General features: G+C 43.5%; 1 protein-coding gene across 7 annotated transcripts; it reads right to left on the minus strand.

Moving 5' to 3' along the window:
* Nucleotides 1-28,826: 28,826 nt before the first annotated feature.
* Nucleotides 28,827-91,308, minus strand: LOC121579124 (core histone macro-H2A.1). Of its 7 annotated transcripts, none has more exons than XM_041893434.2 (9): nt 91,193-91,308; nt 89,147-89,343; nt 88,000-88,106; nt 87,567-87,764; nt 75,469-75,579; nt 62,572-62,662; nt 59,312-59,401; nt 31,146-31,320; nt 28,827-30,547 (listed from the first exon to the last, which is right to left on the minus strand). In XM_041893434.2, exons 2-9 carry the CDS (start codon nt 89,316-89,318, stop codon nt 30,382-30,384), a joined length of 1,110 nt encoding a protein of 369 aa, XP_041749368.1. In that variant the 5' UTR covers nt 89,319-89,343; nt 91,193-91,308; the 3' UTR covers nt 28,827-30,381. The 7 variants fall into 7 exon arrangements, with proteins under 7 accessions (XP_041749368.1, XP_041749365.1, XP_041749369.1 ...); XM_041893431.2 differs by lacking the exon at nt 62,572-62,662 and adding an exon at nt 66,949-67,048 and having other exon boundaries at nt 89,147-89,346; XM_041893435.2 differs by having other exon boundaries at nt 75,469-75,576; nt 91,193-91,307.
* Nucleotides 91,309-107,450: the final 16,142 nt, after the last annotated feature.

Below are 107,450 nucleotides of genomic sequence, written 5' to 3' on the forward strand. Positions count from 1 at the left end.
TAGAACAATTGGAATATGAATTGCTGGGAACTCACCGTCCACCCAACCTTCCCGAATTCCCGGAGATGGAACAATGGACTAGCTTATATATACAGTGGGGAGAACAAGTATTTGATACACTGCCGATTTTGCAGGTTTTCCTACTTACAAAGCATGTAGAGGTCTGTAATTTATATCGTAGGTACACTTCAACTGTGAGAGACGGAATCTAAAACAAAAATCCAGAAAATCACATTGTATGATTTTTAAGTAATTAATTTGCATTTTATTGCATGACATAAGTATTTGATACATCAGAAAAGCAGAACTTAATATTTGGTACAGAAACCTTTGTTTGCAATTACAGAGATCATACGTTTCCTGTAGGTCTTGACCAGGTTTGCACACACTGCAGCAGGGATTTTGGCCTACTCCTCCATACAGAAAAGCATCCCCAAAGAATGATGTTTCCACCTCCATGCTTCACGGTTGGGATGGTGTTCTTGGGGTTGTACTCATCCTTCTTCTTCCTCCAAACACGGCGAGTGGAGCTTAGACCAAAAAGCTATATTTTTGTCTCATCAGACCACATGACCTTCTCCCATTCCTCCTCTGGATCATCCAGATGGTCATTGGCAAACTTCAGACGGGCCTGGACATGCGCTGGCTTGAGCAGGGGGACCTTGCGTGTGCTGCAGGATTTTAATCCATGACGGCGTAGTGTGTTACTAATGGTTTTCTTTGAGACTGTGGTCCCAGCTCTCTTCAGGTCACTGACCAGGTCCTGCCGTGTAGTTCTGGGCTGATCCCTCACCTTCCTCATGATCATTGATGCCCCACGAGGTGAGATCTTACATGGAGCCCCAGACCGAGGGTGATTGACCGTCATCTTGAACTTCTTCCATTTTCTAATAATTGCGCCAACAGTTGTTGCCTTCTCACCAAGCTGCTTGCCTATTGTCCTGTAGCCCATCCCAGCCTTGTGCAGGTCTACAATTTTATCCCTGATGTCCTTATACAGCTCTCTGGTCTTGGCCATTGTGGAGAGGTTGGAGTCTGTTTGATTGAGTGTGTGGACAGGTGTCTTTTATACAGGTAACGAGTTCAAACAGGTGCAGTTAAAACAGGTAATGAGTGGAGAACAGGAGGGCTTCTTAAAGAAAAACTAACAGGTCTGTGAGAGCCAGAATTCTTACTGGTTGGTAGGTGATCAAATACTTATGTCATGCAATAAAATGCAAATTAATTACTTAAAAATCATACAATGTGATTTTCTGGATTTTGTTTTAGATTCCGTCTCTCACAGTTGAAGTATACCTATGATACAAATTACAGACCTCTACATGCTTTGTAAGTAGGAAAACCTGCAAAATCGGCAGCATATCAAATACTTGTTCTCCCCACTGCATATAGATATATAGATCAGTGGAGGCTCCTCAGAGGAGCAAGGGGAGGACCATCCTCCTCAGAAAATTCTGTAAAAAATAAATAAATAGTGAAACATTAAAAAAGCTATAATTATTAAATAAAACTATACTAAATGTATTCACATGTCACCAAATAATTCATTAAAACACACTGTTTTGCAATTAAGGTCTACAGTAGCCTCAGCAGCACTCTGAGGGTAGCAACATGGAGCCGGAGGACAGCTAGCTTCCATCCTCCTCTGTGTACATTGACTTCAATACAAAACCTAGGAGGTAATTATGACAACTTCCAGAGGACGTTCTCCAACCTATCAGAGCTCTTGCAGCATGAACTGACATGTTGTCCACCCAATCAAAGGATCAGAGAATTAATCTAGTACTGAAAGCATAAGCTACAGCTAGCTAGCACTGCAGTGTATAAAACGTGGTGAGTAGTTGACTCAAAGAGAGAGAAAGACAATAGTTAAACAGTTTTGAACAAATTAATTTCTTCCAAAATTAGGAAGCGCAAGAGAGAGAGAGAGAGAGATTTATATATTTTGTGCTATATATTTTTTCACTTTCACCTTCACTTACTTAGTGTAGAATGTAGCTAGCTAGTTTAGCCTACTCAAACAGAGAGGGATGCTATGTTAGCTAGCTGGCAGTGGCTATCCAACATTGGAACTCTTCCAAGTCAAGTTAAGCTTTTGGTTTTATTAATTTATTGCCACCAGGGCCCGCCGGTGTAACTGCTAAACTGCTTACTGCTGACTGTACACTGTACACTGTACTGCATGATTGTAGCGGGTTTACTAATGTGTTAGTTCTAGTGGCTACAGTGGGGAGAAGAAGTATTTGATACACTGCCGATTTTGCAGGTTTTCCTACTTACAAAGCATGTAGAGGTCTGTAATTTTTATCATAGGTACACTTCAACTGTGAGAGACGGAATCTACAACAAAAATCCAGAAAATCACATTGTATGATTTTTAAGTAATTAATTTGCATTTTATTGCATGACATAAGTATTTGATACATCAGAAAAACAGAACTTAATATTTGGTACAGAAACCTTTGTTTGCAATTACAGAGATCATACGTTTCCTGTAGGTCTTGACCAGGTTTGCACACACTGCAGCAGGGATTTTGGCCTACTCCTCCATACAGACCTTCTCCAGATCCTTCAGGTTTCGGGGCTGTCGCTGGTCAATACAGACTTTCAGCTCCCTCCAAAGTTTTTCTATTGGGTTCAGGTCTGGAGACTGGCTAGGCCACTTCAGGACCTTGAGATGCTTCTTACGGAGCCACTCCTTAGTTGCCCTGGCTGTGTGTTTCGGGTCGTTGTCATGCTGGAAGACCCAGCCACGACCCATCTTCAATGCTCTTACTGAGGGAAGGAGGTTGTTGGCCAAGATCTCGAGATACATGGCCTCATCCATCCTCCCCTCAATACGGTGCAGTCATCCTGTCCCCTTTGCAGAAAAGCATCCCCAAAGAATGATGTTTCCACCTCCATGCTTCACGGTTGGGATGGTGTTCTTGGGTTTGTACTCATCCTTCTTCTTCCTCCAAACACGGCGAGTGGAGTTTAGACCAAAAAGCTATATTTTTGTCTCATCAGACCACATGACCTTCTCCCATTCCTCCTCTGGATCATCCAGATGGTCATTTGCAAACTTCAGACGGGTCTGGACATGCGCTGGCTTGAGCAGGGGGACCTTGCGTGCGCTGCAGGATTTTAATCCATGACGGCGTAGTGTGTTACTAATGGTTTTCTTTGAGACTGTGGTCCCAGCTCTCTTCAGGTCATTGGCCAGGTCCTGCCGTGTAGTTCTGGGCTGATCCCTCACCTTCCTCATGATCATTGATGCCCCACGAGGTGAGATCTTGCATGGAGCCCCAGACCGAGTGTGATTGACCGTCATCTTGAACTTCTTCCATTTTCTAATAATTGCGCCAACAGTTGTTGCCTTCTCACCAAGCTGCTTGCCTATTGTCCTGTAGCCCATCCCAGCCTTGTGGACTTCACGTTGTGCAGTGAAGTCCACAAGCGAAGGCTGAAAGGTGACAGGGAAGAGCGCGTAGAAAGATGCGAGAAGGAATTATATTTTCAATGAGCTGTTTGTATGTGGCTGCTACGAAAGTGAACTGTGTTTGCGTGTGATCAGGGATGTAGTCATTGCGCCGATTCTGTTGAAAAAATGTCTTAAACGGAAGCAAATGGAATGAAACAGTGATAATCATACCGGAATTTGTCCAATAGAAACTTGTTTGCAACTGTTGGACTAATGATTACACCCTAGATCAGCTAGATGCAGGCAAGAGTGTGCAAGGCGGTATTGAATGTGTCACTGTCTGTCACCTTGATTACTCAAAATTCTCTGAACCTGTGCACCTACATTGTAAACTTTCATTCATAGGCTAGGTTGTAGCAACCTCGTGATGGGTATAGGGAACATTTGAGTATCATGTAGTAGCCTAAACCTATCGATGTTACATTGAACTGGGTAAATGGAATATGAATGACAGTCATCCAATAAGCTGTAATAGAAATAAGGCCATGATCATAAAAAAAAATAAAAAAATCCTCCCGCATCTTAAATGGCACTGATATAAATGTATTTTATCATTTAAAACACAATTCAACCACAAGTGGATAATGCATTTCAGATCAACAAGGATGACACCAAAAAGTTTGAAAATGTATTTCCATTGTGGTCCTCTTAAATAAATGGCTAAAGATAAATAATTAAAGAAATTACAAACATAACCTAGTAGGCCTAATCTACACATTAGACCTACTAGGCACACTTGGGTTACAGATATAATAATAATAACAATAATAATAATAATAATTAATACATTTTTGAACTCGTATAGTGCTTTTCTAAGAATCTCAACACGCATAAAAAGTAAAACAACAAATAAAACATGTCAATGATTGAGATTGAACACCTTAGTCGGCTTGGGATGACGTTGAGGCAATTTGGTCTGGAAAGGCAGTGGAGGTTCAGCGGAGGTTCAGTGGAGGTTCAGTGGAACGGCCAAGGAGAAACAAAGACCGTCTGAAACAACAGGCCCTCTTCAACAGCCCACCACACCTGCTTCTCTTGATGGTCAGTCACTCCATTGGAGCCGCTTCTCTGGTACTGGTCCTCCATTGCCAGGAATGTATCACCCACCTGGGTGATGCCACGGCTGCTGGAAAGCCACCACAGCTTGCCAGCGGTTAGGAGCATTCCCTGAACAGTCCCAATACTTCCTCTGCTATCTCTGGCCACAACATGCAGTCCTTGGTGTAATACTTCCAAACAGATAAAACAAAAAGCTGGATTATTTGAATCCAAACAGCCAGCTAAACTAGCTATCAAGCCAAAATACTTTTCATCACAATCCTGCAACTCTGGAAGTCAAGACCACATGATATAGAGCAGCCAATCCCCCAAGAAATACATGCAACAAATGAAATGTTACAATTTTAAAGAGCTTTTCTGAGCTTCTTCGGTGAGGCACCGGGTAGCGTGGGAGAGTAGGAGACAAAGACACCGATGGAGAGGGGGGGGTGGGGTTTAGTGAGATTGAGACGCCGGTCGACCCGTCCTCCATTACCGAGCATACTACTCGCCAATGTTCAATCATTAGTGAATAAAGTTGACGAACTCAGAGCGAGGATCTCCTACCCGAGAGCCATCAGATTCTGCAACAACGTTTTTCTGAGACCTGGTTTTCCTCCGACATCCAAACGGATTATATACAACCAACGGGTTTTACAGTTCATCGAACGGATAGGAAGAGGGCTCTCTTTTGCAAGAACAAGTGGTGTGACGGGGGAAATGAACAGGAACTTGCAAGCTTCTGCTGTCCCGACTTGGAATACTTGGTCGTCAAATGTCACCCTTTTTACCTTCAGAGAGTTCTCAGGGATTATCGCAACAGCTATGTACATCCCGCCCTAAGCCGACACCAACAATGCTCCCAAAGATCTTCATTGGACCCTGAACAAACTGGAGACCACGTACCTGGAAGCAGCGTTCATTGTCGCGGGGGAATTTAACAAAAGTAATTTGAGAACCGTGCTCCCAAATTGATATGAACACATTGACTGTGCAATTCGTGGAGATTCTATGCTGGACCACTACTACACACCTTTTCGCACGGGTGTAAGGCCATCTCCCATCCTCCTTTCGGCAAATCTGACCACGACTCCATTTTGCTCCTCACCGCCTACAAACAAAGACTCAAGAGGGAAGTTCCAGTGGTCAGGTCTGTACAACGCTGGTCTGACCAATCAGAATCCACGCTCCAAGACTGTTTTAATCACGTGGACTGGAATATGTTCCGGGTCACCTCTGAGGATAACATTAATGAATACCCCGACTCAGTCACCGGATTCATAAAATTCATAAAAATTCATAAATTCATAAATAAATGCATAGATGATGTGATACCCGAATCAAAAATTGTGGATTGATGGCAGCCTTGTCAGGAAACTGAAGGAGAGAGATTGTGCTTGTCAACACGGCAAGGTTACCGGGGACAATTGTATGGTTAAACAGTACAAATATGACCTACGCAGATCGATCAAGACATAAGTATAGGAACCAAATGGAGGAGCAATTCAGCGGGTTGGATACGAGGCGTTTGTGGCAGGGGATTCTAACTATCACAGATCCACAGCTCTGCCTTCAATACCATAGTGCCCTCTCAAAGCTCACCACAAAGCTCACAGCCTTGGGACTGAACTACTCTCTACGCAAGTGGTTCCTGGACACTCTGACGGGCTGCCCCCAAGTGGTGAAGGTAGGCAACATTACCTCCTCCACACTGATCCTCAACACGGGGCCCAACAAAGGTGCGTCCTCAGTCCCCTCCTGTACTCCCTGTATACCCCCGAGTGCGTGGCCTCACACAGTTCCAATCCACACAGTTCCCCTGTCCCCTCCTACCCCCTCTCCACTGCTGCTCCCCCTTTGGACATTCCGCCCTCCCCACAACAGACATCTACCCCACCACAGTGAACATTTTTTATGCTGAATACACTACTCCTGTTTTTTATTGTTTCATTCAAACATGCACTGTTGGAGCTCGTATTCCACTGTTGGAGCTCGTATTCCACTGTTGGAGCTCGTATGTCACTGTTGGAGCTCGTATTTCATTGTTGGAGCTCGTATTTCACTGTTGGAGCTCGTATTCCACTGTTGGAGCTCATATTCCACTGTTGGAGCTCGTATGTCACTGATGGAGCTCGTATTCCACTGTTGGAGCTCGTATTCCACTGTTGGAGCTCGTATGTCACTGTTGGAGCTCGTATTCCACTGTTGGAGCTCGTATTCCACTGTTGGAGCTCGTATTTCTCTGTTCACTGCAACTACATCTGCGACCCTGTGCATGTGACAAAATAAAAATAGAATCCGTTTGGATAAGGGAATTGTAAATATAAATTACACTTGTTTTAGATCTATTTTACTTTATAATTGCTGGAAACAAATGTGAAACCAGGTATACAGTGGGGGAAAAAAGTATTTAGTCAGCCACCAATTGTGCAAGTTCTCCCACTTAAAAAGATGAGAGAGGCCTGTAATTTTCATCATAGGTACACGTCAACTATGACAGACAAAATGAGAAGAAGAAAAATCCAGAACATCACATTGTAGGATTTCTTATGAATTTATTTGCAAATTATGGTGGAAAATAAGTATTTGGTCAATAACAAAAGTTTCTCAATACTTTGTTATATACCCTTTGTTGGCAATGACACAGGTCAAACGTTTTCTGTAAGTCTTCACAAGGTTTTCACACACTGTTGCTGGTATTTTGGCCCATTCCTCCATGCAGATCTCCTCTAGAGCAGTGATGTTTTGGGGCTGTCGCTGGGCAACACAGACTTTCAACTCCCTCCAAAGATTTTCTATGGGGTTGAGATCTGGAGACTGTCTAGGCCACTCCAGGACCTTGAAATGCTTCTTACGAAGCCACTCCTTCGTTGCCCGGGCGGTGTGTTTGGGATCATTGTCATGCTGAAAGACCCAGCCACGTTTCATCTTCAATGCCCTTGCTGATGGAAGGAGGTTTTCACTCAAAATCTCACGATACATGGCCCCATTCATTCTTTCCTTTACACGGATCAGTCGTCCTGGTCCCTTTGCAGAAAAACAGCCCCAAAGCATGATGTTTCCACCCCCATGCTTCACAGTAGGTATGGGATGTAGCTCAGTTGGTAGAGCATGGTGTTTGCAACGCCAGGGTTGTGGGTTCGATTCCCACGGGGGGCCAGTATGAAAAAAAAAATGTATACACTCACTAACTGTAAGTCGCTCTGGATAAGAGTGTCTGCTAAATGACTTAAATGTAAATGTGTTCTTTGGATGCAACTTAGCATTCTTTGTCCTCCAAACACGACGAGTTGAGTTTTTACCAAAAAGTTTTATTTTGGTTTCATCTGACCATAAGACATTCTCCCAATCCTCTTCTGGATCATCCAAATGCACTCTAGCAAACTTCAGACGGGCCTGGACATGTACTGGCTTAAGCAGGGGGACATGTCTGGCACTGCAGGATTTGAGTCCCTGGCGGCGTAGTGTGTTACTGATGGTAGGCTTTGTTACTTTGGTCCCAGCTCTCGGAAGGTCATTCACTAGGTCCCCCCGTGTGGTTCTGGGATTTTTGCTCACCGTTCTTGTGATAATTTTGACCCCACGGGGTGAGATCTTGCGTGGAGCCCCAGATCGAGGGAGATTATCAGTGGTCTTGTATGTCTTCCATTTCCTAAGAAAGGGAGGACAGAGGAGCCTCTTAAAGAAGAAGTTACAGGTCTGTGAGAGCCAGAAATCTTGCTTGTTTGTAGGTGACCAAATACTTATTTTCCACCATAATTTGCTAATAAATTCATTAAAAATCCTACAATGTGATTTTCTGGAAAAAAAAATGCTTAATTTGTCTGTCATAGTTGACATGTACCTATGATGAAAATTGCAGGCCTCTCTCATCTTTTTAAGTGGGAGAACTTGCACAATTGGTGGCTGACTAAATACTTTTTTTCCCCACTGTATGGCAGCAAACTGAAGCATATCAACATATCAACTTTCCCTTCAGTAAAGCTTATGACATGCTGTGCCAGTATGCAGAATTTAAATTGTACAGCCTTTTAACTTGCAGATATGGTTACTCTCGAATGTTTTAATTATAGACGGTTGCCAGTTGACACACGACGCCTCCTGGCGGCCATGTTGGAAGACCACCGCATTAATTCTTTCGACAACAACAGCTGAGTTGCTACCCCAAGCTGCATTATAACAGTAGATGATACATTGCCACGGCCAGTTTCTGTGCAATATTTGGCTCCTCTAACAACGCAGGAAAGACATTTCATGCAATTCAACTACACTTTAAATGACCTTAACTTAATTTTTTTTAAATACAATTGTAGCCTATGACTACTCTGCTGACAATAACAACAGACCAATGAAAACAACCTTGTCTTGAATGCAACCATGTAATCAAAAGTTTTTTTTTTTTTGCATTTCAGCCAACCCTAACCCTTTTCCTAACCTTAACCTAATTCTTCTAAACTGCAGCGTAAATTCTCCTTATCTGCTACAAAAAGTCAAATGTGACATTATTTGATAAAAGCTGGATGCCTTCTAGCCATGACCATGAAAAGGGGAGACACAAATTGTACAATGTGTAGTCCATCAGTTGTGTTCTGTGCCGTTTAAAATGAGGGAGGATGATTATTTCTTCATGATCATGGTCTTATTTCTATTACAGCTTATTGGATGACTGTCATTCATATTCCATTTCACCCAGTTCAATGTAACATCGATAGGTTTAGACTACGGCATAATACTCAAATGTTCCCTATACCCATCATGAGGTTGCTACAACCTAGCCTATGAATGAAAGTTTACAACATAGGTGTACAGGTCGAGAGAATTTTGAGTAATCAAGGTGACAGACATTGACACGTTCAATACCGCCTTGCACAATCTTTACCTGCATCTAGCTGATCTAGGGTGTAATCATTAGTCCAACAGTTCCAAACGAGAGTTTCTATTGGACAAATTCAGGTATGTTTATCCCAGTTTCGTTCCGTTTAAGAAACGTTTTTCAACAGAAACGGCGGAATGAATACACCCCTGATCACACGCAAACACAGTTCACTTTCATAGCAGCCACATACATACAGCATGAGCCCTTTGAGCGTTGGATAATTCCTTCTCACATCGACGCGCTCTCCTCCTCTCACTTTTTCCCTTTGCTTGTGGACTTCTGTTACCAGGCAAAAAAAACGTTCCAAGCCAAACCTTAATATCATAACCGCTAACCGCTATACACAACCTACATTGTTTTCACTATATTAGCTAACGTCAAGTCAACAACTACTAGAACTAACGCGTTACTAAACCCGCTACAATCATACAGTACAGTGTACAGTTAGCAAGCAGTTTAGCAGTTACACCGGCGGACTCCGGTGGCAATGAATTAATAAAACCAAAAGCTTACCTTGAATTGGAAGAGTTCCAGTGTTTTTTTCTTTGCAGCAATTCGACCATGAAGGCCTGATTCACGCAGTCTACTCTGAACAGTTGATGTTGAGATGTGTCTGTTACTTGAACCCTGTAAAGCATTTATTTGGGCTGCAATTTCTGAGGCTGGTAACTCTAATGAACTTATCCTCTGCAGCAGAGGTAACTCTGGGTCTTCCTTTCCTGTGGTGGTCCTCATGAGAGCCAGTTTCATCATTGCGCTTGATGGTTTTTGCGACTGCACTTGAAGGAACTTTCAAAGTTCTTGACATTTTCCATATTGACTGACCGTCGTTTCTCTTTGCTTATTTGAGCTGTTCTTGCCATAATATGGACTTGGTCTTTTACCAAATAGGGCTATCTTCTGTATACCACCCTCTACCTTGTCACAACACAACTGATTGGCTCAAACGCATTAAGAAGGAAAGAAATTCCACAAATTAACTTTTAACAAGGCACACCTGTTAATTGAAATGCATTCCAGGTGACTACCACATGAAGCTGGTTGAGAGAATACCAAGAGTGTGCAAAGCTGTCATGAAGGCAAAGGGTGGCTACTTTGAAGAATCTCAAATATAACACTTTTTTGGTTTCTACATGATTCCATGTGTTATTTCATAGTTTTGATGTCTTCACTATTATTCTTTCAATGTAGAAAATAGTACAAATAAAGAAAAACCCTTGAATGAGTAGGTGTTCTAAAACTTTTGCTTCTCCTTCATTTTTGAAGAAATTAATTTGTCCAAAACTGTTAAACTATTGTCTTTCTCTCTCTTTGAGTCAACTACTCACCACATTTTATGCACTGCAGTGCTAGCTAGCTGTAGCTTATGCTTTCAGTACTAGATTAATTCTCTGATACTTTGATTGGATGGACAAGATTTCAGTTCATACTGCAAGAGCGCTGATAGGTTGGAGGACGTCCTCCAGAAGTTGTCATAATTACTGTGTAAGTCAATGGAAGGGGGTGAGAACCACATGCCTCCTAGGTTTTGTATTGAAGTCAATGTACCCAGAGGAGGACGGAAACTAGCTGTCCTCCGGCTACACCATGGTGCTACCCTACAGAGTGCTGTTGAGGCTACTGTAGACCTTCATTGCAAAACAGTGTGTTTTAATAAATTATTTGGTGACGTGAATATATTTAGTATAGTTTTATCTAAAAATGATAACTTTTTTAATGTTTCACTATTTTTTATGAAATTCACTGAGGAGGATGGTCCTCCCCTTCCTCCTCTGAGGAGCCTCCACTGACATCCATATAGCCTGGGGGAGGACATTATTGTCCACAAAAACTCCAGTGGCACTGACTTTATTATGACCAATGATAATTTGTTAAGAACTTTATTCATAAGAGGAGGGAAAACGTATGGACATTACAGCACAGGACAAAGGCCTCAATGGGATAGGACAGCCTGCTGTGTTGACTATTGGTTGTTCCAGCCCAACAACAGATGCAATCTTTACGACACTAAAATCAATGGAGGCTGCAGAGGGGAGGACGGCTCACAATAATGGCTGGAACGGAGCAAAAGGAATGGCATCAAACACATGGTTTGATACCATTCCACTTATTCTGCTCCAGACATTACCACAAGCCGTCCTCCCCAACCTCCTGTGACTAAAACACCTGAATGAATTAAACACAACCAAACAATTAAGAGCCCTGATGGTATAGGTGACCTGAAGAAGAGATATTCTAACATCAGGTGTTTTTAATTTGTTGATGTACTGTGGGTTCATCAGCTGACCTCCATCAAGACACCCATGTCGACTGGATCCCAACCTGTGAAGATGAGCAACGCTGCAGCAGCATCAGTTTCTGCTTCTACTACTTTGTCCTTGTCCAGATGATGAAAGGAGGACGTCCCTCAGTTAAGACAACATGGTTGTCATGTGCTGTGCTTTGGTCAATCTGAATGATTCTGTTGTGCCATTTGAGGTAGAGAGCACCTTCACCTTGTCGCCATGACAAAAGTGCCCCCCCTTTAAACATATGAATATATAAAACGTAATTTGGAACGTGTAAAAGACTATAGTTTACATACTGTTGTTTAATAATAGGCTATATTGTTGAATGGGTGAAATAATACGTATTTTGTGTCATCTCTGCGTTGCCTTGCCCCATTTCTATAGCCTGACTATTCTTTCTTTACAATGTAAACACATTTAGAAGTAGACAATGTAATTGTTGTGGTAGTCTCAGGCAAACCATCTTTGTTATCACAGTGGCGCCTCCAAGTGCCACTCAGACCTTCTGGGAGGAAAAGTACCTGGCATTGAACTTGCTGGTAGCAGTAGTTGTATGTTTTAAGCTAATGATCCCATAATCTCCTGCTTCCAGACATTTCACCACCTAGATTACAAGGGTTGGATTTGCACTAAACAATTTCATGTCAGCACAAGGCATGTACAAAATCGAGTATAATGATTAACCTCATACATTGTCTACTGGTATCGTTTTTTTAAAATTGAGAACATATAGCTGAACAATATGTAAACAATGTGTGAGTTAAGCTATTCTCTGCTTCAGATGCACAATGTCAAGGGGTGCATTGCAAATGCCATCACACTGTAGGCCAGCAGTTCCCAACTCCAGTCCTCCAATACCCACAACACTCCACAGTTTTCCTGTAGCCCTGGTCAAGCACACCTGATTCAACTAATCATCAAGCCCTCAATGAGTTGAATCAGGTATGTTTGTTCGGGGCTACAACAAAAATGTGTGCTGTTGGAGGACTGGAGGACTGGAGTTGGGCTGTTTGGGGTACTGGGAGTACTGGAGTTGGGCTGTTGGGGGGACTGGAGTTGGGCTGTTGGGGGTACTGGAGGACTGGAGTTGGGCTGTTGGGGGACTGAGTTGGGCTGTTGGGGGTACTGGAGGACTGGAGTTGGGCTGTTGGGGGGGACTGGAGTTGGGCTGTTGGGGGTACTGGAGGACTGGAGTTGGGCTGTTGGGGGGACTGGAGTTGGGCTGTTGGGGGTACTGGAGGACTGGAGTTGGACTGTTGGGGTACGAGGACTGGAGTTGGCTGTTGGGGGGTACTGGAGGACTGGAGTTGGCGGTACTGGAGGAGAGGAGTTGGGCTGTTAGGGGTACTGGAGGACTGGAGTTGGACTGTTGGGGGTACTGGAGGACTGGAGAGTTGACTGTTGGGGTACTGGAGGACTGGAGTTGGCTGTTGGGGGTACTGGAGGACTGGAGTTGGCTGTTGGGGGTACTGGAGGACTGGAGTTGGACTGTTAGGGGTACTGGAGGACTGGAGTTGGACTGTTGGGGGTACTGGAGGACTGGAGTTGGGCTGTTGGGGGTACTGGAGGACTGGAGTTGGGTTGTTGGGGGTACTGGAGGACTGGAGTTGGGTTGTTGGGGTACTGGAGGAGAGGAGTTGGGTTGTTGGGGGTACTGGAGGAGAGGAGTTGGGCTGTTGGGGGTACTGGAGGACTGGAGTTGGGTTGTTGGGGGTACTGGAGGACTGGAGTTGGGTTGTTGGGGGTACTGGAGGAGAGGAGTTGGGCTGTTGGGGGTACTGGAGGACTGGAGTTGGCTGTTGGGGGTACTGGAGGACTGAGTTGGGTTGTTGGGGGTACTGGAGTTGGGCTGTTGGGGGTACTGGAGGACTGGAGTTGGGCTGTTGGGGGTACTGGAGGACTGGAGTTGGGTTGTTGGGGGTACTGGAGGACTGGAGTTGGACTGTTGGGGGTACTGGAGGACTGGAGTTGGCTGTTGGGGATACTGGAGGACTGGAGTTGGCTGTTGGGGGTACTGGAGGAGTTGGGCTGTTGGGGGTACTGGAGGACTGGAGTTGGCTGTTGGGGGTACTGGAGGACTGAGTTGGGTTGTTGGGGGTACTGGAGGACTGGAGTTGGACTGTTGGGGGTACTGGAGGAGTTGGGCTGTTGGGGGTACTGGAGGACTGGAGTTGGGCTGTTGGGGGGTACTGGAGGACTGGAGTTGGGCTGTTGGGAGTACTGGAGGACTGGAGTTGGGCTGTTGGGGGTACTGAGGACTGGAGTTGGGCTGTTGGGGGTACTGGAGGACTGGAGTTGGGCTGTTGGGAGTACTGAGGACTGGAGTTGGCTGTTGGGGTTACTGGAGGACTGGAGTTGGGTGTTGGGGGTACTGGAGGACTGGAGTTGGACTGTTGGGGGTACTGGAGGACTGAGTTGGCTGTTGGGGGTACTGGAGGACTGGAGTTGGGCTGTTGGGGGTACCTGGATGACTGGAGTTGGCTGTTGGGAGTACTGGAGGACTGGAGATTGGGCTGTTGGGGGGTACTGGAGGACTGGAGTTGGCTGTTGGGGGGTACTGGAGGACTGGAGTTGGGTTGTTGGGGGTACTGAGGACTGGAGTTGGGCTGTTGGGGGTACTGGAGGTACTGGAGTTGGGCTGTTGGGGGTACTGGAGGACTGGAGTTGGGCTGTTGGGGGTACTGGAGGACTGGAGTTGGGCTGTTGGGGGTACTGGAGTTGGGCTGTTGGGTACTTGACTGGAGTTGGACTGTTGGGGTACTGGAGGACTGGAGTTGGGCTGTTGGGGTACTGGAGGACTGGAGTTGGACTGTTGGGGGACTGGAGTTGGGCTGTTGGGGGTACTGGAGGACTGTTAGGCTGGTACTGGAGACTGGAGTTGGGCTGTTGGGGGTACTGGGGACTGGAGTTGGGCTGTTGGGGGTACTGGAGGACTGGAGTTGGGCTGTTGGGGGTACTGGAGGACTGTTGGCTGTTGGGGGTACTGGAGGACTGGAGTTGGGCTGTTGGGGGTACTGGGGTACTGGAGTTGGGCTGTTGGGGTACTGGAGGACTGGAGTTGGGCTGTTTACTGGAGTTCTGTTGGGGTACTGGAGGACTGGAGTTGGGCTGTTGGGGGTACTGGAGTTGGGCTGTTGGGGGTACTGGAGGACTGGAGTTGGGCTGTTGGGGGTACTGGAGGACTGGAGTTGGTAACCACTGTAGTAGGCCTTTGGCTGCACTGGCGTTGCCATTATCAGCTGCAAAATGGGATGACATGGCTGATATCCTGAGACAGTCAAAAGGTCATGTTAATCTCAGAACTGGGATTCATCAACATTGACACTAGTTCAACTTGAATAATAGTTTTAAATTGACAACTAAAACAAGTTTAAACAATTCACTTCAAAGAATCATGACTATTTCATATAATTTCAAAGTGTACAAGTAAGCTAACTCATATGTAAAGGTTAGACATCTTAGTAACAAGTAGGCTATTATTACTAAAGCGTAATTCCAGGTGAACAAAAAAAAAAAGGTCAATGCCAGAGGTGTCCAACCTGGCTCCCCTAACTCCTGACCTACTGGAGGAGCTGACGGCTGTTCCAGCCCAGCAATAGGACACTTCATTATCAACTAATTAGTTTATTACATTGTGTGTGACTTTTAAACTGTATTTTTCATTTTTCAAAATGTGCTAACACAGGTACACATATAATCCATGGTATACAAGGATGTATCTCTTGAGACATTCATTGGGACCTCTTCATCTGCAGACAGGATTTCACGGCTCTCTGTATCTGTAGGACAGAAAACATCACAAAGAAACTGAAACTGAAATTAGATAGCGCTGAATATTACGTTGCTATATCTCTCGGTCCTCAGTTTCTCTCTAGGGACTGGAACTTGGAGAATATTTTCGTAACGTCCTCTAGTAAAGGTACCTGCCCTATCCAGAGTAGCCTGCTCTTCCTTCTCTGACAGCTGGAACTGCTAGCTAATCCTTTCACACTCTTCCAACTACGTTACAAATGCATTTCGAGTTGCAACGATAAATACATCAAGATAGCTAGCTAACTAGCTAATATTAGCCTGCTAGCTAGTGAAAATTACGTTAGCAGCTCATTTTAGTTAGCCTGCCTGCACACCAGCGTTCCTGTAGCTAGCTAGATAATAATAGCTACATCGTTTAAAAAAAAAATCATTTTCACTATCCTCCCTTTTATAATTCTATGTACACTAATCTTCCAACATTACCATGGGTTGAAGAACTGATTGTGGCAATCTTCAGATTTTCAAACCAATTGGTGCCGAAACGGAGACAAATATGCATATATTTACATGGCTTTCTTTCATTGATCCCTTATATTCTGAACCCGTTCTCTCAATATATTCTAGTGAGTCTGTCGACAACATCCTAACTAAAAAGGTACATCGTATTTAAAGGGATGGCTTAAGATAAACGTTCCCAAAACCCTATTGAATGAAAACTCCAAGAGAAATCTGTTGGCCAGCAAGTGGGAAGGTTTTCAGCCGTTGAACGAAGTGCATTCAAGGCGCGCGAGATAGCCACACCTGCAGAGCGTGTTACACGACTGAGTAAGGCAAGTCTGAGAATACCAAATACTGAAAAGTGCGTAGGAAAGGTGTGCGTAGGAAAGGCATAAATTCCTATGTCTGAATCAGCCCCTAAGTCTCCCAAGGGCCCTGGTCAGAGTAGTACACTATAAAGGGAATAGGATTCCATTCAGAACACAACCTCTATGCGCTGTATGATAAATCTAGCCCTCCAAAACTCAAAGACAGGCTTGTTTAATCTCCAGCCATCGTGACATCACTTACACGTTCACCCTCCCTGTGTCTGAGCAGGCCCCATTCAAAGACCCTGTTGATATTTGGTGACTGAGGGTAATAAATAAAGGAGTACGAACACAGCAGAGGATGACAGGGTCGTTAAAGCTGATCCCCGTTTATGAGTTGTTAGCTGCTGTGGGATGATGACATGTTTCTGTGACTGTAGTTGTTTTTATATTTATCCATTGGGTCTGGTGAGCGCAGAGCCAGGTGGCTGCACCCAGGGGGACAGGATCCATATCACAAATGGCACCCAATTGCCTTATGGGCCCTGGTCAAAAGTAGTGCAGAGCCAGGTGGCTGGGGGCCGGTGGGAGGTGGCTGGGGGCCGGTGGGATGTGGCTGGGGGCCGGTGGGATGTGGCTGGGGGGCTGGTGGGATGTGGCTGTGGGGCGGTGGGGGGTGTGGGGGCCGGTGGGATGTGGCTGGGGGCGGTGGGATGTGGCTGGGGGCCGGTGGAGGTTGGCCTGGATGTGGCTGGGGGCGGAGGTGGCTGGGAGAGGAGGGTGGGGGCCGGTGGGAGGAGGGTGGGGCCGGTGGGAGGTGGGTGGGGGCCGGTGGGATGTGGCTGGGGGCCGGTGGGATGTGGCTGGGGGCTGGTGGGAGGTGGCTTGGGGCTGGTAGGAGGGGGCTGGGGGTGGTGGGTGGTGGTTGCTCCCAGGGGGACAGACAGCAGGAATTCAACTGAAGACATGTCTGATTAGAGTCTTTATACTCTCTCAATACTTTCCTACTCTCTCAATACTTTCCTACTCTCTCAATACTTTCCTACTCTCTCAATACTTTCCTACTCTCTCAATACTTTTCTACTCTCTCAATACTTTTCTACTCTCTCAATACTTTTCTACTCTCTCAATACTTTTCTACTCTCTCAATACTTTTCTACTCTCTCAATACTTTCCTACTCTCTCAATACTTTCCTACTCTCGATCATCAACTCAATTTTCCAAGAAAAACGTGTTTATTAATGGATTGATTGATGGAATTTATTAGATAATTAAAAGTAGTCGGAGACAACAATAGAGCCATTTTCTGTTTCCTATCAAACGTCATGTATTTGTGATATTTTACCTGCCTGACTGGCTGGCTAACTTGCTAGGTAATCAATCTTCTGATGACATCTGCGTTGTTGTAATAACCATAACTGCTGGTGTGTCTGCACTGGACACACACACACACACACACACACACACACACAAACGGCGCGCGTGTGTGTATGTGTGTGCATGCGTACGTGTGGTTGCTCTGAATCCCATTGTCTAATCAATCCAGGGAAGCATCCCTCCACTAGCACTAACAGGGGGTCTGACTGGGGACTGTCCTCTCTCGGGTTTCACACTGATTCAGCTGGATGTTCCTGGGGATTATGGCCAGTAGCCAGTCAGTCTAGACAAGGTTTCTGTTACATTAGTCTCAGACAAAAGACAGTCACAGGACCTGTGCACACGATCAGAGTGGAGGGGACGCTACGGCTGCGTTCCCAAACGGAACCCTGTTCCACACGCAGCGCACTACTTTGACTAGAGCCCTGTGTGGGCCCTGGTTAAAATTAGTGCACCCTATAGGGAATAGAGGACAATATGGGACGCGTCCGTAGTGTATGCCTATTACTGGGGGGGGTATAAAGGTCTGCATGTACTGTATGTCAGGGGGGGTGAAACGTCCTTCAGGTTAGGCGTCTGTGAATCTGCCTCAGTGGTCATCTGCCAGCCTCAGCCAACAACTCAACGACACTCACGTCCTTTGTGCACTAACATGGTGCCTTACAACACCTTACAGGAAGCCTCATTCATACATGGTACATACGAACGTGTCATTCGTCCTGATCTTGTCCACATTCTGATTGTTGCCCACATTATTTTTTTTTGTCGGGTGTAGAACATTAAAAATATATATTGTGATCAGATCTTTACGCCCACCTCCAGAGGTGTTCAGGCACGCATTGTGTCTGGATATCAATCAAGTGTGAACAGATATGAATCGTCAAACCATTTAAATTATAATTATACTATATTATAAAATCATTGACAGGTAGCACCATTGACTTATGGCATCAGTAATTGTCTTAAAATAAATACATTCATATTATCTTGAAAGAATATCTGTCAAATAATTTGCATACAAGGAGGCACCAGCTAATCTGGTCACAATGCCGACACAGCGGACGGATAAGACACATTTTAATACAATGTCTAGGCGCAACAAACCTTGATCAGATAGTGATTGGATCATATTGATTAGATCATGAAATTCACGTTAAAGCAAGGTGTAAACGAGGCTAGAGACAGTACCGGAACAAGACCAATAGAATAGCCTATGGCCAGTGGTGTAAAGTACTTGAGTAAAAATACTTTAAAGTACTACTTAAGTAGTTTTTTGGGGCATCTGTACTTTACTTTACTGTTTATACTTTTGCCAAATTTTACTTCACTACATTCCTAAAGAAAATAATGTACTTTTTACTCCATACATTTTCCCTGACACCCAAAAGTACTCGTTACATTTTGACAGGAAAATGGTCCAATTCACACACTTATCAAGAGAACATCCCTGGTCATCCCTACTGCCTCTGATCTGGCAGACTCACTAAACACAAATGCTTCATTTGTAAATTATGGCTGAGTGTCGGAGCGTGCCCCTGACTATCCGTAAATAAAAAATAAAAATGTGCCGTCTGGTTTGCTTAAAATAAGGAATTTGAAATGGTTTATACTTTTACTTTTGATACTTAAGTATTAAAAGTAAATGGAATTGCTCAAATGTACTTAAGTATCAAAAGTAAAATTATAAACCATTTCAAAATCCTTATTTTAAGCAAACCAGACGGCACATTTTTATTTTTTATTTACGGATAGTCAGGGGCACGCTCCGACACTCAGCCATAATTTACAAATGAAGCATTTGTGTTTAGTGAGTCCACCAGATCAGAGGCAGTAGGGATATTTAAAACCAAATACTTGTAGACTTTTACTGAAGTAGTATTTTTATTGGGCGACTTTTACTTTAGTCATTTTCTATTAAGGTATCTTTACTTTTACTCAAGCATGACAATTGAGTACTCTTTCCACCACTGCCCATGGCAGACTCATTCATCAAGTTCAAATAAAGTATAGTTAAGCAACGTAGAGGTGTCAACTCATCCAAATCATACATTATGATCAATATTCATAACCTCTGATTCCCCAGCGATAAGGACATCATCTAATTTCCTTACAACACGACCACCTATCACCAAAACGAATTCCACTAATGGAGGGAAAGCCTTGCCCTCATCCTAACACTTCCTTTATCCCTGATGAGCAATATATCCCTACTTTTCCTTTACCCAAACCAAAATATTTTCCTTTACCCAAACCAAAATATTTTCCTTTACCCAAACTGAAATCCCCAACATGTCTTGAGAGGAGTCTTCAATCAGACAGGATCCATCAGCCCTGTGACAGGCTAGAATCCCCCTAAGCTCCTAATTGCTGTTCATTGTTCTGGTGGACTTTGAACTGTGTGGTAATACATGACAGCCCTGGCCTGGGGTCTGGAGTCTGGGACCTGGAGTCTGGGGCCTGGAGTCTGGGACCTGGAGTCTGGGACCTGGAGCCTGGAGTCTGGGACCTGGAGTCTGGAGTCTGGGACCTGGAGTCTGGAGTCTGGGACCTGGAGTCTGGAGTCTGGGACCTGGAGTCTGGGGCCTGGAGTCTGGGGCCTGGAGTCTGGAGCATGGGACCTGGGGCCTGGAGTCTGGGGTCTGGTCTGGGGCCAAGAAGAGAAGCCAGAGCACTGAGTCTCTGTGGCAGCCGGAGAAAAGCCCTAACCTACCCAAACGTCTCTTTGATTCAGCCCTACCTCTACCCCTCAACCCCCCCCAACCCAGCCCAGCCCAGCCCAACCCAAGATCACCAGGTGTGTTGCACCTGTCTGTCTGTTCCTCTATCTGCCCTGCCTGTGAAGACGGACCCAGACATAATCTATCTTTTCAGCCCAACGCAGCACTGGCGGCATTTAAGCCCAACGCAGCACTGGCGGCATTTAAGCCCAACGCAGCACTGGCGGCATTTAAGCCCAACGCAGCACTGGCGGCATTTAAGCCCATGATGCACGTCTGTCTGTCTGTCTGTCTGTCTGTCTGTCTGTCAGACCAGCCTGATTGAGGATGTCTCTGCTCCCTGCAGCACATCTATAATCATGGACGTCAGAACAGACCTTACTGTATGACATGTGTCTGTGTTAAAGGATCAATGGCCCTGTCTTCACCAGGCTTACCTGACAGGATGTGACTTATGTGCCAAGAAAGCCATGGGACGGGTTGCTTTATAAAAGGGACTTGGGAGGTACATTTGTTGCTGGGCTTGTGCGCACGCACACACACACACACACACACACACACACACACACACACACCAGCTCCAGATGAGAGATTTTGACTGGGCCTCCCTCAACAATGTTATTTAGACATTGTTGTTGTTGTTGTGTGTGTGTGTGGTTGCTCAGCACAGTTTATCCTGCTGGACTACATTACATTTACATTTACGTCATTTAGCAGACGCTCTTATCCAGAGCGACTTACATTATTATAATAATTTTTTCATACCCCCTGTGGGAATCGAACCCACAACCCTGGCGTTGCAAACGCCATGCTCTATCAACTGAGCTACATCCCTGCCGGCCATTCCCTCGACTATGAGGGAGTATGTGTGGCTAAACACATACTATGACGTAATATTGAACAGTTCATCCATTATAGGCAGACATGTAAGCAAAATGTGTGTGCTCGCTTGGTTGGACCCTCAGATCACACACATATCCCTTAGATGGGTGTTGTGGATCAAACATCTCCTGTGTGATTCTCAGCCTGGTCCCTGGTTCGTACTGAAGGCATAGTTCACCATTGGATCCACTGGCAGGATTGAGACCACTGTTGATTTAAGATTTAAAATTTGCCAACTGCGTCACCCAAGTCAATCGTTCAACAAATATCCCCCAACATCCTTTTTTCGAATCCCTTCATATTGGCTGTGGGTGTATGAGAAGATTTGCTCTGGATAAGCCCCTGGAGAACGTTAACTCTTTGCAAGTGCTCCTGTTTCATGAAGTACGTAGTACACAGTATAGGACCTATGGGTCAGTATAGGAACTATGGGTCATGGGTCAGTATAGGACCTATGGGTCATGGGTCAGTACAGGACCTGTGGGTCATGGTCAAAGTACTACTATAAATAGAATAGGGAACCATTTGGGATGCTAGGGAACCATTTGGGATGCTAGGGAACCATTTGGGATGCTAGGGTACCATTTGGGATGCAGTTCTCATCATCCAGATGGTTCTCCGTACGTTGATACCCAACTCCCATCCATGGCTGTTGTATGGAGCCTAGTGATGTTGTATGGAGCCTAGTGATGTTGTATGGAGCCTTGTGATGTTGTATGGAGCCTAGAGATGTGCTATGGAGCCTAGTGATGTTGTATGGAGCCTAGTGATGTGCTATGGAGTCTAGAGATGTGTTATGGAGCCTAGAGATGTGCTATGGAGCCTAGTGATGTTGTATGGAGCCTAGAGATGTGCTATGGAGCCTAGAGATGTGCTATGGAGCCTAGAGATGTGCTATGGAGCCTAGAGATGTTGTATGGAGCCTAGTGATGTTTTATGGAGCCTAGAGATGTGCTATGGAGTCTTGTGATGTTGTATGGAGCCTAGTGATGTTGTATGTAGCCTAGTGATGTTGTATGGAGCCTAGAGATGTGCTATGGAGTCTAGAGATGTGCTATGGAGCCTAGAGATGTGCTATGGAGTCTTGTGATGTTGTATGGAGCCTAGTGATGTTGTATGTAGCCTAGTGATGTTGTATGGAGTCTAGAGATGTGCTATGGAGCCTAGTGATGTTGTATGGAGCCTAGTGATGTTGTATGGAGCCTAGTGATGTTGTATGGAGCCTAGTGATGTTGTATGGAGCCTAGTGATGTTGTACGGGGCCTAGTGATGTTGTACGGAGCCTAGTGATATTTTATGGACCCTAGTGATGTTTTATGGAGCCTAGTGTGGACAGTCAGTGGCGTCCAGCGGACTGGTCTAGATGGTTTTGGTGACAGATCCACCCCGTCTGTCACACTGGCGCGTTTCTTCATTTCTACTCACAAAAATCTGGATTCCACTTATACATACTGGAACCCCCCTGCTAGAATGTAGGTTGTGTGTTGTGCATAGGCGGTGGATGAGCTTCTGACTTCTCTAAAGAAAGGTGAGCTCACAATTATCTCCGGGGGCAACCTCTTCCCCCCTCCCTCTCTCTCGCTCGCTCCACGGTCCCAGCATTCACCTTATACACAGGCACACAGACACACAGGTATCACCACGCATGGAGATTAATGACTTCACTCACTGACAATGATCTAAGAAGTTCAAGGGTGAGCCCCTTTTCAATGTGTTCAATAGAAAACAGCATATTTGCGGCCTACTTGTGTAAAGGGCGTTCAGCTGTCAGCTTCTTTCCCAGCGAGAGGACTGGTTTTTTTTCTCTTCATGCCGACCTTTCCATGCTTTGATGCCCTTCATTCAGCCTGTCAACAGTGATGACACGTGCCATTTCTCAGTTCCTCCATATATTGTGTGAGGCATGTTTTCCAAATCGAACAAGAACAAGCAGGTTCGTTTCGCTCATTCAAACATAGCTGCTCGATAAAGCATAGCCCACTGAATATTTCAGCCTTTTTTTTACAGTCAAAAGATTCTTTTGAATCTACAAAGCTGGGAATAATATAAATTTGGTATTCATAAAGGCAGCAGTCCAGAGCCCTTCCTGTCAGTCACGAGTAGTCTTGTTATTTTATCCCCTGGGTCTCCAAGTGGCACTCATTTCTGCGCAGGCGCATATATCAGCTCAAAAAGGGAGTGACAGAATAACTGTGTCTATCTGTAACTCCATCTCTGGGTGAATGACAACGACGTCGATAGCGACGGTTTGAACAAATCCTCCCTGTCGGCTGGTGGAATCCTCCATGGCTCCTTTGCTCTGCTGTATGCCATACGCCCATCCATGAATCACCTTGAGTTTAATCATCTGCAGATACTAGAGAGAAGAGACCTCAAGGGCTGGAGTTTATCTGTGTGCCTGACCCTTTGATCTGGCCTATAGATTAACCTTGGTAGACAAAGACAGGTTGGAGATAGACGGGTGAGGCTGGGGTGTGTGGGGGGGGGAGGTTGAGGGAGGTGGAGGAGGAGAGCGCTCAGAAACCACAGCCTGGCCCCTAAGAACCTGGCAAGTCCAATAAAAGTCCACTGGTAAACAATTTACTACCCCAGCAGTGATACATCACTTGACCCGTCCTGGTATTCCCACGAGGTTGAGAGGTGCCTGCGCCTTTTTCCCTGTTATTCAGTAGGTCAGGTACTACTGAGATCTGCTAAAACAAGCAGGGAGAGCTTTACCTTAGTCATAGGGCAAAGCTCAACAAAGGCGGCATGATGATTAAAATAAATCTCTTTGTAACCATCTTGAGAAAACATTTTTATAGCTATATAAGTTAATGGCTTTTCATTCTTATCCGGAAAGGGATTCGAGTAACGTTCTATAGATATTACACTGCCTTAATAAAAAAATAGGTGAGATCAATAAGTTACTGTGACACAATCCTGGCCATTTAAAGTAAATGTTTTATAGATATCACACTACCTTTGTAAAACAAAAATAATTGGAAGATGACTCTTAATTACAATTCTGTGCAAGGTTGTTTGCTTACTTCAACGATTTCTATAAAAAGATTACTGTGACACAACCCTGGCCCCACTGGAATAAAAAATAATAATAAAAAAATATATAAAAAAATAAATAAATAACAGAACATAAAGTTGAAGTCGGATGTTTATATACACTTAGGTTGGAGTCATTAAAACTCGTTTTTTCAACCACTCCACACATTTCTTGTTAACAAACTATCGTTTTGGCAAGTCGGTTAGGACATCTACTTTGTGGATGACACAAGTCAATTTTCCCCCCAAAAATGTACAGACAGATTATTTCACTTATAATTCACTGTATCACAATTCCAGTGGGTCAGAAGTTTACATATACTGAGTTGACTGTGCTTTTAAACAGCTTGGAAAATTCCAGAAAATTATGTCATGGCTTTAGAAGCTTCTGATAGGCTAATTGACATAATTTGAGTCAATTGGAGGTGTACCTGTGGATGTATTTCAAGGCCTACCTTCAAACTCAGTGCCTCTTTGCTTGACATCATGGGAAAATCAAAAGAAATCAGCCAAGACCTCAGGAAAAAATTGTAGACCTCCACAAGTCTGGTTCATCCTTGGGAGCAATTTCCAAACGGCTGAAGATACCACGTTCGTCTGTACAAACAATAGTACGCAAGTATAAACACCATGGGACCACGCAGCCGTCATACCACTCAGGAAGGAGATGCGTTCTGTCTCCTAGAGATGAACGTACTTTGGTGCGAAAAGTGCAAATCAATCCCAGAACAACAGCAAAGGACCTTGTGAAGATGCTGGAGGAAAAAGGTACAAAATTATCTATATCCACAGTAAAACAAGTTCTATATCGACATACCCTGAAAGGCCGCTCAGCAAGGAAGAAGCCACTGCTCCAAAACCGCCATAAAAAAGCCAGACTACGGTTTGCATCTGCCCATGGGGACAAAGATCGTACTTTTTGGAGAAATGTCCTCTGGTCTGATGAAACAAAAATAGAACTGTTTGGCCATAATGACCATCATTATGTTTGGAGGAAAAAGGAGAATGCTTGCAAGCCGAAGAACACCATCTCAACCGGGAAGCACAGGGGTGGCAGCATCATGCTGTGAGGGTGCTTTGCTGCAGGAGGGACTGGTGCACTTCACAAAATAGATGGCATCATGAAGAAGGAAAATTATGTGGATATATTGAAGCAACATCTCAAGACATCAGTCAGGACGTTAAAGCTTGGTCGCAAATGGGTCATCCAAATGGACAATGACCCTAAGCATACTTCCAATGTTGTGGCAAAACGGCTTAAGGACAACAAAGTCAAGGTATTGGAGTGGCCATCACAAATCCCTGACCTCATCCTATAGAAAATCTGTGGGCAGAACTGAAAAAGCGTGTGTGAGCAAGGAGGCCTACAAACCTGACTCAGTTACACCAGCTCTGTCAGGAGGAATGGGCCAAAATTCACCCAAGTTATTGTGGGAAGCTTGTGGAAGGCTACCCGAAACGTTTGACCCAAGTTAAACAATTTAAAGGCAATGCTACCAAATACTAATTGAGTGTATGTAAACTTCTGATCCCACTGGGAATGTGATGAAAGAAAGAAAAGCTGAAATATATCATTCTCTCTACTATTATTCTGACATTTCACATTCTTAAAATAAAGTGGTGACCCTAACTGACCTAAGACAGGGAATTATTACTAGGATTAAATGTCAGGAAATGTGAAAAACTGAGTTTAAATGTATAAGGTGTATGTCAACTTCCTACTTCAACTGTATATTGCCAGCTCTGCAACTCCTGAAACAGACACCAAATGAGGCCTAGTTTCCCTAATAAACTACGTAGATATGCACTAACAGTGCTGTAACAGACAGGGAGACAGCAACACTAATGTGGAGTTGGAGTCTCTCTCCAGCACTGGGAACCCAAGTGCTTGTTGTTCTGGCGCAGTTTGTTGTTCTGGCGCCGTTTGTTGTTCTGGCGCCGTTTGTTGTTCTCCCAACGCCGCTGTACAGTCACATGGGCCGTGATCGGCAACACACAGATATCTGAAGTCTAAACACATTCTACAGTGCTGTTATTCTCCCCTAGCGTTAGACTGGTGCTGTTATTCTCCCCTAGCGTTAGACTGGTGCTGTTATTCTCCCCTAGCGTTAGACTGGTGCTGTTATTCTCCCCTAGCGTTAGACTGGTGCTGTTATTCTCCCCTAGCCTTAGACTGGTGCTGTTATTCTCCCCTAGCGTTAGACTGGTGCTGTTATTCTCCCCTAGCGTTAGACTGGTGCTGTTATTCTCCCCTAGCGTTAGACTGGTGCTGTTATTCTCCCCTAGCGTTAGACTGGTGCTGTTATTCTCCCCTAGCGTTAAGACTGGTGCTGTTATTCTCCCCTAGCGTTAGACTGGTGCTGTTATTCTCCCCTAGCGTTAGACTGGTGCTGTTATTCTCCCCTAGCGTTAGACTGGTGCTGTTATTCTCCCCTAGCGTTAGACTGGTGCTGTTATTCTCCCCTAGCGTTAAGACTGGTGCTGTTATTCTCCCCTAGCGTTAGACTGGTGCTGTTATTCTCCCCTAGCGTTAGACTGGTGCTGTTATTCTCCCCTAGCGTTAGACTGGTGCTGTTATTCTCCCCAGCGTTAAGACTGGTGCTGTTATTCTCCCCTAGCGTTAGACTGGTGCTGTTATTCTCCCCAGCGTTAGACTGGTGCTGTTATTCTCCCCAGCGCTAGACTGGTGCTGTTATTCCCCCTAGCGTTAGACTGGTGCTGTTATTCTCCCCTAGCGTTAAGACTGGTGCTGTTATTCTCCCCTAGCGTTAGACTGGTGCTGTTATTCTCCCCTAGCGTTAGACTGGTGCTGTTATTCTCCCCTAGCGTTAAGACTGGTGCTGTTATTCTCCCCTAGCGTTAGACTGGTGCTGTTATTCTCCCCTAGCGTTAGACTGGTGGCTCTCTCTGGGCCTTTTGCACGGTTTAACCAGATTAGAGCTGCATATTCCCAATGTCCTTTTGGTTGGCTGTGGGGTCAGCGGGGGGGTCAGTTGTGGGGGAGAGGTTGGCTTTAAACTCCCCAGATGAAGAAAATAAAGCAGTATGCCCCTCCATTGCAGCTGAGGTCTAGCTGGGATTGCATTTAATTTATTATTGTAAGCCAGGGAATCAGGCCATCAAAACGAACAAAACTATCAGGTTTCCTGTGCTGACTGGTCCACAGTGCGACGGGGCGAAGCCTGAGATCTGCCTTAACCCTTTGCTGGTGTTTGGAGACGAGTGGCAACACTCTGGCTGTTCCTCCTAATTCATACGCTGACGCTCGGAGATCGCAGGCCCAGAAACACAAGCAAAACACAGGCAGGCATGGCAGAGTGACAGTTGCTAAGAAGTGCCACTCCCTCCTTCACTACTTTCGTGTAACTTTCCCTTCGGCCCATCGTTTTTGGCTGTGGATGGAACTGGAGTTCCCAGTTCCGTGAGTTCCATGAAAGCTTAGTAGATCCGATATGTTCTCAACGGTAGTGGAAGAAGGTACTGTATCTATGTAAGCAGGGTGGCCATATTGGATAGGAAACCTACTACCTACTGCTACTTAGCCACTGACTGTTCTCTAACTTAGCTCTACCACTTTAGGTAGGAATTCCTTTTCAATACTTTCATATGATTGGAGAGTCAGGAAGAACTGGTTCTCCATTCATATTGCCATTTCGCACAGAACATGATGCGGGCGAATAAAAATACAACAAAACTCCAAGTCCTCACATGACACAGACCACATAAGACTAGGCCAGGATCAGCTCCAACTTCATACCAGGCACACAACCTCCGCCACATTCACCAATATCCAGCTCTTTTCAAATGACTGACGCTTGCATACATTGACAGAAAACAATCCAGTGGAACCCAAAAACACTTTAGCAGAAACACGGAGTAATTAAGATAAATCACCAGTGGTTTGAACAGGGGCTGGTGTATGTATCTGAGAGAGGGTCCCACAGCATAATGAAGGACGCATTACATTCCTTTCACGAACACTGGCAAGATCTTTGATGACCAGCTTCTTAACGTCCTTGATCTTCGCCAGTGTTTGTTTTACTTTATTTAGTTTTTTTTTCACTCTGTAATTTTTTCTCTCTCGCAAAGAATACAATTTAAATCTGCAAGGGACTCTGGGAACGCGGCCCTGTTCACAGGGCGGAGGACTGGCCCCAGCCTTGTACAGATGCTTTGAATTTACGGAGCTTTCCCTGCAGAGAGGAGGGGAGGGGGGAGGGGGGGGGGGGAACCTGCCTGTATTTCCTGGGGATTAGTCGTCAGATGGGCGCCCTTCGAGGAGGTCCTGGGTCTCTGCCTCCCTCTCTCTCTCACTGTGGCGCTGGGAAAGTGACCCCCGTCTGACTCCTGGTCCTCAGAGCGCCCTGCCAACATAGCCCCAGGATGAGACCGAGGCCTAGGGTCTCTGCGCCCACCGCCTTCACACTACTTAAAATGGTAATAGGCTACAACAACTATTCCTCCATGCTCGCTCATTCACACAGACAGACACACACGCACACACTTTCTGATATGGTTACATTAGTTACTAGAGAGTATAAAAAAAAACATTGTTTTCAATATATGTTACTGGATTGGATAGTCCTGTATTTTCATGTTTTGCAATATTAAGAAAGCTTTTATTTTTCTTCAAGTCATCATTAGAAAGATATTGAATATTCCAAAACGCAAGTGGTGCTTTACAGCAATTAGTTAATGCAGCATCCATTCTGATCCACTCATTGTATCAGACACTTCATTTTAGACATCTTAATGAAAAGAGGTCTTTCCAGCACAAAATGGCTCTGCGAAAGACCCCACTCCTGACGATAGGGAGCCATCTACTGGTGAGAGAGAGGACTCATTGCCTGTGAGCAAAGAGAGGACTCATTGCCTGTGAGCAAAGAGAGGACTAATTGCCTGTGAGCAGAGAGGGGACTAATTGCATGTGAGCCGAGAGGGGACTAATTGCCTGTGAGCAAATAGAGGACTAATTGCGTGTGAGCAGGGAGAGGACTAATTGCCTGTGAGCCGAGATAGGACTAATTGCATGTGAGCAGAGAGAGGACTAATTGCCTGTGAGCATAGAGAGGACTAATTGCCTGTGAGCCGAGAGGGGACTAATTGCGTGTAAGCAGAGAAGGGACTAATTGCCTGCGAGCCGAGCGGGGACTAATTGCATGCGAGCCGAGAGGGGACTAATTGCCTGTGAGCAGAGAGAGGACTAATTGCGTGTAAGCAGAGAGGGGACTAATTGCCTGCGAGCCGAGAGGGGACTAATTGCATGCGAGCCGAGAGGGGACTAATTGCCTGTGAGCATAGAGGACTAATTGCCTGTGAGCAAAAGCCTGTACAACTTCTTTCAACTCCTCAAACAAAATGCTATATTATGTCAATAGCTTTATAGCTCAATAAAAACACAAATAACTATTTTCTTTTCAAATAAGTTTCTTTTAGAGTTGGCAAAGTGAAAATCAGAATAAAAACTAACCGTTTAAAAAAAGGAAAACCTTGTCACTGTAATATTTTACTAAAACATTTCACACACTCCATCTAGTGTATACCACTGGTAATACATCATGAACATAAAACGTTCTGTTCCAATTAAAAAAGAGACAAATTTAGAGACAAATCTCTACCACAGTATTGCAAACACTTGGAATGCAACCCTTTCAGTTTTAGCACACAGAACTTAAGTAATAATTAGCCCACAGAACTTCAGTTTTAGCACAAGGAACTTAAGTAATCATTAGCACATAGAACTTCAATTTTTAGCACAAGGAACTTAAGTACCACCATCCTGATCGAACAGGGCCTTGCTCAGTGCGACGCAACATTACAGAACATTCAGATAGAAACAAACAGAACAGACTCTGTCGTGTACAATAAAGGGGAATCATGTCAGAGAGAAGACAACATTCAGAACGTTTGTGCCCTTCTGAGCGGGACCCGGGTCTGACGCCACCAGGGACAGAGTGACATCTGAACTCCATGTCAAACAACAACTTCAAGGATATATCTCAACAAATAAAATAAAACATAATCCAAATAATTTCCTCTCAATAAAGTTTTTTTTTTTTTTATCACTGGTAAACATCTTTCATTTTTCTCTCCAAAAAAAAAATCCAAAACAAGCCTGTAGTAATGCAATGGGGGGGGTAGCTTAGTTTGTGTCGAGCTTGGCCATTTCCTGCACGTATATCCCTATGCTCTCGCTGTCGAACAGCACAAAGTAAACCGTCTTGATGGAAGAGGACATGGTGGCAACGAAGTAGCTGGAGATGGCTTTCAAAATGAGCTGGGCAGCCGTCTGCTTCGGGAAGCCATTCCTGAGGGAAGAAATAATAATACAATTATATTCATTTATTTCACTTTTATAGCGCTTTTCATTACATAAAGAATATCGAGGGGGGGGAAAGAGACAAGCAATATAGAAAAACTAAAACAAACCATTCATGAGTAGATGAAGATCAGGACAAAAGGGTCAAATAACTGATTATGACGACAGTAAGTGTCAAATTGTTAGTTGTAAAGCTTTTCCTTAAGTTATCAGGAGAAATGGGACTTAAGGTTGGTGAATTGACATCCTAAAGTGATAGTCATTTTCAATACATCACAATAATAATAATAATAATAATAATAATAATGCCATTTAGCAGACGCTTTTATCCAAAGCGACTTTTACAGTCATGTGTGCATACATTTTTACTGTATCACAGCAAGCCATATTACATACTACTATACCAACGTATGGATCATACCTTAATGTGACAACCATTACTTCAACCAAAACAGTAAAATGAAGTAGCATGCTTTTCATGGTGACAAGCATCATGGTGATAACCATGTGGATGGATACCATGGAGACACAAAGGCCTTAGGAGCGTGTTGAGGCTTGTTGCTAGGGGAGGGGAGGTTATATAGTACCTTCCACTGCCAATCGAAGGGAAGGCCACAGACTTGAGCTTCTTCTCGTCAGCCAGGGCCAGGCAGTTCTTCACAGTCTTCTCCAGCAGTTCCTCACACTTGTCCGAACCCCAGCCTGGACTGTTGCAGTGGATCACAAACTTGGCAGGGAGTCCATAGCCAGAGGACAGCACCGCTACCAGATGAAGACAGAGAGGCAGAAGAGAGAGAGAGAAACAGAGAGGAGAGAGAGAGAAACAGAGAGGAGAGAGAGAGAAACAGAGAGGAGAGAGAGAAACAGAGAGGAGAGAGAGAAACAGAGAGGAGAGAGAGAAAGTGAGACAGAAATGAGTATTAGCCTTCTTCCGCATGTGTTGAATTTTCCCCTAAGTGTGAAGAAAACTGACAGAAGAATTCCAAAATACTGACATATTGCAAATTCACACTCACGATACACAATTACAACATTCATGTCAAATAATGAATAAGGAAAGAGAGAAGAGAAGAGAAAGAAGGGGGAAATGCTCCGATAGCTTGATGCTGCTGATACCAGGGAAATAGACGAGGAGGGTTGGAGAAATCACTTCTCCAGAGGGACTGAGCTCTTGGAAGCCGCATGAAAGGTGGGCCGCCAGAGAAAGAGAGAGGCAAGGGGGAGGGAAGGAGAGAGAGAGAGACACTTTTCCCCCCCTCAGGGCTGGAGGTAATTGAGTGACTGTGTTCATCTCTGGAGCACACAGCATCAGGAAAGCCCCCTCCCCCTCTCCCCACACTAACTCATCTGAAGGCCCTGATGCTGTGAAGTGAAATACCCTCCATTTGGACTTCATTAGGCCTCTGTGAGCGTGTGACTGGCCTGGACTGGCTTAAGACAAAGTTAACCAAAAAAGTTGATCTCCAGATGGAGGCGGAGAGCCAGATATGGTGTGACTTGAACATGATTTACTGAGCGCATTTACTGACTGACTGTATAGAGGGAGAGTTAATGATGACTGGCTGACTGTATAGAGGGAGAGTTAATGATGACTGACTGTATAGAGGGAGAGTTAATGATGACTGACTGTATAGAGGGAGAGTTAATGATGACTGACACTGTATAGAGGGAGAGTTAATGATGACACTGTATAGAGGGGGAGTTAATGATGACTGACTGACTGTATAGAGGGGGAGTTAATGATGACTGACTGACTGTATAGAGGAGTTTGCTGCTGACTGTATGAGAATGATGACTGACTTATAGAGGGAGAGTTAATGATGACTGACTGACTGTATAGAGGAGAGTAATTGATGACTGACTATATAGAGGGAGAGTTAATGCTGACTGACTGTCATAGAGGAGAGTTAATGAGACTGACTGTATAGAGGGGGAGTTAATGATGACTGACTGTATAGAGGGGGAGTTAATGATGACTGACTGACTGTATAGAGGGAGAGTAATTGATGACTGACTATATAGAGGGAGAGTTAATGCTGACTGACTGTATAGAGGGAGAGTTAATGATGACTGACTGTATAGAGGGGGAGTAAATGATGACTGACTGTATAGAGGGGGAGTTGATGATGACTGACTGGCTGTATAGAGGGGGAGTTGATGATGACTGACTGGCTGTAAATAAGGGGAATTAATTATGACTGACTGTATAGAGGGGGAGTTAATGACGACTGACACTGTATAGAGGGGGAGTTGATGATGACTGACTGTATAGAGGGGGAAGCTGATGACGACCGACCGACCAGGAGGGGAGTTGATGATGACTGACTATAAGTATAGAGGGGGAGTTAATGATGACTGACTGTATAGAGGGGGAGTTAATGATGACTGACTGTATAGAGGGGGAGTTAATGATGACTGACTGAATGACTGTATAGCGGGAGAGGTAATGATGACTGACTGACTGTATAGAGGAGAGTTAATGAGACTGTGACTGTATAGAGAGAGTTAATGATAACTGATGACTGTATAGAGGGAGAGTTAATGATGACTGACTGACTGTATAGAGGGAGAGTTAATGATGACTGACTGTATAGAGGGGAGTTAATGACGACTGACTGTATAGAGGGGGAGTAATGACGACTGACTGTAAATATAAGGGGAGTTAAATGACTGACTGTATAGAGGGGGAGCTAACGACTGACTGACTGTATAGAGGGGAGTTAATGAGACTGACGACTGTATAGAGGGAGAGTTAATGATGATTGACTGATAGAGGATTGATGATGACTGACTATAGCATAGAGGGGGAGATGATGACTGATCATTAAAAATTAGACTGACTTATAGAGGAGAGTTAATTATGACTGACTGACTGTATAGAGGAGAGTTGATATGATTGACTGTATAGAGGGAGTTATGATGACTGACTTATAGAGGGAGTTAATGACTGACTGACACTGTATAGAGGGGGAGTTGGATGACGACTGTATAGAGGGAGAGTTGATGATGATTGACTGTATAGAGGGAGAGTTGATGATGACTGACTATAAGTATAGAGGGAGATTAATGAACTGACTGTATAGAGGGGAGAGAATGAGAGACTGTATAGAGGGGGAGTTAATGATGACTGACTGTATAGAGGGGGAGTTAATGATGACTGACTGAATGACTGTATAGCGGGAGAGGTAATGATGACTGACTGACTGTATAGAGGGAGAGTTAATGATGACTGTGACTGTATAGAGGGAGAGTTAATGATGACTGACTGACTGTATAGAGGGAGAGTTAATGATGACTGACTGTATAGAGGGAGAGTTAATGATGACTGACTGTATAGAGGGAGAGTTAATGATGACTGACTGTATAGAGGGAGAGTTAATGATGACTGACTGTATAGAGGGAGAGTTAATGATGACTGTGACTGTATAGAGGGAGAGTTAATGATGACTGTGACTGTATAGAGGGAGAGTTAATGATGACTGTGACTGTATAGAGGGAGAGTTAATGATGACTGACTGACTGTATAGAAGGAGAGTTCATGATGACTGACTGTATAGAGGGAGAGTTAATGATGACTGACTGTATAGAGGGATTATTAATGATGACTGACTGTAGAGAAGTGGAGTTAATGATGCCTGACTGACTGTATAGAGGGGGAGTTAATGATGACTGACTGACTGTATAGAGGGAGAGTAATTGATGACTGACTGTATAGAGGGGGAGTTAATGATGACTGACTGTATAGAGGGGGAGTTAATGATGACTGACTGTATAGAGGGGGAGTTAATGATGACACTGTATAGAGGGATTATTAATGATGACTGACTGTATAGAGGGAGAGTCATATGACTGACTGCATAGAGGGGGTTAATGATGACTGACAGACTTATAGAGAGAGTAATGATGACCACAGACTGTATAGAGGGAGAGTTAATGATGATTGACAGACTGTATAGAGGGAGAGTTAATGATGACTGACAGACTGTATAGAGGGAGTTAGATGACTGACTGACTGTATAGAGGGGGAGTTAATGATGACTGACTGTATAGAGGGGGAGTTAATGATGACTGACTGTATAGAGGAGAGTATATGACTGACTGTATAGAGGGAGAGAATGATGACTGACTGTATAGAGGGAGAGATGATGACTGACTGTATAGAGGGGAGAGTTAATGATGACTGACTGACTGTATAGAGGGGGAGTTAATGATGACTGACTGTATAGAGGGATTATTAATGATGACTGACTGTATAGAGGGGGAGTTAATGATGACTGACTGTATAGAGGGAGAGTTAATGATGACTGACTGTATAGAGGGAGAGTTAATGATGACTGTGACTGTATAGAGGGAGAGTTAATGATGACTGACTGACTGTATAGAAGGAGAGTTCATGATGACTGACTGTATAGAGGGGAGTTAATGATGACTGACGGTATAGAGGGATTATTAATGATGACTGACTGTAGAGAAGTGGAGTTAATGATGCCTGACTGACTGTAGAGAGGGAGAGTTAATGATGCCTGCCTGACTGTAGAGAGGGAGAGTTAATGATGCCTGCCTGAATGTATAGAGGGAAAGTTAATGATGCCTGACTGACTGTATAGAGGGAGAGTTAATGATGACTGACTGTATAGAGGAGGCTACTGTATAGACTGACTTTAGAGGATGTGATGCCGCTTATAAGACTGACTGTATAGAGGGGGAGTTAATGAAGACTGACTTTAGAGGGAGAGTTAATGATGACTGACTGACTGACTGTATAGAGGGGGAGTTAATGATGACTGACTGTATAGAGGGATAGTTATTGACTGACTGTATAGAGGGAGAGTTAATGATGACTGACTGACTGTATAGAGGGAGAGTTCATGATGACTGACTGACTGTATAGCAGGAGAGTTAATGATGACTGACTGTATAGAGGGAGAGTTAATGATGACTGACTGTATAGAGGGGGAGTTAATGATGACTGACTGTATAGATGGATTATTAATGATGACTGACTGACTGACTGTATAGAGGGAGAGTTATTGACTGACTGTATAGAGGGAGAGTTAATGATGACTGACTGGCTGTATAGAGGGAGAGTTTATGATAACTGACTGAATGTATAGAGGGAGAGTTCATGATGACTGACTGACTGTATAGAGGGGGAGTTAATGATGACTGACTGTATAAAGGGATTATTAATGATGACTGACTGTATAGAGGGAGAGTCATTGATGACTGACTGTATAGAGGGGGAGTTAATGATGACTGACAGACTGTATAGAGGGAGAGTAATTGATGACTGACTGTATAGAGGGAGAGTTATGATGACTGACTGTATAGAGGGGAGCAATGATGACTGACTGTATAGAGGGGGAGTTAATGATGACACTGTATAGAGGGATTATTAATGATGACTGACTGTATAGAGGGAGAGTCATTGATGACTGACTGTATAGAGGGGGAGTTAATGATGACTGACAGACTGTATAGAGGGAGAGTTAATGATGACTGACAGACTGTATAGAGGGAGAGTTAATGATGACTGACAGACTGTATAGAGGGGGAGTTAATGATGACTGACTGACTGTATAGAGAGGGAGTTAATGATGACTGACTGTATAGAGGGGGAGTTAATGATGACTGACTGTATAGAGGGGGAGTTCATGATGACTGACTGTATAGATGGGGAGTTAATGATGACTGACTGTATAGAGGGGGAGTTAATGATGACTGACTGACTGTATAGAGGGGGAGTTAATGATGACTGACTGTATAGAGGGGGAGTTAATGATGACTGACTGTATAGAGGGATTATTAATGATGACTGACTGTATAGAGGGGAGTTAATGATGCCTGACGACTGTAGTGAGGGAGAGTTAATGATGCCTGACTGACTGTATAGAGGGAGAGTTAATGATGCACTGACTGACTGTATAGAGGAGAGTTAATGATGACTGACTGACTGTATAGAGGGGAGAGTTAATGATGACTGACTGACTGTATAGAGGGAGAGTTAATGATGCACTGACTGACTGTATAGAGGGAGAGTTAATGATGCCTGACTGACTGTATAGAGGGGAGTTAACAAACTGACTGACTGACTGTATAGAGGGAGAGTTAATGATGACTGACTGACTGTATAGAGGGAGAGTTAATGATGACTGACTGACTGTATAGAGGAGAGTGTAATGATGACTGACTGACTGTATATAGGGGGAGTACGATGACTGACTGTATAGAGGATTATTAATGATGACTGACTGTATAGAGGAGAGTAATTGATGACTGACTGTATAGAGGGGGAGTTAATGATGACTGACTGACTGTATAGAGGGAGAGTTAATGATGACTGACTGTATATAGGGGAGTTAATGACTGACACTGTATAGAGGGGATGTTAATGATGACTGACTGTATAGAGGGGAGAGTAATTGATGACTGACTGTATAGAGGGGGAGTTAATGATGACTGACTGTATAGAGGAGTAATGATGACTGACGACTGTATAGAGGGGGAGTTCATGATGACTGACCGACTGTATAGAGAGGGAGAATGATGACTGACACTGTATAGAGGGGGAGTTAATGATGACTGACTGTATAGAGGGGGAGTTATTGACTGACTGTATAGAGGGAGATTTAATGATGACTGACTGACTGTATAGAGGGAGAGTTTATGATGACTGACTGACTGCATAGAGGGGGAGTTAATGAGACGACTGACTGTATAGAGGGGGAGCACGATGACGACGACTGTATAGAGGGAGAGAATGATGACTGACGACTGTATAGAGGGAGAGTTAATGATGACTGACTGTATAGAGAGGATTATTTATGATGACTGACTGTATAGAGGGAGAGTAAATGATGACTGACTGTATAGAGGAGAGTAATTGATGACTGACTGTATAGAGGGAGAGTTAATGATGACTGACTGACTGTATAGAGGGAGAGTTAATGATGACTGACTGTATAGAGGATTATTAATGATGACTGACCGTATAGAGGGAGAGTTAATGATGACTGACTGTATAGAGGGAGAGTAATTGATGACTGACCGTATAGAGGGGGAGTTAACGATGACTGACTGACTGTATAGAGGGAGAGTAATTGATGACTGACTGTATAGAGGGGGAGTTAATGATGACTGACTGTATAGAGGGAGAGTACTTGATGACTGACTGTATAGAGGGGAGCAATGATGACTGACTGTATAGAGGGGGATTAATGATGACTGACTGTATAGAGGGGGAGTTAATGATGACTGACTGTATAGAGGGATTATTAATGATGACTGACTGTATAGAGGGGGAGCTACGATGCCTGACTGACTGTAGAGAGGGAGAATGATGTCCTGACTGACTGTATAGAGGGAGAGTTAATGATGCCTGACTGACTGTATAGAGGGAGAGTTAATGATGACTGACTGTATAGAGGGAGAGTTAATGATGACTGACTGACTGTATAGAGGGTAATGATGACTGACTGACTGTATAGAGGGGGATTAATGACGACGACTGACTGTATAGAGGGAGAGTTAATGACGACTGACTGACTGTATAGAGGGAGAGTTAATGATGACTGACCGACTGCATAGAGGGAGAGCTAATGATGACTGACTGTATAGAGGGAGAGTAATTGATGACTGACTGTATAGAGGGGGAGTTAACGATGACTGACTGACTGTATAGAGGAGAGCTAATGATGACTGACTGACTGCATATAGGGGAGACGATGACTGACCGTATAGAGGGATTATAATGATGACTGACTGTAAGAGGGAGAGTAATTGATGACTGACTGTAGAGAGGGGGAGTTAATGATGACTGACTGACTGTATAGAGGGGGAGTTAATGATGACTGACTGACCGTATAGAGGGGGGAGCTAATGATGACTGACACTGCATAGAGGGGGAGCTAACGATGACTGACTGTGTAGAGGAGGAGCTATTGACTGACTGTATAGAGGGAGATTTGAATGATGACTGACTGACTGTATAGAGGAGAGTTTATGATGACTGACTGACTGCATAGAGGGAGAGTTAATGATGACTGACTGTAATAGAGGGGGAGCTAACGATGACTGACTGACCGTATAGGGGGGAGCTAATGATGACCGACTGACTGTATAGAGGGAGAGTTAATGATGACTGACCGTACAGAGGACTATTAATGATGACTGACTGTATAGAGGGAGAGTAATGATGACTGACTGTATAGAGGGAGAGTAATTGATGACTGACTGTATAGAGGGAGAGTTTATGATGACTGACTGACTGTATAGAGGGAGAGTTAATGATGACTGACTGTATAGAGGGAGATATGATGACTGACTGTATAGAGGGATTATTAATGATGACTGACTGTATGAGGGATTATTAATGATGACTGACTGTATAGAGGGAGAGTTAATGATGACGACTGTATAGAGGGAGAGTATTGATGACTGACTGTATAGAGGGGGAGTAATGATGACTGACTGACTGTATAGAGGGAGAGAAATTGATGACTGACTGTATAGAGGGATTATTAATGACGACTGACTGTATAGAGGGAGAGTAATTGTGACTGACTGTATAGAGGAGATTTAATGATGACTGACTGACTGTATAGAGGGAGAGTTTATGATGACGACTGACTGCATAGAGGGGAGTAATGATGACTGACTGACTGTATAGAGGGGGAGCAATGATGACTGACGACTGTATAGAGGAGAGTTAATGATGACCGACTGACTGTATAGAGGGAGAGTTAATGATGACTGACTGTATAGAGGGATTATTATGACTGACTGTATAGAGGGAGAGTATGAGACTGACTGTATAGAGGGAGAGTAATTGATGACTGACTGTATAGAGGGAGAGTTAATGATGACTGACTGACTGTATAGAGGGAGAGTTAATGATGACTGACTGTATAGAGGGATTATTAATGATGACTGACTGTATAGAGGGAGAGTTAATGATGACTGACTGTATAGAGGGAGAGTAATTGATGACTGACTGTATAAAGGGGGAGTTAATGATGACTGACTGACTGTATAGAGGAGAGTAATTGATGACTGACTGTATAGAGGGGAGTTAATGATACTGACTGTATAGAGGGAGAGTAATTGATGACTGACTGTATAGAGGGGAGTTAATGATGACTGACTGTATAGAGGGGGAGTTAAGATGACTGACTGTATAGAGGGGGGAGTTAATGATGACTGACTGTATAGAGGATATAATGATGACTGACGTATAGAGGGGGAGTTAATGATGCCTGACTGACTGTATAGAGGAGATTAATGATGGACTGACTGTATAGAGGGAGAGTAATGATGACTGACTGACTGTATAGAGGGAGAGTTAATGATGACTGACTGTATAGAGGGAGAGTTAATGATGACTGACTGACTGTATAGAGGGGGAGTAATGATGACGACTGACTGTATAGAGGGGGAGTAATGATGACTGACTGACTGTATAGAGGGAGAGTTAATGACGACTGACTGACTGTATAGAGGGAGAGTTAATGATGACTGACTGACTGTATAGAGGGAGAGTCAATGATGACTGACTGTATAGAGGGAGAGTAATTGATGACTGACTCGCATAGAGGGGGAGTTAATGATGACTGACGACTGTATAGAGGAGAGCTAATGATGACTGACTGACTGTATATAGGGGGAGTTAATGATGATGACTGTATAGAGGGATTATTAATGATGACGACCGTATAGAGGGAGAGTAACTGATGACTGACCGTATAGAGGGGGAGCAATGATGACTGACTGACTGTATAGAGGGGGAGTTAATGATGACTGACTGACTGTATAGAGGGAGTATGATGACTGACACTGTATAGAGGAGTTAATGATGACTGACTGTATAGAGGAGGAGTTATTGACTGACTGTATAGAGGGAGATTTAATGATGACTGACTGACTGTATAGAGGGAGAGCTTATGATGACTGATTGACTGCATAGAGGGAGAGTTAATGATGACTGACTGTATAGAGGGGAGTTAATGATGACTGACTGACTGTATAGAGGGGGAGTAATGATGACTGACGGACTGTATAGAGGGAGAGTTAATGATGACTGACACTGTATAGAGGGATTTTAATGATGACTGACTGTATAGAGGAGAGTTATATGACTGACTGTATAGAGGGAGAGTAATTGATGACTGACTGTATAGAGGGAGAGTTTATGATGACTGACTGACTGCATAGAGGGAGAGTTAATGATGACTGACTGTATAGAGGGAGAGTTAATGATGACTGACTGTATAGAGGGATTATTAATGATGACTGACTGTATAGAGGGATTATTAATGATGACTGACTGTATAGAGGGAGAGTTAATGATGACTGACTGTATAGAGGGAGAGTAATTGATGACTGACTGTATAGAGGGAGTTAATGATGACTGACTGACTGTATAGAGGGAGAGAAATTGATGACTGACTGGTATAGAGGGATTATTAATGATGACTGACTGTATAGAGGAGAGTAATTGATGACTGACTGTATAGAGGGGGAGTTAATGATGACTGACTGTATAGAGGGGGAGTTAATGATGACTGACTGTATAGAGGGGGAGTTAATGATGACTGACTGTATAGAGGGATTATTAATGATGACTGACTGTATAGAGGGGGAGTTAATGATGCCTGACTGACTGTAGTGAGGGAGAGTTAATGATGCCTGACTGACTGTATAGAGGGAGAGTTAATGATGCCCGACTGACTGTATAGAGGGAGAGTTATGATGACTGACTGACTGTATAGAGGAGAGTTAATGATGACTGACTGACTGTATAGAGGAGTTAATGAACTGACTGACTGTATAGAGGGGGAGTTAATGATGACTGACTGACTGTATAGAGGGAGAGTTAATGATGACTGACTGACTGGATAGAGGGAGAGTTAATGATGACTGACTGACTGTATAGAGGGAGAGTTAATGATGACTGACTGTATAGAGGGAGAGTAATTGATGACTGACTGTATAGAGGGGGAGTTAATGATGACTGACTGACTGTATAGAGGGAGAGTTAATGATGACTGACTGACTGTATATAGGGGGAGTTAATGATGACTGACTGTATAGAGGGATTATTAATGATGACTGACTGTATAGAGGGAGAGTAATTGATGACTGACTGTATAGAGGGGGAGTTAATGATGACTGACTGACTGTATAGAGGGGGAGTTAATGATGACTGACTGACTGTATAGAGGGGGAGTTAATGATGACTGACACTGTATAGAGGGGGAGTTAATGATGACTGACTGTATAGAGGGGGAGTTATTGACTGACTGTATAGAGGGAGATTTAATGATGACTGACTGACTGTATAGAGGGAGAGTTTATGATGACTGACTGACTGCATAGAGGGAGAGTTAATGATGACTGACTGTATAGAGGAGTTAATGATGACTGACTGACTGTATAGAGGGGGAGTTAATGATGACTGACTGACTGTATAGAGGGAGAGTTAATGATGACTGACTGTATAGAGGATTATTAATGATGACTGACTGTATAGAGGAGAGTTAATGATGACTGACTGTATAGAGGGAGAGTAATTGATGACTGACTGTATAGAGGGAGAGTTAATGATGACTGACTGACTGTATAGAGGGAGAGTTAATGATGACTGACTGTATAGAGGGAGAGTTAATGATGACTGACTGTATAGAGGGATTATTAATGATGACTGACTGTATAGAGGGATTATTAATGATGACTGACTGTATAGAGGGAGAGTTAATGATGACTGACTGTATAGAGGGAGAGTAATTGATGACTGACTGTATAGAGGGGGAGTTAATGATGACTGACTGACTGTATAGAGGGAGAGTAATTGATGACTGACTGTATAGAGGGAGAGTAATTGATGACTGACTGTATAGAGGGGGAGTTAATGATGACTGACTGACTGTATAGAGGGAGAGTAATTGATGACTGACTGTATAGAGGGGGAGTTAATGATGACTGACTGACTGTATAGAGGGAGAGTAATTGATGACTGACTGTATAGAGGGGGAGTTAATGATGACTGACTGTATAGAGGGGGAGTTAATGATGACTGACTGTATAGAGGGAGAGTTTATGATGACTGACTGACTGCATAGAGGGAGAGTTAATGATGACTGACTGTATAGAGGGAGAGTTAATGATGACTGACTGACTGTATAGAGGGGGAGTTAATGATGACTGACTGACTGTATAGAGGGAGAGTTAATGATGACTGACTGTATAGAGGGATTATTAATGATGACTGACTGTATAGAGGGAGAGTAATTGATGACTGACTGTATAGAGGGAGAGTTAATGATGACTGACTGACTGTATAGAGGGAGAGTTAATGATGACTGACTGTATAGAGGGAGAGTTAATGATGACTGACTGTATAGAGGGATTATTAATGATGACTGACTGTATAGAGGGAGAGTTAATGATGACTGACTGTATAGAGGGAGAGTAATTGATGACTGACTGTATAGAGGGGGAGTTAATGATGACCGACTGACTGTATAGAGGGGAGAATGATGACTGACTGTATAGAGGGAGAGTTACGATGACTGACTGTATAGAGGGATTATTAATGATGACTGACCGTATAGAGGAGAGTAATGATGACTGACTGTATAGAGGGAGAGTAATTGATGACTGACTGTATAGAGGGGGAGTTAATGATGACTGACTGACTGTATAGAGGGGGAGTTAATGATGACTGACTGTATAGAGGGAGAGTAATTGATGACTGACTGTATAGAGGGGAGTTAATGATGACTGACTGTATAGAGGGAGGAGTTAATGATGACTGACTGTATAGAGGGGAGTTAATGATGACTGACTGTATAGAGGGGGAGTTAATGACTGACTGTATAGAGGGGGGAGCAAGACTGACTGTATAGAGGGAGAGTTTATGATGACTGACTGACTGTATAGAGGAGAGTTTATGATGACTGACTGACTGTATAGAGGGAGAGTTAATGATGACTGACTGTATAGAGGAGAGTAATGATGACTGACTGTATAGAGGGGAGTTAATGATGACTGACTGACTGTATAGAGGGAGATAATTGATGACTGACTGTATAGAGGGGGAGTTAATGATGACTGACTGACTGTATAGAGGGAGAGTAATTGATGACTGACTGTATAGAGGGGGAGTTAATGATGACTGACTGACTGTATAGAGGGAGAGTAATTGATGACTGACTGTATAGAGGGGGAGTTAATGATGACTGACTGTATAGAGGGAGAGTAATTGATGACTGACTGTATAGAGGGGGAGTTAATGATGACTGACTGTATAGAGGGGGAGTTAATGATGACTGACTGTATAGAGGGGGAGTTAATGATGACTGACTGTATAGAGGGATTATTAATGATGACTGACTGTATAGAGGGAGAGTTAATGATGACTGACTGACTGTATAGAGGGGGAGTTAATGATGACTGACTGACTGTATAGAGGGGGAGTTAATGATGACTTGACTGACTGTATAGAGGGAGAGTTAATGATGACTGACGACTGTATAGAGAGGAGAGTTAATGATGACTGACTGACTGTATAGAGGAGAGTTAATGATAACTGACTGTATAGAGGGAGAGTAATTGATGACTGGACTGTATAGAGGGGGAGTTAATGATGACTGACTGACTGTATAGAGGAGAGTTAACGATGACTGACTGACTGTATATAGGGAGTTAATGATGACTGACTGTATAGAGGGATTATTAATGATGACTGACTGTATAGAGGGAGAGTAATTGATGACTGACTGTATAGAGGGGGAGAATGATGACTGACTGTATAGAGGGGGAGTTAATGATGACTGACTGTATAGAGGGGGAGTTAATGATGACTGACTGTATAGAGGGATTATTAATGATGACTGACTGTATAGAGGGGGAGTTAATGATGCCTGACTGACTGTATAGAGGGAGAGTTAATGATGCCTGACTGACTGTATAGAGGGAGAGTTAATGATGCCTGACTGACTGTATAGAGGGAGAGTTAATGATGACTGACTGTATAGAGGGAGAGTTAATGATGACTGACTGACTGTATAGAGGGGGAGTTAATGATGACTGACTGACTGTATAGAGGGGGAGTTAATGATGACTGACTGACTGTATAGAGAGAGTTAATGACGACTGACTGACTGTATAGAGGGAGAGTTAATGATGACTGACTGACTGTATAGAGGGAGAGTTAATGATGACTGACTGTATAGAGGGAGAGTAATTGATGACTGACTGTATAGAGGGGGAGTTAATGATGACTGACTGACTGTATAGAGGGAGAGTTAATGATGACTGACTGACTGTATATAGGGGGAGTTAATGATGACTGACTGTATAGAGGGATTATTAATGATGACTGACTGTATAGAGGGAGAGTAATTGATGACTGACTGTATAGAGGGGGAGTTAATGATGACTGACTGACTGTATAGAGGGGGAGTTAATGATGACTGACTGACTGTATAGAGGGGGAGTTAATGATGACTGACACTGTATAGAGTGGGAGTAATGATGACTGACTGTATAGAGGAGGAGTTATTGATTGACTGTATAGAGGGAGATTTAATGATGACTGACTGACTGTATAGAGGGAGAGTTTATGATGACTGACTGACTGCATAGAGGGAGAGTAATATGACTGACTGTATAGAGGGGGAGTTAATGATGACTGACTGACTGTATAGAGGGAAATGATGACTGACCGACTGTATAGAGGGAGAGTTAATGATGACTGACTGTATAGAGGGATTATTAATGATGACTGACTGTATAGAGGGAGAGTTAATGATGACTGACTGTATAGAGGAGAGTAATTGATGACTGACTGTATAGAGGGAGAGTTTATGATGACTGACTGACTGTATAGAGGAGAGTTAATGATGACTGACTGTATAGAGGAGAGTTAATGATGACTGACTGTATAGAGGGATTATTAATGATGACTGACTGTATAGAGGGATTAATGATGACTGACTGTATAGAGGGAGAGTTAATGATGACTGACTGTATAGAGGGAGAGTAATTGATGACTGACTGTATAGAGGGGAGCACGATGACTGACTGACTGTATAGAGGAGAGAAATTGATGACTGACTGTATAGAGGGATGTATTATGATGACTGACTGTATAGAGGGGGAGTTATTGACTGACTGTATAGAGGGAGATTTAATGATGACTGACTGACTGTATAGAGGGAGAGTTTATGATGACTGACTGACTGCATAGAGGGGGAGTTAATGATGACTGACTGACTGTATAGAGGGGGAGTTAATGATGACTGACTGACTGTATAGAGGGAGAGTTAATGATGACTGACTGACTGTATAGAGGGAGAGTTAATGATGACTGACTGTATAGAGGGATTATTAATGATGACTGACTGTATAGAGGGAGAGTTAATGATGACTGACTGTATAGAGGGAGAGTAATTGATGACTGACTGTATAGAGGGAGAGTTAATGATGACTGACTGACTGTATAGAGGGAGAGTTAATGATGACTGACTGTATAGAGGATTTAATGATGACTGACTGTATAGAGGGAGAGTTAATGATGACTGACTGTATAGAGGGAGAGTAATTGATGACTGACTGTATAAAGGGGGAGTTAATGATGACTGACTGACTGTATAGAGGGAGAGAGTAATTGATGACTGACTGTATAGAGGGGGAGTAATGATGACTGACTGTATAGAGGAGAGTAATTGATGACTGACTGTATAGAGGGGGAGTTAATGATGACTGACCGTATAGAGGGGAGTAATGATGACTGACTGTATAGAGGGGAGTTAATGATGACTGACTGTATAGAGGGGTTATTGATGACTGACTGTATAGAGGGGGAGTTAATGATGCCTGCCTGACTGTAGAGGGAGAGTTAATGATGCCTGACTGACTGTATAGAGGGAGAGTTAATGATGCCTGACTGACTGTATAGAGGGAGAGTTAATGATGACTGACTGTATAGAGGGAGAGTTAATGATGACTGACTGACTGTATAGAGGGGGAGTTAATGATGACTGACTGACTGTATAGAGGGAGAGTTAATGACGACTGACTGACTGTATAGAGGGAGAGTTAATGATGACTGACTGACTGTATAGAGGGAGAGTTAATGATGACTGACTGTATAGAGGGAGAGTAATTGATGACTGACTGTATAGAGGGGGAGTTAATGATGACTGACTGACTGTATAGAGGAGAGTTAATGATGACTGACTGACTGTATATAGGGGAGTTAATGATGACGACTGTATAGAGGGATTATTAATGATGACTGACCGTATAGAGGGAGTAATTGATGACTGACTGTATAGAGGGGGAGTTAATGATGACTGACTGACTGTATAGAGGGGGAGTTAATGATGACTGACTGACTGTATAGAGGGGGGAGTTAATGATGACTGACACTGTATAGAGGGGGAGATGATGACTGACTGTATAGAGGAGGAGTTATTGACTGACTGTATAGAGGGAGATTTAATGATGACTGACTGACTGTATAGAGGGAGAGTTTATGATGACTGACTGACTGCATAGAGGGAGAGTTAATGATGACTGACTGTATAGAGGGGGAGTTAATGATGACTGACTGACTGTATAGAGGGAGTTAATGATGACTGGACTGACTGTATAGAGGGAGAGTTAATGATGACTGACTGTATAGAGGGATTATTAATGATGACTGACTGTATAGAGGGAGAGTTAATGATGACTGACTGTATAGAGGGAGAGTAATTGATGACTGACTGTATAGAGGGAGAGTTTATGATGACTGACTGACTGTATAGAGGGAGAGTTAATGATGACTGACTGTATAGAGGGAGAGTTAATGATGACTGACTGTATAGAGGGATTATTAATGATGACTGACTGTATAGAGGGATTATTAATGATGACTGACTGTATAGAGGGAGAGTTAATGATGACTGACTGTATAGAGGGAGAGTAATTGATGACTGACTGTATAGAGGGGGAGTTAATGATGACTGACTGACTGTATAGAGGGAGAGAAATTGATGACTGACTGTATAGAGGGATTATTAATGATGACTGACTGTATAGAGGGAGAGTAATTGATGACTGACTGTATAGAGGGGGAGTTAATGATGACTGACTGTATAGAGGGGGAGTTAATGATGACTGACTGTATAGAGGGGGAGTTAATGATGACTGACTGTATAGAGGGATTATTAATGATGACTGACTGTATAGAGGGGGAGTTAATGATGCCTGACTGACTGTAGTGAGGGAGAGTTAATGATGCCTGACTGACTGTATAGAGGGAGAGTTAATGATGCCTGACTGACTGTATAGAGGGAGAGTTAATGATGACTGACTGACTGTATAGAGGGAGAGTTAATGATGACTGACTGACTGTATAGAGGGGGAGTTAATGATGACTGACTGACTGTATAGAGGGGGAGTTAATGATGACTGACTGACTGTATAGAGGGAGAGTTAATGATGACTGACTGACTGGATAGAGGGAGAGTTAATGATGACTGACTGACTGTATAGAGGAGATCGATGACTGACTGTATAGAGGAGAGTAATTGATGACTGACTGTATAGAGGGGGAGTTAATGATGACTGACTGACTGTATAGAGGGAGAGTTAATGATGACTGACTGACTGTATATAGGGGGAGTTAATGATGACTGACTGTATAGAGGGATTATTAATGATGACTGACTGTATAGAGGGAGAGTAATTGATGACTGACTGTATAGAGGGGGAGTTAATGATGACTGACTGACTGTATAGAGGGGGAGTTAATGATGACTGACTGACTGTATAGAGGGGGAGTTAATGATGACTGACACTGTATAGAGGGGGAGTTAATGATGACTGACTGTATAGAGGGGGAGTTATTGACTGACTGTATAGAGGGAGATTTAATGATGACTGACTGACTGTATAGAGGGAGAGTTTATGATGACTGACTGACTGCATAGAGGGAGAGTTAATGATGACTGACTGTATAGAGGGGGAGTTAATGATGACTGACTGACTGTATAGAGGGGGAGTTAATGATGACTGACTGACTGTATAGAGGGAGAGTTAATGATGACTGACTGTATAGAGGGATTATTAATGATGACTGACTGTATAGAGGGAGAGTTAATGATGACTGACTGTATAGAGGGAGAGTAATTGATGACTGACTGTATAGAGGGAGAGTTTATGATGACTGACTGACTGTATAGAGGGAGAGTTAATGATGACTGACTGTATAGAGGGAGAGTTAATGATGACTGACTGTATAGAGGGATTATTAATGATGACTGACTGTATAGAGGGATTAGTTATTGACTGACTGTATAGAGGAGAGTTAATGATGACTGACTGTATAGAGGGAGAGTAATTGATGACTGACTGCATAGAGGGGGAGTTAATGATGACTGACTGACTGTATAGAGGGAGAGTAATTGATGACTGACTGTATAGAGGGAGAGTAATTGATGACTGACTGTATAGAGGGGGGAGTTAATGATGACTGACTGACTGTATAGAGGAGAGTAATTGATGACTGACTGTATAGAGGGGGAGCACGATGACTGACTGACTGTACAGAGGGAGAGCAATTGATGACCGACTGTATAGAGGGGGAGTTAATGATGACTGACTGTATAGAGGGGGAGCTAATGATGACTGACCGTATAGAGGGAGAGCTTTATGATGACTGACTGACTGCATAGAGGGAGAGCTAACGATGACTGACCGTATAGAGGGAGAGTTAATGATGACTGACTGACCGTATAGAGGGGGAGTTAATGATGACTGACTGACTGTATAGAGGGAGAGCTAATGATGACTGACCGTATAGAGGGATTATTAATGATGACTGACTGGCATAGAGGGAGAGAATTGATGACTGACTGTATAGAGGGAGAGCTAATGATGACCGACCGACTGCATAGAGGGAGAGCTAATGATGACGGACTGTATAGAGGGAGAGCTAATGATGACTGACCGTATAGAGGGATTATTAATGATGACTGACCGTATAGAGAGGGAGAGTTAATGATGACTGACTGTATAGAGGGAGAGTAATTGATGACTGACTGTATAGAGGGGAGCTTACGATGACTGACCGACTGTATAGAGGGGAGAGTTAATGATGACTGACCGTATAGAGGGAGAGTTAATGATGACTGACTGTATAGAGGGACTATTAATGATGACTGACCGTATAGAGGGAGAGTTAATGATGACTGACTGTATAGAGGGAGAGTAATTGATGACTGACTGTATAGAGGGGGAGTTAATGATGACTGACTGACTGTATAGAGGGGGAGTTAATGATGACTGACTGTATAGAGGGAGAGTAATTGATGACTGACTGTATAGAGGGGGAGTTAATGATGACTGACTGTATAGAGGGGGAGTTAATGATGACTGACTGTATAGAGGGAGCTAATGATGACTGACCGTATAGAGGGGGAGTTAATGACGACTGTATAGAGGGGGAGCAATGACTGACTGTATAGAGGGAGAGTTTATGATGACTGACTGACTGTATAGAGGGAGAGTTTATGATGACTGACTGACTGTATAGAGGGAGAGTTAATGATGACTGACTGTATAGAGGGAGAGTAATTGATGACTGACTGTATAGAGGGGGAGTTAATGATGACTGACTGACTGTATAGAGGAGAGTAATTGATGACTGACTGTATAGAGGGGGAGTTAATGATGACTGACTGACTGTATAGAGGGAGAGTAATTGATGACTGACCGTATAGAGGGGGAGCAACGATGACTGACTGACTGTATAGAGGGAGAGTAATTGATGACCGACTGTCAGAGGGGGAGTTAATGATGACTGACCGTATAGAGGGAGAGTAATTGATGACTGACCGTACAGAGGGGGAGCAACGATGACTGACCGTATAGAGGGGAGCAATGATGACTGACCGTGGCAGAGGGGAGCTAATGATGACTGACCGTATAGAGGGATTATTAATGATGACTGACCGTATAGAGGAGAGTTAATGATGACTGACTGACTGTATAGAGGGGGAGCACGATGACCGACTGACTGCATAGAGGGGAGAATGATGACTGGACTGACCGCATAGAGGGAGAGCTAATGATGACTGACCGACCGTATAGAGGGGAGAGTTAATGATGACCGACCGACTGTATAGAGGGAGAGCTAATGATAACTGACTGTATAGAGGGAGAGTAATTGATGACTGACTGCATAGAGGGGAGCTAATGATGACCGACTGACTGTATAGAGGGAGAGCTAATGATGACTGACTGACCGCATATAGGGGAGCACGATGACTGACTGTATAGAGGGATTACTAATGATGACTGACCGTATAGAGGGAGAGTAATTGATGACTGACCGCATAGAGGGGGAGCTAATGATGACTGACTGACTGTATAGAGGGGGGAGCTAATGATGACTGACTGACTGCATAGAGGGGGAGTTAACGATGACTGACACTGTATAGAGGGGGAGTTTATGATGACTGACTGACCGCACAGAGGGAGAGCTAATGATGACTGACTGTATAGAGGGGGAGTTAATGATGACTGACTGACTGTATAGAGGGGGGAGTAATGATGACTGACTGACTGTATAGAGGGAGAGTTAATGATGACTGACTGTATAGAGGGATTATTAATGATGACTGACTGTATAGAGGGAGAGCAATTGATGACTGACTGTATAGAGGAGAGCTAATGATGACTGACTGACTGTATAGAGGGAGAGTTAATGATGACTGACCGTATAGAGGGGATTATTAATGATGACTGACTGTATAGAGAGGGACTATTAATGATGACTGACTGTATAGAGGGAGAGTTAATGATGACTGACTGTATAGAGGGAGAGTAATTGATGACCGACTGTATAGAGGGGGAGTTAATGATGACTGACTGTATAGAGGGGGAGCTAATGATGACTGACCGCATAGAGGGGAGCACGAGACTGACCGTAGAGAGGGGGAGCACGATGACTGACTTGCAGAGGGGGAGCACTGACTGACCGTATAGAGGGGGAGCTAATGACTGACCGTATAGAGGGAGAGTATGATGACGACTGACGTATAGAGGGAGAGCTTATGATGACTGACCGACCGCATAGAGGGAGAGCTAACGATGACCGACCGCACAGAGGGAGAGCAATGATGACTGACCGTATAGAGGGATTAATAATGATGACTGACCGTATAGAGGAGAGCAAGATGACTGACTGTATAGAGGGAGAGTAATTGATGACTGACTGTATAGAGGGGGAGACGATGACTGACTGACTGTATAGAGGGGGAGCTAATGATGACTGACTGTATAGAGGGAGAGTAATTGATGACTGACCGTATAGAGGGGGGAGCTAATGATGACTGACTGTATAGAGGGGAGTTAATGATGACTGACCGATAGAGGGGAGTTAATGATGACTGACCGTATAGAGGGGGAGCAATGACTGACTGTATAGAGGGGGAGCAATGACTGACCGTATAGAGGGAGAGTTTACGATGACCGACTGACTGTATAGAGGGAGAGTTTACGATGACTGACTGACTGTATAGAGGGAGAGTTAATGATGACTGACTGTATAGAGGGAGAGTAATTGATGACTGACTGTATAGAGGGGAGTAATGATGACTGACTGACTGTATAGAGGAGAGTAATTGATGACTGACTGTATAGAGGGGGAGTTAATGATGACTGACTGACTGTATAGAGGGAGAGTAATTGATGACTGACTGTATAGAGGGGGAGTTAATGATGACTGACTGACTGTATAGAGGAGAGTAATTGATGACTGACTGTATAGAGGGGGAGTTAATGATGACTGACTGACTGTATAGAGGGAGAGTAATGATGACTGACTGTTAGAGGGGGAGCACGATGACTGACTGTATAGAGGGGAGTCAATGATGACTGACTGTATAGAGGGGGAGCTAATGATGACTGACTGCATAGAGGGATTGTTAATGATGACTGACTGTATAGAGGGAGAGTTAATGATGACTGACTATAGAGGGACTATTAATGATGACTGACTGCATAGAGGGATTAATGATGACTGACTGTATAGAGGGAGAGTTAATGATGACTGACTGTATAGAGGGAGAGTATTGATGACTGACTGTATAGAGGGGGAGTTAATGATGACTGACTGACTGTATAGAGGGAGAGAAATTGATGACTGACTGTATAGAGGGATTATTAATGATGACTGACTGTATAGAGGGAGAGTAATTGAGACTGACTGTATAGAGGGGGAGTTAATGATGACTGACTGGTATAGAGGGGGAGTTAATGATGACTGACTGTATAGAGGTGGAGTTAATGATGACTGACTGTATAGAGGGAGTATTAATGATGACTGACTGTATAGAGGGGGAGTTAATGATGGACTGACTGTAGAGAGGAGAGTTAATGATGCACTGACTGTATAGAGGGAGAGTTAATGATGGACTGACTGTATAGAGGGAGAGTTAATGATGACTGACTGACTGTATAGAGGAGAGTAATGATGACTGACTGACTGTATAGAGGGGGAGTTAACGATGACTGACTGACTGTATAGAGGGGAGTAATGATGACTGACTGACTGTATAGAGGAGAGTTAATGATGACTGACTGACTGTATAGAGGGAGAGTTAATGATGACTGACTGACTGTATAGAGGAGAGTTAATGATGACTGACTGTATAGAGGGAGAGTAATTGATGACTGACTGTATAGAGGGGGAGTAATGATGACTGACTGACTGTATAGAGGAGAGTAATGATGACTGACTGACTGTATATAGGGGAGTAATGATGACTGACTGTATAGAGAGATTATTATGATGACTGACTGTATAGAGGAGAGTAATTGATGACTGACTGTATAGAGGGGGAGTTAATGATGACTGACTGACTGTATAGAGGGAAGTATGATGACTGACTGACTGTATAGAGGGGGAGCAAGATGACCGACACTGTATAGAGGGGGAGTTAATGATGACTGACTGTATAGAGGGGGAGCTATTGACTGACTGTATAGAGGGAGATTTAATGATGACTGACTGACTGTATAGAGGGAGAGTTTATGATGACGACTGACTGCATAGAGGAGAGTTAATGACTGACTGTAAGAGGGGGGATAATGATGACTGACTGACTGTATAGAGGGAGAGTTAATGATGACTGACTGACTGTATAGAGGGAGAGTTAATGATGACTGACTGTATAGAGGGATTATTAATGATGACTGACTGTATAGAGGGAGAGTTAATGATGACTGACTGTATAGAGGGAGAGTAATTGATGACTGACTGTATAGAGGGAGAGTTAATGATGACTGACTGACTGTATAGAGGGAGAGTTAATGATGACTGACTGTATAGAGGGAGAGTTAATGATGACTGACTGTATAGAGGGATTTACTGACTGTATAGAGGGATTATTAATGATGACTGACTGTATAGAGGGAGAGTTAATGATGACTGACTGTATAGAGGAGAGTAATTGATGACTGACTGTATAGAGGGGGAGTTAATGATGACTGACTGACTGTATAGAGGAGAGTTATTGATGACTGACTGTATAGAGGAGAGTAATTGACTGACTGCATAGAGGGGAGTTAATGATGACTGACTGACTGTATAGAGGGAGAGTAATTGATGACTGACTGTAGAGAGGGGGAGTTAATGATGACTGACTGACTGTATAGAGGAGAGTAATTGATGACTGACTGTATAGAGGGGGGGTGAATGATGACTGACTGTACAGAGGGGGAGATGATGACTGACTGTACAGAGGGAGAGTTTATGATGACTGACGACTGCATAGAGGGAGAGTAATGACTGACTGACTGTATAGAGGGAGAGTTAATGATGACTGACTGACTGTATAGAGGAGATTGATGACTGACTGACTGTATAGAGGAGAGTTAATGATGACTGACTGTATAGAGGGATTATTAATGATGACTGACTGTATAGAGGGAGAGAATTGATGACTGACTGTATAGAGGGAGAGTTAATGATGACTGACTGACTGTATAGAGGAGAGTAATGATGACTGACTGTATAGAGGAGAGCAATGATGACTGACTGTATAGAGGGATTATTAATGATGACTGACTGTATAGAGGGAGAGTAATGATGACTGACTGTATAGAGGGAGAGTAATTGATGACTGACTGCATAGAGGGGAGCTAATGATGACTGACTGACTGTATAGAGGGGGAGTTAATGATGACTGACTGTATAGAGGGAGAGTTAATGATGACTGACTGTACAGAGGATATTAATGATGACTGACTGTATAGAGGGGAGTTAATGATGACTGACTGTATAGAGGGAGAGTAATTGATGACTGACTGTATAGAGGAGTTAATGATGACTGACTGACTGTATAGAGGGGGAGTTAATGATGACTGACTGTATAGAGGGAGAGTAATTGATGACTGACTGTATAGAGGGGGAGTTAATGATGACTGACTGTATAGAGGGGGAGTTAATGATGACTGACTGTATAGAGGGGGAGTTAATGATGACTGACTGTATAGAGGGGGAGTTAATGACTGACTGTATAGAGGGGGAGTTAATGACTGACTGTATAGAGGGAGAGTTTATGATGACTGACTGACTGTATAGAGGGAGAGTTTATGATGACTGACTGACTGTATAGAGGGAGAGTTAATGATGACTGACTGTATAGAGGGAGAGTAATTGATGACTGACTGTATAGAGGGGGAGTTAATGATGACTGACTGACTGTATAGAGGGAGAGTAATTGATGACTGACTGTATAGAGGGGGAGTTAATGATGACTGACTGACTGTATAGAGGGAGAGTAATTGATGACTGACTGTATAGAGGGGGAGTTAATGATGACTGACTGACTGTATAGAGGGAGAGTAATTGATGACTGACTGTATAGAGGGGGAGTTAATGATGACTGACTGTATAGAGGGAGAGTAATTGATGACTGACTGTATAGAGGGGGAGTTAATGATGACTGACTGTATAGAGGGGGAGTTAATGATGACTGACTGTATAGAGGGGGAGTTAATGATGACTGACTGTATAGAGGGATTATTAATGATGACTGACTGTATAGAGGGAGAGTTAATGATGACTGACTGACTGTATAGAGGGGAGATGATGACTGACTGACTGTATAGAGGGGAGCACGATGACTGACTGACTGTATAGAGGAGAGTTAATGATGACTGACTGACTGTATAGAGGGAGAGTTAATGATGACTGACTGACTGTATAGAGGAGAGTTAATGATGACTGACTTATAGAGGAGAAATTGATGACTGACTGTATAGAGGGGGAGCAATGATGACTGACTGACGTATAGAGGGAGAGTTAATGATGACTGACTGACTGTATATAGGGGAGACTGATGACTGACTGTATAGAGGATTATTAATGATGACTGACTGTACAGAGGGAGTACAATTGATGACTGACTGTATAGAGGGAGTAATGATGACTGACTGACCGTATAGAGGGGAGAATGATGACTGACTGACTGTATAGAGGGGAGTTACCCGAGGGGGAGCTGACTGACTGCATAGAGGGGAGAGCTAAGATGACTGACCGTATAGAGAGGAGTTGTTGACACTGTATAGAGAGTACTGACTGTATAGAGGTTACATGATGACTGACTGTATAGAGAGGGTTAAGATGACTGACTGTATAGAGGAGAGAATTACTGACTGTATAGAGGAGAGTATGACTGACTGACTGTATAGAGGAGAGTTATGATGACTGACTGACTGTATGAGGAGAGAATGTGACTGACTATAGAGGATTAATGATGACTGACTTATAGAGAATACAACTGACTAGGGGAGAGTAATTATGACCGACCGTATAGAGGGGGAGCAAGATGTGACTGAGCAGAGAGGGGGACAATGATGACTACATGACTGTATAGAGGGGGGAGCTACGATGACTGACTGTATAGAGGGAGTAATTGATGACTGACCGTATAGAGGGGAGTTAATGATGACTGACTGACTGTATAGAGGAGAGTAGTTGATGACTGACTGTATAGAGGGGCAGATGACTGACTGTATAGAGGGAGTAATTGATGACTGACTGTGTAGAGGGAGATTAATGATGACTGACTGTATAGAGGGATTTGTAGAGGGAGCTATGATACTGACTGTATAGAGGGGGAGTTAATGATGACTGACTGTATAGAGGGATTATTAATGATGACTGACTGTATAGAGGGAGAGTTAATGATGACTGACTGACTGTATAGAGGGGGAGTTAATGATGACTGACTGACTGTATAGAGGGGGAGTTAATGATGACTGACTGACTGTATAGAGGGAGAGTTAATGATGACTGACTGACTGTATAGAGGGAGAGTTAATGATGACTGACTGACTGTATAGAGGGAGAGTTAATGATAACTGACTGTATAGAGGGAGAGTAATTGATGACTGACTGTATAGAGGGGGAGTTAATGATGACTGACTGACTGTATAGAGGGAGAGTTAATGATGACTGACTGACTGTATATAGGGGGAGTTAATGATGACTGACTGTATAGAGGGATTATTAATGATGACTGACTGTATAGAGGGAGAGTAATTGATGACTGACTGTATAGAGGGGGAGTTAATGATGACTGACTGACTGTATAGAGGGGGAGTTAATGATGACTGACTGACTGTATAGAGGGGGAGTTAATGATGACTGACACTGTATAGAGGGGGAGTTTATGATGACTGACTGACTGCATAGAGGGAGAGTTAATGATGACTGACTGTATAGAGGGGGAGTTAATGATGACTGACTGACTGTATAGAGGGGGAGTTAATGATGACTGACTGACTGTATAGAGGGAGAGTTAATGATGACTGACTGTATAGAGGGATTATTAATGATGACTGACTGTATAGAGGGAGAGTAATTGATGACTGACTGTATAGAGGGAGAGTTAATGATGACTGACTGACTGTATAGAGGGAGAGTTAATGATGACTGACTGTATAGAGGGATTATTAATGATGACTGACTGTATAGAGGGATTATTAATGATGACTGACTGTATAGAGGGAGAGTTAATGATGACTGACTGTATAGAGGGAGAGTAATTGATGACTGACTGTATAGAGGGGGAGTTAATGATGACTGACTGACTGTATAGAGGGAGAGTAATTGATGACTGACTGTATAGAGGGGGAGTTAATGATGACTGACTGTATAGAGGGGGAGTTACTGATGACTGACTGTATAGAGGGGGAGTTAATGATGACTGACTGTATAGAGGGGAGTAATGACTGACTGTATAGAGGGGGAGTAATGACTGACTGTATAGAGGGAGAGTTTATGATGACTGACTGACTGTATAGAGGGAGAGTTTATGATGACTGACTGACTGTATAGAGGGAGAGTTAATGATGACTGACTGTATAGAGGGAGAGTAATGATGACTGACTGTATAGAGGGGGAGTGAATGACTGACTGTATAGAGGGGGAGTTAATGATGACTGACTGACTGACTGTATAGAGGGAGAGTAATTGACTGACTGACTGTATAGAGGGGGAGTTAATGATGACTGACTGTATAGAGGGGGAGTTATTGACTGACTGTATAGAGGGAGATTTAATGATGACTGACTGACTGTATAGAGGGAGAGTTTATGATGACTGACTGACTGTATAGAGGGAGAGTTAATGATGACTGACTGTATAGAGGGAGAGTTAATGATGACTGACTGTATAGAGGGATTATTAATGATGACTGACTGTATAGAGGGAGAGTAATTGATGACTGACTGTATAGAGGGGGAGTTAATGATGACTGACTGTATAGAGGGAGAGTAATTGATGACTGACTGTATAGAGGGGGAGTTAATGATGACTGACTGACTGTATAGAGGGGGAGTTAATGATGACTGACTGTATAGAGGGAGAGTTAATGATGACTGACTGACTGTATGGAGGGAGAGATAATGAGGACTGACTGACTGTACAGAGGGAGAGTTAATGATGAATGACGTATAGAGGGGGTGTTAATTATGATTGTCTTTTTCATCAGTCGCTCTTCAAATGTTTCAGGATTAAAGAGATAGTTCACCAAAATGACAAAATTCCATTGGTTTCCTTACCCTGTAAGCAGTCTATGGACAAGAAAGAGGTTTTGAAGATATTACAGGGATGTCATGATCACAGCTAGATCTTACCTTACAGGGATGTCATGATCACAGCTAGATCTTACCTAAACCATAGGCTATTGAGTCAAATGTCTTGACGAAAAAGATGCTCATCAGGTTGGTGCAACGTTGATTACAATCAGACCTAAATCTTCATAATCTAATTAGGTTGTGATGTAGTGACCTAACAGGAGTCATTCAGAACCCCCCATGCTGTGCAGGTCCATCCTCGCCTGTTAGCTACAATATGTTCATGGTTTGAGTTGGAACTTCCACCTGTGCCAATCACTGGACAGTGGACACTCCCTACCTCCAGCCATCCTAACGGTTGGTCTTGGTTTCTCCCTACCTCCAGCCATCCTAACGGTTGGTCTTGGTTTCTCCCTACCTCCAGCCATCCTAACGGTTGGTCTTGGTTTCTCCCCACCTCCAGCCATCCTAACGGTTGGTCTTGGTTTCTCCCCACCTCCAGCCATCCTAACGGTTGGTCTTGGTTTCTCCCCACCTCCAGCCATCCTAACGGTTGGTCTTGGTTTCTCCCCACCTCCAGCCATACTAACGGTTGGTCTTGGTTTCTCCCTACCTCCAGCCACCTCCAGGGGGCCGTTCTTCTTCCGTAACTCCAGCATGGCATCTACAAACTCCTCCCCTCCCTTCTTCTCCAGAGCACCACCTGTAGGGAAACAGTCTGGGGTCTTTAGTGTCCTCCTCCTGTTGTTGTTGTTGTTGTTGTTGTTGTTGTGTAGTGCAGACAGACAGACAGAGGTAGAGGGACGGACAAGCGGACAGACAGCAGACATGCATCTGGGTCTGAGCTGAGTGAGAGCTGTGAGAGAGAGGCAAGACTTCTCTCATTTGACCTCTGAATCTCTTCGCCCCACTGTTCACCACAGTTCCCATGTACACGGAGGGTACAAAACATTAAGAACACCTGCTCTTTCCACGACAGACTGACCAGGTGAATCCAGGTGAAAGCTATGATCCCTTATTGATGTCACTTGTTAAATCCACTTCAATCCGTGTAGATGAAGGGGAAGAGACAGGTTCAATAATTATTTTTAAGCCTTGAAAAAATTGAGACATGGATTGTGTATGTGTGCCATTCAGAGGGTGAATGGGCAAGACAAAAGATTGAAGTGCCTTTGAACGGGGTATGGTAGTAGGTGCCAGGCACACATGTTTGTGTTAAGAACTGCAATGCTGCTACAGTGGGGGAAAAAAAGTATTTAGTCAGCCACCAATTGTGCAAGTTCTCCCACTTAAAAAGATGAGAGAGGCCTGTAATTTTCATACATTTACATTTACATTTTAGTCATTTAGCATAGGTACACGTCAGCTATGACAGATAAATTCCAGAAAATCACATTGTAGGATTTTTTATGAATTTATTTGCAAATTATGGTGGAAAATAAGTATTTGGTCACCTACAAACAAGCAAGATTTCTGGCTCTCACAGACCTGTAACTTCTTCTTTAAGAGGCTCCTCTGTCCTCCACTCGTTACCTGTATTAATGGCACCTGTTTGAACTTGTTATCAGTATAAAAAGACACCTGTCCACAACCTCAAACAGTCACACTCCAAACTCCACTATGGCCAAGACCGAAGAGCTGTCAAAGGACACCAGAAACAAAATTGTAGACCTGCACCAGGCTGGGAAGACTGAATCTGCAATAGGTAAGCAGCTTGGTTTGAAGAAATCAACTGTGGGAGCAATTATTAGGAAATGGAAGACATACAAGACCACTGATAATCTCCCTCGATCTGGGGCTCCACGCAAGATCTCACCCCGTGGGGTCAAAATGATCACAAGAACAGTGAGCAAAAATCCCAGAACCACACGGGGGACCTAGTGAATGACCTGCAGAGAGCTGGGACCAAAGTAACAAAGCCTACCATCAGTAACACACTACGCCGCCAGGGACTCAAATCCTGCAGTGCCAGACGTGTCCCCCTGCTTAAGCCAGTACATGTCCAGGCCTGTCTGAAGTTTGCTAGAGTGCATTTGGATGATCCAGAAGAGGATTGGGAGAATGTCATATGGTCAGATGAAACCAAAATAGAACTTTTTGGTAAAAACTCAACTCGTCGTGTTTGGATGCAACTCCGCATTCTTTGTCCTCCAAAGAACACCATACCTACTGTGAAGCATGGGGGTGGAAACATCATGCTTTGGGGCTGTTTTTCTGCAAAGGGACCAGGACGACTGATCCGTGTAAAGGAAAGAATGAATGGGGCCATGTATCGTGAGATTTTGAGTGAAAACCTCCTTCCATCAGCAAGAGCATTGAAGATGAAACGTGGCTGGGTCTTTCAGCATGACAATGATCCCAAACACACCGCCCGGGCAACGAAGGAGTGGCTTCGTAAGAAGCATTTCAAGGTCCTGGAGTGGCCTAGCCAGTCTCCAGATCTCAACCCCATAGAAAATCTTTGGAGGGAGTTGAAAGTCTGTGTTGCCCAGCGACAGCCCCAAAACATCACTGCTCTAGAGGATATATGCATGGAGGAATGGGCCAAAATACCAGCAACAGTGTGTGAAAACCTTGTGAAGACTTACAGAAAACGTTTGACCTGTGTCATTGCCAACAAAGGGTATATAACAAAGTATTGAGAAACTTTTGTTATTGACCAAATACTTATTTTCCACCATAATTTGCAAATAAATTCATAAAAAATCCTACAATGTGATTTTCTGGATTTTTTTTCTTCTCATTTTGTCTGTCATAGTTGACGTGTACCTATGATGAAAATTACAGGCCTCTCTCATCTTTTTAAGTGGGAGAACTTGCACAATTGGTGGCTGACAAAATACTTTTTTTTCCCCACTGTAGGTTTTTCCACACTCAACAGTTTCCTGTTTGAATCAAGAATGGTCCACCAACTTGACACAACTGTGGGAAGCGTCGGAGTCAACATGGGCCAGCATCCCTGTGGAACGCTTTAGACACCATGTAGTCCATGCCCTGACGAATTGTTCTGAGGGCAAAAGGAGGGGGGTGCAACTCACTATTAGGAAGTTGTTCTTAATGTTTTGTACACTCCGTGTATAAAGCAACTAAATAGTACTACTAGTTATTAACTAGTCATTATCTAGCTACTACTACTACTACTACTGCTGCTGCTGTAGTAGGCTTTTCCTTTCCACTTGATCAGATGGTGACATTTTCAGACACTTCCTGTGTGTTACATTTCAGATTTAGCATGGATTCCCTTCTGGTCAGCCCTTCTAACAGTGAGAAGTGATGCAGGCAGATAATCAGAGAGGAGGAGGAGGAGTTGAATGGATCAGAGTGTTTACAAAATCATCCACACAAAACAAATCAAGGGAAAGGCAGGCAGATGGAAGAACATCTATTTAAAAAAAACGAATTGAGGCTTTTTAGAGGTTAGTAAAACACAAAGCATTGGTGCATGTTCTTCCAACTACTTCATCCAATAGTGACACAACAGAGCCTACCAAAGAAAACATGATGAAGTCTGCTCTTTGGAAGTTATTAGTTTGTTACACAGTAATTGGTGGTTCAATAAAGGTTTATTTTAATAAACATAGTATGGCTAGGAACTACTATATCAACTATACTTTGTTGTTGTGGTTGTTGTTGGAAACAAAACTTCAGATCCAGAAACATAAACAGACAATCTATCATGCGTTGACGTCAATCTCTTATTGATCAATGCATGATTAACACAAAAGTCTGAATTACACTTCATCCAAAGTTAGAATTCCACCCTGAGAACAAATTTGTCTAAGAGGAGGAAGAAGATGCATTATGGAATGCTTTGCTACAGGTGTCGGCATGGTAACACATTGTACCCATGGTGATGAGGGAGGGTTCTATTACCTACTTCACCACCAGTGTAGAGGGTGGAATTGGTCGGGTGAACAACAGCCTCGCAGTCAATGGTGGAAATGTTGGCTTGAACAACTTGCAACTACAAACAATGACAACAGGCAGTCAACATGGAGGTAAAACACAGTGAGTGGGAAGGAGGAAGAGGAGGGGAAGATGAAGAACATAAAACATAAAGAAAGGGATCGGGGGGAAAGAAAGAGAGAGGTGAGAGTGATGTGTTCCTTCTTTATTCTTTCAGGAACACAGAAGACTGACCGACCGACCACTGACTGACTGACTGACCACGGGAGACTGACTGACCGACTGACCGACCACAGGAGACTGACTGACTGACTGACCACGGGAGACTGACTGACTGACTGACCACAGGAGACTGACTGACTGACTGACCACAGGAGACTGACTGACTGACTGACCACAGGAGACTGACTGACTGACTGACTACAGGAGACTGACTGACTGACTGACCACAGGAGACTGACTGACTACAGGAGACTGACTGACTGACTGACTGACCACCGGGAGACTGACTGACTGACCACGGGAGACCGACTGACCGACGGACTGACTGACTGACCGACCACAGGAGACTGACTGACTGACTGACCGACCACGGAGACTGACTGACTGACCACGGGAGACCGACTGACTGACCACGGAGACTGACTGACTGACTGACCGACCACAGGAGACTGACTGACTGACTGACTGACCACAGGAGACTGACTGACTGACTGACTACGGGAGACTGACTGACCAACTGACCACGGGAGACTGACTGACTGACTGACTGACCGACCACGGGAGACTGACTGACTGACTGACCGACCACAGGAGACTGACTGACTGACTGACCACAGGAGACTGACTGACTGACTGACTGACCACAGGAGACTGACTGACTGACTGACTGACCACAGGAGACTGACTGACTGAATGACCACAGGAGACTGACTGACTGACTGACTACGGGAGACTGACTGACTGACTGACCGACCACGGGAGACTGACTGACTGACTGACCGACCACGGGAGACTGACTGACTGACCGACCACGGGAGACTGACTGACTGACTGACTGACCACAGGAGACTGACTGACTGACTGACCACAGGAGACTGACTGACTGACTGACCCCGACCACGGAGACTGACTGACTGACTGACCACGGGAGACTGACTGACTGACTGACTGACTGACCACGGGAGACTGACTGACTGACTGACCGACCACGGGAGACTGACTGACTGACTGACCGACCACGGGAGACTGACTGACTGACTGACCACGGGAGACTGACTGACTGACTGACCACGGGAGACTGACTGACTGACTGACCGACCACGGGAGACTGACTGACTGACTGACCACGGGAGACTGACTGACTGACTGACCACGGGAGACTGACTGACTGACTGACTGACTGACCACGGGAGACTGACTGACCACGGGAGACTGACTGACGACTGACTGACTGACTGACTGACCACGGGAGACTGACTGACTGACTGACTGACCACGGGAGACTGACTGACCGACCGACCACGGGAGACTGACTGACTGACTGACTGACCACGGGAGACTGACTGACTGACTGACCACAGGAGACTGACTGACTGACTGACTACAGGAGACTGACTGACTGACTGACCACAGGAGACTGACTGACTACAGGAGACTGACTGACTGACTGACTGACCACGGGAGACTGACTGACTGACCACGGGAGACTGACTGACTGACTGACTGACTGACTGACCGACCACAGGAGACTGACTGACTGACTGACTGACCACGGGAGACTGACTGACTGACCACGGGAGACTGACTGACTGACCACGGGAGACTGACTGACTGACTGACCGACCACAGGAGACTGACTGACTGACTGACTGACCACAGGAGACTGACTGACTGACTGACTACGGGAGACTGACTGACCAACTGACCACGGGAGACTGACTGACTGACTGACTGACCGACCACGGGAGACTGACTGACTGACTGACCGACCACAGGAGACTGACTGACTGACTGACCACAGGAGACTGACTGACTGACTGACTGACCACAGGAGACTGACTGACTGACTGACTGACCACAGGAGACTGACTGACTGAATGACCACAGGAGACTGACTGACTGACTGACTACGGGAGACTGACTGACTGACTGACCGACCACGGGAGACTGACTGACTGACTGACCGACCACGGGAGACTGACTGACTGACTGACCACGGGAGACTGACTGACTGACTGACTGACCACAGGAGACTGACTGACTGACTGACCACAGGAGACTGACTGACTGACTGACCGACCACGGGAGACTGACTGACTGACTGACCACGGGAGACTGACTGACTGACTGACTGACTGACCACGGGAGACTGACTGACTGACTGACCGACCACGGGAGACTGACTGACTGACTGACCGACCACGGGAGACTGACTGACTGACTGACCACGGGAGACTGACTGACTGACTGACCACAGGAGACTGACTGACTGACTGACCGACCACGGGAGACTGACTGACTGACTGACCACGGGAGACTGACTGACTGACTGACCACGGGAGACTGACTGACTGACTGACTGACTGACCACGGGAGACTGACTGACTACGGGAGACTGACTGACTGACTGACTGACTGACTGACTGACCACGGGAGACTGACTGACTGACTGACTGACCACGGGAGACTGACTGACTGACTGACCACGGGAGACTGACTGACTGACTGACTGACCACGGGAGACTGACTGACTGACCACGGGAGACTGACTGACTGACTGACTGACTGACTGACCGACCACAGGAGACTGACTGACTGACTGACTGACCACGGGAGACTGACTGACTGACCACGGGAGACTGACTGACTGACTGACCGACCACAGGAGACTGACTGACTGACTGACTGACCACAGGAGACTGACTGACTGACTGACTACGGGAGACTGACTGACCGACTGACCACGGGAGACTGACTGACTGACTGACTGACTGACCACGGGAGACTGACTGACTGACTGACCGACCACGGGAGACTGACTGACTGACTGACCGACCACGGGAGACTGACTGACTGACCACGGGAGACTGACTGACTGACTGACCGACCACGGGAGACTGACTGACTGACCACGGGAGACTGACTGACTGACTGACTGACTGACTGACCGACCACAGGAGACTGACTGACTGACTGACCACAGGAGACTGACTGACTGACTGACTGACTGACTACAGGAGACTGACTGACTGACTGACTACGGGAGACTGACTGACCGACTGACCACGGGAGACTGACTGACTGACCGACCACGGGAGACTGACTGACTGACCGACCACGGGAGACTGACTGACTGACTGACCGACCACGGGAGACTGACTGACTGACTGACTGACCACGGGAGACTGACTGACTGACTGACCACGGGAGACTGACTGACTGACTGACTGACCACAGGAGACTGACTGACTGACTGACTGACCACGGGAGACTGACTGACTGACTGACCACGGGAGACTGACTGACTGACTGACTGACCACGGGAGACTGACTGACTGACCACAGGAGACTGACTGACTGACTGACCACGGGAGACTGACTGACTGACCACAGGAGACTGACTGACTGACTGACTACGGGAGACTGACTGACCGACTGACTGACTGACCACGGGAGACTGACTGACTGACTGACCACGGGAGACTGACTGACTGACTGACTGACCACGGAGACTGACTGACTGACTGACTGACCACGGGAGACTGACTGACTGCTGACCACGGAGACGACTGACTGACGACCACGGGAGACTGACTGGACTGACTGACCACGGGAGACTGACTGACTGACTGACCACGGGAGACTGACTGACTGACCGACCACGGGAGACTGACTGACTGACTGACCACGGAGACTGACTGACTGACCGACCACGGAGACTGACTGACTGACTGACTGACTGACTGACTGACTGACCACGGGAGACTGACTGACTGACTGACTGACTGACTGACTGACTGACTGACTGATTGACCACGGGAGACTGACTGACCACGGGAGACTGACTGACTGACTGATTGACCACGGGAGACTGACTGACTGACTGAATGACTGACCAATCCAGAGACAGACAAGACAGGCAGAGAGGGGGGTGACAACTGCTCTGCAGAGATTTGACAAAATCCTAGAATTTCATCTGAGGGATAAGCCTGAGATCCAACGTGTGTATTATTTTTCAGAAGAAATCCATTTGTTTCTAACAAATATTCAATTTGGGGATGGTATCCCATTTAAGTTCAGCATTCAAGGATCTTTCAAACCGCAGAGTGAAAGGGAGCTCACCTAGATCATCTTTAAGGTCAATGTCTGCATTGGTGGGGTTGATGACCCCCTCCACGTCAAAGCCAGCCAAGTTACTGACCTCACTGTGCACCAGGTTTAGCTGGGGAGAGAGCATGCCACCCGCAGGCAGGGAGGGGGGGGGGGGGAGCAAAGCCATTAGATCGATCACACCACAGCTTAGTGTAGGACTGATTTGGTCCAAATAGTATTTAGAAGAGTGCAGGATTCAGAAAGCAAGCCTCGCAGAAAATTAAAATGGTTACCCCATTAGCCTGTTAGTTTGAGACAAACTATTGATTGAGACACTGCACTGGAAAGACATGCATGGGCTTTTAGAAAAACGAACAGATTACGTAGTTATTGAGTATTGAGCCAGGTGCTTCAGATTTTAGGCAACTGGGAGTGAGGTACATAAATTGCCCATAGAATTTAGAAGCAGAGAAGGATAAAACAATCCCAAACCAGAGTACCACCATCAGAGAGTGGATATCAAAACAAAATAAAATGTTTACAATAGCCCAGAAAATGACTTGATATCTCCATGAATGAATACATGCTGGTTAATTTCTACTGTGAAATCTCCAAAAGACAAAACTATTTTAAAAAAGAAGGAAGAGGCACTGATACATTACATCAACTAAATGACTTGGGCTACGTCCTCAAATGGTACCCTGAATACTATGTTTGGGACGAAGACTTACACTTGAGTCTCTTCCCGCACCCATTGTGTCTGACAACACAGAGCCAATAAATTAGCAAAGTGAGACAACGTGTACTTCGATCTGAATGAATGAAGTGTGCTTTCAGTCAGAAGAACCCACCACCAGTGAGCAGTAAATTAGGGTTAATGACGTTCATTTGATTCATTATTTTCCATTGATTTCAACTAAATGCAGCAATCTGTGATTAGCTCCTTCATCAACTGCTCTGCCCTGACAGCAGGAGAACATCTAACGGTCAACCACATACTGCAGCTAAATTATTTGAATTCCATTGATTTAATGTAGATTTATTTTCCATCAAATCTAACTAAAATATATAAAAAAGGAGGTCAAAAATGTTTTATAGAATTGGGCATAAAATCATTGGACAGATATTAAAACACAGCAATCGACTTCTGATGTTTTCCAAACTTTCTTTCAACAAGGGGCACTTCACTGCAAAATAGGCTCAACGAGCAAATAGACATTGTTGTGCATGATGAACCACGAACCACAAAGACCTTCTCACTCACACCATCCTAGCTGCCAGCTATGGCAGCGTCCACTCTACAGTGGATTAACTGGTTAGTTTTAGCGCATGAGCGGCAGCCTGGTTTGTTAGCGTACGTTTGCGAGGACAAAGTACGAGGTGACATCAGCAAGTAAACAAAGAAAATAAAGCACTTGATTGTCTTCAATGCAGCGGAGCAGCAGCGAGGAGGGAGGGGGGGGAACCCCTTTCAGATACACATGCACAGTTGAAGTCGGAAGTTTACATACACCTTAGCCAAATACATTTAAACTCAGTTTTTCACATTTCCTGACATTTAATCCTAGTAAAAATGCCCTGTCTTAGGTCAGTTAGGATCACCACTTTATTTTAAGAATGTGAAATGTCAGAATAATATTTATTATTATTATTATTATTTATTTCAGCTTTTATTTCTTTCATAACATTCCCAGTGGGTCAGAAGTTTACATACACTCAATTAGTATTTGGTAGCATTGCCTTTAAATTGTTTAACTTGGGTCAAACATTTCAGATGGGCTGTGTACAGGTGCAGTGATCGGTAAGGTGCTCTGACAACTGATGCTTAAAGTTATTGAGGGAGATAAGAGTCTCCAGCTTCAGAGATTTTTGCAATTCGTTCCAGTCATTGGCAGCAGAGAACTGGAAGGAATGGCGGCCAAAGGAGGTGTTGGCTTTGGGAATGACCAGTGAGATATACCTGCTGGAGCGCAGACTACGGGTGGGTGCTGCTATGGTGACCAATGAGCTAAGATAAGGCGGGGATTTGCCTAGCAGTGATTTATAGATGGCCTGGAGCCAGTGGGTTTGACGACGAACATGTAGTGAGGACCAGCCAACAAGAGCGTACAGGTCACAGTGGTGGGTAGTGTATGGGGCTTTGGAGACAAAACGGATGGCACTGTGATAGACTACATCCAATTTGCTGAGTAGAGTGTTGGAGGCTATTTTGTAAATGACATCGCCGAAGTCAAGGATCAGTAGGATAGTCAGTTTTACGAGGGCATGTTTGGCAGCATGAGTGAAGGAGGCTTTGTTGCGAAATAGGAAGCCGATTCTAGATTTAACTTTGGATTGGAGATTCTTTATGTGAGTCTGGAAGTTGAGTTTACAGTCTAACCAGACACCTAGGTATTTGTAGTTGTCCACATACTCTAGGTCAGACCCGTCGAGAGTGGTGATTCTAGTCGGGTGGGCGGGTGCCAGCAGCGTTCGATTGAAAAGCATGCATTTAGTTTTACTAGTGTTTAAGAGCAGTTGGAGGCTACTGAAGGAGTGTTGTATGGCATTGAAGCTCGTTTGGAGGTTTGTTAACACAGTGTCCAATGAAGGGCCAGATGTATACAAAATGGTGTCGTCTGCGTAGAGGTGGATCTGAGAGTCACCAGCAGCAAGAGCGACATCATTGATATACACGGAGAAAAGTGTCGGCCCAATAATTGAACCCTGTGGCACCCCCATAGAGACTGCCATAGGTCCAGACAACAGGCCCTCCGATTTGACACACTGAACTCTATCTGAGAAGTAGTTGGTGAACCAGGCGAGGCAGTCATTTGAGAAACCAAGGCTATTTAGTCTGCCAATAAGAATGCGGTGGTTGACAGAGTCGAAAGCCTTGGCCAGGTCGATGAAGACGGCTGCACAGTACTGTCTATTATCAATTATCAAACGATAATATCGTTTAGGACCTTGAGCGTGGCTGAAGTGCACCCATGACCAGCTCGGAAACCGGATTGCATAGCGGAGAAGGTACGGTGGTATTCGAAATGGTCGGTGATCTGTTTGTTAACTTGGCTTTCAAATACTTTCGAAAGGCAGGGCAGGATGGATATAGGTCTGTAGCAGTTTGGATCTAGTGTCACCCCCTTTGAAGAGGGGGATGACCGCGGCAGCTTTCCAATCTCTGGGGATCTCAGACGTTATGAAAGAGAGGTTGAACAGACTAGTAATAGGGGTTGCGACAATTTCGGCGGCTAGTTTTAGAAAGAAAGGGTCCAGATTGTCTAGCCCAGCTGATTTGTAGGGGTCCAGATTTTGCAGCGCTTTCAAAACATCAGCTGTCTGAATTTGTGTGAAGGAGAAGCGGGGGGGGCATGGGCAAGTTGCAGCGGAGGGTGCAGAGTTGGTGGCCGGGGTAGTGGTAGCCAGATGGAAAGCATGGCCAGCTGTAGCAAAATGCTTGTTGAAATTCTCGATTATTGTAGATTTATCGGTGGTGATAGTGTTTCCTAGCCTCAGTGCAGTGGGCAGCTGGGAGGAAGTCCTCTTATTCTCCATGGACTTTACAGTGTCCCAAAACTTTTTGGAGTTAGTGCTACAGGATGCAAATTTCTGTTTGAAAAAGTTAGCCTTTGCTTTCCTGACTGCTTGTGTATATTGGTTCCTAACTTCCCTGAAAAGTTGCATATCGCGGGGGCTATTTGATGCTAATGCTGTACGCCACAGGATGTTTTTGTGCTGGTCAGGGGCAGTCAAGTCTGAGGAGAACCAGGGGCTATATCGGTTCTTAGTTCTGTATTTTTTGAATGGGGCATGTTTATTTAAGATTGAGAGGAAATTACTTTTAAGGAAGTTCCTCCTAACAGAACTGGTGTAACTGAGTCAGGTTTGTAGGCCTCCTTGCTCACACACGCTTTTTCAGTTCTGCCCACACATTTTCTATAGGATGAGGTCAGGGCTTTGTGATGGCCCCTCCAATACCTTGACTTTGTTGTCCTTAAGCCGTTTTGCCACAACTTTGGAAGTATGCTTGGGGTCTTTGTCCATTTGGAAGACCCATTTGCGACCAAGCTTTAACTTCCTGACTGATGTCTTGAGATGTTGCTTCAATATATCCACATAATTTTCCTTCCTCATGATGCCATCTATTTTGTGAAGTGCACCAGTCCCTCCTGCAGCAAAGCACCACCACAGCATGATGCTGCCACCCCCGTGCTTCACGGTTGGGATGGTGTTCTTCGGCTTGCAGGCTCCCGCCTTTTTCCTCCAAACATAACGATGGTCATTATGGCCAAACAGTTCTATTTTTGTTTCATCAGACCAGAGGACATTTCTCCAAAAAGTACGATCTTTGTCCTCATGTGCAGTTGCAAACCGTAGGCCTTTATGGCAGTTTTGGAACAGTGGCTTCTTCCTTGCTGAGCGGCCTTTCAGGTTATGTCGATATAGGACTGGATATAGATACTTTTGTACCGGTTTCCTCCAGCATCTTCACAAGTTCCTTTGCTGTTGTTCTGGGATTGATTTGCATCTCTAGGAGACAGAACGCATCTCCTTCCTGAGCAGTATGACGGCTGCGTGGTCCCATGGTGTTTATACTTGCATACTATTGTTTGTACAGATGAACGTGGTACCTTCAGGCGTTTGGAAATTGCTCCCAAGGATGAACCAGACTTGTGGAGGTCTACCATTTTTCTCTGAGGTCTTGGCTGATTTCTTTTGATTTTGCCATGATGTCAAGCAAAGAGGCACTGAGTTTGAAGGTAGGCCTTGAAATACATCCACAGGTACACCTCCAATTGACTCAAATTATGTCAATTAGCCTATCAGAAGCTTCTAAAGCCATGACATAATTTTCTGGAATTTTCCAAGCTGTTTAAAGGCACAGTCAACTTAATGTAAACTTCTGACCCACTGGAATTGTGATACAGTGAATTATAAGTGAAATAATCTGTCTGTAAACAACTGTTGGAAAAATTACTTGTGTCATGCACAAAGTAGACGTCCTAACCGACTTGCCAAAACTATAGTTTGTTAACAAGAAATTTGTGGAGTGGTTGAAAAACGAGTTTTAGTGACTCCAACCTAAGTGTATGTAAACATCTGACTTCAACTGTAGAAGTAACCATGATGTGTCCCAAATGGCACCCTAGTCCCTATATAGTGCACTACTTTTGACCAGAGACCTATGTGCCCTGGTCAAAAGTAGTGCACTGTAAAGGCAATAGGGTGCCATTTGGAACGCATCCCATGGGATTCATGGGGTGTTACTGGTTTAACAGTCTACACTGGAAGGACCTCCTTTTACAATGCCTTGAGAACGTATTACTTACAGCCTGAATTTAAAATGGATTACATTGAGATTTTGTGTCACTGGCCTACACAAAATACCCCACAATAGCAAAAGTGGAATTACGTTTAATTACAAATTAAAATATGAAATGTCTTAAGCAAAGAAGGGCACCTATTGGTAGATGGGTAAAAGTTTTTGTTTTTTTATGCTGAAAATGAATATCTCTTTGAGCATGGTGAAGTTATTAATTACACTTTGGATGGTGTATCAATACACCCAGTTACTACAAAGATACAGGCGTCCTTCCTAACTCAGTTGCCAGAGAGGAAGGAAATCGCTCAGGGATTTCACCATGAGGCCAGTGGTGACTTTAAAACAGTTACATAGTTTAATGGCTGTGATAGGAGAAAACTGAGGATGGATCAACAACATTGTAGTTACACCACAATACTAACCTACAGTGGGGAAAAAAAGTATTTAGTCAGCCACCAATTGTGCAAGTTCTCCACCTTAAAAAGATGAGAGAGGCCTGTAATTTTCATCATAGGTACACGTCAACTATGACAGACAAATTGAGAATTTTTTTTCCAGAAAATCACATTGTAGGATTTCTTATGAATTTATTTGCAAATTATGGTGGAAAATAAGTATTTGGTCACCTACAAACAAGCAAGATTTCTGGCTCTCACAGACCTGTAACTTCTTATTTAAGAGGCTCCTCTGTACTCCACTCGTTACCTGTATTAATGGCACCTGTTTGAACTTGTTATCAGAATAAAATACACCTGTCCACAACCTCAAACAGTCACACTCCAAACTCCACTATGGCCAAGACCAAAGAGCTGTCAAAGGACACCAGAAACAAAATTGTAGACCTGCACCAGGCTGGGAAGACTGAATCTGCAATAGGTAAGCAGCTTGGTTTGAAGAAATCAAATGTGGGAGCAATTATTATGAAATGGAAGACATACAAGACCACTGATAATCTCCCTCGATCTGGGGCTCCACGCAAGATCTCACCCCGTGGGGTCAAAATGATCACAAGAACGGTGAGCAAAAATCCCAGAACCACACGGGGGACCTAGTGAATGACCTGCAGAGAGCTGGGACCAAAGTAACAAAGCCTACCATCAGTAACACACTACGCCGCCAGGGACTCAAATCCTGCAGTGCCAGACGTGTCCCCCTGCTTAAGCCAGTACATGTCCAGGCCCGTCTGAAGTTTGCTAGAGTGCATTTGGATGATCCAGAAGAGGATTGGGAGAATGTCACATGGTCAGATGAAACCAAAATATAACTTTTTGGTAAAAACTCAACTCGTCGTGTTTGGAGGACAAAGAATGCTGAGTTGCATCCAAAGAACACCATACCTACTGTGAAGCATGGGGGTGGAAACATCATGCTTTGGGGCTGTTTTTCTGCAAAGGGACCAGGACGACTGATCCGTGTAAAGGAAAGAATGAATGGGGCCATGTATCGTGAGATTTTTAGTGAAAACCTCCTTCCATCAGCAAGGGCATTGAAGATGAAACGTGGCTGGGTCTTTCAGCATGACAATGATCCCAAACACACCGCCCGGGCAACGAAGGAGTGGCTTCGTAAGAAGCATTTCAAGGTCCTGGAGTGGCCTAGCCAGTCTCCAGATCTCAACCCCATAGAAAATCTTTGGAGGGAGTTGAAAGTCCGTGTTGCCCAGCGACAGCCCCAAAACATCACTGCTCTAGAGGAGATCTGCATGGAGGAATGGGCCAAAATACCAGCAACAGTGTGTGAAAACCTTGTGAAGACTTACAGAAAACATTTGACCTGTGTAATTGCCATCAAAGGGTATATAACAAAGTATTGAGAAACTTTTGTTATTGACCAAATACCTATTTTCCACCATAATTTGCAAATAAATTCATAAAAAATCCTACAATGTGATTTTCTGGGAAAAAAATTCTCAGTTTGTCTGTCATAGTTGACGTGTACCTATGATGAAAATTACAGGCCTCTCTCATCTTTTTAAGTGGGAGAACTTGCACAATTGGTGGCTGACTAAATACTTTTATTCCCCACTGTAAATAACAGAGTGAAAAGATAAAAGCCTGTAGAGAATACAAAAATATTCCAAAACATGCATCCTGTTTGCAATAAGGCACTATAAAACTGCAAAAAATGTGGCAAAGAAATGAACTTAATGTCCCTAATACAAAAGTGTTATGTTTGGGGCAAATCCAACACAACACATCACGGAGAACCACTCTTCATATTTTCAAGCATGGTGTTGGCTGCATCATGTTATGGGTATGCTTGTCATCGGCAAGTCATAGGGAGTTTTTTAGGATAAAAAGAAACGGAATAGAGCTAAGCACAGGCAAAATCCTAGAGGAAAACCTGGTTCAGTCTGCTTTCCAACAGACAGAGACAAATTCACCTTTCAGCAGGACAATAACCTAAAACGCAAGGCCAAATATACACTGGAGTTGATTACCAAGACGACATTGAAAAGTTCCTGAGTGGCTGACTAGCAATGATCAACATCCAACTTGACAGCTTGAAGAATATTAAAAATAATAACGTGCAAATATTGTACAATCCAGGTGCGCAAAGCCCTTAGAGACTTACCCAGAAAGACTCACAGCTGTAATCACTGCCAAAGGTGATTCTAACATGTATTGACTCAGGGGTGTGAATACTTATGAAAATTTAATATTTATGCGTTTCATTTTCAATACATTTGCAAAACTGTTTAAAAACATGTCTTCACTTTGTCATTATGGGGCATTGTGTGTCGATGGGTGAAAAAAAAAACTATTTAATCCATTTTGAATTCAGGCTCTAACAACAAAATCTGGAATAAATTGAGGGGTATGATTACTATCTGAAGGCACTGTACATGAACCCTACAGGAAACACATGCTGATTGGCCATGGAGAAACATATTTTTTTTAGGTGAAAGGTTGATCCATAAACTGTTATTCGTTTTGCTGCCATAGTCAAAGTTTCAGAACAAATCATCTATATACACACAAAACAAATAACGGTATACCAAAAAAAATAAAAGGAATGTTGTTTAGGAAATGAGGAAACAATGTTTAGTAAATAAATAAAAATATTCAGATATTCATAAGATGGCGTCAATCACTCTACATTCTCCACTATAATGTCTTGGTTCCTGGCATATTTCCCTCATTACACTATTATCAACGACATCACCCTGAACGCATGGAACACTTTGTTAATCTCAAATGAGGAGAAGCTGCGAGGTGTAGCGGCGTGGCGGCGGAGGTACCTACCTTCTGACCCAGGAAGAGACTCTTGGTGGAGAGGACAGTGAATCCGTCCGTAGGTGTTCCTTCTGTGGTGCTGTCTGCCGAGGCAGCTTTGCTCACCTCTCCCCGTTTCTGCTGGGCCAGAGAGAGACAGATGAGAAACATCAGGTGATATTATGTAGACCTAGACAACACTGTCCAAAACATTCAGTGACATTAGGACTTTTGCGTAAGGGAGTTTGCATTATAAAGCTGAGGTGCGCTGAGTGGGACAACCTCAATTGTATTATCATGTTGATATCTATGGGGTCTACGTTCAAAGTCTCCACCTGAACCAACTCGCCTGTATAACCTTTTGTATACCTTTGCTTGCCTATAATATAACATATTGTATACCTTAGCCTTAAGTTACATTATAAACCGGGTGGTTCAAGCCCTGAATGCTGATTGGCTGAAAGCCGTGGTATATCACGGCTATGACATTTTTTATTAACCCGTTTATAATAGCAATAAGGCACCTCGGGGGGTATATTGGTATATTGCCAATATACCACGGCTAAGGGCTGTATCCAGGCATGTGTTTGGTATAAACAGTAGGGTAAATACACATGTAGGTAGAGTCATCCTCATTTTTTTTCTCCTTTTCTTTTAAAAGAGCTTTGTCACAACGGGCCAGTCAGTCAATGATCAGTAGACTTAATATTACATGATTAAATCTGTGAAATAGTTTTCCTCCCCAAGCTGTTCACAGGCATTTATTTAACACCATTCTGCATTTTTGCCATCTATTTTCCCCAACTTCAAAAATCAGTTAAAATCACAATAAAATAAAATAAATGTTTTCTTTCAGTTACAAAATTAACAGCCCTGGCTGAGCCCCATACGCGAGTGCCTTGGCCGCGTCGCAGTTACAATGTAGCTGTGTCTGTACGCGCCAAATGAAAAAGCACAGGATATCTGTGATAAAACAGCTCTGCTCCACGAGGAGGCAAAAAGGGAGCTTCGCCCCTCAGTTGAAACTTGTGCCGCCACAATTTTAGTTTGATGTCCCTATAAAAAAAAAGTTATAATGATTGTGTGACAGGCTGGAGCGAAATCTGTGCTATATCAGAGCACGCTGCGGTGTGTGTGTGTGTGTGTGTGTGTAGGGGGCTATGGAAAGCCACCGGGCGGTTAGGTATGACTACTTTGGGTTTCCATAAAAAGTGGGCAAAAAAATGCTGTTCATCTCTGTGGTAGGCTAAGTGAATAACGAGATACCTGTAATATTTTATTTAGATTTATAAGGACGGGGTCAAGTTTACAGTTGAAGCTGCCTCGCTCAACTCTGCCTCACGCCCCACCACTACAGAGTTCAGTTAGCTTCTTAGCTAGCTGTAAAAAAGGCATTACTGTTATTAGCCTTTTTAGCTCTAACCAGCTAATCTGCCACTGCAAAAACAGCCCCCAATCTTTTTATCATCAATTTCTCTCAGCCAATCATCAGTCATTTGTGTAAGTGCTGTGCTTGTTGAATGTCCTTGCCTATAAGCGTGCTGAAAGTCTGTTGTCAATTAGTTTACTGTAAAATAGCATTGTATCTGGTCAAACATAATTTTTTTCAAAGGTTTACTAAGGGTTGGTAACAGGCTGATTGGTCGGCTATTTGAGCCAGTTAAGGGGGCTTTACTATTCTTAGGTAGGGGAATGACTTTTGCTTCCCTCCAGGCCTGAGGGCACACACATTCTAGTAGACTTAAATTGAAGTTGTGGCAAATAGGAGTGGCAATATCGTCCGCTATTATCCTCAGTAATTTTCCATCCAAGTTGTCAGACCCCGGTGTCTTGTCATTGTTGATAGCCAATTTTTTCACCTCTTCCACACTTACTTTGCGGAATTCAAAATTACAATGCTTGTATTTCATAATTTGGTCAGATATACTTGGATGTGTAGTGTCAGCGTTTGTTGCTGGCATGTCATGCCTAAGTTTGCTAATCTTGCCAATAAAAAAAATCATTAAAAGTAGTTGGCAATATCAATTGGTTTTGTGATGAATGAGCCATCTGATTCAATGAATGATGGAGCGGAGTTTTCCTTGTTGCCCAACATTTCATTGAAGGTGCTCCAAAGCTTTTTATGTCATTTATCTTTGTTTCATAGTATAGTTTCTTCTTCTTTTTATTCAGTTTAGTCACATGATCTCAATTTGCAGTACGTTAGCCAATCGGTTGTGGAGCCAGACCTATTTGCCATCTCTTTTGCCTCATCCCTCTCAACCATAGAATTTTTAAATTCCTCATCAATCCACAGGGATTTAACCGTTTTTACAGTCATTTTCTTAATGGGTGCATGCTTATTAGTAACTGGAATAAGCAATTTCATAAATTGTGGCAAGTGCAGCATCTGGTTGCTCCTCATTACACACCACGGACCAACAAATATTCTTCACATCAACAACATAGGAATCACTATAAAACGTATTGTATGACCTCCTATACACAATATTATGCCCAGCCTTCGGAACTTTGGTTTTCCTAGATATGGCTACTATATTGTGATCACTACATCCAAATGGATTTGGATACTGCTTTCAAACAAATTTCTGCAGCATTAGTAAAGATATGATCAATACATGTTGATGATTTCATTCCTGTACTGTTTGTAACTACCCTGGTAGGTTGATTGATAATCTGAACCAGGTTGCAGGCACTAGTTACAGTTTGAAGCTTTCTCTTGCGTGGGCAGCCTGATGAAAGCCAGTCAATATTTAAAAAATCACCCAGAAAGTATGCCTCTCTATTGATATCACATATATTATCAAGCATTTCACACATTATCCAGATACTGACTGTTAGCACTTGATGGTCTATAGCAGTTTCCCACCAGAATGGGCTTTAGGTGAGGCAGGTGAACCTGTAGCCATATTACTTCAACAGTATTTAACATGAGATCCTCTCTAAGCTTTACAGGAATGTGGTTCTGAATATAAAAACAGCCACACCTCCACCTTTGGCATTTCTGTAGATCTTATAACCATGTATTGCTACCACTGTACCATCAAAGGTATTATCTACAGTGGGGAAAAAAAGTATTTAGTCAGCCACCAATTGTGCAAGTTCTCCCACTTAAAAAGATTAGAGAGGCCTGTAATTTTCATCATAGGTACACGTCAACTATGACAGACAAATTGAGAGAAAAAAATCCAGAAATTCACATTGTAGGATTTTTAATGAATTTATTTGCAAATTATGGTGGAAAATAAGTATTTGGTCACCTACAAACAAGCAAGATTTCTGGCTCTCACAGACCTGTAACTTCTTCTTTAAGAGGCTCCTCTGTCCTCCACTCGTTACCTGTATTAATGGCACCTGTTTGAACTTGTTATCAGTATAAAAGACACCTGTCCACAACCTCAAACAGTCACACTCCAAACTCCACTATGGCCAAGACCAAAGAGCTGTCAAAGGACACCAGAAACAAAATTGTAGACCTGCACCAGGCTGGGAAGACTGAATCTGCAATAGGTAAGCAGCTTGGTTTGAAGAAATCAACTGTGGGAGCAATTATTAGGAAATGGAAGACATACAAGACCACTGATATTCTCCCTCGATCTGGGGCTCCACGCAAGATCTCACCCCGTGGGGTCAAAATGATCACAAGGACGGTGAGAAAAAATCCCAGAACCACACGGGGGGACCTAGTGAATGACCTGCAGAGAGCTGGGACCAAAGTAACAAAGCCTACCATCAGTAACACACTACGCCGCCAGGGACTCAAATCCTGCAGTGCCAGACGTGTCCCCCTGCTTAAGCCAGTACATGTCCAGGCCTGTCTGAAGTTTGCTAGAGTGCATTTGGATGATCCAGAAGAGGATTGGGAGAATGTCATATGGTCAGATGAAACCAAAATATAACTTTTTGGTAAAAACTCAACTCGTCGTGTTTGGAGGACAAAGAATGCTGAGTTGCATCCAAAGAACACCAAACATACTGTGAAGTATGGGTGTGGAAACATCATGCTTTGGGGCTGTTTTTCTGCCATGGACCAGGACGACTGATCCGTGTAAAGGAAAGAATGAATGGGGCCATGTATCGTGAGATTTTGAGTGAAAACCTCCTTCTATCAGCAAGGGCATTGAAGATGAAACGTGGCTGGGTCTTTCAGCATGACAATGATCCCAAACACACCGCCCGGGCAACGAAGGAGTGGCTTCGTAAGAAGCATTTCAAGGTCCTGGAGTGGCCTAGCCAGTCTCCAGATCTCAACCCCATAGAAAATCTTTGGAGGGAGTTGAAAGTCCGTGTTGCCCAGCGACAGCCCCAAAACATCACTGCTCTAGAGGAGATCTGCATGGAGGAATGGGCCAAAATACCAGCAACAGTGTGTGAAAACCTTGTGAAGACTTACAGAAAACGTTTGACATGTGTCATTGCCAACAAAGGGTATATAACAAAGTATTGAGAAACTTTTGTTATTGACCAAATACTTATTTTCCACCATAATTTGCAAATAAATTCATTAAAAATCCTACAATGTGATTTTCTGGAGAAAAAAAATTCTCATTTTGTCTGTCATAGTTGACGTGTACCTATGATGAAAATTACAGGCCTCTCTCATCTTTTTAAGTGGGAGAACTTGCACAATTGGTGGCTGACTAAATACTTTTTTTCCCCACTGTATGTGAGTTTCAGATATTGTCAGAATATGAATGTCATTTGTTAATAGGAAATTATTGATTTCATGAACCTGGTTTCTTAACACTTTTCTGGGATGCTTCATTATTTTTCTTTCTTTACTGGGAAGCTTAGCAGAGGTAGACATGCACAAGTTATTTGTATTAGTGCAGGGTGAGCTGCACACAGTGGACTTCCTACTAGGGCACACCAGCTCAGTGCAAACAGCATTACTCTGGTTCATAGACACATGATTACTGCATACAATAGCTGTAGGATCAGCAGAGGCATTCCGGGCAGTAAGAGGGACATAAATTAGGTTACTTACATTGTGTCTTCCAACACCCCTAGGATAATGTACATTTGCTGAAGCATTATGACAACTCAGCGACACAATGGTAGGGATTAAATTAGCTGGACTTGGGTCATTGATAAGTCATTGTCTCAACGCAGCCTTATAATGCTGTGAAAGGATCCAGGAACCAAAATGATTTGGGTGGATCCAATCTTCCTTTTAATACAAGCTTTGTTTCCAGAAGGTATCAAATTGTCAATAAATGTTACACCCACAGAGCTGCAATAGTCTCGTAGCAAGTTATGGAGGGCTAAAAGTCTGCTGAATCGTTCAATGCCACGATTTAGGGAGGGCAGAGGGACAGATATTATGGGGCGTCTGTTGGTCCCAATCAGTTCTTTAAAATCCATCTTCAGCTGTTCTGAGCTGCCCTTCATAATGTCATTCGACCCAATATGAACCATGACAGTATCAGCCCCCGGTGACTGACTCACAGCCACGGGAAGCAACCTGGTGACATCTAAGGCTGTTGCGGTGACCGTGTTACCGCCACACCGGCGGTCATGAGTCATGAAGGCAGTCAAATTCCACGTGACCGTTTACTCACGGTAATTAGGCTTCTCCAAGCTCTAATGCTGCTGATGGTCATTAGTAGCCTACCAAACTTGCTAACTGCCTGGTACTCAGCACTCTATTGTCCCTCTAAATCACTCTGACATCAATGCAAAACGAGCCCATGAGCTCATGTTGCGCAACATTTCAAATAGGCTATGCAATTAAGCGAGAAAACAGAGTGATGGCCTCTACTAAAAAGAGGAGGATCAGCTTTCTATAGGCTAGGCCTACTACATTATTTCTCAACTTTCCTAATATTAAGCACATTGCTTGTATTTACAACAGGAGTATAGCCTACCTGGCTGGCATGAAAATAAACCACGGGAAAAAGCGTCCTCCATTCGCTATTTAAGTGCATACATGACATGTATTTTTTCCCGCTGACCCTGTTTCAAGACAGGTGCATGATAATGGTCCATTCTAAATCAAAACAAATTTCACACATATTATTTAGTATATGTAAAGACAAGATTAAATCAATAATAGTCTGATGGTGACAATATTAGCCTATCACTTGTGAATGATATATTATCACTTGTGAATGATGCCCAGCATAAGAAACAATGCCTTTTTTTAGTGACGTTTTCTAATCATAGTCGCACACCTCATGTAGCCTAGCCCATAGTTTGTATCCCAACTAAAGTGGCCAAATAACTTCTTAAAATAAAATGTTGATAAACTATTAGGCTATTTAAGCTAAAAAGTTCTGATCTGTTGCGTCAGCCACATTGCGTAAAAAAAGTTTGATTCTAGTGGTTGTATTAATTTGGGATCTATCGCATCCCACAACTGTCCCAGACTATGTTTGGAATATTTATTTCTCGCACAGAATAGGTAGACTTTTGTACTATGGGGGATAGTAGATTGACATAGGTTAGTGCTTTTGCTGTTCGCTAGGCCTACTCATCTTGTTGGCTGACGAAAAGTAAATGTGGACAGTTTGTCAGAATTTGTGGGTTTTTGTTTGTCCACCCGCCTCTTGAGGATCGACCACAAGTTCTCAATGGGATTAAGGTCTGGGGAGTTTCCTTGCCATGGACCCAGAATGTCAATGTTTTGTTCCCCGAGCCACTTAGTTATCACTTTTGTCTTATGGCAAGGTGCTCCATCATGCTGGAAAAGGCATTGGTCGTCACCAAACTGTTGGGAGAAGTTGCTCTCGGAGGATGTGTTGGTACCATTCTTTATTCATGGCTGTGTTCTTAGGCAAAATTGTGAGTGAGCCCACTCCCTTGGCTGAGAAGCAACCACACACATGAATGGTCTCAGGATGCTTTACTGTTGGCATGACACAGGACTGATGGTAGTGCTCACCTTGTCTTCTCCGGACAAGGTGTTTTCCAGATGCCCCAAACAATCAGAAAGGGGATTCATCAGGTGCTACATTTTTCATTTGGTGCTACAATCCCTGTACCTTTTGCAGAATATCAGTCTGTCCCTGATGTTTTTCCTGGAGAGAAGTGGCTTCTTTGCTGCCCTTCTTGACACCAGGCCATCCTCCAAAAGTCTTCGCCTCACTGTGCGTGCAGATGCACTCACACCTGCCTGCTGCCATTCCTGAGCAAGCTCTGCACTGGTGGTGCCCCGATCCCACAGCTGAATCAAATTTAGGAGACGGTCCTGGCGCTTGCTGGACTTTCTTGGGCACCCTGACGCCTTCTTCACAACAATTGAACCTCTCTCGAAGTTCTTGATGATCCGATAAATGGTTGATTTAGGTACAATCTCACTAGCAGCAATATCCTTGCCTGTGAAGCTCTTTTTGTGCAAAGCAATGATGACGGCACGTGTTTCCTTGCAGGTAACCATGGTTAACAGAGGAAGAACAATGATTTCAAGCACCACCCTCCTTTTAAAGCTTCCAGTCTGTTATTCTAACTCAATCAGCATGACAGAGTGATCTCCAGCCTTGTCCTCGTCAACACTCTCACATGTGTTAAAGAGAGAATCACTGACATGATGGCAGCTGGTCCTTTTGTGGCAGGGCTGAAATGCAGTGGAAAATGTTTTTTGGGGATTAAGTTCATTTTCATGGCAAAGAGGGACTTTGCAATTAATTGCAATTCATCTGATCACTCTTCATGACATTCTGGAGTATATGCAAATTTCCATCACCAAAACTGAGGCAGCAGACTTTGTGAAAATTAGTATGTGTGTCATTCTCAAAACTTTTGACCACGACTGTACAGCCTGCGCAAAAAAACTAAGCAAAGCTCATGCCTTTCAAGCAACTTTTTTCTAATCATCATCAGTCGCATCCATGCAGCCTTACAATGTATTAAAAATCTAAAACATATAGTCCAACGTTTGTAGAATAACTAAAGTTACACTGAATAGCCGCATGTGCGCACTCCCGCAAATATCCTTTCTATTTTATTCAGCTTTGGTCAATTGTATTCTTCATACTATAAAATACTATAAAATAATGCCACGGAATTCTAAGCAAATCTTGTCTGCTAAATGAACTAGTGCAGCCCACAGCCATTTGGCATAGCCAGATCAGGGCCTAACATAAGGACAACTCAGAGTATGCTATTCTGTTCTTCTGAAATAGACCACATTTTCTTCATATCATGCTTCTTTAGACCCGTCTGAAATAAATAATGGATTTATTGTGATGGTGTAGGCTATATTACATGGATTTATTAGACTTTTTTTAATGTAGATGTTCCAAAAGGTCTGCATCGGTGGCTTGTAGGCTATGTGTGGAAGCCAGGAGATGCTAAATGTGTAGATGTTAATTAACGTTAAAGTACCGTGAGATCGACAGTTATTTGCTTGACAATCACCGGCTGACAGAATTTCCTGACCGCCACAGCCCTAGTGATATCCTGAACTTTTGCCCCAGGAAAAAACAAAGTCTTTGTCCCAGGTACAGATATATTTAATAGCAACTGGTTCATAGGAAGAGAGTGGATGGAATACTTGGTTACTGCAGATGTATTTTGGTTCCAATGTCGAAAGTTCTGTATTAGGTCCAATGCTAATGCAGACAAGGCCTTCACCCAAGGCAGCTATTCTAACTGGAAGCATGCTATTGGTAGAACCAAAGGATTCTCTAGGCATCATCAAGCAAGGACATTTGAAATGCACTGCACTGTGGAAAGGAAAACAAGTTCGAAGTGCTATGGGAACTGAGCTGTAAACACGTGTTGATAGGCAGCTGGCAAGAACTCATTTCCCACTTTGACAAACGTTTTCAGGTCGGCCCAGACGAAGCATGCTACACCCAAGGAACGCTCAACTAATCCAACGGGCATCTTACAAGAAGATTTCTGGGAGCATTAAATTATTGATTACTCAGGGATGTTCCACGGAGCATCAAGGCAGCTGCAACTCTTTTGAAAAGGTAAGAAACAAATCTAGCCGTTTAGTTTTTATCCAAATCTTGGTGGTGTCATTTTCAGCAAAACCCTAGGGTATGGAACGGCAAAATGAGTTCTTTAGTCAGCCTATGTTTTCATTTCCAAAACAGCCTTGCTTAGTGTGTAGGGCACTGTCCACGGTGCTGGTTGAGGGCAACAGAGATTTCGCAGCAACCTGTCACTTCTTGTTCTAAAGCACTCACTGGTCTCGGCATTTGAACGTTTTATGTTTATTGTGGTATAGCGTGATATAAGCAAAATTCAATATGATTCCAATGCAAGAACCCAAATGACACCCCTGGGTGAAGCTACATATCGGTATGTTTCATCATAGAGATAGATAACTATAGTAATAGAATGTAGGTTCTCTTGGTAGCCTATTGCTTCTCGTGGTTGTAAATGGATTGAACTGTACATATTGGAAACGTGTTTATGGTAGGCCGGCATTGCCTAATTGATTACGTGGGTCGAATTTGATTCACAGAAGTGTAGTGGCGCAACGTGTTGCTGAACTAAATGACCTTTTGTTTACTGCATTTGTTTACTGTTAATGTAACTATCCTAACTATAGATTGCGTCATGCCTTTATGATCTGATATTTTATTTTAGAGGCCGACCACTTTTGTTCTGTTCACATTTGCAGTTGTGTCGGTATTCTAAGCCAAACTGCTTTTTAGTATTTTTGTTTTGCACGAATAACCAGGCTACTACTTTCAGCATTTAGTTTGTATTATTTTGGTAAGACAGCTGTCTCTGCATTCACATAGGCTGTTGGTAATAGGTGAATTACCCCATCTATCTTGTAGCCTATTTCCAAATAGTCCTTGCTTTAGTGTGATACAGCGCAGCGGAGATGGGCTACAGATTTCACACCAAACTGTCACTTCAAAAGTACTCAATGGTCTCGGAGTCTCGGCATATGAACTTTGTTTAATTGTGGTATAGCGTGATATAAGCAAAATTCAATATAATTTCAATGCAAGTGCCCCCTCAACGATTTCAAATGCTCCCCTAGTCACTTTATCCTGGCGCCGGGTCGGTCTGCATGGTAAATAATCTCCACCAAATAAGCAATTTCTACCCTCTTTGCATCAAATATGTATGATGCAGAGACAAGTTAATAAAAATAAAAATTTCATGGTGACAGCGCTTCAAACAACGGCACCCCAAAAAAAGTGAAGACTCCCCCAAAGGCTTTGCAGCCCCACTTTCAGACAAAGTCAGGCGCCCACGTTCCAGCGGCCATGGCTCCAGTACAGTAGGTGGCATTAATGTACAATAACGTTGGATGCCAGCAGCCGATAAACCCCACAGAAGGGGCAGGGGGCGACAACGGTAGCTAGCTAGCCATACATCGGTAGTCTTGTCTTGCGATGCCTAGTAAATTCACCAAAAGTATATTAAAAGAATAGATTAGGCTATCAAAGAGTATGGCTAAGCTATTTTACGTAGTGCCAGTGAATTGAAGTCGCCAACTGCGTCAGTTCAATTAGGCCTAAACGTGCAATAAAAAGTAGGCCTAGTGTGCTTATAGCTTATTTAATGAAACCCTGGCTGTTGATGTCCTAGCCAGTAGATCGCAAAGCAGGGCATCCTGCTAAACTTTTTGGAAATGGCAAGTTCACTTTCTCATCCATAAAAGCATCTCATGTGCAGATACTCTTCAGCAGCTCAAATCTGCAGGATGGCATTTCTATTAGGAAGGATCGCTAAAATAATGACACTTCCTCATTTTTAAATATTATGGGGACACATACATTTGGCAGCCGAGCACAAGTTATCAGTGAAGCCTATTATGGTCTAGACAGGAAGTTGAAATATCTTCACGCCTAGAATTAAAAACCTCCAGGCTTCCGTCAAAAGAGTCAATTAAATAGAAAAAAAATAAGAATTACAAGGGGGCAGTTTGGAAAAACGAATCCTGTGTGAATCGTCCTCTGGAATAACGCACGCGCTTGGATAATATACTGAACCAAAATATAAAAAACGCAACACATAAAACGTTGGTCCCATGTTTCATGAGCTGAAATAAAATATCCCCGGGAATGTTCCATCCCCACAAAAAGCTTATTTCTCTCAAATTTTGTGCACAACTTAGTTTACATCCATGTTAGTGAGCATTTTTCCTTTGCCAAGATAATCCATCCACCTGACAGGTGTGGCATATCAAGAAGCTGATTAAACAGCATGATTATTACACAGGTACACCTTGTGCTGGGGGCAATAAAAGGCCACTCTAAAATGTGCAGCTTTGTCAATCAACACAATGCCACAAATGTCTCAAGTTGAGGGAGCGTGAAATTTGCAGGAATGTCCAACAGAGCTGTTGCCAGAGATTTGAATGTTTATTTCTCTACCATAAGCCAAGGGCCTCCAAAGTCATTTTAGAGAATTTGGCAGTACATCACAACCGCAGGCCACGTGTAACCACATCAGCCCAGGACCTCCACATCCGGCTTCTTCACCTGCGGGATCGTCTGAGGAGGAGGGTGCTGAGGATTATTTCTGTCTGTAATAAAGCCCTTTTGTGGGGAAAAACTCATTCTGATTGGCTGGACCTGGCATCCCAGTGCATGGGCCTGGCTCCCCAGTGGGTGGGCCTGGCTCCCCAGTGGGTGGGCCTATGCCCTCCCAGGCCCACCAATTGCTGCGCCCCTGCCCAGTCATGTGAAATCCATAGATTAGGGCCTAATTCATTCATTCATTTCAATTGACTGATTTCCTTCTATAAAACTGTAACTCAGTAAAATCTTTGAAATTGTTGCATGATATTTTTGTTCAGTACATTTACATACCCAACGTCTCTAGTAATACTAGTCCCGTCCAATAGAATAGGCTTATAAGCGTAGAGTGCGCCACATCATCCCATGGGATCTTTCAAGGCGGCGCACAGCAGAAATATCACTGAAATATTCTAGTTCCTACACATCACCTTCTACATTCAAACAACATAGGCCTTTTATAGGGTAAGTTGATGAGCAAAATGTGAAGCTTTATGCTCATGCCAGTCCCCTTTAGAACGCAATATTAGTCTTCCTAGTAGGACTCTGCAATAATTAAGTGGTGTGTACGTGTGCGCAGCTGTTTCAGCGTGTTTTGGGAGTCGAGCGAGAGTCGACTCCTTCGACTCCAACAACAGGAGTCGTTCACCCCTGTACAGAACGTTGGAATTGAACCCTTATATAATTGTATACCTTAGCTTTGGCCCTTTTCCCTGCTGCTGCCTTTTTGGCAGCTGATTTCTTGGTGGCGGACATCTTGGATTTCTTGATGGCGGGAGGAGGCGTGATGACAGCCTCCAGCTTGCCCTTTGACCCCCTCTTCTTAGCCAGCAGCTCAGGGTGGATGTTAGGTAAGACTCCGCCCGCTGCGATGGTCACACCTTTCAGCAGCTGCAGAGAGACAGTTGGTGAAATCATGTGGTCTGCATTCGGATTGCACCCCTCTATAACCAGCGGATGACCTTACAAAGATGGGGCATGTATTGAAGCTAAGGTTGCAAAATGCCGGTAACTTTCCCAAAATCCCCAGATTTCTTGTTTATTCCCTCCGGATTCCAGGAATCTTCCAACCAGTATTTCTGGAAAACCTGGGAATTTTTGGAAAGTTACCAGAATAACAGCTCACCTGGTTGAGCTCCTCATCGTTGGCGATGGCTAGAAGGATGTGTCGTGGTGTGACACGCCCCTTCTTATTGTCCCTGGCTGCATTGCCCGCCAGCTCCAGGATTTCAGCTAGAACACAATAAAAAAAGGTAGAGATCGATCCTTTAGCATTACACAGCTTTGACCTGGTGCAGAGGTCTGACAATGTAACTCAAAAGCATCCACTGACCAGAGGCCAAATAAGCCCAAGACCAGCAACATTGGAGATAAATCAGAATTACGCTGCTTTCAGAAGTGGAAGAACAGTGAGGAGTAGTAAGGGCACTGGGTACGCAGGTCCACAGGAGGGATTAAGACTCCATCGATATCTTTAAGGAGCAGCGCAGTTAAAAACAGGATTTTCCTTTGTTTTTTAATGATATTTCCACACTATGAGGTCAAAATAACAATGAATTTGTGAAAATGATATTGCCCTTTTTTGTGTAAGAGCTGTTTGAAACAGAATCCTGGAATTTCCAATAGAGACTGGCTCCAGCAGATACCTTCTCACGCAACAGAGCTGTGAGACACGAGATGAGACAGGTGCCAGAGAGGATGGCCCATTACCGCCACCAACAGCACGGGTGGTGAAATTACATTCAGAAACTAGCCAGCTAGCGTGTACTAGCCAACTAGCGTGTACTAGCCAACTAGCGTGTACTAGCCAGCTAGCGTGTACTAGCCAGCTAGCGGGAGTTATTTTCATTAAATAAAACACACAGTGATGCAGAAAACATCACTCTGTCTAATACATGGGGCTTTAACATCTCCTCTCACTGATCAGTTAATCTCCCAACATGGTTGAGCAATACACTTTATTCGCCTAAATATCTCATCACAAAACGTGAACAGTTTGACTGATTTAAAAGTTAACTACTGTACAACATTGCACTGTTGCTCTCTCACCAGTGCGATATTCCAGAACAATTGTCTCACAACATGGCATCAACCAAAAAAAACAAACATTCAAAAGCTAAGTAAAGCATTGTACAGAGACAGTGGATATGTCCCAAACGGGCACCCTTTTACCACCCCCCCCAATATAGTCCACTACTTCTGTCCAGGGCACAAATGGGTAATTTGGAACGCATCCAGTGTCATCATATATATATATTTTTTTGCTTCCTCACCAGTGAGGTATTCCAGAACAGCGGCCATGTAGACTGGGGCGCCCACACCGACCCTGTACTTGGGCAGGCCCTTCTTGATGTAACGCAGCATTCGTCCCACGGGGAAGATGACTCCGGCCTTAGTCGACCTGGACGTCTTGGTGGTCTTCTTTTTCCCTCCTCGGCTGGACATGGTTTTGCTACCAGTGTGTGAGGCCCTGCTTACAGGAAAGAGTAATATTTGTTCGTCACAATCGAGTTGTTGTGAGAAGTATACTATCAAACACAAATCAAACAAGGCCTATACAATACTGTGTTAGAAAATTGGGTATTATTCTATAATATATAATACATCAAGTCATACTATCAGAATATAAATATGATTTGAAAAAAAATGTGGTCACTGTTTGCAGAGGAAATGCATAATTTCCTAATTAACATATTTCCTCAAGACCCTCAAAATCTTGAGACATTATGTTTCTCTTTTTGTAATTGATACATTTATATTATATAAATTATATTATTTTAAAGAACGATGTGAGAGTTGTAAGTGTATTACAACTACCTAGGTAATGCCAAGTTGGCAATTCATCAGCACTAGGCTATTATTCATTTTACATTTGTACAATTGTTTTAGTCATTTAGCAGACGCTCTTATCCAGAGCGACTTACAGTTAGTGAGTGCATAAATGTTTCATACTGGCCCCCCCGTGGGAATCGAACCCACAACCCTGGCGTTGCAAGCTCCATGCTCTACCACAGGCTAGCTACAGATGGTTACAACAGATAATGGGATTTAACCAAATATTTTTAGTATTCATTACTGGGAGTAACAGGTTTGTCCATACAAAACGTTGCCAGAGATTTTTCAACTAACCTGGTATTGGCGATACCATCGTCGTTCTCGATTTGGCTAAACATGTATCTTCTAAAATGTCTGTGTCCAGTTGCAGGTGGTGCGTTCGAAGTTAGAAAATGCTCTGTTATTAAAATAAATAAAAGAAATGTGCTCCATGAAGTAATCCAACAACGTGTACGCCGCCATGTAGTATATTTGCTTGAGACAGGTGACTCCACCTCAATGTGCCGTATGTCATGAGGACACTCACCTGTCTTGATCAATGAGAGAACATTTCAAATATACTACATGGCAGCGTACACATCGTTGGATTACTTCATGGAGCATATTTTTTTGTTATTTTAATAATGGAGTATTTTCTAACTTCAAAACACACCACCTGCAACTGGACGAAGACATTTTAGAAGATACATGTTTGGCTGAATCGAGAACGAAGATAGTATCGCCAATACTATGGCGACGTTATGTATGGACAAACCTGTAAATCCCAGTAATAGATATCACAAATCTTTGCTTAAATCACATTATCTGGTGTAACAATATGTAGCTAAGAACAGGCCTACGTTCTATAAAGTAGCCTACCTCAAGCTCGCTTATACGCAACCATACAATAAAAAGTATACATTGATTGATACGTTAAAATACATTGATAGTGAAAATAGGCCTAAAACAAGTTAATGTCATGCTGCTACAAGGGGGAAAGACATTGCTTTCTGAAGAATAAAATATAAAAAATGTCATGGCCAGATTGAGACGTGTAAATGCACTCCAATTGACTGAGAATTGAACACAGCAACATCTGTCAGAGCCATCCAGGTGCACAAGACCGAGATTTAAGAGTCATTTTTTTTTAGCGGGGTCTGTCAAGAGAACAATTTCCGCGTGTAAACGGTTCATTTGATTTCGTGCACAGGTAGGCCTATTGAATGTTAACAAAATGACATTCAATCAATAAACGGCGTTTAAAATGATAACGGCGAACCGAAGGACATTAGCTTACTCACGTCGCGCGTTTTCGGAGTTGCAAATAGTAACGTCATATTTCCAGTTAGCCCTCATAGCTCTAAATAGCCTACAATTTCGCCCTACTTGCAAGATAAAAGACAAACATGGCAACGTGAACGATTGAGGAAGGATAAATGTGACATATCAGAAGCACCTGGCTCAACGATGCGCACCCGATGTAAATGTTATTGTTAATTACTTACAGAAAAGGGGAACAGCGATATGTCTTCTGTCAACACCCGGTAGGCTACAACAAGCTTGGGCAGTGTCCTCAACTCCCACAATCCACAGCGAAATAATATATTGAACTGGGCCAGCGCTGTTTCCTGTTCTGAAATGAATAGATTTCAGACTGCAAGAAACCTCACCTCTCCATATGCGTGCTGTGAACTTTAACCTACCCACTATTGACAACCGCTATTCCTAAGCACATGATTGGTAATACGTATATAAATATCCCTAAACATCACACTAAAAGTCAAACATTTCACATCACCCCTGTCAAACAGACGTGTGCTGAATTCCACACCGGCTAATTAACATTTAAAAATCATGGAATGAGAGAACATTTTGTTCATATGGATATCAGTGACTGGGTAAGTGCTTTTTAAAACCCCACACAGATCATGTCGCCTTTTTAGATCAGTGCTCATGAAACCCATCTCCAATGGGGATATGATATTGTCATTCGTAAAACCATGTTATTCACTCTCGATATAATTGAAGTAATTGATCATGCATGTCTGAGTATATGGAACTCAGTAACTCATATGTAAGCAGACTGTGCTAATGATATTTCTTCTGCAGTATTCAATAGTAGCCTATCAAGCCCTTTTTAATATCAAAGATCTTGACAGAGGTTGGATGTTATGTCTATGTGTAAGGCAGTGGTGGCTGCTGAAGGGAGGACGGCTCATAATAATGTCTGGAATGGAGTCAATGGAGTGGTATCAACCACATGGTAACCATGTGTTTGTGTTTGATACCATTCCATTAAATCCATTCCAGCCATTATTATGAGCCGTCCTCCCTTCAGCAGCCTCCACTGGGGTGAAGGACGTCAGGCTGGCTGCTTAGCGAGTACCGCTTTCTCCGGATTCAGCTCATACCTCGAACCCAGGACCTCTGCCAGGACCTTTCTCCTGATTCAGCTCATACCTCGAACCCAGGACCTCTGCCAGGACCTTTCTCCTGATTCAGCTCATACCTCGAACCCAGGACCTCTGCCAGGACCTTTCTCCTGATTCAGCTCATACCTCGAACCCAGGACCTCTGCCAGGACCTTTCTCCGGATTCAGCTCATACCTCGAACCCAGGACCTCTGCCAGGACCTTTCTCCTGATTCAGCTCATACCTCGAACCCAGGACCTCTGCCAGGACCTTTCTCCTGATTCAGCTCATACCTCGAACCCAGGACCTCTGCCAGGACCTTTCTCCTGATTCAGCTCATACCTCGAACCCAGGACCTCTGCCTCGCAAACTCACGTGACGGCCCTCCTGAAGCGTTTTACCCAGTTGCCCCATAGATGTTTTGCCAGAGCAAGTGGAGACACTTCAGACTGAGTGAGTCTCACAGATCCCCATCTGCTACATATGAACATGTGCAGTGAGGCTGTTACCACACTAGAGGTCATGAGAGAGAGAGAGAGAGAGAGAGAGAGAGAGAGAGAGAGAGAGAGAGAGAGAGAGAGAGAGAGAGAGAGAGAGAGAGAGAGAGAGAGAGAGAGAGAGAGAGAGAGAGAGAGAGAGAGAGAGAGAGAGAGAGAGAGAGAGAGAGAGAGAGAGAGAGAGAGAAAGAAAGAAAAAGAGAGAGAGAGAGAGAGAGAGAGAGAGAGAGAGAGAGAGAGAGAGAGAGAGAGAGAGAGAGAGAGAGAGAGAGAGAGAGAGAGAGAGAGAGAGAGAGAGAGAGAGAGAGACTCTGCATAAAATATCCTTTGTGTACAGCGTAAAACACCAGATAATGCATGCAGAGCAGAATTAGGCCGGTACCTGCTAATGATCAAAATCCAGAAAAGTGCCGTTAAATTCTACAACCACCTGAAAGGAAGCAATTCCCAAACCTTCCATAACAAAGCCATCACCTACAGAGAGATTAACCTGGAGAAGAGTCCCCTAAGCAAGCTGGTCCTGGGGCTCTGTTCACAAACACAAACAAACCCCACAGAGCCGCAGGACAGCAACAGCAACTAGCAATTAGACCCAACCAAATCATGAGAAAACTAAAAGATAATTACTTGAGACATTGGAAAGAATTTACAAAAAAACAGAGCAAACTGGAATGCTATTTGGCCCTGAACAGAGAGTACACAGTGGCAGAATACCTGAAGTGGCAGAATACCTGACCACTGTGAGGAAAGCTTTGACTATGTACAGACTCAGTGAGCATAGCCTTGCTATTGAGAGAGGCCACCGTAGGCAGACTTTGCTCTCAAGAGAAGACAGGCTATGCACACACCACCCACAAAATGAGGTGGAAACTGAGCTGCACTTCCTAACCACCTGCCAAATGTATGACCATATTAGAGACACATATTTCCCTCAGATTACACAGACCCACAAAGAATTTGAAAATAAATCCAATTTTGATCAACTCTCATATCTATTGGGTGAAATACCACAGTGTGCCATCACAATATTTGTGAGAAAAGGGCAACCAGTGAATAACAAACACAATTTTTACCCATATTTATGTTTATTTATCTTCCCTTTTGTACTTTAAGTATTTGCACATCGTTATAACACCGTACATTGCCATAATATGACATTTGAAATGTCTCTATTCCTTTGGAACTTTTGTGAGTGTAATGTTTACTGTTCATTGATAAATGTTTATTTGACAGGGTTTGAAGTGGTGAGTCCTTCTTCCCTAAAAAAACAACAACACCAGTCTCTTCTGATCTAGTCTCAAACAGTGGTGTAAAGTACTTAAGTAGTACTTTAAATAATTGTTACTTAAGTCGTTTTTTGGTGTATCTGTACTTTACTATTTATATTTTTGACTACTTTTACTTCACTACATTCCTAATGAAAATAATGTACTTTTTACTCTATACATTTAACTTGACACCCAAAAGTACTCGTTACATTTTGAATGCTTAGCAGGACAGGAAAAAGGTCAAATTGATGCACTTATCAAGAGAACATCCCTGGTCTTCCCTACTGCCTCTGATAAACACACATGCTTTGTTTGTAAATTATGTCTAAGTGTTGGGAATGTGCCCCTGGCTATCCATAAATTAAATTAAATTAATATAAATAAGGAATTTGAAATGATTTATACTTTTACATTTGATACTTAAGTATATTTTAGCAATTACATTTACTTTTGATACTTAAGTATATTTAAAACTAAATACTTGTAGACTTTTACTCAAGTAGGATGTTACTGGGTGACTCACTTTTACTATTAAGTTATCTTTACTTTTACTCAAGTATGACAATTGGGTACTTTTTCCACCACTGGTCTCAATTATCAGGCTTTGTGGGTAAAAGCATAACAAAAGGCCATGACAGTTAGTTCAACCTTCACCCGAATAAGATAGAAGCTTACAAAAGCCATCATTGAGACAAAAATAAAGCAATAAAACACCTTAATACCTTTTTGTTTTGTTTGCTTCCAGTGAAATAAAATGTAATTCCACACTAGAGTTTTATGCACTCTTGCCTTGCACTAATGGAGGCCCTAATGGAGGGGATGAAACCTGCTCCAGAGCACTCAGGACCTCAGACTGGTGCGAAGGTTCACCTTCCAACAGGACAACGACCCTAAGCACACAGCCAAGACAATGCAGGAGTGGCTTTGGGACAAGTCTCTGAATGTCCTTGAGTGGCCCAGCCAGAGCCCGGACTTGAACCAGATCGAACATCTCTGGAGAGACCGGAAAATAGCTGTGCAGCAACGCTCCCCATCCAACCTGACAGAGCTTGAGAGGATCTGCAGAGAAGAATGGGAGAAACTCCCAAATACAGGTGCAGCAAGCTTGTAGTATCATACCCAAGAAGACTTGAGGCTGTAATCGCTGCCAAAGGTGCTTCAACAAAGTACTGAGTAAAGGGTCTGAATACTTATTTCCAGGGTTTTTTTAAAATACATTTGCAAAAATGTCTAAAGACCTGTTTTTGCTTTGTCTTTATGGGGTATTGATGAGGGGGGAAAACGATTTAATCAATTTTAGAATAAAGCTGTAACGTAACAAAGTGGAAAAAGTCAAGGGGTCTGAATACTTTCCGAATGCACTGTAGGTCCACTTACTACAGGTACATCCATGTACGCTCCATCAGTCTGCACTGTAGTTCTACCAATCTGTTTTACGGCCTCTGCATACGATACATCATGACTGATCCTATATCTCTTAGCTTCTCTCTGTACCTGGCATCCACCCAATGCTGCACTGTGTTCTCCCCCACAATTACAGCACTTAACCTTCACATTGCTTCCACATTCACCGTAATCATGTGCCCCTCCACACTTGGCACGTCTTTTATTTCCTTTACACTGAGCAGCTACATGTCCCCATTATTTGGCATTTAAAAACACTGCAGTGCATTTAAAAACGTTCCAACATTGAAACTAAGGAATCCAAATCTGTACTTTTCCCAGCAAGACTTTCTCAAACCTCAGCATCACTGATAAGCTTTCACTTCTTTGACCCTTGTAGTGTCGAGTCAATGTTGCTAATTATTGCTGTTAAACAAAGGAGTCCACTTATACTGAACTTTGATCATAAGTTTTATTCATATCACAAGATTTCAGCATAAGTGTACAGATGTATATAGCATCCGGAGAGCAGTGGTTCCCAAATTGCAATGTCTGCTCTGCTCTTCTTCGTTTTTACCCAGTATATATAATCTTCCCAAGATATGGGTGGCTCCCTCTACTGTCCAATCCCCTGTCTACAACACACAGACTTCTCTGTCCTATGTGGCATCACACTAAAACAATTCCCTCTGACACTAAATAAACATCCTCTCAGGTTCCACTTAAAACCATTAACAAAGTCATAATCTTAATACACTACACCCTCTTTCCTACTGATCAACCTTTTAGCCTCAATCACTCTGCCTCCCTTCACATGTGCTTTAATATCATCTGTGGACATACAGTTGAAGTCGGAAGTTTACATACACTTAGGTTGGAGTCATTAAAACTTGTTTTTCAACCACTCCACAAATGTCTTGTTAACAAACTATAGTTTTGGCAAGTCGGTTAGGACATCTACTTTGTGCATGACACAAGTAATTTTTCCAACAATTGTTTACAGACAGATTATTTCACTTATAATTCACTGTATCACAATTCCAGTGGGTCAGAAGTTTACATACACTAAGTTGACTGTGCCTTTAAACAGCTTGGAAAATTCCAGAAAATTATGTCATGGCTTTAGAAGCTTCTGTTAGGCTTATTGACATCATTTGAGTCAATTGGAGGTGTACCTGTTGATGTATTTCAAGGCCTACCTTCAAACTCAGTGCCTCTTTGCTTGACATCATGGGAAAATCAAAAGAAATCAACCAAGACCTCAGAAAAAAAATTGTAGACCTCCACAAGTCTGGTTCATCCTTGAGAGCAATTTCCAAACGCCTGAAGGTACCATGTTCGTCTGTACAAACAATAGTACACAAATATAAACACCATAGGACCATACATCCGTCATACCGCTCAGGAAGGAGATGCGTTCTGTCTCCTAGAGATGAACGTACTTTGGTGCGAAAAGTGCAAATCAATCCCAGAACAACAGCAAAGGACCTTGTGAAGATGCTGGAGGAAACAAAAATATCTATATCCACAGTAAATGAGTCCTATATCGACATAACCTGAAAGGCTGCTCAGCAAGGAAGAAGCCACTGCTCCAAAACCACCATAAAAAAGCCAGACTTCGGTTTGCAACTGCACATGGGGACAAAGATCGTACTTGTTGGAGAAATGTCCTCTGGTCTGATGAAACAAAAATAGAACTGTTTGGCCATAATGACCATTGTTATGCTTCCCGCATGCACGATTCATTTGCAGTCTGGACGCGGAGGAGTGAACATCTCCTGCTCTGACTGCAGTTGGGAGGGACTGCTGCGCGAGGACTGGGCCGCCTGTGAGCGCTTTGGGACGGGGGTGGGGCCCCCTCATTGAGAAGAGTAAGAACGATACGTGCTTTCACGTCAGAGTCTCCAATAACACCAGAAGAAGTCGCTAGTCGCTTTTTTGAAAATGTGTCGCTAGAGGGGTCTGAAAACTCGCTAAATATAGCGACAAAGTCGCTAAGTTGGCAACACTGCCTCATGCGAACAACGTACACAACTCGACCTCCCGCGGGTCAGTGCTGCCATTCCCTTTTCTAATGTTGCCGCTAAACAGATATCTCTCTTGTGTTTAGGCTCATTGTTTTTCTCTTTGCTTCAGCTCTGATAGCGCCATGTAACCAAGGGAATGAACCGAGACATGTTGGGATATACCACCTCTTCTTCTTCTGTCAACTGTGGGACCTTATATAGACAGGTGTGTGCTTTTCCAAATCATGTCCAATCAATTGAATTTACCACAGGTGGACTCCAATCAAGTTGTAGAAACATCTCAAGGATGATCAATGGAAACAGGATGCACCTGAGCTCAATTTCGAGTCTCATAGCAAAGGGTTTGAATACTTATGTACATAAGGTATCTGTTTTATGTTTGTAATAAATTAGCAAAAATGTAGCTTTGTCATTATGGGGTATTGTGTGTAGATTGATGAGGAAAATGTTTTATTTAACCCATTTTAGAATAAGGCTGTAACATAACAAAATGTGGAAAAAGGGAAGGGTTCTGAATACTTTCATAGATAAGGCTGATTAGGGAAATATAAGTATGCCCCCAATGCAATTCTGAAGTCTAATATATCCAAAGTGCGATTTCAACTCATTTGTCCTTTTTTTTGGTAAAATTAACTAATTTAAATTTATATAATAACATTCCAACCTTGTTTAGCATTATCTAGTCCAAATATGGCCACTATTTCTTCCCATTTGCGTCACTTTCAATGGGAGGACTTTTATTTTGAAGGCGACCCGCAAATTCCACTATTGTTTCTAATCCTTATTGCGGCTATTTTCACATAGGTCGATTTACCTATGTTTTAAAATAATAGGCTGTATATACCGCCTGGAATCTCGCAGATGGCAATTGACCGATGACACTACAGCATTAAGTAACGGCTATTGCTCTCATCTCCTCCTATTCTACACTCTATTCTACAATATATATCAATTTCACTGAGCCTTATGCATTCTGTAAAAATAATAGTTTTCTGTGAAGTAGGGCAGGGTCGGCATCCACCAACATATATTGTTCTGAAATCGTTTCTGTTGTTAGAATCTGTTGTTAGAAATAATAATAATAATAATAATAATATGCCATTTAGCAGACGCTTTTATCCAAAGCGACTTACAGTCATGCGAGCATACATGTTTGTGCATGGGTGGTCCCGGGTATCGAACCCACTACCCTGGCGTTACAAGCGCCGTGCTCTACCAGCTGAGCTACAGAGGATAAGAAACAGATAAGACTAGCGTTCCTGCAACATAATTGTTTTTGAAATATATAATTTGATACCTGACAAATTAAGCTAATTGATTGCATCCAAATTGGGCATTTTAATTTGTAGGATTCATATAATATTCAATAAATATAATACGTAACATCTGATTTGGACCAAACTTTTTTCTAACGATGAGTTAGACATGAGGAATCCTAAGAAATTGTATTTGAGAAATGCTTGTGCTTCTAGCTCCGACAGTGCAGTAATATCTAACAAGTAATATCTAACAATTTCACAACATATACCCAATACACACAAATCTAGTAAGGAATGGAATTTAAGAATATATACATATATGGACAATATATACATAATATTATAGAATAGAATGCAGTATATACATATGAGATGAGTAGTGCAAGATATGTAAACATTATTAAAGTGACTAGTGTTCCATTTCTTAAAGTGGCCAGTGATTTCAATAGGCAGCAGCACCCTCTAATGTGCTAGTGATGGCTATATAACAGTCTGATGGCCTTGAGATAGAAGCTGTTTTTCATTCTCTCTGTCCCAGCTTTGATGCACCTGTACTGACCTCGCCTTCTGGATGATAGCGGGATGAACAGGCAGTGGCTCGGGTGGTTGATGTCCTTGATGATCTTTTTGGCCTTCCTGTGACATCGGGTGCTGTAGGTGTCTTGGAAGGCGGGTAGTTTGCTCCGGGTAATGCGTTCAGCAGACCACACCACCCTCTGGAGAGCCCTGCGGTTGTGGGCGGTGCAGTTGCCGTACCAGGCGGTGATACAGACCGACAGGATGTTCTCAATTGTGCATCTGTAAAAGTTTGTGTGGGTTTTAGGTGCCAAGCCAAATTTCTTCAGCCTCCTGAGGTTGAAGAGGATCTGTTGTGCCTTCTTCACCACACTGTCTGCGTGGTTGGACCATTTCAGATTGTCAGTGATGTGTACGCCAAGGAACTTGAAGCTTTCTACCTTCTCCACTGTGGTCCCGTCGATGTGGATATGGGGGGTGCACCCTCTGTTTGTTTTGTTTTGTTGACGTTGAGTGAGAGGTTATTTTCCTGGCACCACACTCCCAGAGCCCTCACCTCCTCCCTGTAGGCGGTCTCGTCATTGTTGGTAGTCAAGCCTACAACTGTTGTGTCGTCTACAAACGTAATGATTGAGTTGGAGGCGTGCTTGGCTACGCAGTCATGGGTGAACAGGGAGTACAGGAGGGGGCTGAGCACGCACCCTTATGGGGCCCCAGTGTTGAGGATCAGCGAAGTGGAGATGTTGTTTCCTACCTTCACCACCATTTCAGAACAATCTGAGATGGTGGGCGTCATGGCTTGATGAAATGACATGGAGCGACCGTTCACTGCAAGTTTTTTGTTAAAGAGCAAGTTGTCTTTTAAACAACACAAAGCATACTTCTGCACAATCATTGCAGATTTCACTAATCTTGTTAGAATGGAAGAAAATCTTGCTTGTTATCCCCTGGAATTTGTTTGAAAATCGAGCATAAATGAATGGTAATCGGATTATACCTAAACCTGCAACTGTAAATTCCAGCCACAATATACTGTATATCTGTAAAGTCACATGATAAAACAGGATTTTGATCAATAGGAATCAAGTATAGAACATTGGAATTGATCTATCACCAGGACAACGTAAAGTAACAAGAGCCAGCCAGGGCTTGTGAAAATAAAACATATTACATTAAAAGTATGGTAGCCTACACTGTACATTAAATGTGCATTTTCTTTTAAGACATGAAGGGTGAAATCTCTCAAATGAACAGCAATGGTCAGGTCCCTCTCCAAATGAACGTCAAGGGTCAGGTCCCTCTCCCAATGAACCCAAGCAGTCGAAGACAGGTAAAAAATAATCCCTCAGGGAAGAACGACTGCCCCCTCTCATTAAAATGCAACGGCTGTTTAGCGTAGTGGGTAGCTGGCTTTATAGGACCATGCCGAGCATCGCTTGGTGAGACGCTGCCAGCCTGCGCGCTTTTCTCTCACTTTAAGAAAGCAGAGACAGTGCCAGTGTAGTGTCGAGTCAATGTTGCTAATTATGCTGTTAAACAAAGGAGTCCGCTTATACTGAACTTTGATCATAAGTTTTATTCATATCACAAGATTTCAGCATAAGTTTACAGATGTCATGATCACCCGGAGAGCAGTGTCCGAAAAGAATAGGTCTGCTGCTCTAATCAAACTCTGTTCAAACCCAGTACTTATAATATTCCCCAAAATATGGGTGGCTCCCTCTACTGTCCAATCCCCTGTCTACAACACACAGACTCCCATCTGTTCTATGGGGCGTCACTCTAAAACGGCTCCCTCTGAAACTGAATAAACATCCTCTCAGGTTCCACTTAAAAACATTAGAAAAAGTCATAATTCATCATACACTACACCAGACAGTTTGCTTTGCAGGTCAGCCGTTTAGGCAGTGCGCCGATACCTTTGAATTTGATGTGGGCATTTGAACTCCGCCTTGTAAGCCTCGCGGCCAGCTGGTTTATGCACTGGTTGCTTTCACATTGTTGTCGGCATAGGTGGCACATCCAATAAGGGATGGATCGAAATGTACATAATGGGTACCTGGAGGAAAACTGGGGAGGGTCATGCTTTTTTTCAATTTAAGTCAAGGGGAGGGTTTAGTATTTTTTTAAATCTAGTCCAGGGGAGGGTCATGTAATTTCTAATGTATGTATTTTCAATATTTCTTAGTTTTTTTAGAATTAGTTGCTTATTAAGCTATGTATGATATGTGCCTGGTGCCCGCCCCTCATCTCTGATGCTCCGCTGGGCGCGCAATATCAAGTGCGCCTATAGACTACTTAGTGTGGTCTCAATCAAATGATCCATAGCCTATAGGCTATAGGCTACAAAGTGCATGCTTGGAGAAGCACAGCGCAAAGTTATATTGCTAAAATAGCTGCTGGGATGGGCTGTATAAAACTAGGCAGCATTACACACTGCAATGGATATCCCAACACTGAGCCCCGGCCTGCTCTGCTCTCACTTTTTTTGTGTGTGCTGCCTAACCAATGGCTGTGCTGTGTAGGCCTACCGTGGCAGTTAAGGAGGAGATTCAAAGGCTTCTTCCGAAAATAATTTTTGATTAGGCCTAGTCCAAAAAACTCAAAACTTGACACGCATACAGTGCATTCGGAAAGTATTCAGACCACTTGACTTTTTCCACATTTTGTTACGTTACAGCCTTGTTCTAAAATGGATTAAATAAAAACATGTCCTCATCAATCTACACACAATACCCCATAATGACAAAACAAAAATAATCTTTTTTTTTTTTGCTAATTAAAGAAAATGGGAAAATAAATCATGATCTGCCCAATTCTGTACTACCATGAAATTAAAGTTCTAAACCAAATAAATCCCTAACTTCTTCGAAATTGAGCTCAGGTGCATCCTGTTTCCATTGACCACCCTTGAGGTGTTTCTACAACTTGATTGGAGTCCATCAGTGGTAAATTCAATTGATTGGACATGATTTGGAAAGGCACACATCTGTCTATATAAGGACCCACAGTTGACCGTGCATGTCAGAAGGACAACCATCTGTGCAGCACTCCACCAATCAGGCCTTTATGGTAGAGTGACCAGATGGAAGCCACTCCTCAGTGAAAGGCACATGACAGCCCGCTTGGATTTTACCAAAAGGCACCTAAAGGACTCTGACCATGAGAAACAAGATTCTCAGGTCTGATGAAACCAAGATTGAATTATTTGGCCTGAATGCCAAGCGTCATGTCTGGAGGAAACCTGGCACCATCCCTACGGTGAAGCATGGTGGCAGCATCATGCTGTGGGGATGTGGGAGACTAGTCAGGCTTGAGGTAAAGATAAACGGAGCAAAGTACAGCGAGATCTTTGATGAAAACCTGCTCCAGAGCTGCCAATGTATTTTTAATACAGTTGCAAACATTACTATAAACCTGTTTTTGCTTTGTCATTACGGGGTATTGTGTGTAGATTGATGAGGGGGAAAAAACAATTTAATACATTTTCGAATAAGGCTGTAACGTAACAAAATGTGGAAAAAGTCAAGGGGTCTGAATACTTTCCGAATGCACTGTAACCTGCTCTGGGTTAGGCTAAATCAGCGCTAATGCCGCGTCAAGAATACTTTCCGAATGCATTGTAAATAGGACCAGGAGTTTCTCTCCTGTTCAGATCAGATGCTCAGGTCAGATGTTCGGGTCACGTGGTCAGGGAAAACTCCGGTCCCTTTGAACGGCATGCCCATCTGTCGATCGGTCCAAAGTCCTCTTACTGGGTTTGATTAATAGATGTTGGACAAGACACTTGCAAGATAACGACCGCCATTAATGATAACCGCTGGTTACTTAAAGCGGCAGTCAGCGGTTGAAACAATAACAAAGCATGCTCCCCACCCGTTTCGCTAAAAAGCTGAGGGATGTAACCACTCTCAAATTCAGACAGCGCTATGGACGCAAGGACTGTTTAAACCATGTTTTGAGGCTAAATAGGGTTTAAACATTGGAGTAAAACATGCTTATATTTTGGATTCTGATGGTGTACGACAATTAAACTAAGCTCATGAGGCATTTATTTACATTTTAGTCATTTAGCAGACGCTCTTATCCAGAGCGACTTACAGGAGCAATTAGGGTTAAGTGCCTTGCTCAGGGGCACATCGACAGATTTTTCACCTAGTCGGCTCGGGGATTAGAACCAGCGACCTTTCGGTTACTGGCACAACGCTCTTAACCACTAAGCTACCTGCCGCCCAAAAGTTTTAGAACACATTTACATTTTAGTCATTTAGCAGACGCTCTTATCCAGAGCGACTTACAGGAGCAATTAGGGTTAAGTGCCTTGCTCAAGGGCACATCGACAGATTTTTCACCTAGTCGGCTCGGGGATTAGAACCAGCGACCTTTCGGTTACTGGCACAACGCTCTTAACCACTAAGCTACCTGCCTACAAGTCCAAAAATGAATGTAGCAACTGCAGATTGGCTCCTTAGTGTTTACCCTAGCCTGCCCCCTCCTGGAAGATAAGAGACTCTAGTGACCTAGTGTTACCCAAGTCTGTATTTTATCAGCCATAAACATTCCCCTGTTTATAATGCATGCCAAATGCAGCTAGATATAATCACCTTAGGGAACAAACAGAAAATTATGCAGCCAGATATTGAAGAACGTCCCTGTGAGTTTCAAAGGTCAGTGATAACTTCCATGTGAGGGTGCAAAGCTCAGGAAACATGTCAGGACCGAGGTTTAATGATACTTTACCAGTCAGACATAACCTCTTTATCTGATTAGAAAGCAGAGGTCTGTTTAATTATTTTGGAATAAATATATTTCTGAAATTAAGATTGAAAGACGTTACGATGTTGTATACTCCCAGAATTATGCAGCAAGTGTTTGATTTGAGTTTGATTTGTCTAACTAATAAGCGAGCCCATCAACGATGATTAGGTAACACTTTACTTGACACCCAGTGTCATCACACGTTATGACACGGTCATAACCATGTCATAATACGTCATAACAGCTGGCATAACTTGTCATAACCTGTCATAACATAACTACTGATCGCACAAATGGATGATGATAATTGATTAACCTTTGAAACAGGAAGAAAACGGAGACCTGACTTCGTCACTAAAACTCTCCCCATCCCGTAGGTTGACCTGGTGAAGCTGTGCCATGCTGTGAAGACGGTGGTCCTCTTCATCTCTGCTCCCATGGTGAAGGTGTGCTGGCCGGTGATGTTTTGGAGGGGGAACCCAATGCGGCACAGAGCTGGCTTTCTGTGCTGGGCAGACAGCCATGGTTTCTCATACTACTCACAGGTAATGTCTCTGGCTGGGTGCTGGGCAGACAGCCATGGTTTCTCATACTACTCACAGGTAATGTCTCTGGCTGGGTGCTGGGCAGACTGCCATGGTTTCTCATACTACTCACAGGTAATGTCTCTGGCTGGGTGCTGGGCAGACTGCCATGGTTTCTCATACTACTCACAGGTAATGTCTCTGGCTGGGTGCTGGGCAGACAGCCATGGTTTCTCATACTACTCACAGGTAATGTCTCTGGCTGGGTGCTGGGCAGACAGCCATGGTTTCTCATACTACTCACAGGTAATGTCTCTGGCTGGGTGCTGGGCAGACAGCCATGGTTTCTCATACTACTCACAGGTAATGTCTCTGGCTGGGTGCTGGGCAGACAGCCATGGTTTCTCATACTACTCACAGGTAATGTCTCTGGCTGGGTGCTGGGCAGACAGCCATGGTTTCTCATACTACTCACAGGTAATGTCTCTGGCTGGGTGCTGGGCAGACAGCCATGGTTTCTCATACTACTCACAGGTAATGTCTCTGGCTGGGTGCTGGGCAGACAGCCATGGTTTCTCATACTACTCACAGGTAATGTCTCTGGCTGGGTGCTGGGCAGACTGCCATGATTTCTCACACTACTCACAGGTAATGTCTCTGGCTGGGTGCTGGGCAGACTGCCATGATTTCTCACACACGGTACAATGCCTGTAGAAAGTACACATTCAATTTGACATTTTGTTGCTTCATTGGCTAGGCACTGAGTAAAGGGTGATGGGACAACATGGTGCATTATCACATAACACGGGGAAAGACAGGGTCAAAAAAGGGTTATGTTTTGTCCTAGTGCAGGAAATTAAATGTTACAAGCACATTCAATGCTGTGGCAAATCACCTACTAGAGGACTGAGAGAAAGTGCAGCTCTCCCGGACAGTATCTTTGATAATACTAATAAATAATATGCCATTTAGCAGACGCTTTTATCCAAAGCGACTTACAGTCATGTGTGCATACATTTTTACTGTATGGGTGGTCCCGGGGATCGAACCCACTACCCTTGGCGTTACAAGCGCCGTGCTCTACCAGCTGAGCTACAGAGGACCACACGACTGACTCTTGACACTTTTAACTTTGTGATCCCCTCCCAGTCAGGCTTCTCCACCATCCTGCCCTCTACAAGCACTTCCACAAGCAGCACCATGAGTGGACGGCTCCCATCGGAGTGGTGTCTCTCTACGCTCATCCTCTGGAGCACGTGGTGAGCACTTTCTGAAAGTCCATCTCTCTCTCTGTCACTGAACGCACATCATGTGGTAATTCACAACTTTTTTACCTGCTTGATCAGAAGAGACTGACTTTTGTTTTTATTATTATTTAAGAAATGTGAATGTTTATAGCACTTTCTACCTTTTCCAGTCTAGTTATCCGCTGTAGCTGTACATTATATTAATCCCTATATTTTATAATCCGACTGTTGGATAGCACTTTACCATCGTTTACATTAAAGGGATAACTTTGGGATTTTGGCAATAATGCCCTTTATCTACCTCCCCAGAGAGCAGGCTAGCACATACCCATAGACTTCCAGTGATTGTGCTAACGCTAGTTAGCATTGGCTTGCGAAATTACCTCCAACTTCCTTCATACTGGACACAGAGACACAAAAATGGTGTCCACCAGTTCATCTGACTCTGGGGGAAGTAGACAAAGGGCCTCGTTGCCAACATCCCCAAGTATCCCTTTAAATAATGAAGATGCATTTATTTTATTAGTCATCTTATTTTATTGTTAGGACTGTCAGAGTTAATTAGTTAACTGTTTCTAATTTCGGTGCACTTCTTTCCCGCGATTAACCACATTGTCTGAAAGCATTGAAAATACACTGAAAACATCCAAAATACAATCTATACAGCTAAAATCTACAACGCCATGTAAAAAAAAATTTAAAAAAAAATTTGACAGTGAGGTTAAAGAAAGTGTGCTCTCCATTTACCTATTTTTGATAACCGTTACATCCATATTCTTGTTTTTTTTAAATAAAAATTCTTAAATTACAGTTCATTTTCAGCAAATCCAATGTGATTAACAATTATATCTTTTCATCATTTGACAGGGCAAACTGTTAGTAAATTTGTAGATCCATGGAAAACCATACAAAAATCCCATCCTTGTCACCCTTTTGTAATGTACAACTTCTGTACCGATGGATAAATGGGCCCTTTGAAGGGTCGTGATCTGTCCGAATCTGTGCATTGTTGTAGAATAAAACCTTTGAAACAAATGAGATGTGTTATTTGAATTTTTTCTAAGCTTTGACACAAAAATCAGCATTCAACAGCATCGTTACATCTGTAAATATTCTATACTCATTTTCTCCATTCTTCCACACATAATCAATAGTCTGCTACAGTAAGGGTTGGAAAATGAAGGTAACTTTCCCAAAATCCCCAGGTTTTCCAGAAATCCCAGTTGGAAGATTCCCCAGAGGTAGTAATAAGCAGGACATCCGGAATCCTCCAACCAGGATTTCTGGAAAACCTGGGAATTTGGGGAACGTTACTGGAATTTTGCAACCCTAGTATTAGTCAAAACAATATGATCCATCAGTGTTCAGAGCCCTATACTACGAGAAATTAGCGAGGTAACTTTGGTCAACTCCGAGTTCAACTTGGGAAAACCGGTCACACAAATGTGGCTCGCCTTTTATCCAGGTACATTCCTATGGTAACGAATCCTTCAGAATTTACCGGCAAGCTAACTCAGGGTTAACTCCATTTCTCCTGAATGAAGTGTTTGAGCCGCGAGTTGAGGACCAATGAAATCAGATTCCCTCCCGCTCTCAAAGATTGCGTCATCATCCCTTCATTTGAGGAAGACGGATTCAATATTTTTTTTAATTAGCAATGACAAAATGCATTTTAAACTTCAGGCACAGTAACACTTTCGTATGACTTAATACAATTATTTTATCATAGGAGTGGGGAAAAAAAGCTGCTTGTGGTTGTGCATTGATAAGCAACATATCAATATATATATATATATCGGGAAAAGGGTGCTGTTGCTGGTGCATTGATAAGCACACCAAAGACGGCATTAACGATAAGTAATAAAATAAAGA

Source organism: Coregonus clupeaformis, chromosome 13 (assembly GCF_020615455.1).
Source record: "Coregonus clupeaformis isolate EN_2021a chromosome 13, ASM2061545v1, whole genome shotgun sequence".
NCBI lineage: Eukaryota > Metazoa > Chordata > Actinopteri > Salmoniformes > Salmonidae > Coregonus > Coregonus clupeaformis.

Excerpts from the sequence above, each read along its gene's own strand:
- LOC121579124 (XM_041893431.2), bottom strand. The coding sequence starts at position 89,318 with ATGTCCAGCCGAGGAGGGAAAAAGAAGACCACCAAGACGTCCAGGTCG. Across the intron at positions 88,107-89,146 it reads TGTTCTGGAATACCTCACTG|CTGAAATCCTGGAGCTGGCG; the intron begins GTGAGGAAGCAA and ends ATTGTGTTCTAG. Across the intron at positions 59,402-66,948 it reads TGACCTTAAAGATGATCTAG|GTGGTGCTCTGGAGAAGAAG; the intron begins GTGAGCTCCCTT and ends GTTTCCCTACAG.